The sequence below is a fragment of the Miniopterus natalensis genome, chromosome 12, assembly GCF_054644295.1.
Source record: "Miniopterus natalensis isolate mMinNat1 chromosome 12, mMinNat1.hap1, whole genome shotgun sequence".
NCBI lineage: Eukaryota > Metazoa > Chordata > Mammalia > Chiroptera > Miniopteridae > Miniopterus > Miniopterus natalensis.
In genome coordinates this window covers 49180735-49302630 of record NC_142092.1, presented here as the reverse complement: position 1 = coordinate 49302630, position 121896 = coordinate 49180735, and the positions used below count along the sequence as shown (strand labels likewise).

Here is a 121896-nt window from a genome sequence, read left to right as displayed (position 1 = left end):
TTCCTCAGGCGGCAGACAGTGTCAGGGAGGGTGAGAACAAGGTGAACTTCCACAGGAAGGGCAGGGGTCATGGCCAGAGGAAGGAGGGTCTGGGATCCCCAGAAGGCTTCCTCTGGGAGGTGAAAGTGGAATCTACGAAAAAAAAAATGCCCTGGTCCTACTGAACATCTACAAAGGATCACAGATTAAGATCTTTTTCCTTTCTGGACCAAAGCCCAGAGCTTATCTCTCCATTTTTTCCACTCCCCTACCTAGGCATCTCCTGACATCCCATTTTTATTTGTTATTTAAATTAATGTATCTGTTGTGTTTACTATTTAAATAATTACATTGATTGTTTGATATTAAGCCTATTTATTGTCCTTAATGTTTAAATATCTATGTAGTGTCCTTATTGTTTAAATATTAAAGATGTATTGTATTAATTATGTATCATCTGTCTCCACCCACTAGAATGTCACTAGAAAGTAGATTCCACACAAGCAGAGATCTAGCAGAACTCCTGGAACATAGTAGATGCTCAATAAGGTTGTTAAATGAGGCAGCAATGATAAGTGGTCCCTTCATGGCCAGAGTACTGTGTGCATCTCACCTTGTGAACGCACTGGTCTCCATGATAAAAGCCCCACTGTGCGGGTGAGAAACTGAGGCTCAGAAGGTGAAGTGGCTGCTGGGAAAAGCAGAAGTTAGATTTAGTAGTGGGGGCTTAGAGCTCATGATTTGTACCTCACGCCCCAGAGGAGGCCTGCAGCCCACAGTGAGCAGGACCTAGAGAGAACTACATGGTCCCTTCTCCCCAGGAACAAGAAAGAATGACAGAGCTTCAGGGGCCCCAGTTCCTGAGCTCCATTGCCCCCTCCACACCAAGCAGGAGACTGAGCCTCCATCATGCAGGATCTGCCATCTTGGGGAGCCTCCCTCAAGGGCTCAGAAGGTGGGAAATGCAGATATTGGGGCTCAGAGGGAGGGAGGGCTTTGACCCAGGGGCACACCCAGGAAGTCATGGGTCTTGGGTTCAAACTCAGGTATGCACCTTGCAACAGGCTGTGACTGGTTCAGTGGTTCCCCCCTTGCTTCATCATAAGGGTCATATGTGCCTCTTGTAAAATACAAATTCCGAAGTCCTTCCTCTTGGAGAAATTGATTCAGCATGTTTTGGGTGGGTGACAGGAACCTTTATTGGTAAGTAGCTCCTCGGGGCTGTCTTATGATCAGAGTCTTGGTAGAGGGCTAGTCTGCCTACTGCCCTGCAGCCCGATCTTTTCCCCAAGTTCAAGGCACCAACTACTCACTGTGCTTCTGTTCTCAAAAAACGGTGCAGGTGGTGGTGTCCCAGCCTCACCTCTCACTAGGTACTAAACTTGGAGCAGGTCACGGGACTTCTCTGAGTCCACAAATTATGTGAAAATCAGAGGAAATAACTAGCACGCAACTGCTTGGAAAACCCAGAATATTGTGCAAATGTTTGCTGTTGTTTTATTGACTTGGTCCTTAAGATAAAAATGTTTGTATTTCACAAGTATGTGTCACTTAGATACAAGTAAAGTGTCCCGTGATCTCACCCAGAGGTCAGCAACTGTTCCGAGCCCTGAGAACTACCAGAGGCGTAGGCTTCGTCTGTAGGTGTGCTTGGGACAGGCGGAGCTGGAGAACAGGGATAAGGTCAGGAAGAATGAGAAGCGGCTGTCTCCTTCCTCACACGCTCCTTCCCATCCCAGGCTTTTCCTAGGGCCCTCCTGGTTTAAATCCTAGCCATGCTTTGTAGGTCCTCCTCCAGGTAGCCTTCCCTGATTGCAGCTAGTGCATTTTCCCTCTTCTATGGACACTCATTGCACTTGGTATGTGCCTGTCTCAAGCACTGATGATTTCTCCTTTAGGACTGGACCTGTTACCCCTATGGGTTGCAGGCTAACTCACATATTCCTAAGCCCTGCAGGCACCTGTGTTTCAAACTTTAGGTTATTATTATGGGTCAGGATATCAATTTAAAGCTGTTGTTTGCCAAAATTGCCTAAGAAGAATTGCCTGGGGCTTGTTAATTGTAGACAGGCCAATTGGCCTCTCCCCTGGAAATTCTGATTTCGGAGGTTTGATTTGAGGCTGCAGATGTATATTTTTAAACAAACTTCCAGGACCTAGAGTCCAGCTTTTCAACCTATAAAGTGCATACAAATCACCTGGTGACCTTATTAAATATAGATATCAGTTCACCATGTCAGGGGCCCGAGCACCAGGAAGAGTCTTTTCTAACAAGCTCCCAGGCGATGCAGCAGGTCTATGCAGCAGGTCTAAGATCACAGGCTGCTTGGACAAGCTCAGGTGATTCTTATCTTTAGGCCCAGAAGGGAAACAAGGATTAGTGCTATCGAAACCTCAGCACACTAGGGTGCTTTTAAAACATAGTAAGGTCCAGGTCCCACTGCAGACTAATTAAATCAGAATCTTTTCGCGGTTTTTTGGTTGGTTTCGTTTTTAAAGGTTCCCAGATAACAGTGATGTAAAACAGGGTTACGAATCACTCCCCATCGGCATGAAAATAAATTAATGAATAAATGGAATAGACCATCTCACAGGCTTGTGGGATAAAACCTTTGACTGGGTTGTATGTGTTATATATGCACATCATGTGTGTTGCTAGATCACTGTGAGTTTGAAAATGGGTGAAGGATGCCCTGGCAGGTTTGGCTCAGTGGTTAGAGCATTGGCCCATGGACTGAAGGGTCTCGGGTTCGATTCCGGCCAAGGGCACGTACCTTGGCTGCAGGCTGCGCCCCAGTCAGGGCGAGTGCAGAAGGCAACTAATCGATGTGTCTCTCTCACATCGATGTTCCTGTCTCTCTCTCTCCCTTCCACTTTCTCTGAAAAGCAATGGAAAAAATATCCTCAGGCGAGGATTGAAAAAAAAAAAATGAGAGGAGAAAGGGAGGGTGTTCTGGAGTTCACAGACCAGCCACAAGAGCAGAAGGAATTCAAGGACGCCCTGGGGGTGAGGGGCAGGGCTGACCTGACAGTGGGGGTAGTGAGGTAAGGGTCAGGGAGAGCAGCAAGAAGCTGTGTTGTATGTAAAAGGTGAACAGCAGGCAGGACTTTCCAGGCACAGGGGACAAAATGTGCGCAGTTTGTGGGCGTGTAAAAGAAAGCAGCAAGTTCATGGAAGGGAACCAGCAGTGCTGGCCTCAGAGCTGGAGCCTGGGATATAAAGGGGAGTGGCAGAGATAGGCCCAGATGATTTCAGGGGCCTGGGAAATGTGAGCTGAAGAGAAAGGAAAGTCATTGACCCCTTGCTAGGGAATGGCCTAAGGTGACCTTACCTGGGCAGAGCCACTCGCAGTAGCTGTTTTTGCGGACACGAGGGCCCCTGGAGCCTGAGGACACTAGACAACTTTCTAGAAAGCATTTGGGGGGAGGAGAGTGGAGAGTGCTTAAGCAAAGATCCATCAGCAACATTCCCCCTTTTCCAAGAACCCAGACCCTCTCCACCAGTATTTCATTTGGCAAGCACCCTTTTCGCCAAGCACTGAGTTGGAAGGCCAGAAACAAGTCCGACAGCTCTGCCCTAGTGAGCTGGGTAAAGGTCGGCTTTCCACAGGAGGAGGCAAAGGGCCTTGAAGGGTTATTATGGTGAAAGAGAGGAAAAAGGCTTAAAGAACACAAGGATTTGCAAAACATTGAGAGACTGCACGGGGCTGAAGCACAGAATGTAGTTGGGAATGAGGCGAGCTGGGGGTTTTTCGGTTGCGGAGCGAGAAGATCAAAGCTGGTTAGAGGATGTAGCCTGGCAGGCGATATGGAGGCTGGATGTAGAGAGAAAAGTTTAAGAGACTGAAGAACAAACGAAAGAAGGTGTGGATGTACCCCAAGGTGCATCCTAATTAAAATGCTACAAGTTCAAGAGAGAATCTTTAAAGCAGCAAGAGATGACTACAGTTAATAATACCATATTGTATACTTGAAAATTGCCAAGAGAGTAGATTAAATGTTCTCATCACAACAAAGAAATGATAATTATTTGAGACAATGGAGGTGTTAACTAACCCTACTGTGGTAATCATTTTACAATGTATGAGTGTTATCAAATCATACTGTTGTACACCTTAAATCTACACAATGTTATATGTCAATTATATCTCGATAAAGCTGAAAAGAATTTTTTTTTAAAAAAAAAAAAAGAGAAAAGCAGTTAGTTACATACAAGGGAGCTACTATATGCATCCCTATGTTCACTGCAGCATTATTTACAATAGCCAAGATAAGGAAGCAATCTAAGTGTCCATCGATAGAGAGATGGATAAAGACAAGAAGGAACATATATACAATGGCATATTACTCAGCCAGAAAAAAGAGTGAAATCTTGCCATTTATGACATGGAGGGAGCTAGAGGGTATTATGCTAAGTTAAATAAGTCAGACAGAGAAAGACAAATACCATATGATTTCACTAGACATAGAGGAACAAACTGATGGTTGCCAGGTGAAAGGGGGGTTGGGGGCTTGGGGAAAAAGATGAAGGGATTAATAAGTACAAATCAGCAGTTACAAAATAGTTATGGGGATGTAAAATATAGCATAGGGAACATAGTTAATATTGTAATAACTATGTATGGTGTCAGTGGTACTAGACCTATGGGGGGGATCACTACATAAGTTACATGTCTAACCACTATACAGTACACCTGAAACTAGCATTGAATGTCAACTGCAATTTAAAATTAAAAAAAAAAAAAAGCCCAGCCAGTGTGGCTCAGCAGTTGAGCATCGACCTATGATCCAGGAGAGTGTGGTCCGATTCCTGGTCAGGGCGCATGCCTGGGTTGTGAGCTCAATTCCCAGTAGGAGGCATGCAGGAGGCAGCCCGTCAGTAACTCTCTCATCATTGATGTTTTTTATCTCTCTCTCTCTCTCCCTTCCTCTCTCTGAAATCAGTAAAGATATATTTTTTAAAAAAATAATAAAATTTTTTTTAAAAAAAAAGAATGGGTGGATATGGACAGAGAAATGAAAGGTTAACTTTATGATGAATCCTGAATCAGAAAATAGAGGATTTTGGTTTCCAACATTCATATGCCTACAAAGAGCCAATGAAGGGCCTGTGGGTTTCTGACAAGAAACTAAAGCTGAAGGGGCAGAGGCCTGCACTGTGGCCTGCAGCGTACAAGAACCAGACTGGCTCAGCTCCATCAGGAGTGTTCCTGCTGGCCTGGGATCTCCCCAATGGTGTGTTTAATTTCAATCTTTTCCTCCTTTTCAGGTTTTACCACAGGAGAATAACCTTCCATTCTAATTTGAAATGAACTATTTATGCCTCTGAACATGCTGAATGACTGCCTGATTTATTTATTTTTCAAATAATACATCTGAATAAGAATTCACACATGACAGAACAAACATAAGTTTAAGAAAAATGCCCTTCCCCAACTGTTGCCTGATTAATCATTCCAAATCACTGCCTGGCCTTGTCATTGGAGTCCAAGAGCTATCTCTCTGCACCAATTACATGCCAGGTGCTGTGTCTGACAGTCCAGATTGGCACTATCAGGCCCTACCACCTGACCTTTACAATCTTATCTCCCGCACTGTAACTTTCTCCACCAGTCCAAACTCCGCTCATTCATCCTCCAAGGCCCAGTTCAAAAACCTCCTACCCTATGGTGCCATTCCCAGTTCTCCCAGGTCTCTCTCCAAGGGAAAGGCCCCTTATGCTTGTGAATTTCCAGAGTCTTTTGTTTTTATATCCTTGACGGGACTCGAAGCTCCCCCCAGAGAGCTTAGCTATGGACAATGGCACACAGTAGGTACCTCAGCAGAGTGTTTGCTGAAATTAGGTGGCACGGTCTCCCACATCCAAAGCAGCAGCTCAACAGGCAGCTTGAGCAGACCAGACAACATTTTGGAGTCGGTGTCTACAAAGTGCTCTTGGGGCGAGTGACGGGGGAAGCCACCGCCTAAAGCGCATCCTCTGACTTAGTGCTTCGCTCCAGCCGAGGGGCCTGCTGGCCGACCCCCAAGTAAAGTGCATGCATTTCACGTATTTGATGAACCTCCCGAAGGGCGTCTCCTCTCCAAACGGACCTGTCCGGTTTCCTTCAACCCCGCATTGCCCGCTGCGTGTCTTCCAGTTCACAAGTGAGAGTCAGACCATTATTCCCAGGACAGTCCTTCTTGCAGGTGCCGAGGGATGCATGCCAGGCAGGCGTTGCTTTGCAGACAGGGATTTGGGGCTCAGGGACCAGGGACTTGTCCAAGGTCACGCCCCGTGTGGACTATTCACCTAACCTCGGCCCCCTAACTGCCGGCGAAGTGGAGCCAAGACCTGCAGGTTGTCTGAGGTCGAAAGGAAACGGGTTTGAGAGCGATTTATATGCCCTAAGGCACACACGGGTGTTCTGTAAACTGTGGTCATCAGTCGCTGTGAAAAGGCCGCCCACGGGTTTGCTGAACCAAGGCTAGAGAGGGGGGCCAGGCAGGCGCCCGCAGGTCTCAACTGCCACTCCCACGCGTGCTCCCGCGGCCGCACACCAGAGAAAGCGCTGGCCGTTCCTGGCACGGCGAGGCCCCCGTCCGGTGCCAAGGGAACGGCGTTCTGGCTGACGAAGCCCGGGGCCTCCCGACACGCGTGACGGGTGACCCGCTGCCTGCCCGCGGCGGCGCGCGGACTCCGGTAGAAGGTCGGCGTCACCTGACTCCCGCCGCTTCAGTGAGGGGCGGGGCGGCGGCGGCGTCTCCCTCACGTGATCCGGCTCGGGCCGCGCAAGCGCGTCACGAACGCCCCCGGATCTGGGGTCGGTCAAGGTCTGCGCCTGCGCGGGCTCGCTCGCTCGCCGATCCGCCCGCGGGCGGCTACGGGGCGTGGAGCCGGGCGCCCGCGGCGATGGGTGAGTGCGGGACGGCGGGAGAGGGAGGCGCGGGGCTACCCCGGCCTCCGGGTGGAGGGCGTGGAAGCGCTCGGGGGGGCTGTGGAGGCCGCGCGCCCAGGCCCTCCGCGCGCTCGCCCCGCGCCCCTGCGGCGCGGGTTCGGCTCTGCGCTCCCGGGGCTCGCGGCGCCCGGCCCCCGGCCTACCGAGGGGCTCCGCCGGGCCGGGGCGGCGTCTGGCCGCCGGAGCGAGCTTTTCCCGCTCGTGAGGCTGTGCGAGTGCTCGGGCGCGCCGGGAGCGGGGAGGTGCCGGGCGCTCGCGTTCCGCAGGGCGGGCGGGGTCGGGCTCTCCCTGCGCCTGGGGAGGAGGGCGGCGCGCGGGTGGCGGGAGGACCCCCGGCCCTCGGGACCGGGATGCCGGCCCCCCGACTCGGTGGAGCGCGGGGGGAGAAGGGGCATTCCCGCCCAACCCCCTCGCCTCCCGGCCCTTCCCCGCCTCACCGATCGGCCGAACGGACGCCTGGAGGGACGTAAGTTCAGCCGCACGCCAGACAATGCTTATTCTGCGACACCATGTTGCTTCGTGTTGTGCGAAACTCAGTTTACAAACGAGGCTTTTTGGAGGAGGGGGACGGTGTTGTTCATTGTAAATCTCAGTATTGGTTATTTGGTAATAAACTTAGCTGGATGGAGCACGTCGATGCCTCAGCTCTAGTTACCCTTTCGGCGTAATTTTTTTTTGTTTTTTTGCCCCATACAGCTACGCACAGCTCGTCTTAATTCACACCTTATGTTTCTCTACCTGTAAGCTGTGAAGCCCTTAAAATAAATGTGTAGTGACCTTGTCACTTTGAGTCTCCTCTGCCCTTGCTTTGAAAGGATTCCGTGAAATTAAAAGATGCTGGGACTGGTCAGGTCCAGAGCACAGGTTAGGCACTTTGGAGTCGCCCTTAGTGCATCTAAGGGAAAAATCACAAGCTGTTACCTCTATGAGGTGTGGACTTGTCCGGTCTCTCCTTTGGTAGATTAAAGTAAAGCCAGAGAAGTGGATTTTTAAATTGTAGACATTGCTTTGTATTTATAGTAGCAAGATAATGTCATAACTAGGACTAGAACCCAGGCCGATCTTGCTCTGAATGCTGAGTCAGACCAGAGTTCACATCCTTTGAGAATTACAGTCACCTTCTCCACTGTTTTGCACAGAGACCTTTGTGCTGCGATCACATCTGGGTCTTGTTTATCTAAATGGGCTGTAAATTACAGTGATTATTTAGACTTTACACTGTTTTCTTATGCAACAAAAGTTTGACACTCGCAGTTTCTTGAAAGTCAACTTCATTAACTTCGCTTCCTAATGTTGAGATAGGTTGGTGGTTTTAGGAAGTACAACACTATGGTAAATAAATTTTGCAGTAAATTGCAAAAAACAATTATCCATGTGAAAGAATTTAAAATGAGATCAATTTAACAAAGAAATTTATCCACGGTCATGGTATAGATAAACATATAAAATTCTAAATTTCATTTCCCCAGAATACTGAGTGCACTCTCCTTCCTTCTATTGCTAAGTTAAGAACCTGTTCACACCATCCTGGTGTGTAGGGTGAAACTAGAGGGAAAGCTTTTAACCTGTGAAGTCTGGGTTTCATTGCATTACTTTTTTCTGTGTCCAGGCCTATATTTTTTAAAATCTGGGACTCTAAATGTACATTAATGTTCTTAAAAAATTTCTTTAAAAAGTTCAATACGGTGGTCAATAAATGACCTGCTAGCTTCTGTCAGCCACTGTTTTCTTTTTAATAACAATCCCATTATTACCAAGAGTCATTACAAACTGGGTGAAGTAACTAATTTGCAAAATTTTAGAAAGTAATGCTAGTACTGTTTCAGTAAGAATTAAAAATGAGTATGAACAAAATAGTGTTCAAGTGCACAGATAACTTGGTCTGTATTATCAAGGAGCATACACTGTTAGAGCATGTAGGCAGCAACTTTAGAGTTTAAAATACGTTGTGTTCAGTATGTACAAATAAAATTTTTTTCAATCACAGATTGTCACAATATAGTATTGTGTAATCATATGTACATTAATCTGAATATTTTTGTTGATTATAATGTTTAGTTCTGAAACTGAAGAAAACAGCATTACATAGGTAGAAAGCATTTCTATGCTAAGTTGTAGTATAGCACTAGTAAGAGTTTTTAAACTCTTGTCGGTCAGCTGAAACAGTAAGAAGTAAGGATATAGATTAAGTGATTCATAATGATCAAACTCTAGTCTGGCAAACTTCCCCAGTATCTATAGAATTTTTTTTTTTTAACTAAAAATGACATTGGCTTCTTTAATTGGCTAAGAGCACAAAAGGTAACAGGCAGAAGGTCTGTTTAAAAAACAAATTAGCCCTAGGCAGTCTTGCTCAGTGGTTAGAGCATTGGCCCACAGGCGGAAGGGTCCTGGGTTCAGTTGCAACCAAGGGCACATACCTCGGTTGTAGGCTTGATCCCAGTCTTGGTCAGGGTGCATGTGGGATGCAACCAATTGGTGTGTCTTTCTCACATCGATGTTTCTCTCTCTCTCCATTCCTTCTCTCTGAAAAGCAACGGAAAAAATACCCTCCTGAAAGTTTAAAAGGTAATAATAAATAAAAACAAATTTAAAAGCTGTGGTTTGGTTTGGTTCTGTTTCAATTCTCTCAAGTCAGATATATATACACCCACAAAAATGGTGTGTGAAGGGAAACTGTCATACGTGAGAAGTTGTATTCTGAATTAAGGGAAACAGCTGTTGAAACAGGAATTAACACAAAGTCAGCAACAGGTTAACAATTTTTAAAAACTGAGTCTTCAAACGCTGCATGGCACAATGCTGTACTTAATATAAAGTACTGCTAGATGTGAAGGAGGAAGTCTATAGCTTTTAGCAAAAATGCTTTTCCAGGAAAGCAAGTCAGGACAACACAGTCAGCACACAAGGAAGGTACAGAATTTCAGCTTCCCCATCTGTGTTAGAAAATTCTGTTTATCCAGAATGGACTAAAATTTCAGGCCAAAATGGACACTTTTACATTTCCTACTCTGTCCCTATAAAGGTCTCTGCTTCTTTCCCTCTCACCCTGTAATTCAGCTTGATCCAGCAGAAAGATGGCTGCTTTTAAAATTGGCTATTTTATTTTCCTTTCTGTGGTGAGAATGTCACAGAGCCTGGGTACTTTATGCTCATATGCATTTATGACTAGCATCCCACTATTGACAAAAAACTTCGCAACGGACTTGGTGAACCTGGCTTCCCAGTTTTACTTTGTTCTTCCATTGATGAAGGTCAGCTTGAAGAAGGTGTATTTGTCACTTAACCTTTGAGACTGGAGACAGTTGCCAAATGTCAGTTTACATTCCCGTGGGCCATGAGAAAAAATGCTCTTCTCTTGGACATGAAGAATATGATATGACACACAAAACCAAAACACGCTTGCACTCTGGAAAAGGGTGCATATAGCCATCCCAAATCAAAACCACTATGGCCCAGAAACAGGAGATGGTACAGTTGGTGAGGTGACCATCAGACCAAAATTCTCCACAGAATATCTTAAAAAGCAATAAAAATGTTGCTAAAAGGAAAATGCACGCAGCATATTAAACACTAAAATTATGAGGCAGAATAAATAAAAATAAGCGTCTAACTAGAAAAAATTAGAATAAAATAAATAGACAAAGGAGGAATGTGATAATAAAGAGGAAAAACATTTAAATACTAAAAAATAGTAAAATTGGGAAATTCAAATGCTGGTTCTTTGCCAAGATGGGAAGAATGTAAACTAGGTTAAACTGGCTACCCTGCTAGCCCTGGCCAGTGTGGCTCAGTTGGTGGAGCGTCATCCTGTATAGTGAAAGGTCACCGGTGGGTGCAGTTTCCATCAGGGCACATCCCGGGGGGGCATGCTGGAGGAGCTGATGGGTGTTAATTCTCACATCAGGGTTTCTCTCCCTCTCCCTTCCTCTCTAAAAATCAATTTAAAAGTGTTAAAAAACCTGCCTAGCCTGCTCAAGAAAAAAGGGAATGTAAGTACACAAGATTAGAAGTATTTTTAAAAAATAGAAAGTGCTTTATAAGACTATGTAAACAAACCAGAATTTTTTTTAAAGGAAATCCAGTTATCAAAATTGACTCCAGAAGAGAGAACCTAACAGATCATTGACAATGGAAAAAATGGAGGACGTTACCAAAAAGCTACCATTCCTCAAAACACCAGGCCCAGATGGTGTTACAGGTGAATTTGTTTTGTTTTTATTTAAGTATAGTTGGTGTACAGTGTTATTTTAGTTTCAGGTGTACAAATATTCAACATTTATATACCTTACAGTGTGATCACCTCACTATATCTGCTATTATGTCACCGTGCAAGTTTAATGTCTCGCTTAAAAGGTGGTGTCTCATACCTGCTTCTGCATTCAGTCTATTGTAAGCTGTTTTGGTTGAAGTATACGCAGAATATCCAGCCTCACATAGTATGTAATTAGAACACGGAGGACCTCCTGGGCCTCGGAAAGGGTCTCAGAGACCTCTAGGGGTCCTCTGAAAAGACTTGGAGAACTGCTGATCTAGTCTAAAAGGGGAAAAGTAATATCGTCCAAAGATTGGAGGAAGGATTCGGGGGAAAATCTGTGTGTTTAACACTGATTTTAAAGGTTTACTTATTGTCATTATTTGTAGGTTAAAAAAATCCTTCATGAAGAAGAAAGATCTTAAGCCACATGATGGATTCAGAAGCTCATAAAAAGAGGTCGCCAATCATAACATCTTCAAAACAAGATATATCACCTCATATTACAGATGTTGGTGAAATGAAACATTATTTGTGTGGCTGCTTTGCAGCTTTCAATAATGTAGCGATCACATATCCCATTCAGAAGGTCCTCTTTCGGCAACAGCTGTATGGAATCAAAACCAGGGATGCAGTGCTTCAGTTGAGGAGGGATGGATTTCGAAACTTGTATCGCGGAATCCTTCCCCCGTTACTGCAGAAGACAACTACACTGGCGCTTATGTTTGGTCTGTATGAGGATTTGTCTTGCCTTCTCCATAAGCATATCAGTACCCCGGAGTTCGCAACCCGTAGCATGGCGGCATTACTTGCAGGAACAACAGAAGCAATTTTCACTCCATTGGAAAGAGTTCAAACATTGCTTCAAGACCACAAGCATCATGACAAATTTACAAACACTTACCAGGCTTTCAAGGCACTGAAGTGCCATGGAATTGGAGAATATTATCGAGGCTTGATACCTGTACTTTTCCGTAATGGGTTCAGCAATGTCCTGTTTTTTGGTCTCCGGGGTCCCATTAAGGAGCATCTGCCTACTGCAACAACTTACAGTACTCATTTGGTCAATGATTTTATCTGTGGAGGCCTGTTGGGTGCCATGTTAGGAATCTTGTTTTTTCCGGTTAATGTTGTAAAAACTCGCATGCAATCTCAGATTGGTGGGGAATTTCAGTCTTTTCCCAAGGTTTTCAAAATAATCTGGTTAGAACGGGATAGGAAACTGACAAATCTTTTCAGAGGTGCCCATCTGAATTACCACCGGTCCCTCATCTCTTGGGGCATAATCAATGCAACTTATGAATTCCTGTTAAAGGTCACATGAAAGAAATAATTAAGTGCCATTTATCAACTGACTAGACCTTAAAAGAAGAATGCAGTTTGGCCTCGTTCCTGATTGGCCAAATATAAATTGGTGTCGTAAGTTCAGGGCACAATGAATTATGGGCAAAGCTGTTTTCCTTAAGCACCAACAAATTCAGAATAAAAGGTTTCAATAGGAAAAATTAAGGATTTTTGTTTTTTGGATTTTGTGTTATTTTCTAATTATTACCTGAGAACTTTAGACTAATTGCTTGGTTAATAGCTGTCTATCTGATGGATGGCATTTGACGAGGAAACTAATAGCCAATATGGTCTTTTTCCCAAAGTCTTTAAACCTTCTGTATTGAAACATAAGTGGCCATGACCAGCCAGAGAAAAGAATTCTCAGGCTTACTTTTATTACTCCATTTCTTCTCTATGGAGGAGTTGCAAAGAGTAGTCTTTGTTAAACTTAAGCATATACTCAAGAAGCAGGACAGAGAAGAAAAGAGCTTAATGGGTGTAGGCTTTTGATGATAAATTGCTTGTATTAGTTTTGAAACAAAGCACCTGTTGGGATAGTCATTACCGAAACTTTCTTTTTAGGCATGGTAGACTCAAGCAGCTCACGAAAGCTCCCATTTGCCTTCTAGATTTGAAAGTTTTCTGATTAGTTCTGAATGTGACCTTAAATCTGCCCCAAATATTCTTATGTTAATTTCACTTATTTCATTGCTAAAAGATGGGGAGACTTAAATTTTCTCATAGGCATTTCATCCTATTAAGTTTCATATTTTGCATGAAAATCAAACTCTTTAGCTCACTTTCTTTGAATTGTTGCCAACTTAGCAAACGGCTTTGGGGCTTTTTTTCCCCTTTGGGTAATAGTTTATCTTATTCAAGTATTCTGTTCTCTTGAAACTCCTCTTTAAAAAACACTTCCATAAAATTTTATTTTGAAAGTTTAATAGGATCTCATTTTTTTCCTGGTTTCTCAATTTTGGGGGGAGGTGGGGCACTCAGGATAGCTTTCACCCCACAGTGTTAGCTGTCTTTTTTTCTCTTGGAAATAGAGACTTCTATTAGGATTTTTATATTTTAGGAACCCAATTTTACCATTAAAACTGCTTGAGAGGATAAGATCTTAATAAAGATATTTGAAAGATAATTTTAAATTTCTAAAAGTTGGTAATAGCTGGATAAATTAGTTGTCCCTTACCTAACAAAAGCTTATTTTTCAAAGAAATCAGATTTTAAACTATATTTTCCCTATAAATAAGGCAAAATGATTCACACACCAATTGAATAATTAGTAAAACATACACAACATCCTAGAAAAGTGGTTTATTTTTTAAAAATTTATCTTTATTGAAAGTATTACAGATGTCCCTCTACTTCCCCATTGACCCTCCCGCACCCAATGGTTTATTTTTAAAAAACCATCTGTAAATATGTAGTTAAGATTGCTTTCCAGCATCTGACATGGCAGAGTAGTTAGGTTTCTTATTACCAGTTTTCATCATTCTGGGTAATTGCATATGAAAATGTGTACGTAATGACCAAAATAAAATCAGGGTCTCAATTGGTAGTTTACTCAGTTTCTGGGCAGATAGTCCAAAAAAGATGTTTACCTCTACATGCAGTATGGCTGGTCAATAAAATAAACATCCAACCAAAAGGATTAGGAAGCATAATCAAGCATTTGTTAGGCAATAATCAAGCTCAGGAGATTTACAGTAACTCTGACAATGTTGTGCTAAAAATGGCAGTTTACTTTAGCAGCCAAGGTGCAGATGTAAGGATTTCAGAAAACTGTCACCAAATAAATGTGAGTAGCATCCTTTGGCTTACCAAGTAGAGTCAAGAGTCAGGATTTGTAGCGGCTCTTTCAAAAACGAATGACTGTGGTGCCTGACCCCCTCACTTGCGTGTGCATCCCTGAGTACTCCTGGGCATGTCTAGGTGCTCAGCTTGAGGCAGGTGTGTGAGCCTGGGGTCATGCCCTCGCCCTGGGAATGGACTCCATGGGCCTTTGGTTCCACAGGGCTTCCTTTCATCTATACACTCCATGCAGGTGGTAGAAATCTAACTTATAAAACACTTTGTGAAATACAAACGAAGTGAGAATGTGAAGGAGATGCTTTGGTTTCTGCTGTCTCAAGTATGTGGCATTTACAAACAATAAATATTTATAATGGTTTTAACTCAATATTTTTTTGATTTCTTTGTCACTTTTTACAGCTATTGAAGACCAAACTGCAAATACATTACCTGTGTTGTCCTATAGACTTCTTAATTTTGACAAAAAGTTGAACAGAACTTGTAGCCCACAGCTTTGTCTGAACTTTAAGTCAAAATGTGTTACTAAGATTCTAACTATTGTTTTTACCTTCCGTGTAAACTAGTACAGTAATTTTGAAAAGGCAAATGTGATCGAATAACTATTTGAGAAGCTTTAAAAGTGGCCCTTTCTGTTACATATGTGACACAGACTGCTCATGAGCACAGGGCACTTCTGGTCTTGCCTCCTGTATTCATGCCTGATGTTAGGATTCCATGTCTAACATACGTCGAGTGGTGTGAGCCCTCAGGACTGCACCACTGAGTAAACGCAGTCTCTGTGGTGGCAAATTCGTGTGTGTTTCATTTGTATTGGAGACAAAGTTGATGTTTTTTGTCTCAATAGTCAATATTCATCTTACTTTATGGCTACATAACCACCTGCTATATATTGTGAACTGTGCGGTAAAACAGAATTGTGTATATACAATCATCTTTGGAGACCCAAACTCCCTAGCTCAGTTACAGTGTTATACTCAGGAGGCTGTGCAAACGTGAGGGAGTAATGAGGGGTGGGAGACGAGGGGTGTGGAGCGGGGTCTGGGGGCTCCCGGCGAGCAGTCATGTTGACCCACCAACACTGGTTCAGTGCGGGTGAGCACAGAGCGTGAGGGCGTGCGGTCCAGAGGAGCGCAAGGCCAGATCACACTGGAAGACTCGATTTCGTCTAAATTAAAATAATTCTCTTTGTTTTCTCATGCATATAAGTGCATATCAAAGACTTGAACAGGCATTCTTAAATCTGAGACTTTTCATTTTTAATGCTGGTTTTTGTGATTTTTTTGCTTAATATTAAATATTTGCCTAAACGGCTCCCAAATTTTGGGGCAGTCTCTACAGTACATGTTTCCGTTTTAAAAGTTTATTAAAAGTGGTTAAGCACACAAAGCTGTTTTTGTTTGATATTTTGAATTTTGTGACTGAGTTTAAATGAAACCTGTTAACTGTTTCAGAGTTTTCATGCTTCTTTTGGTAATTCTTTTTGGAATAAAATTGTTTTCTTTTTAAGTCCATTTGGTCTTCTCTTGCGGTTGGGTTAGTTGCTAGCACATTGTTTTTTGTGTGGTAAATTGATCTATTAGTATTTGTGTTGCTAACACATTTAGCACATTACTTTGACTCTTAGCAACTTCCCGTGGTGACCATTGTAGATTGAACAATCCTTCGTTTATCCATCTTCGATCAAGAGGAGTTCCAAATAATTTTCCAATAGCTAAACTGCAAAGCATTTTGACTTTTAAAGCTTTTCTCAAGTGAAACTGTTTTCTACGGAGTAAAAATGCCTTGGTTAATGCAGTTTACCAGTAATTTCTATTGTAATCATATACCTTCAGGTCATGCTTACCCCCAGCTAGATGGTCTGGATGTTTGTGCTTTTCAAGATTGTTATATGTGCTTTCAACTTCATAGCTGCTCCTTTCTGTTAGAGTGAAGTTACATGAGCTGCACTGTTGGTTTACATGTTAAATTGTAAGGTGCTCCCTGTGTCTAGAGATAGGTGTAGCTTGATGAGGACCTAGACTAGTAACGGAGCAGTTGCTGTAAAATGTTTCTGAAACTCCAATTTAGGGTAGAATTCATTATAAAAGTGGGTATCCTGAACTATAGAATTGATAAAAGGGGTGTTTACATGTCATCTGATGAAATATCTTTTTAACCCACCTGCAGCAGCCATTATAGACCGCGGGGGGGGGGGGGGGGGGGGGCGGGCAGGGGGCCTAGAGGAGCTCACAGCTGCAGAGCGCTCCAGCCTCCCAACGGGCAGTTCCCACTTAATCATTTACAACTCACACTTCCCCCCACCCCAGATGAGTATATCTGATTCTGAAGCAGAAATTGAGAACAGTATTTATCTAAATTCTCATCTCTCTTCAATCTATTCCTCATATTGCTGATTTTTTAGGTGAACTGATCCAGGCCCTGCTGCCTTTACCCTCATCTCCAGCTGAAACTGCCCTGCCCGAGTCACTGCCCTCAGCACAAGGACTTCTGCACTCCGAGCCCCTGGCCTTTACCCTCGCAGAGCACCCCTGCCCTGAGCGCAGCGCCCTTCCCTGGTTCACCAGCAACTCCCAAGGGCTTGAGCCTGAGGTCAACTGTCACTTCTTCAGAGAAGACGGCTCACTCGCAGGACTAAGCCAGGTTCCCCTCAAATGTTCCTAGGCTACCCCGTCTCTCTCAGCCACGTTGTGATTATTTGATGCCTCTTGCCCCTTTCGAATGCCAGCTCCATAAGGCAGGGATTCCGCTCTGCTTTCCAGCGTTTCAAGTGCCCGGCACGGTGGCTGACACCTGATAGACAGCTGATAAATATCTCTAGGAATTGAGAGAGTGGAGGGACCGTGGATATTCAGGATTATAGCATTCTGGAATATCCTGTCCGACCATTCCTTGATGGGTCATGGAGGGCAAGGAAAGAATTTTTACAGTGCTCAGGCTGCCATAACAAAATAGCAGTGAGTGGATGGCTGAAACAACAGCCATTTCTGTTCCGAAGGCTGGGAAGTCCAAGATCCAGGTGCTGGCAGCTTTGGTTCCTGGTGAGAGGCCTCTTCTTGATACACAGACTTCTCCCTGTGTCCTCTCGTGGCAGAGAGAAGACCTCAGGACTTCCATCTCCGCCTAAGTACCTCCCAAAGGCCCCACTTCTAAATACCATCACATTGGGGGGTGTAAGGGCTTCAACCTAAGTTTTGGGGGAGCACACACATGATGTCCATGACATAGGAGCTAAATGATGAGTGTTTTTGATTTTCTTCTTTAACACTGTCAGCTGTCCTTTACTCTGAGAAATGTCTAGCCAATTTGAGACAAAGTTCGTGCGTGAGTTAGGGTTACGTATGTACAGGCACCCCATTTTTCTTACTCCTTGCACTGCTTGTGAATTGTGGAACTAAGCTGAATGAAGTTGGGCAAGAAGAAAGCTTCTTAAAATTATTAGTGTCATTGACTGCTACTTTGTTACTGGAGAAGTGCCATGAAGGTGGTAACTTGTTTAATTGTTTCAAGCAAACCGCCTCCTCTACATTTAATCAACAAAAATAAAACCAGTCCTGATTAGTCAGCAGTTACTTGCTCCTGGTAGAGTACACCACAAAAGGGGAATGCATTTAGTTACAATGAGATACTATCTTTTTGTTTCAGATGATACTAGGAAAAAGGAACTAATTTCTCTTTCAAGGGTCATCATATATATGTAGTAATAGGTGGCTCCTGGCATAGGGCTTTCTCCTTTCCCTTGGGTAAAAGGAAGCTTCAGAACTTTCCATAACCCCTCTCCTAATTTTCTGGGAAAAGAATGATTTAAAAAAATTTTCAGGCGTTTTGGGCTCCCCACTCCTCACTCCCCACTGGGAAACAGTTTCAAGGTCATAATAGTAGGAAAAAGTGTGTATGTATGGAACCAAGTGTTTTTCATCTGTACTTTGTAAAATATGAAGGTAAAGAGTAAGGAAGTTCGGCGAGGGCCTGAACTTGGAGATGGAATAGGCGCGATCGGCCTTGAGAGAGCCGCGGTGAGGGCCCGGAGGAGGAAAACCTGCAGCTGCCGCCGGAGCTCTCCAAAGCTTCTGCTCCTTAGGGCCCAGGAACAGGAAAGCATGTTGTTTTTGTGTCTGGGGCAATACTAATTATATTTGAGTTCCTATAAGCTTAAACTAGAGAAAAACAGAATCCTTAGTCATTTCAATTTGTGCCTTTTATAGTTTCCTCCTTGTTTAGCAAATTTGCCTTACACCCGCTCACTACTGTGCAACTGCCCTTATTTAATGACAGATCGTTTTCAGTTTTAAGATTCTAGACTTGTGGGAAACACAGAGCATGGGATGCCTGAGACAAGTTCCAAAGTAAAAACTGAAACCCCCTTGATGCCCCAGTGACCCCAGGCTAGGGCAGGTCTCCAGTGCCCGTGACGACTGTCTCAGCCCTTGCTCGCCACGGCGTTTACGCGGTGTCCTTCAAGCCACTGTGCTCTGCATCGATCCTCACCGTGGCTTTGTGTCCACCGACTAGAGATTCTCATACCTGCTCAATGAATGAATCATAATCTGATCCCAGATGTTGTCTTTATCACTATTACTCTCACTGTTTCAGAGACACTTTTTCTAAGAATTCGTCTTTCAAAAATCATCATGGGGGATGCCTAATGTATGATTCCATTCATATGAGGTTCAGGCAAATCTGTGGTGGGAAAAAAACAGTGGTTGCCTCTGGGAGGGATGGCGAAGGGCCTTGCTGGGGCGGGGCCCGAGGAAACGTTCTGGGGTGACGGTAGTACTGTAATGTCTCTTGATACTGGTTTGGGTTACGTGTGTATACATCTGTATAAACTTAGAGGACATGCCGTTAATATTTGTGGGCTTTAATCATATGGAAATTTTTGGACAAAAGAAAAAATATTGAACTTTAGTTAACGATATGTGTTGCTGGGGATTTTTAGAAAGATGGGTACAGATATATCTGCAATTTATTCAAAATACATAAAAAATTAAGGGATTGATGGATCGGCTATTATATAAGTGATAAAACAAGCATAGTAAAATGTTAATGGTAGAATCTTGGTAAACAGATGTTCACTGTAAAAATACTTTCAACTTTGCTGTGTGTTTGAACATTTTCATAATAAAATGTTGAGAAAAATCATTAGGGGGCTTATCACAGTATTTTATTGGTTTGTTGTCTCAGTTCGGTTCTTTCAGTATGCCAGTTATTCTTAGACTGCCATGAAGTCACAGGGTACTACAGAAATTCTTGCTGGAGGGGAATACAGCCTATGGCGTGGTAATCTCTTATCTTTCCCACTCGTCATAGTGACGTAGCAGCCACCTCCTCCCCCTCCTCAGGCCCAGAATGGCCCCCCCCATTGTGACAGGGCTGGTGGGTAAAATAGAGCCCAGTCCATTGTTTTTTTATCGAGACTACCCCAGAGGTAAGGAATCGACTACTCTTGGAGGGACAAGGGTAGGGATCCTGATTTTCCTGCCAATACACTGCAACTTTCAATAAATGCCAGGAAGTCCTTCTTTTAATTATATACATTTATTAAGTACACACAAAAAAATACTATTTAGGTAGTAACTGCTTAATAAATACAATGTATTCAGAATAGATCTGATACTTTGTATTTAACTTTTAAAAAGTAATCCTCTTAGAGTGAAATTTGGATCCTTCATTTTCCCCAAAGACTAGCCTTTTATAGTGAAAGGCTTTTGCAAGTTAACGTCATTGCAGTAGTCTAGTGTACCCATAATTTAAATGGCTTTCCATGGAAATAGCTATTTCCCAAAAAAGGGTTAAAAAATGTTTTGAGTTGTCTCTGCCCTGGTGAGTTTCTGTAGTGAGTTTCTGGCAGTTACAGCTCTGTACAGCTCACACCAGAGGGTGGGCATTACTGTAGCAGTGCTCCTCTTTTTAAAAAAGAAAATATCTTTATTGGTTTCAGAGAGAGGAAGGGGGAGGGAGAGAGAGATAGAAACATCAATGATGAGAGAGTCATTGATCAGCTGCCTCCTGCACGCCCCCGGCTGGGGATCGAGCCAGCAACCCGGGCATGTGCCCTGACCGGGAATCAAACTGTGATCTGGATCCTAGGTGGATGCCCGACTGCTGAGCCACGTCCCTGCCCCCTACCCCCCACTGGGCAGTGCTCCTCTGAGAAGTTAAGATGACCTTAGCTTAATTAGCTGCTCGGTAACTTAAATATCATGTTAAATTAGGAAAGTCTTAGCTCTCAATGGATAGCTGCCAACCTGACAACGTCCTGAATGGTGTAGCTGATGGGACACATGCTGTCCATCTACAATCTCAGCCTCCAAAGTCAAGATCTTCTCTAAACTGGCTTCCTTTATCTACATGAAGACCCATGGGATCTGTCATACATGGGAAATCTAAACTCTAACTGCATTTTCAATATCCCTAGTTCTCAAACTGTGGTTTCCAGACCTAGAGCAGCACCAGGGAACTGGTTAGAAATGCGAAATGGGGTTCTCACCGAAAACCTGAGGTCAGAAACTCTGGATGGGGCCCCAGCCACCTGTCTTAATAATCCCTCCAGGCGACTACCACATGCTAGACTGTGAGCACTTTTCATGTCGTCTGCCACAAGAAAGGGTCTGGAAGAAAACTCAGTGGACGTAAATTTGAGTTGTTTTAACCACTAAGTCTGTGGTAATGTATTACATCAGTAATAGGAAACTAATATAGGTTATTGACTCATTACTATAAATGCATGCCAAGTAATGGTTTCTTTTTAAATAAAAAAACTATTTTTATTTGTTATTATTTTTGTTGTTAATCCCCACCTGAGGATATTTTTCCATTGATTTTTTTTTTTGGAGAGAAGAAAAGAGGGAGGGAGGGAGGGAGAGAGAGAGGGGGAGAGGGAGGGAGGGAGAGAGGGAAGGAGGGAGGGAGGGAAACATCATTGTGAGAGAAACACATCGATTGGCTGCCTCACATGTGCCCCGACGGGCAGGGGATTGGACCTGCAACCCAGGTGCATGCCCTTGACTGGGAATCGAACCTGCCCTGTGTGTGGGCCAGGGCTCTAACCACTTAGCCACACCGGGCAGGACTAAATAAAAAAATCTATTTTTAAATAGCCCACAGTATGTTAGTCATAGGAATAACTGAACTAGTGATAATTAGTTCTGTGGTTAATTCAGTTTATCTAAATGGTTGATTTCACAAAATAACTGAAAGGAATTCACTCTATTTTTCTCTTCAATGACTTACCAAAAATTGAGTGTCCCAAATCTGATTGTCATTTTTCTAGTGAATTAAAATGGTATGGTGAAGTGAACCACCAATCGCACTGTTAAATAATACAAAAAAAGTCATTCTAGGGAACACTGAAAAAAAAAATTGTATGTTCTGATTTGTCTACATGAGAACCAATCACTGTATACAGCTTGACAAACAAAAGTGAAAATTCATCAACTCAGCTATGCTATTTATATGAACAATTTTCACTGAAGAACTAATTTATAAAGCTCTACAAAACAGTCCATGTAAAATAGACATGTATATAGCCAGAACATTAATGAACAGATGTGAATGGATTAGATCTATGTGTTTTCAGTGTAAAATGCCAGTTCTGTGTTTTAGAACAGAGGCCTTCACAAAATGAAATGTGCGTATACCAGTGGAAGCATGAGGAGATCCCTGGGACTGGTTTTTAAAAAATTTCCTTGTCTGGCTGGTGTGGCTCAGTGGTTGAGCATCAACCCATGAACCAAGAGGTCATGGGTTTGATTCCCAGTCGGGGCGCATGCCCGGGTTGGGGGCTCGATCCCCAGTGGGGGGCGTGCAGGAGGCAGCCGATCAACGTTGCTCTCTCTATCCCTCTCCCTTCCTCTCTAAAACTAATAAAAACATTTAAAAAATTTTTTCCTTTATCTCTGTACATGTTCTATATTGTCCCTATAGATCACTACTCTAGTATATGTATATATAATTTATAATCAACATTTGGAGTGTATTCTCTAATTTTTCCTGATAGGGTTACATCATTAAGAAAGGTTAGACTTTCACTAGCAAGAACCACCAAACCCCTGCCTCTGCCACAGCATCATGCCTGATTCGGGTCTGAAGACAAACACCTCAACAATTTAAACAAGAATTTCCAAACTACTGCTAAACGCAAGGTTGCCACCAATTTTTTTAACAGGTTAACCACATATAAAAAGTGTGTCAAGAGTTTCAAAGTAGCATTTATTTTTTAAAAGCACATTTTGAAGTAGGCTTATACCAAAATATTCAGTGCATATATTTTTAAAAGGTTTATTAAAACCTTAAAATTGTATGTAGGTATGTATGTAGATAATTCATCTGCAACTCTACATTCATCCATTTGAAAAATTCAAAATGATTCAGTTGAAAAGGGAAAGCCGCCCGGCCGGGCGTGGCTCAGTGGTTGAGCATTGACCTAGGCTCCAGGCGATCAGGGTTTGATTCCCGGTCAGGGCACATGCCCGGGTTGCGGGCTGCAGCGATCAATGACTCTCTCATCATTGATGTTTCTATCTCTCTCTCTTCCTCTCCTCTCCTCTCCTCTCTCTGAAATCAATAAAGATATATTAAAAAAAAGAAGAAAAGGGAAAGCCAACCGCAAGCTTAGAAAGCTTTCCTAATCCTGAAATGAGGAACATTTCATCTGTTAAAGTTTGTTGGGAGGGAGGTACTTCTGTTTTAATTTCAGATTTTATAAGTTATTTTACTAAATCATTCACTTATGGCTAGTTTTCAATGAATGTGAAAATATAATTCACATTATTTTGTTTCCACCATATCAAAATGAAAATATGCAAGCTGGGCCAGCTGCGTAACTTATGAGCCCAGCGCAAAATAAAAATGTGGGCCCCGTGTTCAGAAAATTAAGACTCTCAAGCAGCTTTCGCACAGCACTGGACCACGCCCGGGCCCCTTCGCAGGGCGGCCACAGGGCCACGAAGCCAGCCGCGTCCATCGGAGTTTATTTCAGCTGCAGCGATGGAGGAACCAAACCTCACTTCCCTTTGTCCCTTGCGTCCCTAGTTCTGGACTAAGCGTATGGCAGGGATTCCAATGTTCGTTGAATGAAAAGTTGAGTCTTACTGGCAGTTTTGCAGGTCAGTGAGAAATGGCCAGGGAGCAGTGCTGGTGCAGACCGCGCTCGCGGCGCTGGTGACAGTGACGGCGGGTTCCTTCAGACGCGAGTAATCTGCACATCACACCGGCTCACAGGAGCCTGCGGCACGCACAGTGAAGGTTCACGGACCTCGTTCAATGGCCTTTATGGAGCAGTCCCTCTGCGAGGCCCTGGGCCGGCCCTCGGGACGGGAACAGAGGCCCTGCCCTCGAGAGCTTACAGTCCAGCCTCGGAGCGCAGGGAGAAAGCCTGGTGTCTAGCACACTGTCTGCAACATCCCAAACTTCCTGGAAACGGGAACCTAAAAGTTACTAGAAAGCACAGTTTGGAAACAGAAGATGCAGTGAAGTTTAAAAGAAAAATAATCCATTTTTAATGTAAAAACTGTGAAATCTAAATGAGGAAGAAACTTAGGAAAGCTGAAAATTCTATTTTAAATACTTTGAACCAGATTTAAATTTTAAAAATTATTTTATTACCTCTGGGTGACATCTTCACTTATAGTGACATTTATATACACATACATACAGTTGTGTGCATGTGGGGTGTGCTCCTTGGAGCTTCTGATAAAACCCCTATTTCTACCGCCAATTCACTTACAGCTAGAGAGCAGAATGCAGCGACACTTGAGACCTGCCTTTGAGAATTTCCGATTATCCCCTGAAGGGGAGGAATTCTCAGAATCATCTTTAGGGCATAACTTTTAGTGCGACCTTACGGTGCAGTGAGACTGGACTGTGTGTGTTTAACATGTGATCACTTAAGCATATACTTTAATGGTTACAGACATTTAATGGCATCAAAAACACTCCTAAGTCTGTCTGGATCTGATTTTCACTGTTTTCCCCCTGCATTCTTTTTTCTTTCTTGACAGCATGAAAGACCCCTGTGCAAACACAGAGCCTCGCTGTTCTTTGCAGTCCTTTGGTGCATTGCTGTTTATTCCTTAATCTAACAACACCTTTAATTTGAAGTATTTTACTTAGTGGCAACTGAAAAAACCACTGAGCTAGGCTTTAACTGGAAACTTCTATTGCCCAGAAGGTTACTGTGAACTGGTCAGAAAGGTGGTAGGCAACCAAGAGCGGGCTCAAAGACCGCGCACCCCGAGCCCGTCTCAGACGCTGAGCAGGCTTGGTTACCTCACCCCCGCTCAGGACAGGTGAACACAGCACACCAGAAGGAAGTGGGGCATCTCAGGGGCAGGCATAGTGCTAGTGCGGAAGGAGAAAGAGCAGACTGCTTAGCAGACATAAAACATTTTAAAATTAAAAATAAAACACCAGCAATCTGAGGCAAATGATTATATATACCCCAGGGTTGAGGGAATCACTTTATAATAATTGATATTAACTCGTATTTGTTATAGCCCTTTACATTTTATGAATTATTTTATATACAATAGACCTCAATGGATATTTATAATGATACATGAATATAACTTTTACTTTTCATCATGAAAATGTGAATTATACTGAGCATGCTGTTTAAGAAGGCAGGGAGGTATACTAACATCTGAAAGACATCAAAAATAATTACAAGTTTTAAATTTTGGCACTTAAGAGATATGCATTAGTTATCCAACAATTCATATATATGCTTTCCTTTATGACCAACACAGGGTAGTATTTAGTGAAATTTCATCGCTCTCTGTCACTGCTGGCCACTAAATGGGGATGATTGTCATCAGTAAGTTATCAGAATATTTCTCTTGTTAAACACAAGCTTAACAGATACTTATGGATGCCAATACCATATATTCTGACTAATTGGGAAACACTAGGCTTCTCAGAATATTTTCCCTACATTGCACTTTCTAACAAACAAAACTTTAGTACTAACAGTATAATGTGATCTTGGTTCTAGACATAGAAGTGGGGGATGTGTGATTTACCTTTTCCTTGTTTTTCTAAAATTTTTGGTATAGCTTCTTCTCAGGATGTAACAAAGAGAAATGACAAAATATACATGTTCTTTGGGCTTCTGAGAAAAACCACCACACACATTTTCAAAATAACACAGATCTCATCTGCTTTCGCCACCGTTTTCACAGCTGAAAATAAGGAACTGCTACGTATTTGATGTTCCTAAACTCATTCAACATAGCATTGCCATAAATACACTGTTCCGCAGAAAGCTTTAAATTTTAAAAACCAAAGTATAATTTATACTACACTTACCAGGAATTATACTATATTACCAATTATAATACATTTACATTTACCAATTATCATGAATAAAATTGACTAAATAAAATTTAGAGTAAAAAACACCCGATTAGATTTTATACTCCAAGTGAAAGAGGACCTTGACGTTGTAAGGTATAATTTCCTCTAATAGTTTACCATTCCTGATGACTTTTAATTCCTTGCTTAACATCCCTGATGACTTTTTGATCATGACCATACCTCAAAGAGGACAAAGGTTGTTTTGTTGAGTTTGCTGGCTGTTAATTTTTAAATCTCATCTGTGTGGCTCTATTTTTATACAAGGCTATTTATCCTCTACTTTTCTTTATTTTATAGCTACACATCCTGCTTGAGGTTTTTTAGTTAGGAATGGACTGTATGTATGCTCTGCAGTTTATAGTATTAATTCTAAAGGAAACCGTAAGTCTTGTCAATGTTCTTTACATGAGGCAGGAAGTAAACCAGCTCTGTAATAAAGAGCTTCCAGAGGATGCTAAACAAGTAAATTAACAGGCCAGTTTACCATCCTTTACAAACCAAAGGGCAGAATGGTAGGTCAATAAGAACAGGCTTTGGACTAAGACAGACCTGGGTTCGAATCCCAGTGATGCCACCCAGCTCTGTGACTTAAGGCAAGTCACTTAAAACTTTCTGACACTCCATTTCCTCCAAAGTAAATTGGTGCTCATCCACCTACTCTGTGAGGGTTAATAGTAAAATATGTACATTATTTAACATGTGATAGATTCTCTTTAGTGGTTAAACAATCACAGACTGAAGTTTAGAGTTCGGCAACATGTTCGCCCAGCATCTCACATGGAGCTCTCTACAAAGGGGATGCAACTTATGGAACCTTTTTGTGATTATCAATACAATCATTGTACCTAGCAGCTTATTTTTAATGTTAACATTAAGTGTTTCTGCCTCCAAAACTTTCTTTCAAATGTTTTTTTTTTAAAAAGTTATGACAAACCTGTGTTTTCACTGTACTTTGTCATAATTTTTTTTGATGACTAAAAAATTTCCAAATTTTAAACATCCATGGTAAATTTATCTAATTTTAAAAATTTGTCCTAGAGCCAACATCATTCCAAATGAGATGTAACCTTTATACATTGTGTGGTGTCTGGTAGGCCCTACCAAAAAAAAAGTCGTTTTTATTCATGTATTTGGGCTGCTTAAACATTTCTATAAGACTTAAAATACTTTTCTTCTTATGGTGGAATTCGCAGCATCTACTCCCATACTTCCCTTTTTCAATCCCTTGGCCAGTTTAAGGGTATTCACAATAGCACAACTTAAAGATGAAATAAAGTATCCATAAGTCATTGTTTTAACAGACAGCACAATACATTAGAAATTGCCCTGAGCAAGGAATTAGGAGACGTGAATTCGAGTCCTGGCTCTGCCATTATTTTTTCAGGATAACTTTAGGCAAGTCACTTAACTTCTCTCATTCCTTAAAAAATGAGAATGATTCCATTTTATCTTATTTTCTACCTCTAAAATTGCTTTCATTTACTTTTTTTTTTTTAAATGATTAAAATGCCTTCTGGGAGTTGTGTTAAGCACCTGATGGGTACAAAAGTATTTACTGATGTTTAAGGTAGTGTTTTACAAACAGTGATCCAGGGGCTATCTGAATAAAGACTGCATGGTGTTCCTGTTAAAAATACAGATTCCCGTCCTCTCACTGGCAGAATCAGAGCCTCCTAAGGTAAGGACATTTTCTGTGTTTTTCACAAGCTCCTCAATGGTTAGAATGTACCCTAATGTTTGAGAACCACTGGCTAAGAGAATGTGATCTAAGAGGGAAAAAGCCAGCATGTGACTTCAATTACTCTGGCCTCTGGCAAATCCCTTCTAAACACCAAACCATTCAAAGTGGAGAAGACTAGAGGAAAGCTGCTTACTTCAGCAGAGCGGTCAGCCCTGGGCTGGAGCCCTGCTTGATGTGTTTTATTTGCTGTGCTCCATAACGAAACACAACAAAAGGTGTTCATATCAACTCTTAGTCTTAACATCCATATCACTGACTATCACAGTTATGCCAACAGCTTGAAAGGGACTGCAGTTCTCCTCTCACTAATGCTAAGAAAGTTGACCTTGTGCCACCTGGCTCAGGAAAGAAATAAGAGTAAAACACACCTTTTTATTCTCGATTCCCCCTTCACCCCAATACTATAACGTCATCCTGTGTGATTCAAATAATCTGGCAGAGAAAACAGAATATCTGAGCCACACTGTTCTCATCACTCTTCGGTCAGATAGTGTACTAATCCAATAAATAAATTCTATTCTATACAATAGAAATGACCAAAGTCCATTCCTTCTCCCCTCTTCCTCTCTAATGCTGTTGACAGGAACAAAATACCAAGTAAGGACACATGCTAGAGATTTTAAAATTCATACAAGTAAAGTAAATTACAAGGAGAGGTGATGTTTTTCCCTAGAATTTCACAACAAAGCCCTCCTATGATGAAAAAATATGTAGAATTTTAACAAGAAGCTTAAAAGACATTTGTTGCAAGACTAACAGTTATGAGAATAATGCCATTATCTGTGCCCATTACTGAGAAACATAACAGCAACTTTAAAAGGCCAAGTATACTGATAAGTGAAGATGAAATTTCTTTTTCAACCAGTATGCCAACATCAAACTTTTGGACATTATTCTAGTGTGACAGGTTGCTCCTAACCCAACCAAAACTCCTGCCAAATGTCCACAAAATTCACACCAAAATCAAAAACAAAAAACAAAAAGTAAGAAACTTGACAAGCGCTACCATGCAAAATAACCAGAAGAGCTGGGGTTCAGTGGCACAGATCAGCAGGAGCTGAGGAATGCTGCAAAACATGATGCTGCATAGAGTCTAACTTGGTGATGCCCCTATTATGCTGGATGAACAAGTCCTCAGGTCACAGGTATGTTCATGGACCCATAAGAATCAGGATCTTGACCCAAACTTTTAAGATCTTCTAAAAAGAAAATACTTCACCTAAATTGAAGTCATTTATATGTCAAACACCAGAAGAGCTGCTTATTTGTTGTAAGTTGTGCCTAAAACTTAGGCTGATACAAAGAAACCCGTCCACTAAGGCACCCTGAGGCAATCTGACAATGTGTTGGAGAGAACTTTGTTGTCAGTACAACATCATTATGAGAGTACAGAGATCGGATCACCCGCAGGGGACTGGCTTCTTTGGGCAAACAGTCAATAAGTTCACTGCACTGTTTGTCAAATCCCAACAAGCGAATCCCATAGCCATGTGGGGAAGAAACCATTCGCCCATCAGGGCTGAAGCAAAGTTCTTTGATGTAACCCCTGCCTACATTGGCTTCTTCAATGTAATGAGTCAGTCGTAGAGAACAGCGAGGTGAGACAGGACGCACGGGAGCTCCTTCTTGGAATTCATAAACACAAGTCCACTAGGGAGAGAGGAGAAAGACAAACCAAAATTAGAGAGTCCCAAATAGTGCTACAGATATTCTTTAAAACAAACAAATAAACAAAAACTCAACAGAATGCTAAAGCCATAGAACTGTTGCAAGAAATCATTTAGATGAATGCTATCCCTCTTTCAACTGACTTGTAGGCCTCATACCCCTAACTTCATTAAGCTGGGGGTTATTCTGTACTCTGATACTTTAAAGCCTTTTATTCACAGAGACCGCTGTGATTTCTGTAGTAATAATTCCCTCTTCTTAGAGTAACAACAATCTTGATATTTAAAAAATTCTAGGGTTAAGACAGTCAAGCCCTAGAATACCTCCCTACACACTTCAAAGGCTCTTCTCCCCGTCTGTCAGTTGTGGATTCTAGAGCTAGTGAGATTCTTGGAGGACTCCTGCTATTCAGAGTGATGAAAATCATAAGGCCATATAAAACCATTCCTCCTAGTTTCAGTTTAGTTCCTTCCTTTCCCAAAGTTTCCCCTGGTTTTTTAAATGAGAAAATTATTACACTCAATTGGCTTAGCAAAACCTCACATTTAGCCAGCCTAGCCAAAACATCTCAGTAGGGTTTTTTTTATGATGAGCCAAAGAAGAATTACAAAGCTGGAAACAATCTGAGCTGATCATTGCTTTAAAGCACTTGCCAGCTTGCCACACCCAGGCCAGAGAGGAGGCAGAAGGGATTTCACGCACCCATGGCAATGGCAGTTTGTTCAGCTGGCCCTGTGGAGGGGGAGTGCTGCCACCATACCTCCTGATCGTCAGTGTTGCTTGAGCACCGGAGGAGAGTGGCCCAGCCTTTTGGGTGAAGCTGTAAGGATGTGATGCAATTTCCACGGTCTCTCTCACCAGGAACTTTAGGGGTTAAAACTTCAAGACTATTTCGAGGTGAAACTCCTGAGATACAAGAAAATTAAAATGTAGGATTTGTATTATTAGAGGACTAAGGTAGCTTATCAAAGCTTTGATTTCTTGGGGTGTTGAACATACAATATACAGATGATGGGTTACAGAATTGCACACCTGAAACCTATGTAATTTTATTAACCAATTCAATGAAAAAGTAAAAAAAAATATTTTAAAAATAATTTTTTTTAAAAAAAGCTTTGAATTCTGTCAGAAATCATGTCTTTATGTCTTCATTCCTTTGTCTTCATTCCTTTGTCTGTCTTATGCTACCACATGTAAAAAAACAAAACAAAAACAAACAAACAAAAAACCACGGTGCCCTCAATATGTGGAGTGTGTCTTTGGGATGAGGGGGAAGAATATAACTAGAACTAAAGAATCCAAGTTCCTGTAGCAGGAATCACCAATGACCTAAGGCTAAGGTATTAAAACTTTTGATTTGGATTACATCTCAGAAAGCTCTTCATTTAAGTAAAATCAAAGTTATGTAACATGAAAGGAATCTGGAAAAGTAAAAGATAAAAATTCTCATCTCAGAGGATCTGGTGCAGAGAAGGAAATACTTGGAAGCCATGAAAACTGCCATTATATAAATAAAAGGCCATTATGTATACAAGCAGTGCGACTTATGGCTGTCAAGGACAGTGCTATAATTTTGGCGGTGAGGGAGGACACTTCACATAGAGGCATTTCAAAACAAGGGGTGGGAGATGTTGCCAGTCATACATACTCCTGGTCCTCTGGTATGGCCCCTCATTTCCTTCTACCTAGACCCAATGACAGTGACTGCTGCAGTGAGCCATTGTCCCTTCTGGGAGTATGTCATATTCCTCAGGTATATGGAGAAACACTTTTACAGACATTATAAGAAAGCAGCTTAAAAATGTAATATCAAGCCCTAGCCAGTTTTGCTCAGTGGTTAGAGCATCAGCCAATGGACTGAAGGGTCCCAGGTTCAATTCTGGCCAAGGGCACGTACCTTGGTTGCAGGCTCGATTCCCCCGGCCCAAGTGGGGGCTCGTGTGGGAGGCAACCAATCAATGTGTCTCTTTCTCTTTCTCTCTCTCTTTCCATCTCTCTCTCTCTCCTCCTTTCACTCTGAAAAAGCAATGGAAAAAATATCCTCGGGTGAAGATTGAAAAAAGAAAAAGTAATATCAAGAGAAATATTTCAACATTTCTCTTCCTGTGGAAGGAGTTCCTTTGAAGATAATAAGCTCCCTCAGTCACACCCTTTGTAAATCGTGTCTCAAAAAGATGTATTCTTTTATATATCTTTATTGATTTCAGAGAGAGGAAAGGAGAGGGAGAGAGACAGAAACATCAATGATGACAGAGTCATTGATCGCTGCAGCCCGCAATCCGGGCATGTGCCCTGACCGGGAATTGAACCCCAATTGCCTAGATCCTAGGTCAATGCTCAACCACTGAGCCATGCCCAGCCGGGCAAAAAGATGTATTCTTTTAAAAGATTCCTTTTATATTACTACAGCATTGATGGAAACCTGTGAAGCTCTAAATCACACTGTTACAACTAAAAGATACCTAAATAATGATTCCACATGTGTTTAAACTTTAATAATTTTCAAGAAAAACAAATCTATTTCAAGAATTTTGAAAATCCGTAACAAAAGCAGAAAAGAAACCCATTCTAAATAGCTAAGTAGTGGTTTCCAAGCTGTGCTCCTTGGAGGTTCCTCAACAGTTGGCAAAAGGGGAGAACCACCTGGAGACCAGGGTAGAGATGGGGTAGGTCAAGGGTTTCCCTAATTTCACTTGAACCAGTTACTCCACTTTTATTTGTACTACATCCGTAAGAATCCACAGCAAATTTCATATGGAAAAATACAGTTTTAATCCTGAAATGAGTTTCTGCTCTTTACAGCTATCATATCTGCCAAAGTATGGTGCTAACATAGGCCAACACCTGGAGACCCAGGGTTTCCAACACTTAGAGCAACCTTGCCTCCAAGTCCCACCTTCTCTCTTTCCACCCCCTGATTTTCTTGTTCTCTCTGCCCAGGCTCCCAGTACATCACTTCTTCTCCCAGATGCAACTCTTGATAGCATAAAACTGCTATAAAGTTTTGCTTTGGGGTTTACCAATGTAGCAAGCAAGCTTGTGAGCTATTCTTCTTAAGTTTCTTTTTTTTTCATGGATGGTTTAGTTAATCAATAAATATTTTTTTCAATGATTTTTAAGAACCTTGGCTTGTTTCCCATAGCCAAAGAGGAAGGAGAAGAACAGGAAGAATCTGCAAAAGAAGTTTTTGCTACAAATCAAAGGAGAAATGTTATACATCTGGGCATAAATCTCTAAATTTAAGAGGAAGAGTTTTTAACCTTAAAGTGAAACATCAGTCTTCAACATCCAGAAGAAAGTGAATAAGCTATAGGTTAGGTGAGGAAGGGCTCTCAAACCATTCTACTCATGTAAGTAGTCATGCAAAATAATCAAGTATGCATTTATAAAGCACTTACAAGATGGGCCACCCAGGGAAAACACAAATTACAAGTCTAATGTATAATCCTTCCCATAAATATCTAGGTAGGAGACATGCTTATCAGCAAAAGGTGACCCCAAAAAACTGTATCTGGCCATCAGTCTATAAAGAAGACAAACAAAAAGTGCTGTAAGAGTTTAACTGTGGATTAGTTTGGAGAGGGACTATAGGCAAAATTTGCACGGGTAGAAAGCATTTCAATCAGAAGGTGGAAGGAATAGGCCAAGCAGCTAATTCTGCCAGACTGGCTGGGGAAAAACTGGCAAAAGCAGAGTGGGGCCAGACTGTAGCTCACTTCATTCCACCAGCCCTCTGTCAGTCATTGCTCAGATAAGGAAATGCAGAGTAAAAAGCCTACTGGGCTGAAACCAGGTGACTTTTACAAGCACCTAATAAATGCATCCTCTTATATTTATACAGCACTGTCACATGTATAATATCATTTAATTTCCATAATAACCTTGATTGGAATCTACATTTCCCCACTACTTCTTCTACAAACTACAACAAGCTAAGTCCAGGAAATAAAATCAAAGCTTAAATTCCAACGAAGATTTAAGCCCAAGATACTCAACCCTGGAGACTCTGTTTAGCTTTTTGAAAATGATAACTGAGGGGCAAGGAACAGCCTCATCTTTATTGGTTAATTTTATGGATTAAAGCTAAACCAAAGAAAGCTACTTGGTAGAATCTATTGTTGTAGGATTGTAAAATCCAACTTTTAACCTACCTTCTCTCTGTGAGGCTCGTGACATATGTTTCTCAGAAGATGAATTAGAATCACTGTGATGACAAGGTGAACCAGAAACTCTAGGGCCAGATGAACTCGATGAAGTGGTCAGATCTTAAAAATACAAAAAATTCTGAAAATACACCTAGCAAAACTCTGGTAATGTCTCTTAACTTTTTAATCATCTATTTGAACCATACTGTTAAAATCCATCTGAAACATGGTAAGTACATGTCCACTCAAAAGTGGCTTATAATTAAGACTGAGGCAGGACAGCTCTTTGAAGTGTTCTATCTAAGGCCTAGTCCCTTTTTAAAACCTTTTATTCCAGTGACTAGCTTAAGTGAAATAAAAATGAAAAAAACAAACACAGGAGCATCTTTTGGCTTTGCATCATTTGTGCAATGAAATGGAACAAAAAATTCAATGAGAATGAAAACTGAGCTGTTCAGCCTGCTGTTTAATGTTAGAATAGGGCCCAAACAACAGGTTCATTACTGAGAACATGAACAGATCCTTCTTAAAGCACACCAAATCCCCTATTATCATTCTTAAATTACGTGAACACTATCTTTGAAATGCAATACAAACTTTATGTTGAAATCTGTAGAAAAAGAAAATGAGTATCAGATAGCTGAGTTTGAGGTAGTACTCCAAATAGCAATTTCTATTTCATCACACTTTTCTAGCGGCCCCACACTTCTGTGGGGGCTTATTAATTTAGTTCCCTTTAAAGTAATTAAGTACCAGAATTACCCTTAGAAGTCAAAAAACCTTCTTGGTTTTTGAATAAAAAAATGCCAACTAGGCACAGATGGGATGGCTCAGTGGTTGAGCATCAACCCATGAACCAGGAGGTCACAGTTTGATTCCTGGTCTGGGCACATGCCCAGGTTTCAAGCTCCGACCCCAGTAGGGGAGGTACAAGTGGCAGTCAATCGATGTTTCTCTCTTGACGTTTCTATCTCTCTATCCCTCTCCCTTCCCCTCTCTCTAAAATCAATAAAAATAATTTTTTTTAAATGCCAACTAGTCCTTTAAATCACTACTTCTCAGAAAGCAAAAGTTGATTATTAATATTTAACTGGAAAAAAAATCTGAATCCAAAAGGATTGCATCCCTTGCTTGCAAATAAGTTGATAGAACTTAAATTTCTACGTTTAGCAGTGAAATTGGGCAACTACAGTACAATGAGGCCTGCACATTCCCAAAAGAGTCCTCAGAAATGGCTCTATGCACACAGGAGAAAGATTCTAATCATCTGAAACTAATATTTAATAGCAATTTATGAACATTATGTGTTCCAAGTGGGTATGTTCCCAGATCAGCCCTCTTTTTCCCAAAGGTAGATGAAATAGTTTCTATCACATAATGTAGATAAATTATAGTACATAAATATTTCTAAGCCTCAATTTCACTTAAGTCTGATGGAACCAGCAATAGGGGAAAGAACAGAACTTCAGCAAGAGGATGTTTATAGGTCATGAGATAAGATTACCAGCTACCTGTGACTGGGCATTTGGAAGCCTAGTATACAATACAGACTTAAAACTAAAACTCCATATTGACTATAACTTAAAAGCTCTGCTGGGTTCCAGAAGAACTTTAAAAGATTCAGACTATCTTAGACCATCATTAATTTTTGAGATAGTGATGATTTAGAAATACCGATAAAAGATTTTCTGGCTAGCAGAGAGCTAAAAAGAAATGTTTTTAGAGTTAGCAAATGATCTATTCTTCCTAGCTCATTTGTGATCAGAGGGACAAATTAATGCTATGTCAGAGATACATACAGATCATTATATTTCCTTGAGAAAAAAGCTCTTGCTGACCTTGCTAAAGAATGTCTTAATTTTCTTCCCTTCTTCCTGCTATCATTCTCAGAATGGAAACATAACATTTCTCTATGTCTGAGATTCTTTGGAAATTTCTTCAAAAAAGAAAAGCTTACCTGAACTTGATGTAGTTCTTCTTGCCCTCAAAATGGGATAGCTGCCTACTTCTAAAGACTTGGTTAAGTCAAGATCGTGCAAAATCAAGAGATATCCAGAGGACGTTGAGATCAACATTTTGGAACAATCTGGTGTTAATCTCATTCTCATGAGAAAACGTGTGTGAAAAAATTTCTTATGCGGACACCCATCTTCTGTACACCTACAGAAGAAATCAAACCAAAAAAACTTAGAGTTATCATAAATATAAGGATTTGCAGATAGTCATGTTTTGCCCTTCAAATCAGAATTTAAAATCAATGTATCTTAGACTTACACATGATTAATTTTTTTTTTGCTCACCATTCACTCTTTCATCTCCAACTTTCTTTTTTAGAATATTCTCTCTTTCTGAAGTATATGTTTTTAAGATTTTGTTGAGGTAAACCCACTTTTTGTTGTTCTGGAAATCTTTACTTCACTCTTCTTTTTGATTAAAGGTTTAGCTGAGCAAATAACTTCAAGTTGATAGTTATTTCTTTCTGAATTTCGAGGATATTCCACTGAGTTCTGATTTACATTGTTGCTATTTCTAAGTCTGCTATCGGTCTCATTGTTACTTTGGGTAATTTACCTTTTTTCCCCTCTGATTGATCTTTGTCTTTGGAGTACTGCAGTTTCACTCTGATATGTGTAAATTTGGATTTCTTTCTATTTATTGGGATTCATTTGAGTTTCTAAATCTTGAAGTTCATATTATTCATATATTCTGGAAAATTCTCTATCATTATTCCAATATTCCTCTCACCTATTTTTTCTATTCTTTTAGAGCTCCAAATAGATGTCTGAAACATTCACATTTGACTCTCATCTCACACCTGCTCTTTCATGTTTTCGATCTCCTCTTTTCCATATGTTGTATTCTGGGTAAATTTTCAATATCTATATTCCAAAGCTGTGTCTAATCTGCCACTTGACCTGTTCTATGTGTTTTTAAATTTCCATAGTTTTATTTATTTATTTTTTACTTCTATGTGGCTCTTTTTCAGATCTGCCTGGTTTTCTGAATAGATTCTTATTCCTTGCCTATATTTTTCATTCCTTCTTTTATTTACTTTTTTGTTAATTATTTTTTAAATTGTGAACTGTATCATACCTACAGAAAAGTACATAAGTAAAACATATGAAAAGTCTGAAGAAAAATGAGCACCTGTGATTCATCACCCATGTTAAGAAATAGAATAACACCAGTTAGTTAAAAGTCCCCTCTATTTCTCTACTCTGTTGCATCCTTCAGTCAACATTCAATGCTTCAAGCATAAAATGCACTTTATCTCTCGGATAATATTGATAGGTTTTTAAAATTTTAAGTTTTCTTCTCCCTATGTAGTTTCTATTTCCTCCAAAGTACCTCCCCATTTGTGTAAGTCTTTATATTAGAAGCTTTTCTCAAATGTCTGAATATTTTCAGCTGTCTGCTCATAATTAAGAGTGGGGCACTAAAAAGTTGACTGGGAACTCTCTGAGTGCTGGACAGGCTTGAGCTTCACTCTGTAGGGTGAAACTATTTTTTAAGGAACTCCTACTGTGAGTATGTACAGTTCATTAAATGGAAGAAGCTAAGGGTCTTTGAAGTCAATATTCAGTGTGCATGTGGTAGGTCAGTTTTCCTGGTTTTGGTAAGGTACCCAATCCTTCAACTGTGTCTGGCACCCTTCACTGCATGGATTCTCTATTTTACCCTCTTTAGAGGATAAGATTTGAAACTTCTGAAATGGGAGGTCGATCAATCGCCCAGTGGTATAGATTAGGGGAAGAAACGTAAGTTCTTAAATACCTTTCACTTGAATCCTTACTTTAGCTACCTCTTCTGTTACAGAGTACCCAGAGTTGCCAGTCCCTCTGATTTTTGATTTCGTATAAGTTGTCTTAAGTTCTTAACTTTTCCCCACTGCCAGCTTAGGATTTAGCTTTCTTGCACTTACTAAATCAAGTTGCTAAGTCAGTTGCCACTCATCTACATAGTCTCCAGATTTAAAAATTTTACTGTCATTGCTTCCTTTCCTATCCCCTCCCCTTTATGAGTTTACACCCTTTATTTTTATATCTGCTTATAGTAGTTTTAGAGGTGTCTTCTAGTCCATAGATTTTATTTAGGTCTTACAATGACTTAAATGAAATTTTACAATTTTTTCCATAAAATTTATACAGATCTTCTGTTGTAACTTATTTCTGTGTACCAGCTAAATTTTTTAATTACTATATGCTTTAAAAAAATGTAAATTGTTTGTTGTGATTAGGAACACTACTGATTTTTATATTTTGATCTTATCTCTATCTAGCAATCTTGGTTAACTCTTATTAATTCTGACAATTTGTCAGAATTTCTAGGGCTTTCTATTTAGACCAGGGGTCAGAAAAACTGATCTATGGACCAACTCTGGACCATTGCCAGTGTTTATATAGAAAGTTTGTTGGAAAACAGCCACGCCCATTCACGTACTGTCTATGGTTGCTCAGAGACCACATAGCACACAAAGCCTAAAATATTTTATTACATGGTCTTTTATAGAAACTGTTTGCCAACCCCTGATGTAGACAATCACATCATCTGTGAATGCTATTGTTTAATTTTTTTCCTTTCCAATTCTTATATATTTATTTCTTTTATTGTATCAACTAGGACCCTGACATCCTCCACCCCAAAACAATGGTAAACAATAGTAGTAACAGCAGGCACATTTCTCCTTCATGATTTTAAAGAGAAAACTTCTAAAGTTTCACCATTTTAAAATGTGCTGTAGGTTTTAGTGTATACTTTTCATGAGTTTCCTTTTATTTCTAGTTAATTAACTGTTTTTTAACAGCTTTATTGAGGTATAATTTATATACCATAAAATTCACCCATTTTAAGTGTACAATTTAGTGATTTTTAGTAAATTTACAGAGTTGTGTGATCATCAACACAATTCAATGTTAGAACACTTTCATCACCCTAAAAAATCCTTCCTGCCCATTAACAGTCTCTCTCTGTCCCTACTCCCAGACACAGGCAACCACTAATCTACTTTCTGTCTCTATAGACCTAACTATTGTGGACATGTCATATAAAAAGAATCAGCCTTGGCCTGTGTGACTTGGTTGGGCATAGTCCCATGCACCTGGGAGTTGCCAGTTCATTTCCTGGTCAGGGCACATGCCTGGGTTGCAGGCTAGATCCCCGGTAGGGAATGTGCAGGAGGCAGCATTTGATGTTACGCTCGCTCTCTCCCTCTTTCTAAAAATCAATACAAAAATCTTTGGAAAAACAAAAAAGAATCATACAATAAGTGGTCTTTTTGTTTGGCTTTATTCACTTAGCATAATTTTTTGAGGCCCATCCACATTATTACACATACTAGTACTTTGTTGCTTTTCGCTACCAAATAGTATTCTATCATATGTATATATCACATTTTATTCATTTACCAGTTGACGGATATTTGGATTGGTTCCATCTGTTGGCTATTATGAATACTACTACTATCAGCATCCATGTACAAGTCTTTGTATGGATATATGTGTTTATTTCTCTCAGGAAGATATCCAGTAGATTGCTGGGTCATATACTAACTCTATGTTTAACATTTTAAGAAACTGCTGAACTGTTTTCTAAAATGGCTGTCCCATTTTACATTCCTACAGCAATGTATGAGGTTCCAGTTTCTTCACATTCTTGCCAATACGTGTTATCGTGTTTTATTAAAGCCATCATAGAGGGTGTTAAGTGGTATCTCACTTGGGTTTGACTTGCATTTCCCTGATGACTAATGACATTGAACATATTTACATGTGCTTATTAATCATTTGCATATCTTCCTTGGTGAAATGTCTATGTAACTATGTTGCCCAATTTTAAATTGGGTTGTATACATATGAGTTGCAAAAGTGCTTTATATATTCTGGACACAAGTCCTTTATCAGATTTATCAAATATCCTCTCTCATTCTGTAGTTTTTCTCTTCACTTTTTTAATGGTGTCATTTGATGGACAAAGCTTTTTAATTTTAATTAATGGCATTTTATCGAAATTTTTTTATTACCTCAGCTTCAGAGTTGTATGAAGATTTACTCCCATGTTTTCTTCTAAGAATTATACAATTGTAGCACTTATGTTCAGGCTGAAATTCATTTTAAGTTCATTTTTGTGATGTGAGATAAGGATCTAAATTAATCTTTTTGCACATGGATATCCAGTTATTCAAGTTGTTTATTAAAAAGATTATTCTTTCCTGAATCTTGACACTTCTGTTAAAAAATCATAAATGCAAGGATTTCTGGACTCTCAAGCTATCCTTTGCCAGTACCACACTGTTTTGATTACTATGTATTTGTATTAAGTTCTGAAATTGGAAAGGAAGTGTGTCTTCCAATTTTGTTCTTTTTTTTCAAGACTGTTTTGGCTATTCTGGGTAACTTACATTTTCATATAAATTTAATAATCAGCTTGACAATTTGGTAGCTGGAACTTTGATAAGGATTGCATTGAATCTATAGATTAATTTGGAGAGAATTGCCATCTTAATGATACTGAGTTTGCCGAGGCATGAACATGGAAAGTTTCTCCATTCACTCACATCTCTTTATATTTCTTTCAGCAATGTTTTATAGTTTTCATTGTGCAAATTTTGTACTCACAGTGGTACCTTGGTTTTTTAATGTAATCCATTCCGGAAGACCATTCGAGTTCTGAAACATTCGAAAACTGAGAGATCAATAGCCAACAGCTACACCTCAGGATCCTGCACTCAGCGGAAGCCCTGTGCATTTACTTCTGGGTTTACAGCATTTATAAACCAAAATGTCCATCAACGGAGACCCGAGGTACCACTGTATTTGTTAAATTTATTCCTAAGCATTTTATTCGGTTTGATGCTATCATGAATGGGATTTTTTTCTTTATTTTTGAACTGCTCACTGCTTATAAGTAGAAATACAGTTGATTTTTGTATATTAATCTTGTATATTTTGTGACTTTGCTGAACTTGTTTATTAGTTCTAATAATTTTTTTAGTGTATTTCTTATGATTTTCTATAGACAATATTGTATCTTCTGTATATGAAGACAGTTTTACTTTTTCCTTTCCAATCCGGATGCCTGTTATTTTTTTCCTTGCCTGACTGCATATCCAGTGCAGTTGTACCTCTAGTACAATGCTGAATTAAAGTGGTGGAAGGAGACATCCTTGCCTTGTTCCTAATCTTAGGGGAAATATATTCCGTTTTTCAACATTAAGTATGATTTTAGCCATAGGTTTTTTACAGATTTTTTTAATCAGGTTGAGGAAGTTCTGTATTATCTCTAGTTTTATCACAAATGGGTGCTGGATTTTGTCAAGTGCTTTCCTGCCTTTAAGATGATCATATATATGGGTTTTGACCTTTATTAATATGGTACATTATATTGATTTTTTTATGTTAAATCAACCCTTTATTCTTGGGATAAATTCTAATTGGTGATGAGATATAATCCTTTATATATGTGTGTGTGTGTGTGTGTGTGTGTGTGTATATATACATATATATTCCTTTATAGAATCATGCAATATATATATGTTGTTGAAGATTTTTTAATCTTTTCTTTGGAGGAATATTGGTCTGTAGTTTGCTGTTCTTATGTTTTTCTGGTTTGGTGTCAGGGTAATACTAGCCTCATAAAATGAGTTGGGAAGTGTTCTCTCCTGGAAGAGTTTATGAAAGATTGTGGGATGATTTTTAATATTACCAATTCAATTTCTTTACTTGCTATAGGTCTGTAGGTCTATAGATTTTCTATTCTTGAGTGAGTTTAAATAATTTGTAACCCTGTAGGTATTTATCTAAGTTGTCTAATTTGTTGCCATAAAGTTGTTCATTATATTCCTTTATAATCCTTTTAATCTCTATAAAGTTGGTACTGATGTGCCCTCCTTTGTTTTTAAGTATGACTGAATGTTTTTTATTCCTCAATTGAAATAATCATATAGACTTATCTATTTAATCTGTTCGTGACAAATCATATCAATAGAATTTCTATTGATAAATCATTTTTTTCATTCCTTGAATAAAGCCAACTTGTTCATGATATTTTGATTACTATCTTACAGAATCCAACTTCCCTTTATTTAGAATATTTACATCTATATTATATTACATATTGGCCTTTCATTTTTTTCTTTAAACATTATCTTTAACAAGGTCATACTAGCTTTATACACGAGGTAAAGAGAATCTCCACACCCCCTTTCTGAAATCTGAAGTTTAATAAAGTTAGAATGTTGTGTTTTTATATTTCATAGAATTCACCTATAAAACTGACAGGCCTGTTTTATTAGTAGATAGGTTTTAAGTGATTTTTTCCATTTCTTTAATGGATATGGCAGAGGTGATATTCAGAATATTGAAATAACCAGCACTGCATGAAAACTAGCACTCAAAATTGACGATGATAGCAGTGCTGGAAGTGGGTCCTGGATTTACTTTATTGTGTAAAGGGGGACTTTAGCTACTAGATCATAAGGAGATTGTGAGGGAGGTATCCCTAGAAGAGAGGCCAGGTAAACAGACGGTGCCAGAATATGACATCTTGGGATTCAGGATAGTGGCTATTTATCAATCATTATAGAAGTTCAATCTTTTGAAAACCACTTTAGCTGTACTAGTGCATATTGGTTAAATATCAGTTCTGGTAATAGTTCTATTTCAGGTTTTCCATTTCTTCCTTGGTCAGTTTTGCTAAGGTCTATTTTTTGAGTAAACTATGTTATCAAAGTTTTCAAATATACTGGCATAAAGCTGATCTTATCTCATTCTATATTTTTTATTGTCTCCTTTTTCATTGCTAAGATTTTTTGTGTCTCATTTCTCCTGATGAATCTTACCAGAGAACTGTATATTCAATTAGGTTTTTTAAAGATCAAAGATCAGGCTTTAAAAAAGTCTTTATTGTATTTTCATTTTAAATTTCATTAATTTCTGCTTTTTCTTTATCATTTCCATATATCTGCACTCATCAGGCCCTTTTTTATCTTGTTCCAATTTCCACCCCCATCAGATTACAGATTTGGGTTAATAAGCATCTTCTTTTAAGGATGCACCATCTCTGAGATTTGGTGGGGGGTTTTTAGTAAAATGCTTAGTTCATTAATTTTCAGTCTATCTTCTGATTTATCTATGATTTCTTCTTTGATCCATGAACTATTTCAAAAGTGAATTTGTAAGTTTCCAAAAATGGGAATTTTTAGTTACCTGTGTTAATTAGACTATACTGAGGTCAGGGAAAATGGTTTGTGTAATAACAGTTCTTTGATATTGGTTGATACTTTGTAGTTCAGTACGTGCTCATTTTTGTACATATTCTAACGCTGCTTCAGAGGATGTATTCACTAATTGTTGGGAGCCGAATTCTGAATATGCCTAATAGATCAAGCTTATTAATAAATCAAGCTTATTTTTAATCTTTTTAAATCTTCTTTAGCCTTACTAATTTTTGGTCTATTGTATCTATTATTAAATGAATGGATGGTGTTAATATTTTCCAATAAGAAGAGAATTCTGATTTTTTTCTTGTAATTCTGTCTGTTTTCACTTTTTATGGTTTGAGGCTATGTTATTAGGTGTACATAGGATAAAGATTCTTTTATATTCTAGCAAAACAAACCTTTTACTATAGTCCCTTTTTATCACTAATAATGCTTTATGCCTTAAACTCTGGTTTGTCTACTATTAACGTAGATACAACTGATTTTCTTTGATTGTATATGTTTGTTATTTTTTCCCATCATTTTACTTTCAAACTTTCTGTGTTTGTATGTTTGGGGTATATCCATTACAAAGAACATATAGTTGGGTTTTGTTTTATAATCCAACCTAACATTATGTTTTAACTGACTAGTTTAGTCCAAATACATTTATTGTGATTGATATTTATATGATCTGCCTACCATATTTTTGTGCTTCTGAATTTACCTGTATGTTTTTTTAAATCCTCAAAGATATGTTTTTATTAATTTTTAGAGAGGAGGGGGGAGAGAGAGAGAGAAATATCAATGTGAGATGAAATATCCATTGGTTGCCTCCCACACATGCTCCAACTGGGGCGAGGATTGAACCTGCAACCAAGGTAAGTGCCCTTGACCAGGAATCAAACCTGAGACCTTTTGGTCCACAGGTGACTCTAACCACTGAGCCAAACCGGCCTGGGCTCCACTCTTTAAATAATCAATTTCTCTATCAGGAGACATTTTATTAAAGTGTTTCACAACAGAGGCATTACTGACATTTTAGGTAAGACAACTGGTCCATTGTGCAAACTGTCTGTCCCATGTACTGCAGGATGTTTTGACACTTATCCCTGCTGACTAAATGCCAGTGGAAATCCTCCTCTCTTATCCCATAGTGACAATTAAAACTGTACCACACATTATTTCCAAATATTCTCCTAGGGGTCAGTACCACTCCAACAGACTAACTACTCTTTTAATGATAAAAACACAGTGCAAATATGACAAAATAAATAGATTTAGAATTGAAAGACCAACGAGTAAAAAATACTTCTGTTCCCCAAAGGAAATAACAAAATATTTTTCCTTAAATTTAGGAAACTCATCTTATAAACCATTTTCCACTGTTAACTATGCTACTTGGTCTCCTCTCCACATACTTTTTTTAGTTGCAACATATGACTAAGTGCAAGTAACAAAAGGTAGAATCACTTTTTGACTGTTTTTCACAAAACTAGTTTCTTTCTCCTAAAGAGACACAGAACACTGAATTTGTTTACCATCTAAAAAAAATTTTTTTTTGTTTATAATCCTAACATGATCTCCTATTCACAAACCTGTTGGTGTCCCAAATAATGACATTTCCATCAAATCCTGATGTTACTAAGAGTCTTGTATTAGTATCATATTCGATGTTCTTCACCCAGCTAGTGTGACCATGTAAAGTGCATACTTTGGTGTTCAATTTTCTCAGATCCCATAGTGCTATTGTAGTGTCATCAGAGCAGGTAGCAAACAGCCGGTTATCAAGAAATCTATAAAGCAGAAAAGAAAAACTGGTTTATTTAATCTCTTATTTAAGAAATCTTGAGAAACAGTTTCTGTATTACCTAATTAAGAAAACCAACAAAAAAGGACTACAAACTCACTGTATAAACCCAATGATTCTGATATACAATAAACAGTAAGTATAATTCACATAATCACAGAGAACAAAACTATGATCTAATGAGGGCCACATGGCAATATTATCCATTGCCTTTAAAATACTGATTTTTATTTGAAAATGAAAACAGGGATAGGTGTTTGTAGTACAGTGCTAAAGAGAAAGAAGAACTTTAAAATCTGTATAGGAAACACAAATGGTGAGAAACAATTTAATAGGAGACAGAGGAGATTTTGAAGACTTGATTTCCAAGGAAGACATGTTAAGCGTAAAGGGTTTAAAATTATGAGAAATGTTTACTCTGCTACAAGTAACATCTCTTTCTATTTAGAACACATTTACATACAAAAAATACTATTAAAATGCCATCATTTTCATCTACTACTTCAAAGGCATTCCCTAAATAATCTCACTTAGCACCATTTTATTAGGACCAGTCAAGATTACAAGACAGAGAATTAAAATACTCTTTAATGCAAACTTTTAATTCTTTGACACTAATTTTCGATGCTTAGTGAGAATATATTTTATACAAATAGTTAAAAATAACAAACCTACCAATCACACTTGAATTTCTGTCTAGTTCAACATTGGGACACTTTTTCTAACCTATGCTGTTTTCTATAACTTCCTAAATTCTTGCAGAAGAAATGAATTCTGGAGCTTCTTCCAAGATAAAATTATATATAATTATTTTCTATCAGAAATAAACCTTAATATCCACAAATACCATAATGACTTTCCTGAAATTTAACACAGTTTTGAAACTTCATGCCTCTGTTTAGGCTATTTCTCTACCTGAAACTACCTCCTCCTCCCCCTTCACCTGGGTAAAAATTGTTTTCTTTTTAATATTTAGCTAGCATCCCTTCCAGGAAGCCTTCCTTCTCTATCCAGCCTGGGGTAGATTTACGAATGGTCTAATCTTTCAAAGCACTCTACACTTCTATTACCAAGCTTAATATTACAATGTACTTTGCAAACCTATCTCCTTGAAGGCAGGGGGACCCTGTCTGCATAGTTCATAGTTACATCTGCAGTACCCAACACACAGTGCTGGGCACATAATAAACACTTATATTTATTAAATGGATGAAAGAGATAGGAGTTCACTGCCTGGTGGAAAAGACATTATAAATACATGTTAATAATTATACAAAATAATTGTGTGGAATAAGCAAAGAAAACAAAGTGGTTAGAAAAGACTTCAAGGTGGTGTCTTTGAACTGACTTTCAAAGAAGTGAAAAACTCCTACAGAGGTATGTAAGGATGATGTACTCTGAGAGGCTTTTAGGAGTGCTGCATATGGAAATGCAGAGACACACAGAGAATATATCATAGATTTATTCTATGATGATTACAGGTAATTATCTCTTAATTACAAATATATGCCCATTGAAAGTAATTTTTTTTTTAAACATATCTTTATTGATTCCAGAGAGAGGAAGGGAGAAGGGGAGAGAGAGATAGAGACATCAACGATGAGTCATTGATCAGCTGCCCCCTCCATGCCCCCGACTGGGGACCGAGCCCGAAACTTGGGCATGTGCCCTGACCGGGAATCGAACCCTAATTGCCTGGATCCTAGGTCGATGCTCAACCGCTGAGCCACGCCTAGCCAGGCTGAAAATAATTTTTAATGGAGAAAAAAAATCCACCACCAAAAATAACTGCTGTTCTTGTATTTCAAACCTAATATTATGTCATAAATATTCTGCCATGTCATTAAAGATTTATTGACAAAATCGTTCTTAATGGCCGAGTAGCATTCACTGTATGAATAACCATAATCTTTTTTCTTTTTTAAACTAAAATGCAATTGTTGGATGTTTAGATTGCTTCCAATTTTTTACTATTATAAAATGTTACGATGAACATCCTGACAGCCGAATATTAGTCACATCCCTAGTTATTTTTCTAAGTACATTCCCAGAAAAATGTATTGCTAAATAAAAAGGAATTCTAAAAAAAATGTAAGGCTTTTGATATTTACAGCCAAATTATCTTCAAAAGAATATACCAATATATAGTTCCACCAGCTGTTAGGAGAGTGTCCATTTCTCCAAACCCTTGCCACACAGATATTTTAAAAATTCTGCTAAGTACTAGGGGGAAAAATCATCTTGTTTTAAGTTGAAACTTTTATTTTTAGTAAAAGTGAACTTTTTAAATACTAACAGGAAGATTATAATTCTTTTGTGAATTCAAGTTCCTTACTGATTTTCCTTTTGCAGTATTTTTATTATTGAGTTATAAAATCTCTTTATAGTAATAATTATATACCTTAGTTTCCCAAATACAGTGTGTTAAATGTATTTACCACATATATTTCTATCTTTCATTATGGTTTATGTGTTTTCTTACTATATCAAAATTTTAATTATTGTCAAGTCCATTTTTCCCCTTATAGTTTTACCTTTTCTGATGAAGCTTTTTAATGTGTTCCACACATGACAGGAATTATATAATTGCAAAAAACACAATGACAAAAGGCTACTGAAAGTCAGTCAATCTTTTAAAATAAATTGATCACCATCTAAGAGTATCTTCATACATTTGAAAATTTAGGGAAAAATATAACTAAGGTATTTTGTTTAGTCTAGAGAAAATACTTAATGCACATATGGATTGAAAACTCCAGTGAAATTATATTGCTTAGGCCATAGTAGTCTACCCTGAAGAGTTTAATTAAGGTAAGAAAGTAACATGATTAAATAAGAATTTCAGAAATATCTCTGAGGTGGTTAGGTTCCAAAATTCTTGGATTTTCATAAAAAAATAAAGTGGGGGATCAGGTGTTAAATTTTTGTCAATAAGGCTATTGAAAAACTTACCATTGTTACATGAAAGCTATTTTAAAACCAATAATGTAGAAAAAATATAATCTTAAAAACTAGTAATTTTGAATTGAATAAATTTACCTTAATGAAAAATTCAGTACTTTAGTTTTCTCATTTTTTGCCTCAAAGTATTACTTGTTAAAAATTCTGGTATCAGCCCAGCTGGCATGGCTATGGTTGAGTGTCGACCTATGAACCAGTAGGTCACGGTTTGATTCCCAGTCAAGGCACATGCCCAGGTTGTGGGCTAGATCCACAGTGGGGGGGCGGGCAGAAGGCACCTGATCAATGGCACTCTCTCATCATTCATGTTTGTATCTCTCTCGCCCTCTCCCTTCCTCTCTCTCTGAAATCAATAAAAACATATTTACAAAAAAATTAATTAGTATCAGAGCCCTGGTCAGATCAGTTGGTGAGAGCATCGTCCTAATATAACAAGGTTGTGGGTTTGATCCTTGGTCAGAATCAACCAATGATGCATAAATAAGCGGAACAACAAATCTCTCTCTCTCCCCTCCCCCCCTCAAATAAATTTTAAAAACTTTGGTATTAGAGAATCATTGGTAAAGAGACTAGATAAATTATAGAAAAATAAAAATGTAGACTAGGAGACCAGTTAAAGCACCTACAGTTCTTATCCCAGAGTAAGCAGATGCAGAGAATGTAAAATTTTAGACAAGTTCTTGGAGATCTGGTCTAATCCTCTCAAATGAAAACTCAGTCAGCCTTATCAGTTAATAACTGTAATATGCTTTTAACTCCGTAGTCTCTAATAAACAGGAGACACTCTTTCACACACATTGAAATCTATGTTTCTGAATTATAGAACTTCTCCATATGTCCTCATCAAACCCCAACATATCACTATAATATCTCTGGATAAATTGATATCTGGATAAACTGAGGTCTTCATTATCAGAAGATAACTGATAAAGGATAACTGCAACTGAAATTGAATTTTTTTAAAAACAGGCACCAACATTTCATCGTACAAGGGAAACTGTTGAATATTTATCTAAAAATAATAACTAAAAATCATGAAAATAAGTCTTTCTTACATTTATTTAACTACATGCAAGTTTTTAGAACAAGAATAAATTAAATGTGGTTTTTTTTGCATAACCTTTCCAATGAAATTATGACAGCAGAATATTGCATCCTTACTTCATACTTGAGTTTTGTACTATAATCACAAAGAGGATTGTTTTCTGTATAATATTTGAGGGCTTTATCAATTTTCCCAAGGGCCTTTTCTTAGTCCTGTGAAATACTCACATAATTTTTCAAAGTACCTATCATGTCATCATTTCTGTCATTTTCTTTTCTCTAATTGATAACCTGTCTAATTTTATCAAATCCTCATTTTCCAATGATTTTATATGTAATAAATTCTATAACATCACTCTCAGGGTTTTGTGAAATTCTAGATCCTTTGCAAGATAAGAAATTTCATGTTTCCCAGTGATAAGCACTGAATTTATAGTATGTTGTTTGAAATAAAACAATCAGAAAAAGACCAACAAAGACAGTGGGAGGGAAAAATAGATTCAGGGATATTGAAATGTTTTTTTAACTGCCATATCACTAAGTAAATATTCTTATGATAACCTCAGTTCCCCCTGTAACTACATAACTGGAGGGAACTTGATTATTAAATGGATTCTTAAATCCACATACAGAGTTCTCAGGAATGATAAGTAAGCCTGTACGATGGATTTAAGAATTTAAATTATATACTTTCCCTAAATATGAAGCAACAGAAAATACTCTCCACAACTATCAACATTTTTTTTTTACAAGATAAGCAAACCTCAAAACTACAAAATGAACTAGAAGACATTAGTAAATATGTGCAAAATGACTCGCTAGAATCAAACCAGGAAGTGCATGCCCACATCTCTGAACAGGACAGTGAGGCAGTCTAATGGAACTGAGTATGAATTCCAGCTTTACCACTTATTATATATAAGACCTTGGGCAAGTCTCTTTATCTGGGCTGCAGTTTCTTCACTCCTTAAAATGGGTACAATATCTGTCTCACATCAGGACACCATGAGGATTAAACAATATAATGTATGAAAAGTGCTTCACAAAAAGTTTGGCACACGGTAAACACTCAAAAAATGGAAGTTAGTATTATTCAGTAACACACACTTAAGCTCATGCCAGGGACTCCTCAGATCCTTACTCAAAACTTTTAAGTTATATGTACTTCTAAAAAAGCTTCAAAATCTGTTTTTCTAACCTACAGATAAGAAGCAAATACAAGTTTGTAGGTGTGGGGTACTAGGGCAGGCACACTGATAGCAGCAAATGAGAGCTGAAATTGATAAGGAACACAAATTCTAATAGCGGATTAGTCAGAGGTCATTTTGAATAGTGGCAAACAACTTGACATACGTCTTCTTTTAGAGGTAATACATTTTAAATTGTAAAATATTAAAAACACAGAGAAAATTATGAAGAATATAACAAACACCTGTGATACCCACCACCCAGCTTTATCAAATTTGAACATTTTGTATCATTCAGATTTTTAAAAACATTACATAGTTGAAGTACCCTGTATATCCCTCCCGAATCCCATTCCCCTCCCTCCCTCTCCAGAGGGAACCACTATCCAAAATTTGCAAGTTACTCCCCATGCAAGTTTTTAAAACCGTGAATTCATAAGTATATAGCCATAAACAATTGATAATATTGTTTTGCATTCTATTCTGTAAATACTTAATGAGCACCCACTATGTGCTAGGTACCCACTATGTGCTAGGCATAGTTCTAGGTGCTGAGGATAAGGCAGAGAACAAACAGACAAATACATGCCCTCATCAAACTTGTGTCTATATATTTCAAACTTTATATAAATGGTATCACACTGTACAGTTCATTCTACAGTTTGCACTTCCAGCTCAACCCTGAATTTCTGACATGTATCTTAGATGCTGATTCTTCTAGTTCATTTATTTTAACTGATGTATAGTATTCCATTGTATAAGTATACCAGAGTTTATCTTCCTCTTGGAGATTTCCAATTTCTAATACTAATAATGCCATAATGAACCTTCTTAACATATCTCCTTGCTCACATGTGCTTTATTTTTAAAACTGATCTTCAGTTTTACCAGATGTTGCCAAATTGCTCTTCAAAATAATTTTACCATTGTATACTTCATCGATAATATCTAAGAGTTTCTATTTCTCAACATCTTTGCCAATACTTGGTATTTCTTCATTATTATTTTTATTTGCATTTACATAACTAGTAAGCTTGAAAATCTCTCCATATTTATTGCTCATTTTAGTTTTTCTTATGTAATTCTTTGCCTACTTTATTCCAGCATAATTGTCTTATGTATTCTGGAGACTACTCCACTTTTCGGTTATGGCATTGAAAACATCTTTTCCCACTAGCCCATAGCTTATCTTCTCATACCCTGATATCTTTGGTTATAATGAAGTTTTAAATTTTAACACAGTTGGCATTATTAATCCTTAATGGTTTATGCTTTTTGTGTCTTAAAGATCCTTTCTCATACCTAGAACATAAATATATTCTATATTTCTTCTAAAGCTTTTTTTGTTTTTTTTAATCCTTACCTGAGGATATTTTTTCCATTGCTTTTTAGAGAAAGTGGAAGGGAGGGAGGGGAAGAGAGAGAGTGAGAAACATCGACCACTGATGGCTACTGGTTGCCTCCTGACGGGGGAGGGAGCGAACAGGTGGGGAGGGGGTTGTGAACCTGCAACCCAGGTATGTGCAGAGGAACGGAATCCAGGACCCTTCGCTGTATAGGCCAACACACTAACCACTGAACACACTGCCCACAGCTCTTCTAAAGCTTTAAAGGTTTGCTTTCATTATTAGGTCTTTAATCTAACTGGCAGTTACTTTTAGTTATGGATGAGATTAAAATCTAATTTTATTTTATTTTTTTATATATATAACCAATTCTCTGTTTTCTATCCTTCCACCCCCACACTAATTTGTAATACCCTTGCTGTCATATGTCAAATTTCTGGAAGTTCTATTCCATTCCATTGGTCACTTAATCTGTCCCTGTCCTAAGACTATGTTTGATATCTGGAGGGGTGAATACTCCTACCATCTTAGTATTCTTCAAAACAGATATTCTTGGCACTTTGCTGTTCAATATGAATTTTAAAATCAAGTTATAAAGATTTGATATTTTTATTAAAACTGCACTAATGTATCAACTAATTTGGGAAGAATCAACTTCTTTATGATACTGAGTTTTCTCCTCCAAAGATCTGCATTTGTTTTTGGACCATATGGGTAGTGTGAATTTAGGCCCCACACATGCATGAAGGCTGGCTTGTAGTTAGAGATTCACAGAGATTTCTGACACCCCTCTACCCAATGCCACAGTTTAGATGAACAAGGTGATTTATTTTTAGGTCACCTCTATGCTAAAAGTATAAACCCTTTGCACCCTTCTGCAGAGCTGTCTACTGGTCTTCTCACCTTCAACTGGCTGCAGAATTAACTTGCCTGTCCTCTGTACTCCTCATACATGTTAAAACAGAAGCTCAAGGTCACCAGCATTTGACCAATGCCGCCATGGTAAAAGACAGCTTGAATACCTGTTTACTTCCTTGCATTCCTGCTTCCACTTCATTTTTGGCCCTAGGATTCCTTCCTTATCAGCTCAACTGTACATTTAAAAAATATATATATTTAGCCCTGGCTAGGTGGCTCAGTTGGTTGGAGAGACGTCCTGTACACCAAAAGGTTGTGGGTTCAATTCCCGATCAGGACACATACCTAGGTTGAGGGTTCGATCTCAGTCAGGCACATATAGGAGGCAACCAATCTGTTTCTCTCTCACATTGATGTTTCTTTCTCTCTCTCTCTCTCTGCAACTTTTCTAGTTTATCTTCTACAGTCTAATTTTTATTTGCTAGATTTACTAGTTTTGGATGAAACTATAGTAAAATCTCTCACTATGACTATAGACTTGTAATTCCTTATCATTCCATCTTTGCTTTGTATATTTCAAGTTGCATACAAGTTCATGATTATATATATCTTCCTGGTGGCTTTTCCTTTTTTTAATATGTACTGTTACATTTTATCCTTATTAAAGGCTTTGGTCTTCCATCTGTCCAATAATGATAACCTACATCAGTTTTCTTTTTCCATTTCTGGGCAGTCTTATTTTTGGTATCTCTATAAAGTATATAATTTTTTCTTCATTCAAATTGCTGCTTCTGTGTCTTTTAATAAAGATCAAGCCATTTATACCTACTGTGAACTACACATATATTTGGAACTATTTCTACTTCTTATTTTCTGTTTATTATCCCTTTTCTTTGCTTTATTTTTATTTATTTAACTTTTTAAAGCTTTCCTGTCTTCTACTGAACTGATCAGGTTTTCAGTATTTTCTTTTCCCCCTTTTTTGCTGGTTTGGAAGCTATAAACTGTATTTCTATTATTTTAGTTACTTTTAGTTTAGTTTTTACTGTATATATTTAATTATGCATTGTTCTGAGTCTGAAATTACTTTATATTTCTACTTCCTCCTGAACATGACAGAGACCTTATCATGCTATACCCTCCCACTGAATAAAACTCCCCAATACATACAATCAATTTTTTGTTACTCTCTAAAACTACATTGTCCAACTTGATAGCCATTAGCCACATGTGGTTTGAGTCCTTGATGTGTGGCCAGTCTGAAGTTGTACTCTAAGTGTAAAATATGCACAACATTTTGAGGATTTAGCATGAAAAAATATAAGTAAAATATCTCAATAAATTTTATATTGATTATGTGCTGAAACAATATTTTAGACATACTGGATTAAATAAAATATATTACTAAAATTTAATTTCAAATGTCTCTTTTTTCTTTTTTAATATAACTAGGAAATTTAAAATTACATTTGTGGCCAGAATTACAATTTTATTGGATAGTGCTAATCTAGAATTTAAATTTTGTAAATGCACCCCCTAAAAAAAACTAATTATCTTTCTGCTATTAATAATTAATAACACTTATCATTTCATCTAATTAAAATTCTTCATTCTAAAATAACAGTTTACCTGGATATGATATGGTATTGCCTTAGTATTTAAGATACTATTCCATTTTTCCTAGCATCAACTGTTGCTAATGAGAAACCTGTTAGTTTAATTATCATTCCTCTGTAGATCACCTGGCTTCTAACTTTGGTGGCTTTTAAGATTTTCTCTTTATCTTTGATATTCTAATTTCACCACAACCTGTCTGGATGTGGATTTTTCTTTCTTTAATCTACTTGACATTCTAGAGTTTACTCTTGATGGAAGGACTCAGGTCCTTCTTTAATGCTAAGAATTCTGTCTCTGCATCCCTCTGTCTTAAAAAATTAGTTCTCCACCAATCTCTGCATCTTCTTTTCTTGCAATTCTTTTATATAAGTTGGAGTCTCTCAATTAATCCTCTATGTCTTTTAACGACTCTTTCATTATTTGTATCTTTCTTCTGTGTTCTGGATGAATTTTTTTAGTACTATTTTCCAACCCATTAATTCTGTCATCAATGGTGTAAAGGGTAAATTTATCCCATCTACTGAGTTTTTATATACCAACTACAAAAAGTTCTAGTTGGTTCATTTCCACATTAAACTGTTGTTTCATCTCTTTTGTTTTGCAATTTTTGAGCTCTCTTTAAATGGAAAGTACCATTTATTTCTTTGAGCATCCTAAAAATGCTTTTAAGTTTCCTCTAATCAATGGAATACTATGCAGCCGTTAAAAAGAATAATATCATCCCATGGATACTAATATGGAATGATTTCGAAATATGTTATGAAGTGAAAAAGCCAAGGTACATTACAGTATGTGTAGAATGCTACCATTTATATAAAAGTGTATGTATGTGTGTGTGTGTATATGCTTGTACATGCACAAACTATCTCAGAAAAGATAGCAAGAAATTGGTAATAGTGGTTGCCTCTGGGGAGGGGAACTGGGTGGCTAGGGGACAGAGGTGGGAGATAGACTTACTTTTCACTGTTTACCCTTTTGTACCTTTGAATTTTGTACCACGTGCATGTATTACCTAGTCAAAAAAAAATAAATAAAATAATTTATTTTTTAAAATAAAGTCTTTGTTGGACTACTCCATAAAATTAATTTCATCCAGAGAAAATGTCTGTCTTAGTCACTGATTTTGATATTCAGTGATATTCATATTAGATGTCTTCATGAGTTTTGCAATTTGGGTTGTAGCTCATTTTGAGTAGGAGAGGTTTTTATTTATTTTTCCTTCTTTCTCTTCCTATTTAATGGTTTTATAGTTGCCCCCACTTGGATTTCTGGACCCCTAATCTACAACTAGACCTTACAATATTAAGGCCTCCAGTTTCATGATGATATTGGAGATATCACCTATATACATTCAATCACTGACTCAGTAATGGCTTCATCAATTCCTGGTCATGAGTCTGTGTTTTTATCAGATAAAACCTATAGCAGCAGGTAGTTAATAGCTTTTTCCTTTTTTCAGCCAAACCCCTGGCTTCATGTAGCAGTTCTGGTTTCTGCCTCACATGAAGCACTTTTAGCACTTTTGATTCCTGACAGAGGCCAAATGACTACATGTCAGTGCCAGACAAACGCAGTGGGCTTGTGGTTTAAACCCTGCTAGCAGTTTTGTGTCTGTGTTCAATTTCTGGCCCACAAAGATGTTTATTGTTGTTTGGCAGTTTGGATATATCTTTTGTGCTATTTAATCTTTTGTTCTATGTGTTTGTAGCATAGGGGTTACATTAAAACTCAGTATGTCATCTTGACTAGAAGTAATTTCCACATTTTTTTAATTAAAAGTAATCACTATAAAAATATCATCTCTTTAAAGTTTAGGAAATACAAAATTATTCATAACCCATCCAATCTAACTCATCCAGTTAGCACTTTAAAATATTTCCTTTTAATTTTTTTTCTTCTGCATCATGTCCCACTTGTACAATTTGTATCATGATTTTAACCTATATTACCCTAAGCATTTGTCTATGTTAATATGTAGTCTTTGTGACCATCATTTTAATGACTGCATATTAATCCACCAAGCTGTTCAACTGTTATCTGCTTCCCACATTACTGAGAATTTAAGAAGCTTCCAACAATGCTATTAAGAAGTTCTCTGTGCATATGTGCTTTTTCCCCAATAGTTTGAATTTTAGGGGTGGTGGTGAGACATGCTAAGTAACAGGACTGCCCTAATTCTACATGGATCATTAGCCTAAAGGCATTATAGGACTATTATAATACTGGCTGAGGTTGATAATGATAATCCTAATATATGAAGAGAAAAAGAAAATCATGTGGAAGTGAAAAATGCATTTCATTAAGATTCTGATCCAAAATAGTTAAGAGTAAGTTTTGGAATTAAAGGGACAAGTTTCACAAGGGGTAAGATTTACAATTCACAAATGTGTATCTCTAGCACTGCTGGACAGGGCATTACACATTTTCACGAATTTCCAAACACAGTGTTTTGGGTCACACTAATAAAATTCACTTTTTCACTATAATACTAACCTGATATTATTTACACAGTCTTCATGAGCTTCAGAAAGTGTTTTTATGTGCTTTGATGATATAGGGTCAAAAAGCAGAACTTCAGTCTGTTCACAAGCAACTGTCAGCACTGACCTGAAAGCAAATGACACATTTCTCTTGTTTAGTTTTCTAGCATTCTCTGGTTATTGGTACTCAAATATTTATACTTACACAAACTATAAGCGAATAACTTCTTTTTGCCCATGTTAGTACCAAATATTAAAAATACTGACACTACCCACTATTGACACTAGTAGGAAATGGTACTCTCATACATTATGGTAGAGTACAAACTGGTTTCGTTTATGTTTTGAGAGTACCAGTATCTATCAAAATTTTAAATGTGCATACCTTTTGACTCAGCAAATTTTTTCCGAGTATTTAATCAAGGGACATAATCATTCATAAATACAAAGAATATATGCTTCATTGTAAGGAGAAATTGAAAGAAACCTGAATGTATATGAAAGGAATGACTGATTTAGAAAAGAAAGGGATAGCTTGATATGGATATATGAAAGAACTCCAAAACATATTTTCAAATGAGAAAAGCTGGTTACAGAAAAACATGCATAAATGAGGCAACTTAGAGAAGACATCTTTTTTTTTTTTAATTTTTTTAAAAAAAATATAACTTTATTGATTTCAGGGAGAGGGAGAGAGAGAGATAGAAACATCAATGATGAGCGAGTCATTGATCGGCTGCCTCCTGCATGTCCCCAACTGGGGATCGAGCCTGCAACCCGGGCATGTGCTCTGACCGGGAATCGAACCCCGATCACCCGGATCCTAGGTCGATGCTCAACCGCTAAGCCATGCCTGGCTGGGCAGAAGACATCTTATACAACAAAATTATGTATTTCTTTATCAGTATCTATTAAAATGCATTGAAAAAGATCTAGTATATATTCTACCAGTTAGAAATAGTCAAACAATCTTTCTCTTATGGTTCTTTAGTATTATCTCTAGTTTCAACCCTTCCCTATTACAAAGTTATATTTTTATAAACCTTTTACAAGCCCCATTTTGATTTCTGAAAATCTACTGTCTTTGATTTTGATTAAGTCTAGTTTTCTGTGGGCACTGCTCTTTCAGATTCAGATCTAGCAAATGAAATCCTGAGTCTCTAAAACTGCAGGTCTTCCCAATTTATAGTTCCAATAACAAATGGAATTTTAAGCTGAAAGTGTATAAGACAGAAATTCAAATAGTCAAACTTTTGTATTCAGAAAAAACTTTTAAAATAAAGTTGGAGAAGGAAAATATATACTAAATTGAAACCTTTTCCTTATTTAGCAATCATAAAATTGTCCTTCAAAGGGTGTCTGCATAAACACTTTTTTGAGATAAGTAGACTTCAAAAATTTAATATATCTGAAGGACTTTTGTGCTACTTGATCATCATGAGTAAAAAATATTTCAACCCTAGCCAGTTTGGCTCAGAGGTTAGGGCATCGTTGGCCCTTGGACTGAAGGGTCCTGGGTTTGATTCCAGCCAAGGACACATACCTCAGTTGCAGGCTTGATCCTCAGCCCTGGTTGGGGACCATGCAGGAGGCAACAACTGATGTGTCTCTCTCACATCGATGTTTCTCTCTCTCCCTTCCACTCTCTCTGAAAAACAATGGAAAAAATATCCTCAGGTGAGGATTAAAAAAAGTAATTCAAATTGCCCTGGTCGGTGCAGCTCAGTGGATAGAGTGTCGGCTGGAGCACCAAAGGGTCTCGGGTTTGATTCCCAGCCAAGGGCACATACCTGGATTGCAGGTTCAATCTCCAGCCCCAGTCAGGGTGCAAGTAGGAGACAACCAATCAACGTGTCTCTTTCATGTCAAAGTTTTTCTCTCTCCTCTACCCCTCTCCCTCCCTCAGTGTTTCTCTCTCTCTCTGCCCCCCTCCCTACTTTCCACTCTCTCTAAAAATCAATGGAAAAAAATACCCTTGGGTAAAGATTAACAAAAATAAAAGAAAAAAATTCAAATTAATATCTATAATTTTAGACGATGTATAATAGCCATTTCTTTTTGTTAGTCAGAAAAGTCATGGAATGAACTTTTCTCCTTTTGTGCATAAAAGTAAATGAACAGCCCAGCTAGTTTGGCTCAGTGGTTGAGCATCAACCTATGATCCAGGAGATCGAGTTTCGATTCCTGGTTGGGCACATGCCTAGGGGTGTGCAGGGGGCAGCCAAGCAATGACTCTCTCATCATTGATATTTCTCTCTCTCTCTTTCTCCCTCTCCCTTCCTCTCTCTGAAATCAATAAAGATAAACATATATTTTTAAAAAGTAAATGAATCAATGACTCTGAGAATCTTAACCTTAAATACTGTAAATAAGAGATCTATAAAAGAGATAATCATTGTTTTGTTTTAATCAAATTACAATCTATTTTTGTACATGACGTGACTCGTAACTTTTTAAAATGTGTATCATTTGTCTCAAATATCAAAGCCTACACTTTTCTCATTGGTTTGAAATGCCATCTTTATCATATATGTTTTATTTTTGTACTCTATGTTCTATTTTATGCCAACACCATCATGCTATTTTAATTTCTAAAAGTATATTTGATATGTGGCAAGGAAAGATATCCTCATTGCTTAATAAACATTTTTCAGAGGGCTGATATTATGCTTTCTCTTCCAAGTCAATTTTAGATGTAGCATGTCAGGTCCTACTAAGACATATTATTGGCATTTTTATTGGGATATACTGACTTTAAAATTTTGGTAAAATTTATATCATACAATTTTGTATCACTCCATTAGTAATATGCATACTTTTCCACATATTCAAGATTTTCTTTATTAAAATATATCTTTATTGATTTCAGAGAGAGGAAGGGAGAGGGAGAGAGAGAGATAGAAATATCAATGATGAGAGAGTCATTGATCGGCTGCAGCCCGCAACCTGGGCATGTACCCTGACCGGGAATCGAACCCTGATCGCCTGGATCCTAGGTGGACGCTCAACCGCTGAGCCACGCCCGGGAGGCCACATATTCAAGATTTTCTTAGCAAGAGTATCTTAGCAATTCTTGGACTCTGAGCATCATTTTATCAAGTTATGCATATACACACACAAATCCAGATGGTTTTAGTAGGGGCTGTTATAACTATAAAAAAGTTTGCATAAAATTGACATTTTTACAATATGGAGTCTTCCAATCCACGAATATGGTTTATCTCCATTTACCAAGGAAATTCTCCATATAGACCATGCCTATCTTTTATTAGACTTATTCCTGGGTACTTGACTTTTTAATGCTTTTTTAAATGTTCTTTTTAAAATTGTGCTTTGTTGCTGGTGCACAGAAATGTATCTGATTATTAAAATATGTATCAATATTGCTATTTTAATACTTTATCTGTAGGTATTTTAGTTTTTCCTTGTCAATAATCATATCATCTACAAAAAATTGCTTTTATTTTTTAACACTTTTTTTCCTTGCAGCACTGGCTAGGACTTTCAGTACGATGTTAAATAGAAATGTTAATACAGCAGGCACTCTTGTCTTATTCCTGATCTTCAAGAATATATTCCTTGTTTCATCATTAAGTACAATGTTTGCTGTAGAGGTTTTTTTTTTGTAGTTGTTGCTACTAAATTCCTATTATTTGGATTAAGGAAGTTTTCCACAACAAATTTGCTAAGCTTCTTTTTTCATTAATATGTTAAATTGTATGAAACACTTTCTAACATTAATTGAAATTATCTTATATTTTTCCTTTAAGATGTTAATGTAGTAATTTACATTAATTTATTTTCTAGTGTCAAATCAACTTTTCATCTCTACCATATTGATTCATTTGGCTAAAATGGTGAGCTCACATCTCTGGCTTTCCTCTTTTTGCAGATCTTTGCCCTGCAACTTCTTCATTGTCTCAATTCTCTAAAGCCTTCCAAATAAGGTTTTTATATCTTACATTAAATACTTTATATTTTCTCTACTTTTAAAAATTATTCTCAGAGGGTTGGTCCAAACCATCTACTTTGCTACTTCTAGAAAGCTGTAATCTCTACCTTTTGCATCTGAAGTTATGCCCCCTTTTTCATTTTTAATACTGTTTATTTGGGCATTCTCTTGATCAACGAGTGTTTTTCAATTTTATTTATCTTTTCTTTTACATTTTTTTTTTTAATGTATAATTGCTGTTTAATTTTTTTTTTGTATTTCACAGTTTTATTTTCATCCTTGAGAAAGGGTGTTATTTCTAATTTTTATTTATTTTTAATCTTTATTGTTGAAAAGTATTACAGATATCCTCTTTTTTTCCCCTCCATTAATCCCCTCCACCCGTCAACCCCCCTCTCCGGCCTTCTCCTCACTATTGTATGTCCATAGGTTATGCATATATGCATATAAGTTCTTTGATTAGTCTCTCCCCACCTACTCCCCACCCGCATCTTCCCTCTGAAATTTGTCAGACTGCTCTATGGTTCTATGTCTCTGTATCTATTTTGTTCATCAGTTTATTTTGTTCATTGGATTCCACATATAAGTGAGATCATGTGATACTTGTCTTTCTCTGACTGGCTTATTTCACTTAGCATAATACTCTCTAAGTCTATCCATGCTGTCCCAAAGGGTAAGAGACCCCTCTTTTTTATGGCTGCATAGTATTCCGTGGTGTAAATGTACCACGGCTTTTTTATCCACTCACCTACTGATGGGCACTTAGGCTGTTTCCAGATATTTATCTTTCCAAAGACAATTTTTCTCTCAGTTGGGTATTGCTATTGAATTTTAAAATTTCACTAATTTGCCCTGGCTAGGTAGCTCAATTGGTTAGAGCACCATCCAATACACCAAGGTTTCAGGTTCAATCCACGGTCAGGGCACATACAAGAATCAACCAATGAATGCATAAATAAGAGGAACAACAAATCGACATTTCTCTCTCTCAAAAAAAAAAAAAAAAGTAAAATTTCACTAATTCTACTTTTTGTTATTGAATATCCTTCCTTCTTTCTTCAGATTTACTTTGCTATTATTTGTAGATAACCTCTTTTTCTTGATGTGGATATTTAGCTCATTAATTTTCCCTGTCTTCCTTTACAATTTATTAAAGACGATAATTTCCCTGTAAGTACTGTTTTACTTCTAAATATCCCCACAAGTTTAGAGACATGTGGTACTTCCATTACCATTTAGTTCTAAATATTTCTAATTTCCATTGTTATTTCTTCTTTGGCCCATGAGTTATTTATAAATGTTTCTTAACTTGAAAACACATGAGTTATTTTGTTTGTGTTCTCTGTTAATACTCACCTGAGGATATCCTTTCCATTGATTTTCAGAGAGAGTGGAAGAAAGGGGTGAGGAAGCGGGGACAAACAGAGAGAAACACTGATGTGAGAGAGACACATCAATTGGTTGCCTCCCACACGGGCCCTAACCAGGGCCAGAGATCAAATCTCCAACCCAGGTACCTGCCCTTGACCAGGGATCATCAACCCATGACCCTTCAGTCCCAGGGCCAACGCTCTAACCACTGAGCAACACCATCCAGGGCCACAGGAGGTTTTTTTAGTTATCTTATTATTATTCATTTATAGTAATCACAGTGTACTAAGAAACTGTACTCTATGATAATCTTTTGAAATATGTGGCCTTGGAAGTGAAAATTCTGTAAATTTTCCTTGTGTGTTTAAAAAAAAAAAGCATGCGGTAGCTACTGCATATAGTCAAGTGTGATATTAAAAAATGTTAAACATTTATTAGTAATATAAATTAACATATGAATAAAATTTAAAACATTTTCTTAATAAACCTATAGATTATTAAAATGCTTGTCAAATGATATTAGTTGTAACTCAAATTGTTCATCAAATTATTCTAGTAACTTCCAATCACTTACTAATTTTTGGAAATTGTATACAATCTTATTTGATCCAGATACTCTTGTCTGAACCACAAACATAAAAAAATTGCATAAAGCCCCTCCAAGAATTTTCACATTAAATAGGTAGTCATTACATAACTTATAGTCTTGATAAATAAATAAATCACTATTAACATCAACAGAATTGTTCATAGGGCTGAATCCTCTTTTTAACTTTTGCTGAAGTAACAGCAAGTATATTAAAATATTTTAGTCTTTATAATGCTTGCTGTTAATTTTGTGTATTCAATGTGTATTCAATTATTTAATAACTAAGTTACAAAAGTAACTTATTGATATATATTTAATTATATCAAACCTAATCCCTCAGCCCAGATGAGAGGCAATGTAATATGGCAGTTATGAGCATAAGCCAGGGTACAAACTCTTTGTATATGATCTTTTTGCTTTTCAGTTCCCTCAACTAAATGTGTCTGGCACAGAGATTTTTGTTGGCCATCATTTTCATTAATAAAATGAGCATTATTAATGCCCATGGTGGGCTGGCATTCAGTGGGTTTTGGCAAACTTACCCCACTAGATACTGGCGAAATTCAATAGGAATGATAAAATTAGGGATCTGCATTCCAGGAGTCTTTGATCCATAAACCATCCCCTTAGGCCTCATTCCTCTGCTATAGATTCTATCCTGCTATGGAAGTACACATTATGCCAAGAGTTAATATGTTTGGATGGTGCATGCACTAATACTATTACTCTCATCTGACCGCTCTGTTCATTTCTGTGCATCTCCCCAGAGGCTGCAGTTCTCACAGATGACCATGTGAAAGTGGAAGAGTGCTTGATAAAAGCAGGCAGCCCCACACTAGGAGAAGCCAAATGGTCACTGGATTTGTTTTGTGCGTGGGGGAAGAGTACCTGGCATGGGTGAAGAGCAATTAAAATGGATGATATAACTAGCTCTCTAGTGAGATGTCTGTTGGCAGCATGCTGTGCCAGTTCTGAACTCTTTAGTTACTATATAAAGGGTTATTCTGGGAGGTCTCATGGAAGGTGCTGAAGCATTAGGAGGGCACTCAATGGGCTTGGGACAGTAACTATTCAACTACTATGGACATATATCAATATTTTAACAACTGGTACAGCTGAACCAATGTGTACTAGCTGAATTATCAGGCCTGAATACAGCATTCTACATATGCCTTTTAGAGCAAGACTTTAAGTAGTGTTGTATCTTGTGTATCCCTTTTATGTTTGTATTTGTCTGGTTAAAGTATACTATGATGTGTGTGAAAATCATCCCCATGATAAACTTGTTTTCTCCTTGAAGTTAACAATTTTTTATATATATATTTTAAATCTAAAAGAATCATTCAAGTTCAGAACTGTTTTATCTTCCAGGCAGGCAGCCCCACACTAAGCTTTTTTTTTATTATGAAGTGACCTTACATTTCTAGTAATTTTTTCCTCCATTAAAGCCTCTTTTGTATGACATTAATATAGCTCACCAGCTTTCTTTTGTTTAAAACGTGTTTGAATATTTCTCTATCCTTCTGAACATTTAGTACTTCTGTATTTATTATAATTAGTAATATGTGGATTTATTTTTAGCCATTCTTTGTGCTTTTTATTATACCTTTTCTATTTTTTCTTTCCCTTTCTTATCTTCTTTTGAAATTTTTGTATTCCATATTTTTCCGTTACTAGTCTAGAAATATTCTTTCTTCTTTTTTGGTGGCTACCTTGCAAATATTAATATGCATACTAAACACATTAAAGCCTAAAGTTAATATATCATAATTCTCCCTAAAAAAAATAAGAAATTTAGAACATCCCTTCGTAACTTACATGCTATTGCTGTCTTCTATTTTAGTTCCATCTTTGTTAATCCCAAAGACAAAATTAGTTTTACATACATATTTTCCATTCTTTGTTCTTCATTACTTCTACCATCTCAGACCTTCCAACTGAAAACATCTTCTGTCTGAACTCAGAATTCCATTATTGAAGGTGTAGTGGCAAACTCAGGAAGCTTTGCTTGTGTAAATAAGTGTTTATTTCATCTTTGTTCTTAAGAACAAAGAACCTCTCTTTGTTGGATATAGACATCTAAATTGGCAGGGTTTTTCCAGCATACTGAAAATAATCACCATTGTCCTCTGATTTACACTACTATTGATGACTAATTGTCTTCATAGCTACTTCTTTGAAGGTCTTTTTCTCTAGCTTTTAAGATTTTGTATTTGTTGTTATACAGTTTCACTATATGTCTAGAGAGGATTCCTACTTGAGAGTGTTAGGCTTCTTAAATCATGACTTAGTGCTCTTTTCCAATTCTGGAAAGTTATCATCTCTTCAAATAGGTTTTTGCCCCATTATTCTACTCATTTTTTTTCAGGAACTGACAAAATATATGGTATGCTTTTTCTCTCTATTTACCATGTCACTAAACCTTCTTTGTATTTTCAATCTCTGTCTCTCTCATCTGCATTCTGGGTAATTTCTTCATTTCTATTTTCCAATACATAAATTCTCTCTTCAACAGTGCCTAATGTATTCTCACAGAGGAATTGTTTGAGAAAGTCACACATTTGATATTATTATATCAAATTTCCTTTTTCCAAAATGTCATCTCAGGAGGTAACATACTTATTTTGACAATATTGCTATTTCTTGAAACATTTTTTAACTTCTTTAGAAATTATCTCCTAATCCATATACCTTTCATTTATTCTTTTAGTGTCAAATTCTAATTTAGTCTCTATTAAATATATAATTTTAATTCTTACCTTCAGTGTCACCTCTCCTTCTCTGGACTGAGAAGTCCTTGTAAGTGACAGCAGTTTGTAAGCTGATTTAACTCATATATAACTGAAGGATATAAGAAATTATCTCATTTAACACAGATATGTCATTTTTTCTAAAAATTACTTTAATTAAGTCTTATAAAAATCTGGGGTATAGTGGTAGATGTAGTAAGATACTAAAAAATTAAAACACTGAACTATTTTCACCTATTAACTTGACACAGATGAAAAAGAAAGGCCATATGTAATGTTGGCAAGGGTATGAGGAGACGCGCACTTTCATATGTGTCTAACAGAACTGGGAACTGGTATAGTCTTCACAGAGAACAATTTAATAATAGGTATCCAAAATCTTCATAACTTTAATTCATTGCAGGGATTTATCATAAGGACATAAATCTAAAATATTTGGTTTATAGAGGTTTTATTTAATGAAAAATTTTATATGTTTTAGAAATAGATTAACATAGGTAATTCACTATATATTGCATGAAAAAAAGCAGGCTACAAAACAGTATGATTCCATGTTTATATTATAATAAACATACACAAAGAAAAAATTTCCTTGGATATCCAATTAATCTCTAGAATCATAGGTTTTGTTTAGCTTCTTTTTGTTCATTTATTGCCTAGGTTTTCTACATTAAGTATATATTAACTGGGTAATTAAAGGTTATTGAATTATTTTAAGTATCAGAGTACCTAACCACCTTTTACATAAATGTATCTACAGGAAAATGTAGTCCTGATTCAAACAAGAACTATTAGTAATATATTCCTCATTCTAATCTCACTGGCAATGGAATTTCTTCTTTGTAACTCATTCTATCCCTCTCACTTCCTACCTACAATCCCACCTCCAAAAAGAAGTGGCCACTTCTGAAGGCCTGCCAGAATAGGTAGGAGGTAGGGAGGAGAGGAGCTGGGATACAGAGAAGAGACGAACTAAATGTTTATGAGGAACAAACAAACTCATGGTATTTTGGAAGGAGCCTTAAGAATAGGGAAGGAGAGGAGAGAAGCAGTTCCATGAATAAACTTCAGCAAAATAGTTTCTCCTCTCACCAATTTTCCCTGTATTCAGGTGCACATTCATTGCTACAAGTTCCACCCAACTGCTATAAGGAGATCCCAGCACCAAATGTAATTAGGAAGAAGCATTTGCATCAATGAAATGGAAAAGGGTGTACCTGCTCACTGTGACTCCAGATTCTGTTGCTTTGCTCCTTCCTTAGAATATTTTACATTTTTCTTTAGCAAAATTTTTTGCTTTGTTAACCAATCATCTTTCAGCTTCTCTGACATGACATGCTGCCCCTCTAGCCACAGGGCCTTTGACATACCAGTTCCTCCATCTGAAATACTTCTATCCCCTCCCCAACCCTATCTTGACTAACTCATCTTTTACTCATTTCTCTGATCTTTGTTAAGTGTCATTTCCTCAGTAAACTTCAAACACCCTATTCTCAATTTGTAAATATACATTATGAATCATTTAGTACGGCTGTTAATAATTTGGTTGAACCAGTTGGTCCCAAGCTCAATGAAAGTGGTGCCATTAGCTGGTTTTGCATATCACTGCAACCTCTGCACCTGGAACATACAAGTGGTCAACAATTATCTGCTGAATGAGGGAATGGATGAGTAACTAAGCAAATGGCCAGGAATCAAGAAGCCTTGATTGCATAAGAGTTAAATTAACTATGTCGTCTCATGGTCGAACTGTGAGTAAATATTTTCCACTGACTGCTGTTAAACTTGTTTCTGAACTAGCAAAACAAGGTTTTAAAAAGATATATTTTGAAAATTGGCCCAAAGTAAATCACGGCCAAACATGAAATATTTAATCAGCCAGAAAAAGGCTGGACCCCCTTAACAGAAGCATGTAGTCTAGCCTGGGAACTTCACAAATGCCCTACATCACAGGACACCTCTCTGGCAGTGTCTTAGCACCTTACTGGAGCAAAGGAATTGCACACTTGCCCACTCAGCGCAAGTCAGCCACAGGGAACAGGGCATCTGCAAGCTTCCTACACTTGACACAGCTTAGGTGAGAAAAATGCAAGCCTAGGGTGGCATTTATCCAGTGTGCTTACTGAGCATCTACTGTGTGCGAGAGGACCCTAGCTCTGGACTGGCTCTGACAGACCTGCCGAGGTGGCTTTAGGCACCTGTACACTGAGCCTAGGCGTCCCGACGGTGAGCAAAGGAGTCCGGGGCGGCCTACCTCAAAGGGCGGGAGGGGGCCTCGGGCGGTAAGTGCCCAAGGCATGAAGGCCAGCGGCCCCAAACGGACTCGCACACCCCGGCCCGGGCCCAGCGAGCGAACCCTGGGCAGCCAAGCCAGGCGGAGGCGGGCACCCGCCCTCCGAAGGGCCGCGCTTACCCGTCGGGCGAGTACTCGAGGTTGAAGACGGCCCCGTGGGTGCGAGTGCTGAGGTACACCGAGTCCGCGGGATGGATGGAACCATAGAGGTTGGTCATGGTGCGGAAATTGTCCCGCGCCGGGTCCACGAACAGCCCGCGGCCCAGGCTGCGCTCTCTCAGCCACCCAAACAGCCGGGCACCAGGGCCGCCCGGGCTGGCGCTGAGGCCATGCCGACCCCGGCTCCCGGCGGGGCAGTCCGGCCCGGGTCGCCGGCGCGGCGGGGAGGGCTGTGACGGCTCTCCTTGGGCGGAAGCAGCAGAGGACTCCAGAGCTCCGGGCTGAACGAGCTCCCAGGTGCGCGCGGCCCGGCACAGCGAGGGGCTGCCAGGGCGTCGAGGGCTCCGGAAGGGCGACGGGGGAGGGGCTGCGTCAGCCCCGGGCTGTGGCGGCTCGAGCGGGGAAGGGAGCGGCCCGACGGCTGCCGCCTGCTCCCCGTGGGGTGCCGGCTCCTCAGTCCCAGCTCCGGCCATCCGGTCCCCTCCGGGGCTACCTGGCCCCAGGGGAAACATGACCAACGCCCCCGCCTCCGGGCCGCTGCCCCTCCGCTCCACAACTCAGCGCTCCCGCTCCCGCCGCCACTTCCGGCGCGCGGAGGCCTAAACCCGCCGGCTGGGAAACCGCGCCGCCCCTCGGCCATCATTCGCTGGGGACCGCGAAAGCGGGAACACCGGCCGGCCGCACTCGTTCGTGAGCGACTAGGTGTGTGTGAGTTCTGCCGCGGATGCCCAGGGCCGGGGCTGGCCGGGGCAATTAGCATCTGGGCTCCCTGTGCGACGAGTCTACAATTGTCAGTGACCATGACCGTGTGCCTGGGGATGAGTGGGCCTGACTAGTAAAGAGTCTGGGTATGGTCATTCCCCGCTTAGCACTGAGATTAGCGAGGGGAAGAAATTACCATGTATGTGTACATCGCACATAGTAAGTGACATAATATACTGCCTACTCAACCTGGGAGGCTAAGGACTCCGGGAACTTTTGCACTAAAAAGCCCTGGCCTGTACAAGAAAACGAGGCATATCGGTGCCCTGAATGTATCTACCCACTTCCCAGCTACTGCACAGTAGGCCAAGACTTTATCAAGGCCAGAGCCTTCCTTTCTGCAGGGAGGAGCATGTATATCCAGCCAGACGTTAGAGGGGAGCTAGAGAACTGAATCAAATCTACCTTACAAGCAGCAGAACCCAGGGTCAACCCTGTTTATATCTGCCAGGCAGGGAATGACAGATGCACCACTGCTGTTGACAAATACATGGGACTCTGCAGAACGGGGTTAACAGGAACTAGGTGTTTCTGGTGAAGAGGAGAGTCTTCAGTAAAGGAAAGCTTGAGGTACAAGGAGGGGTACATATAGGAACTGACAACTCTTCTGGGCCTTGATCAAGAGCTGTGTCCTAGAAAGCTCACATTTGGTGACTGAGGGGAAAATAGGGTGGATCTTTGTAGAAAGATCTGTTCTGTGAGAATAGATCTGAAGGATCTCTGAAGGACAGGAATGAAGTTCAGAGAGGGCTAAACATTCAGCAGATGCTCCCACCATAAAGTTAGTAGTTATTTAGCTCTCCTGTCTATGAGTTGATTGAAAAAAGGGTAAGAAGCAAGCCTCTTGAGTTCAGAGAAGATCAAGGCAGCCATTTCTCTGGAGATATTCCCCATGTTGTTCCCATAGAGCGGAAGGGGTAGAGGTCTGTCTTATGTCCCTTAAGACCCACAACTTCTGGCTTCAACAAATATTTAATAGAGGCCCTCTGCTTGACCCCCAAGTTATGGCCAATGGCTAAAACTTTAAGGTCTACAAAACTTTGACCATGATACATTCACTAATGTGAGCATTTATGTTTAAATTCTTTACTTGAATAAAGATATTAATATTCCTTCCATGGATTCTTTTGCTCTTAGTTTATGTATATAAATCAGCATGTAGTTAATTTGTAATTTTTATCAACTAGTGAGCTAAAAGTATTAAATATTCATTCAAATAGTACCTCTTTTGGGACACCTATCCTTACCCCTACCTCCTCCCACACAGAGGTAAGCACTTCATCATCTGTAATTTCAGGGCTGACACGCTGATCAGGCTGTTACACAAGCTGTAACACTTGGTATTTTTATGTAACTGACCAAGATCAGTTCTTACAATCTGACCAAAAAACAACAAAAGTTAACAACTCAGTTGGCCTCTTATTCAGTTGGCTTGAAAGTATGTTGCCAGATTTGGAGGGCAATTAGAGATAGTCTTTCTTAAACATCCTAAAAATCTAAAAATTCACATTGGAAGCAGATGCCTCAAAAAGATGAGCAGAGCCCTGGCCGTGTGGCTTAGTGTTCGAAACATAGTCCAGTACACCAAAAGGTTGCGTGTTTGATTCCTGGTCAGGGTGCATACAGGAGGCACCTGATGGATGTTTCTCGCTCACATGGCTCTCTCTCCCCCCCTAAAAATCAATACAAAACATATCCTCAGGTGAGGATAAAAAATAAAAAGATGGAAAAATAAAGTGTGCCCCAGAGAAAGTAGCAGTGAGGACTTAACAGCAGTTACTGACTTTCCCAAGCCATGTAGGAGGAGCTCAATTATGTATAAATGTGCACATGATATGTGTATATTTGTAGAAAAAAGTATAGGGAGAGACCTGCCAGCATAGCTCAACGGTTGAGCATTGATCTATGACCCAGGAGCTCGCGGTTCAATTCTGAATCAGGGCACATGCCAGGGTTGCGGGCTCATCTCCAGTAGGGGGCGTGCAGGAGGCAGCCCTATCAATGACTCTCATCATTGATGTTTCTATCTCTCCCTCCCTCTGAAATCAATAAAGACATATTTTTTAAAAGTCTAGGGAGAAATACACACTAAAATGTTAACAACCATTTATCAGGTATTACCTATTTTATGCCAGACCCTAGGTTACAAATAATGAGAACTGGCTGACAGCCTAGCAAGGGAGACAAATGGGTGCAAGACAAATGCGTTTTATTTTCTCTTTACCTTCTCTGTTTTCCACGGTGTGGAATGTTATCTTCTCCAGCAACAACGAAAAAGGTTTTCTTTTGGAAAATGAAAATACTTTTCCTTCCGAGGGCGGACTCGGAAACTAGGGTCTACTCCCGAAGCCCTTTTGCTCAGTTCCCATTGTTCCCACGGAACCATTTGTGCGAGCGTCTCGCATCCCAAGGTGCGACCCGAAACACCGGAAGTAGAGGCTCCGCGATGGACTCTAGCTGAGTGCTGCTCCTACCGACCGCGGACAGACTGCAGGGTAGGCAGCCGGCTAGAGACACAATCTCGTCCACCTTGGGGGGTGAGGGGACCCGCCGTCCCACAGAGGGATCAGGCTTCACCGAGTTAGGCTCAGGTCCAACAGAGAGCTACTGCCGAAAACTTTCTGGCGACTGGACGCCTTACCGGAAGTAGGAGCCGGAAACTGTGTGTGGTGCGCAGGGCATGGCTCAGGCGGCGGCTGTCGCGGCCGAGTCGCTGGCGGTTGGCGGAGCGCGGGCTGCGCGCACTGTGCTGGATCAGGTGGTGCTCCCGGGTGAGGAGCTGCTGCTGCCGGAGCAGGAGGATGCTGAAGGCCTGGGAGGTGCCGGAGAGCGACCGCTGCGCTTAAATGCCGGGGCGCGTTCCCGGGTGCGTGTTGTGTGCGGCCCGGGCTTGCGGCGTTGCGGCGACCGCCTGCTGGTCACCAAGTGCGGCCGCCTCCGTCACAAGGAGCCCGGCGGCGGCGGTAGTGGCGGCGTTTACTGGGTGGACTCGCAGCAGAAACGGGTGAGTTGGGACCCCGGAGGGGTGGCAGGGCCCTGTGAGGATGCAGGGAGGGGGCCCCGGAGCCCTCCTCCGTTAATGCTAGCCTTAGAGCCACCATGTCTGTGCGCACGTCTGCATCTCCGTTAGAGGGACTGTCACAAACTGGAACGTGGCCCGAGAAGGGCAACCAGAAGGGAGTGTGGAAATCTTGGCATATAAGAGATAAGGACAGTGAGACACGGTAGTTGTGTTCAAAATCCCAAAGGTCATGGATAACCAGGCTTATCTTTAGGGGTCGCAAAGGGCAGAACCAGGCTCAGTGAATGGATGTCCCAGGGAGTTAAATTTCTCTTGGAATAAGTAAAAGCTTTCATATAGGAAAAGTTGTCTAACACTGAAATGGCCTTCCTTGGTTGTGAGGACCCCCCTGTGCCCCTGGACTTATGTGGGAGCAGAAGGTAGGGGCTTCCTGATAAGGATACTGAAGAGGTATATAGGATACCAGCTCAAATGAACAGACTGTTTGTTAGAAGCTGTAAACCTGAGAGTTATATGATGTGATTGTTTTTCTTTTACTGAAAGGGGCATATGACCAAGTGTGTTGTAAGATTTGTGTTACTTAGATTTCAAAATATTTCCTAAATGTCTCCAATGACAAACAAAGCAAAGTAACCACTAAGGACTTGCTGAAGATATCTTCCAAGATACCTTGGAAATGATTGTCGTTTATGGTGGTTCTCTCATTCTCATTTCTTTTGTAGTATGTCCCAGTGAAAGGAGACCATGTGATTGGCATAGTGACAGCTAAATCTGGAGATATATTCAAAGTCGATGTTGGAGGGAGTGAGCCAGCTTCTTTGTCTTACTTGGCATTTGAAGGTGCAACTAAAAGAAACAGACCAAATGTGCAGGTAATGATGGGAAACGTTGGTTTCAAAAGAAGAAAATCCTCTAAATATTCCGAAGGCTCCCTGGATTGTCTCCAAAGCATGACTGTTTTCCCAGTTCTATAGAATGATCTCCGAGCATCTGTGTGATCATTCCAGGCTGCAAGAGTTCCTTTTGTTGCTTCAGCTCCGGGACCAGAGTCACATACTTATGTTACATTTGCTATATTGGGGGTTGTTTCATCTGTACTGAGTTGAAAGGTTATGTCTCTTCTCTCCATTGTTATCTGTTATGTCCATATCCACTGGACAAGGAAGTGAGCCATAGGCTTAGGGAGGAAGGAGGGATACGGGCTGCAAAATTGCCATATCAGCCATCCATCTATCCTGATTGTAGGTCCTGGAACTGGCACCTCACAACTTCAGTCACATCACTGTTTCCCAACAATCCCTTTTTGGAACTGACAGAGGAGTAGTCCTGTTTCCTCAAGTTTATTATTTGGGCTTTTCAGGTAGCATAGCCACGCTTTTCCTGTCCACCCAAGCCAGAAATTTGGTGGTTTCTTTGCCCCTTATCACTCACTTTTCATGTGTCTTTTGTTGCTTAATTTTATTGATCCTATTTGATTCTATCTTTAATTCTACCCTGCATCTCCATTTTGCAAGTTCAGACGAGAGGTACCCTTGACTGGAGGTGGTCGATTACCTCCTCATTAACATCCCTGCCTGTACAGTTTTGCCCCTCCATCCAGGTTTATGAGAACTGACAGCCTCATACACTCCCCTTTCTTAAAAGCCTACAGGTGTCCTTGGCATTATACTCTAAAAGTCTTCCCTCATTCATAATTCTATCTCCACACAGCTATGCTTGAACTACACCGAACTGTTTAACAGCACTTCTGAAGTCGTAATGTCCTGTCCTGTATGCCCATGCTGTTCCTCAGTCTGGATTGCTCTATCCCCTTTTCAGCCTGTGGAACACACAATCATCTTTGAAGACCCAGGCCAAATACCACCACTTCTGCAAAACCATCCCTGATCTTCACTTTTTCTTATAACTGCTAGCACTTAACTAGATTTGCCCTTGAATGAAGTTTGTTGTTTATATGTACATTCCCACTCCTCTCCAAGACCAAATGCTTCTTAAAGGCAGAGAATGTTTTGTTTCTTTCTAGTTCCTATGAGTACTTGAGTTCACTCTGAATTTCTTTAGTTTCATCATTTTGAACTCTGTGAAGTTTTAAAGTAAATCTTGCATGAAGAAGTGTCAATGAATTACCATTGTTCAATTTTGCCTTGAATAACATGCATGCCAGGAGTTTCTTCTATCCATCTATCTTTTGTAATTCCCTAGAGCAGTGCTACCGAATGGAACTTTCTGTGATAATGCTAATGTTTTACATCCACAGTGATTAGTATGATAGCCCCTAGCCATACATGCCTGTGGAACACTTGAAATGTGGCCAATGCAACTGAGGGACTGAATTTTAAGTATCAAATTCTAATTAATTTAAAAGTGAGTTTAAATAACTACATGTGGGTCAATGGCTACCGTATTTTATGGTGTAAACCTAGAGGGTATTTATTTTCTGGCTTTGAGAAAGCTCCCGATCTAGGGATTTCCTGGTGGGTAAAGAGGAAGGGTACATGTGTTAATGTTGCCTTCTTTTAAGACCCAACTCTAGGGTGACTGAGAATCCTGAAGTGTATTCAGCCCTTAGCCACAGACCTATAGGTGGCTGGCATTGCTGCCTATGGGAAAAAACTAATAGTAGCACCTATAGAATGGTTTGCTCATAGAAAATGAACTGTTTAATTATCATTGTAGGTTGGAGATCTCATTTATGGACAATTTGTGGTTGCTAATAAAGATATGGAACCAGAGATGGTTTGTATTGACAGCTGTGGACGAGCCAACGGAATGGGTGTGATTGGACAGGATGGTCTGCTTTTTAAAGTGACTTTGGGCTTAATTAGAAAGTAAGTCCTGATGTTTTCTGGTTTGCCAGTCTTTTATAATTTATTCTTCATAACAACATCTGAATTTCCTCAAAATTAAAAAATCAGTATCCATTTAAGCATAGTTGTAAACTCATGCACTTAGTCCCATCCTCTTAATGTGAGTACATTGAATTCACATGTACTTGGTGGTATAGTTTCTGTGTTGATATGGAGGCTGAGCTTCCCTCCCAGGTGTGCTGTTCCTTATAGCTGATATACTCAGCCCAAATGTAAAAACTGGCCTTTCTGCCCTGGCCCAGTAGCTCAGTTGGTTAGAGCATTGTCCCATACATCAGAAGGTTGTAGGTTCGATTCCCAGTCAGGACACATACCTAGATTGGGGGTTCAATCCCCAATCGGGATGCGTACGTGAGGCAACCTATTGATGCTTCTCTCCCCCACTTCCTTTCTCGAAAAATCAATGAAAACAAATTCTCTGGTGGTATTAAAAAAACAAAAACAAAACCTGGCCTTTCCCCCTAAGTCACTTCAATACAGATGCAATTTACAGTTGTACAGAATCACCACATTTCTCTAATGGAGCAGTACAGCTAGGCTGATGTGATCCTCAAGCTTTTGCAGACATTCACAGAAGGCTCCTGCTCTCTGTCCTGGTAGATTTAATAGTTCCCAGAGGCAGATTCTCTTTGTTAGGTGTTTACACCTTTACCTACCCAAAGCTGTGCCCTATTAAAGGGTATTATTTCTAGATCCTGAAGTTCAGAGTTATCTTGCATGACTGCTACTTATTCTGCAGATTTGAAGAACTAGTTCAGGTCTTTAGAGAAGCATGTTATCAACCAAGCAGCACCCTTATCATTTGAAAGAGTTAATACTTCTCTCCAAGTAGTGAATTTAATACCAGGGATTGACTTACATGGTCAGGAAAGTAAATTTAAGGTGTTCTTTTAGCACTGTAGGTAATAAAAAGCTATGATTTTAAAGCCTAGAATTAAGGTGCTCTGACAATGTAGGGGAAGAACTTTATACATTTTTGGGAAAGCTGGTGATGCAGGAGTTTGATTTCTTTGTAGAGGCTAGCCCACTGCTGTGACCTCTGGATATACTGGTAAGTGTAAAGGTTCATAGAAGAAAAGGGACAGCAAAGGTTGCCATGCTCCTTGTTCTTGGAATGATGGTGGGGCTATAACAACTAGGGGGAACTGCCTAGAAAAGGAGTCCTACAGGAAATCCAGGTCACACCCTACCACTCCATGAAAATGTCATTTTCTTTCCTTCCTCTTCCTCACCAGGCTGCTAGCTCCAGACTGCGAGATCCTACAGGAAGTGGGAAAACTCTACCCACTGGAGATAGTATTTGGAATGAATGGAAGAATATGGGTGAAGGCAAAAACCATTCAGCAGACCTTAATTTTGGCAAACATTTTAGAAGCTTGTGAACATATGACAGCAGATCAAAGAAAACAAATCTTCTCCCGATTGGCAGAAAGTTGATCTATGTGAATTTTTTTTAAGGATCAGTTGAGCCAAGAGACTGGATTCCCTGGGGAAAATTTTTTTCAGGTGAACCTCTCCCCATTAAATCTTCAGAAGACAAGATTTGTCTTATGAGAGTCTTAAAGTATTTTTATAAATAAGTCACTGATTGCCACCCATGTTCTTGTGGGTGAGAAAAAGTATTATAAAATAATGGTTGTTTTTTTGTTGTTCTTTTATAATAAAGTTTACTAAAAGTTAGTATTACAGTTTACTTGGTGTTACTTAGTTTTGCTAGGGCAGTTTCTATAATAAACTGGAAGTGAGCATTAAAAGAATTATTTTCTGATAATAGTAAAATACATTCGCCAAAGAAAATGTAGAATACATAAAAAGTATAAAGCAGCAAACAAAAATCACCCATAATCCCATTATTTAGTGGTGAGCATGTAACAGCTAACAATTACCATGTGTTTACATAGCAAGTATTGTTCCAAGTGTTTTGCTTGGATTAACTCATTTATTAGTAACTGCAGAAGACATTTAGCCCCCTACTACAAGAAACAAGCAGAGGCTTTAACTTGGTCTACATTCTCAACCACTATGTGAATGTATGTTTTTCAAGTTGGAATTACAGGATTATATTTTATATACTACTTTCTAATAGATTTTGTCCACTTCACCATTTAATATATTTCTTTCATATTGCTATTAAAAATTCAGTAGTTGTATAATGTTTTATTTGCATGTTATAGGATAAATATGTATATATATTGTTGGATATTTTGGATATGTCCTGTTTTTTGTTGTGTTATAAATAACACTAAGATGAAGACCTCTGAATCTTAAGTCCAACCAAATCTTATTTTGCTAAGGTCATTTCCTAGAAGCCAAAAAAATACTACCTTCCTAGGTTTTGAAAAAATTGTAGAGGTTTGTGATAGAGTTGGAGAGGAAATTCTATGCTATTTGGTATTTTAAGCAAAGCCTTTAGAGGTGAAAATGAAGCCTGGCAGATGATCCAGGTCAATGGTTCTGGGGTCATAGACCTTCCTGAGAATACAGTAAGTTATAGACCCTTGGAACATATCCATTGAGGTCCCTTTGGATGACAGAGATTATAGGACTATGTTGATGAAGACCAAGGAACATTATGTATTCCTAAAAATGTTTCCTGAAGACTTAGCTGCTTTTAAGTAATAAAGAGACACTGATACAGTTTATCAAGAGATCATAGATCCTGAGGGATTAAAACTGTGAAGGGCACAGAACACAGAAGTAACCTTTTGGTTCTTTTGAGATAGAGAATACATTTCCTGAATTTGCTAGCAGCTTCGAGATAAGTTGACTAGCCCAAACTGGCCAGAGTAACTGAGGCAGCTGTATCTAACTAGGACATGAGAAAAGGGACCACAGGTTTGTGTAATAAGAGGTTTTCTAACATGCTTGTGTCAGATGCAGTGTATTTTCCAGCTATTTTCAAGTTAGACTTATCAAGACTGTTTTTTCTTTTCAGAGAGGAGCAGAGAGGGAGAGAGAGAGAGAGAAACATCAATGATGAGAGAGTCATTGATCGGCTGCCTCCTGCACACCCCCCACTGGGGATCGAGCCCGAAACCCGGGCACGTGCCCTGACGGAATCAAACTGCGACCTCCGGGTTCATAGGTAGACGCTCAACCACTGAGCCACGCCAGCCAGGCTGCTTTCCAATTTGAGCTGATAATTACAAATATATGTGAAGAGTCTAGTTTGTACAAGGCTCAGAACAATACAAAGATATTCCCACTAATTGTCCTGTAGGAAGGCTACAGTTAGGAAGAGAGAAGCCTTTCCACACCCATACTTGGAACAGGGGAGACAAGGTAGGAGCCATAGGTGGGGAAAAATTGCTATGGGGGCTCAATGAGGGCTATGTTAGGAAAGGCTGGTCCTGAAAAGTACATGCACAACATACTACTGAGTTGGGGGAAAATCAGCATGCTCAGAGGAGGTTGGACAGGGTCATACAACTTTATGATGCCAGTTTAGTGAAAATTAAACTCTTGATATCATAGTATTTAATTTAAGCTATCTCTAAAGAGTATGTATACAAAAATGAATTAACACATCTAAAGCCACGTAGTTTAAGGGCTAATTCCCTGTTATGTAAACTTTTTACTTAGGATATAGTGGGCACTTCCTGTGAGCCAGGCACTATAGGAGATACAAAAGAGCATAAAATGTGGTCCCTGTTATTAGTAACATATTCTAATGAAGATCCAAGATGTGAAGTAAAGGCAAATGTGTGCCGTCACCCCGTTTGCTCTGCTCTTTGGTCAAGGCCCCTCCAGCAACTTCGCCTCTTGCAGGTGCTATTGTAGGCTGTCCATCATTCCACTGAGTTCTGAAGAACATAGCCTTTTCTGGAAGAAACTCCTTTCTTCAATGCTTCAGGCCAGTTTTGAGTCTCAAAGTAAGTGGACAGGATATCAAATACTGTTAGAAGGGTAAAGAGAGAACACAGTGACCACACTGGAAAAAGAACTAGTAAATGACTAATGAGGAAAAGGGTGTTCTGGAATATTTCATCAACAAACCTACTGTGTACCACACATGGTATTAGATCCTGGGGAGACAGAGGCAAAGATACAGGCCCTGCTTGCCCACAAGGGCCTCAGCCTACACTGACAGAGGCCTGTACACGGACAGTGCTGCAACAGAGGAACACAGTACGATGGGAACACAAAGGAGGGGCCCTGACGTGGCCTGGGACAGGGAGGGGAGCAGCCAAGATGCCTGTGAACTGAATCCTGAAGGACAAATAGGAATTCACTGGTCAATGGTGGGTTAAAGGCAGGGCATTCTAGGCCAAGGCAATAATTTCAACTGTATTGAACATAGTTGGGAATTGGGAAGAAAATGAAAAATACCTTCGAGGGGCCAGAATACATGTCACAAAGTGCATGCAATAAAGTCCAAGCACATCATTCATGGGGGAAACTGCTTCAAGGGCCATTCATACTTAGGCACAATGCAAAGCAGCAGCACCAGAACTAACACATGTTAAGCAGGGGCCATGTGGGCTGTACCTTGATTGATGGCCAATATCTCTGAATGATAGTTTTTCTCATTCTGGCGTCTGACCATGTATTCCTGGATTGGCAAGCGGGCTGTCCTGACAGAGTGTTCTTGGGCCTTTTGAAATGTCACCTTCTGTAAATCACAGTTAAATATTTTTCTTTTAAAAATAATACACCAAAATATTCTCGTAACATGCATAGCAAATTGTGAGATCCCCATTTACCACCACTCTAATTTCCATCTGTAATCATAATAAGTATTAAAAATAAGTAGCCTGTTACTAATCAATGTCATCTCAATAAATTCAATAAAAATAAAATAAAATAAAGAATACTGCAAATAATGAAAGTATTTACTTGTCCCAAGTAAGAAATGGCTGTGCAGCAACACCTCACTTATTTGGGAGTCATTTATCCACTATTTTCCACTCACTACTACTTACAACCAAGAAGGAAGTAAGTTAAAAGAGGCATATCTACAGCCACAATCTGTGTCCAAAAGTTCAAGCAGTCTAATCAATTAGAGGAGAACTTGCCTGGCCCTAACGCACTAAGACCCAATCTAGATACTGAGTTTTCAGCTCATAGCCATTTGGTAGCAGCAAATTAGAGATGAGGGAGACAGGGTTCAAGTCAGGTACACCAGTAGGTGCAACAAAGCATTAGGTGTGAGAGCTGAGGAAGGGGAAGGGCTCTGAAAACTGCAAAAAGGAGTGACAAGAACTCAAGAAGTCCAATAATCTGAGGCCACGTAGGGTCTCATTTAGAGAAAAGTAACTAATGTCCCTTTAAAGATGTCCCTGAGCCATGAACTGAAGTTTAAATTATATTTGCTAACTTGTAAGAAGCTAGAAAGGTCATCTAACTATTTGCAATTTCAGGATTAGAGAGAAAGGTTTAGGTTACTGGGATAATTAACACACTCGGGCTTGGAAGGGGCCTCAATAGTTAACTGTTACCTTCCAACCACCCATCATCCATTTCTGTCTACCCTCTGTGACCTCTCTCCCAAGTGGCCTCTGGCTTTAAATGGACAACCCTTGTGACAGGGAATTCATACATCCTGGGAGAACCTATTCCAGTTTCAACGGTACCAGTTAATAGGAAAACCTTCTTGATATTGAGTCAAGTTCCCTTTTTTTGTGTGTGTGTGTGTGTGTTTTTTTGCTGAGGCTTCCACTCATTTGTCCGAGTTCTGTCCTATCAGGGCTACACCAAGCAAGTAAGACAGCCATTCGGATACTTGAGGCAGGGATCATGCCACTATGACTCCTCCTCTCCAGCCTCATAGTCTCAGTTCTGTCAACTAACTGTTGTTCCTTGACTATGACTTAGTTTTGAGTCCCTTCATCATTCAGGTCAACCTCTTCTGAACTTGTTAATGTCCTTTTATTTACAGTCCCATAATTCACTGGCCACTCTAAGTATGGTCTAACCAACTGGAATAGCATGAAGCAGGCCTAGCACCTTCTTTGTTCTGACACCCAGACCACCTCCCTCTCAGACTCACTTGAAACACAATTCCAAGAGGGAACTTCCAAAGATGTTTTAAGTAATGTGTTTCGGATGGAATAAGGGTAGAGCTACTCAAAGGAATTCTTTGAAGGATGACATTCCTTGCATATATGAGCTATGATTGCTTTAAAAAAAAAGTCTATTTTTTTTTTTTATAACCACTTTACACTAGAGTACAGAATTCAAAGTTAGTAGGAAACTTGGATGCTGCCCTGGAATAAGCACCACTTTTCAAAATACAGTTTTTCAGCCTAAAATGTACACTTACCTTCTGAATACTTTCGTCCACAAGTCCACCAAGGATATAAACTTTGTTTAGATCAACATCTTCAAGAGCTAATGAAGAAATAAAGGCCAATGAGATCAAATCTTTATAATTTCTAAATCCAAAGAAAGTAAAAGGAAAGAATGATAAAAGTAGAAATTTAATGAAATAGGAAACAAAGATAGTAGGTTCACTAATTCTCTGAAAAGACCAATTAAATAGACAAACTTTTGACATATCTAATCAAGAAAAAAGGGTGGTAGACTTGAATCAGCATTAGAATTCAGAAAGGAGACAAAATTAAAATTATAAGGAATGTGCAAAAATTAGAAGAGAATATGAAGATCAACTTAATATCAATAAATTTGAAAATTATGTCAAACAGATGATTTTCTGGGGAAAAAAATCTAACATTGATCCAAGAAGGGTCAATGGAGCGACTTGACCAGGGAAACTAGCTAGCTACAGTGCTATATGAATCTGTGCAGTAAAGAACATACCATGTTCTGAGTCAGGAGTCAGGTACACAAGGGTTTCCAGGGGGAATAAACTAAAGCAGTCTTCTTCTGTTATGTCTAGCTGAAAAATACAAATAATCCAATGTACTAGGTTAAGACATAGCCCACACTACAGCAACTAGTTACTGGACACTTTGTTTCTCTCAGGCATGGTTCTAGGTGCACCAGGGGGCTACATATTTGACAACCTGTTCTCAGAAAGTGCTCAGCTGGGGTGGGGACGTGGAAAGGCACAGACATTCAACCCTACAAAATTAGAAAGTAATATGAGGCCCTAGGGGACATACAGGGAGTACACCCCAGGACTACAGGTGAGGGAGGGACATCACCAGAGACAAACTTCTCGTGTAGGGAATGCTTGAACTGGGTTTCTGAAAAGAGGTGAGCCTGACACATACAAAAGAAAGAAGCCCTCAAAGTGGAGGGAATCACCTAAGAAAGACATGAAGACAGGAGAGCAAGGGGACTACGTGGCCCCAAGAGCAGGTCTATTTGGTTCACGCACAGGAATCATCAAACATGTACAGAGGAAAGTAAGGCTAGAAATGGCTGCCCTACAGCGGGGACTGTTAAGACAGCAGCAACCACGACTGACTGCAGCACTGCACAGGGCACTCCTCACACTCATCACCTCTGTGACCTCCCTCAGAAAGGCCACACTGCCCGGTCTCAGCTACATAATGCAAACACACAATGGCATTTTTAGAGGCATTTCGTAGAAACTGATCTGGATTCTCACCTGTATGTCAATCACTACACTTATGAGATCCAAAGGAGAGTTGAAAAGTAACTAGGTATTCCCTAAAACTAAGCTTACATCCATGTTTCTTCCATAAGGATTCTTTCTCTTCCTCCAAAACCCAAGTTTCCTAAGTCTGCATTACTGAGAACAAGAAAGAAGTCATGACATCGCCTCAAAACATTCCTGGAATATACAGTCCAGCATACAATATACAGGACACAAAATACAGTCCTACATACTTTTTGCCAATGTGGTGGAAAGAAGAAAAATTTTAAATAAAAGAACTGATGAGTGGTTCTTCATTTTTTAGATTGTAATAATGAAAACACATAATTTATATGTTTTGCATTAAAACATGAAAAAGTAAAAAAAATTACCCCACAACCTACTTTTTAGACGACAATTCAAATAATATGCAAAATGAGGCTTACCAGGTAACTAGAAAATCCATCATTCATCCTCAAACACTCTTCATACAAGGGACTGTCTGCTGTGAATCCAGTGAGGCAGATCCAGAATGGCCTGTCAGCTTTTTTATTCGAACCATACAACCTTCGGATCTGCCCAGCCAGCCTACTTAGTTCCTTCAAAGAAATGAGAACAACTTAAGGTGGAAACATGCCCTCTCTTTCTAAATTCATTATCAACAAATGGTTACTCAGTAAGTTCACTGAGAACTACTCTGGAAAATCTCATGACTAGAATGACCCCCTTTATTCCAGGAGTGAGTTCATGCATGTGTGAGTTGGAGCTATACCTCATGGCATCACACCTTATAGATGAAAGCTGAGGTAATGGCACTAGCCCAGAAACAGTGAGTTAATGGAAAAACTGAGAATGCTCCCTCCTTCAGGACCTGCCCTTATATATATATATATGATACATAAAATTGTTCTTTTAGCTTTTATCTAAAATCTTACCATGTGATGTTTACTACTTATTAAAGAGAGGTTAGATTACTATAGACATTTTTATACTCCATCAAATAAACTGGGTACCTTCTCCCAGACTCCAGGAGATGTAATAGGATTGAAGTTGCAACTTTCCATTCTGATTCAGAGACCTCACAATCTGGCCTGATTTGGTTCATAGAGGAGAAAAGCCTTTGAGTTTTATTTAATCTATCTCAATATAAACAATAGAAAACCCCTGGTTGACCTCTTCAGAGGACTAAAGTTAGAGGTTCTATGTAAAAACCTCAGATCTTCAGTTTTCCTAATTTCTCTGAAAAACAGGCAAACTCTAGCACACACAGCAGGGGTGTTGGAAAATAGAAAGATTTGTTTTGCATTGTAAGGCCTAAAATTAAGGCCTAATAATGGGTGCTGCCTTGACATCTAGTGAAAGTGGGTGGGACTTAAGTAGCCTAATTGCAAGTTCCTCTCCCAGTTCTGCTCCCACAGATAAGGTCCCCTTGCTAAATAATCCCTTTTATCAAAGGGACCAGGAGTAGTTTCTGATTATCCCTGAGCAGTGGGTTCTAATTCCTGCCAGCCCACAGAATTATTCCAACAATCTAACCACACCTTTCTGCAGGAGCCAGAGACACCCACCCTCTTGATACTACAGAGCTGCTCCCACAGTCCCTGGCTATTCATTCTGTTCCCAAGTGCAGCCCCTTGTGCCCCTGCATGGCTTGCAGTGTCATCCTCCCCCAGCTGAGTGTATGTGACTAATAAACTGCTGTCCATCTTATCTGTGCAGTGTTGAGTGCCATGTGTTCAGCCATCCCCAGGACCCAAGGGTGGAAACCCCTCCTTCACCAGTAGGGTGAATGGGAGATCACTAAAACACATACACAGCAGGAAGACAAGCCACCAGGTCATCTCCCCACAATGTGTAACCAGGCAAATATTCCTCTCCTCAGCAGAAGGCCAAAAGTTTTGTCTCTGGAGAACTGAAACTGAGAGGCTACTACTAGACTGACGACACCATAAACACAGAGGCAAAGGGTTGATCTCATAGCAGAAGGTAAAAACGTGCCAACTAAGCCAGAGCATGTCTGTTCTCTCCGATTCTTTGTAGCAGCCACCTTGGAACTTAGCCATGTGTAGGAAACTAAACACTTTTGTCCCATCCTCACCCGAGGATATATTTATTGATTTTAGAGAGAGGAAGGGAGAGAGAGAGAAACATCGATGTGAGATGGAAATGTCGACTGGTTGCCTCCTGTATGTGCCCTGACCCAGGACCGAACCCGCAACCCACATAGGTGGCCCTGACTGGGAATCTAACCCGCAACCTTTCTGGTGTACAGGATGACGCTCACCCTGGCCAGGCCCTAAACACTTTCGCTGATTTACTACAGAATCATGGAAGCTGGAGCCAGTCATGCTCTTTGTGAAAGCTACTTCCTTCTGGGCTTCCCTCACGTGAGCAGGAATTAGTGGGTATTTACCTTCTTAGACATGTGGTTGGTCATACTTAAATCGATACAGAGTCTTGGTCCTGAGTGTTTGGCCTCCAAAAGTTTCTCCTTGGTTAAGGATCTCAGAAAACGTTTGCTGTGCTGGGGGCAGATGCCTAGAGTAGAAATATCAGAAAAATATGTAAATGGGAAAACAGAGGAATAATATTCAGTAAGAAACAAATCTGCCCAGCCAGGTGAGTACTATTTGCATAGGAAGAGAAACTAGAAACTTGAAGCTTGGGCAAGGTATTCACTCATTAGGCAGTTTAGGTACCACAGAGGGGTGATGACTGTGGGCCCTGGAGCACACTGCTGGGTCTAAATCCAAGTTCAGTTTGTTCACTGATTACCTGTATCATCTTAAGCATGGTATTTAATTTCTCTGAGCCTCAGTCTCTTCACCTACAAAATAAGGATAATAAAAGACCTACCCCTTAGGGTAATCCATGTAAAATTCTTAGCACTGAACCTGCACACAGCACTGAGTAAATGTTAGGTGTTGTTGGTATCATTCCTTCTACTTCTGAGTCTATAAACACATATGTACACTAGATAGTTTATATATGAAAGGCAGACTTCAATTTTGTTTTGATACTTTGATTCCCAACAAAATAGGACTATAGGCCTCACCTCCCAGATGTTTGTTTTCACTTGAAAACAGTATTACTACTCTCCTAGGAATATGCAGATAACAATTTGCTAAGAAATAAATATAATTATACCAGCAACCTGAATTATTGTTACCTGAACTTTCTACACGATTGGCTTTTCTTCTTTCTTTTTCTTGCTTTCTTTTGCTCTTCTTTGCTGCAACTATCTTTTCCCAGTGTCTCTGTTTCCTTTGGACATTTTTCTTAGATTATCCAGAAAACAAAATTGTTTGAGAACTTCATAAGCACCAAAAAGGAAAATGAATATTAGAAACAGTTACTTTTTTTTTTTTTTTAACTTAGATATAAAGTTAGGAGAGAAAAAGGATATTAGGCTTAACAATAAAAATAGACTAGATTGTGTTTAGAGAAAGCAGAGCCCCAGAAAAGACATGTGACCTGCCAGGCCTACAGTAGTTTAGATTTCCTGACCCTTCTGAGATATATATAAAAATTCCTCTTGATCTTTATTTACTTTTCCTATAATGCAAATGGAACTGAAGCCTTAAACCAGTTAGCAGGAAATTCAACCCTTGGAATGCACCAAATTCATTCCTAGTCTTTTTGTTACCAGTATCTACCCTTAGAATAGGGATCTCTGGTACATTTTACCACCTCAAAGCCCATGGCCACCCATTACACTCACCGAGCACCACACTGCACTGCCTGTGGACGGGGTCTCTCTCTCCTCATGCTCACATTCCACATCAATCTGTAGAAGCTGGAAGCTCTCAGACATGCCATCTTCACCTGTGTTCTCTAGGATGACTTCTTGCTCTTGCAGCACGTGTGACTCTGTTTTCTGAGCACTCCCTTCCAATTTCCAGTCCATGTGTGTAGTCCTCTGTCCTTCTCACCCGGATTAGAAAAGGCACAATTATGTGAGACATTATATTATTTCACTTACAGAGGTATCCCCCTATATCCAAGGGACAAATAGCATTATTGTGTTACTAAAGGAGAAGTGTGTGAAATACACAGGTTTATTGAAAAGCATGAGTGTCTTCAGGAGAAATGAGTCAGCACAGAAATGTTTCAGTGGTAAGGGAGCCAAATCCACTTCTCAGAAGACAAGCACAATCCTGACACCTCGAAGCAATCAATGATTTATTCACTGCTGCAGTGACACAAAAAACGAAGTTATTTCTGGTGTTCTTCGAAATCCATTCATGAGTTGAGGGCAGGACAAAGATGGCAAAAGCCACCTCCCTTATGTTTCGGCTTATTTCCAAAACCATTCCTTTAGCAACTATTTATTGAGCACCTACTATATGCAAAGTCCTGTACTAGAAACATCCTTGAAGAGTGAGCCAAAAAATATGGCAAAGGGTGGCCAGACACCAACCAAGAATTCTTCTAGGTTGCTGGTGATATATCAAAATTTGTTTTTCCAAATTATCTATCCCTCTCCCAACTCAGTTCTGTATCACTGCAGCAGAAAGCCACAGTCACCAGTGAGAATGTTTAATATCCCTCAGAAGTGCTAAGGCAGAAAATTATAGAGAACCACAGTTTTAGCACACTTAACAAATGTCACCATTTCAAAGTGGTATTCAATATCCCTAAGATATGAGTAAAATATACTCTATCTACAGCTGTCACAAAGAATGGTATGACCATTGCTCATGGCTGCTTACCACCTAGTGATCCTCAGAAAGCAAAGGTGAAGTAGGGCATCACAGAAGCACAGATCTATCAATCCACATGAGATATTATCTATGCCCACACTTAGCATTTCATTTCTTCATTAAAAAATGTTTTCTGAGCCTCCATTATAGGTCCAGTGCTGGGCACTGAGGTGACTCAGTTAATTAACCATTTAACAAATAGTTACTAAGCATTTGACGTAACAGCACATGCTGAGGAGAGGACTGGGGGAGCACATTCATTCTGTCTTCATGGGGCTGCAAGTGTCTGACTCAGCCTTGCAGGATAGCTGTTCTGCCTGTTTCCCACCAGATTACAAATACTTCTAGGAGAGAGAGGATGAAGAATTCACGGGCACACCCTAAGCACTCAACACAGAGCCTCGCAGAATAAAAGCATCCTAAATGATTGGTAATCATGCCATTCTTCTGCTCAGAACCATGCTGGATTCTCTGCTTCACTTACAGTGAACAGCCAAAATCTTTACGATGGCCTATACTGATCATTAAGGCCTAACCTCCCTATCTACTGTCCTCTACCATCTGATCTACTTGCTGAGCCTAAGGCATACCAAGGATAGTCTCACCTCAGGGCCTTTGCACTTGCTATTCTCTTTACCTCCAATGCTCTTCCTCTAGGTAATTATTTAACTACATTTCTCACTTCATTCAGATTTTCATCACGCAAAGTTGCACATATTTTACCTAGTTTTTGTGAGAACTTTTCCATTCACGTAACCAAGTGCTCTGTTTGCTTTGTTCACTACTGTATCCTCTGTGCCTAGAAAGGGGCTTGGTACATAACAGATGCTCAATAAATACTAGCTACATTAATAAAGCCACTTTCTCAAAAACCAGGCTCCTTGTGTGAAGTAACCTCAGCCCCACCCACCCCAGGCTCATCTCTGAGTTTTCCAGCCCAAGTCCCGCCTGATGAGCATCTCTGTTTGCATGCTTCTCTTAAGTTTTAGTCCACGGAAGCAGGCTCCACGCCTCTGTCACCTTCAGCAATAGGACACCTAGACCCTAGGCCCGAAGGTACCCCACCTGCCCACAGGCTGCGAGTGCGAGAGGAGGCAGGATGGGGAAGTACCAAGGTGTGGAACACCAGGCCACACGGTTGTTAAACGCCGTTCCCACGCGTCTTCCCCGCCCGCAAACCCCGCAGCAGCCGGCTCCAGACCCCGAGACCCTACCCCGCCCCGCCACGAGCCCCGGCGTACCTGATCCGGCGACCTCACGCCAAGGCTGGGCACGTGAGGCCCCGCCTCCGAACCCACTTCCGGTTCCTGCCCCTTTCCGAATGGCATTCTGGGAATTGTAGTTTTCGGCCTGACAGCTCGGTGTTCTGGGGCGTGAGCGGAGGCTTGGCTTTCCAAGCCTCACCCAGGCTCCTAGTTGCTCTGTCCCATCCAAAGTGTTGCCGCGCCCCTCTGAGCCTGTTTTCCCGACTGCTACACTGTATTGCGATCCCAGCTGCTTGCCGATCTACAGGGCTGCTGCAGATGATCAGGCGCTTTAACAGCTGTCAAGGACTGCACATTGTGAAACTGGGCTGAAACCAGACTCGAACCACCTCTCGTCTCACAGCCTGGGGGCCTTGCCCTCCGCTGGGCTTCTCTACAATCAGCAAGGACCTCGAGTTGACACAGCCCTTCCCTGAGCACACATTCCTCTTCACCCGCACCTGGCTGTCCAGGTTCACAGCAGAGATATCGGGGCCTGACCAGGTAGGGAGTGAGTCAACGGGGAAACCGAGGCTCTGAGACCTGGAGTGACTTGCCCAACCCTAGTCCTGATAAAAACTATCAGCCATTCTTTTCTTTATTTCTCCAGCCCTAGGGGTCCCACCCTTTCAGAGAGACCCTACTATGAGTTTGAAATGTCTCCCACCCAAGAAACCACAGCTCTGTTGGATCCCTCCTTGGCCCCACGCTTTTACACTCTGGACTTTTCTTTCCTCAGCAACTCCTATACCATCCTCAAGCCATACTCCAATCCATCCTTTATCTGCTACTGGAGCAAACTAACCCCCCCCCCCCCCCCCCGAAGGATTTTTCTAAAACCTAGCTCTAATGTCTCTTCTCTGCTCAGAAGCTGGACCTGGCTTCCCACTTTGCAGGGCTTGCAAAGTAGCTCAAATAGTCTTCAGTGCCTCCCACAACACCTACCAGTCCCTGCACCTTGCACCCAGCCATATGGAATCCTTTTGCCCCTCTCTGCCGCTGCTCTTGTGTTTCCTTACCTTTGAATGAGCTCGTGGCTACTTCCCCAAAGTTGTGGGGAAGTAGGCATGAGCTCCTAGCTGGTTTCACTGCCTGCTCCCCTACCCATCCATTTGCAGCCCCTTCAGTGGCTCCCTATCATACTTCAGTGTAAGAATCTGACCTTCCCAAGGCCTTGCACAGCCTGGGTCCTGGCTGCTCCTCCAACCTCATTGGTCACTCTTCCTCCAGCTTGCTGCATTCCAGTTGCAACTGTCTTCTTGAAATGCTTCAAATACACCAAAGATCTTTGCAGATACTGTTCCTTTTCCTCTCACTTTCTCCATGGCTGGCCCCATCTTATCCCTTAGGCTTCAGCTTAAACATTCTTTCTTCAGAGAGGCCTTGACTGACCATCTTAGGTAAGATTTAGTCAGTCATCTTTTTTTTCCTGTGTCTTTCCTACTAATTATAAGTTCCTTGAGGGGACTATATCATGTTGTTGATTTATTCCCAGTTCCAGTACACAGTAAATATTTGTTGACAGAATAGAAAATTGAGTGATTTTTCTACTTTCTTGACACATGCAAAACTTACCTTGCTATCTATCAAATCTAGGGCCCGACACACAGTAGCTACTCAAAAATACTTTTTGACAAACTAGTTTTAATTAATGCTTCCTCCTACAGGAGCTTTCCCTGATCACTATTCTACTCCCACCCAACAATGACTTCTGTCCTTTAAGCTGTCATACACTTTATCTGTTCTTTTTGGTGGCCCTGACCATGCCATGCCTTATGTTGTAGGTCTCTATCTCTACATGTCATTTTATCTCTTGGCCCAAGAATACTTGCAAATAGGATTCTCACCCAATTATTTACATCCATAATCCTGCATCAGGCATCACATGGCATGGTTGTACCATAAATGTTTGTTGAAATAAATAAATCAGCCAATATGATGGTGGGTGGGAAAAGGAAGGAGAAATATAAATGTCCAATAGTTTCTTAGTCATTAATTAACACTTGCATTGAGGAAGTAGGCAGTCCCTCAATGTAGGGGACTGTGTATCTCAAAGAAAATGCTAAACAGCATAACTCCCCCTGTAGTTTAGCGTCTCAACAAGCAATGGGGGGGGGGGGGTCTCAGAACTTCTAGGACTTAGTACTCCTCATGGAAACTGCAGAGCAAAATGCCAGCTCCACACTGTAGCAAACCAAGAAAGTTCAAGGATTTGAGGGGAGAGGAAGCAAAGAAAGAAGGAAGCCAACATTTGAGTGCTTGTGCTGGAGGCTTCACAGTCTTCTTCCTGCCTTCCATAATTATTTGTTTCTCATAATAATGCTGAATGTATATTATATAACAATCTCTACTTTGGGGTGTTGTGTTGATAAGAAAATGTATTCAGGGCATCTGGCACATTGTAGGCCCTACTAAATGGAGACTAGTATTTCCTTTTGTCAGATGGGGAACCTGAGACTCAAACAAGTGCCCGTAATAACACGCCATAATTCAAGCCCTGATTGAGTTAGAGCCCTGAGCTCCTTCACTAAACTTATGAACATATGGATTGTGTTCACGTGAACAAATTATGTAGCTCTTCATAGCTTTCTGCTGGCAAAAGCATTCAGGTCCTTTTAAACATCATACAATTTCTATTAGTTCAGTGTTTTATTGTTCCTATTTTTCATTGCCATGAAATCACTTCAAATATGTGTTCAAGAGCCTTATTTAAATTTTATTCAAAGTATTCTGTGAACAGAAACAGGCCTCTAAGAAAATAAATGCTTTCCTGGCACAAGTACCGATTAACTGTTTAGTAGTTAACAAGTAACTGGTAACGGGATGGGAAGGATGTTTTTTCTCTTCTCCCAAGGTATTGCTCTCCTTCTGATTGGAGAGAGCTTGAGTGGGTGACTAAACACCTTCATCTCTGCTCCTGCTTTTGCTGTGTCGAGAGGAGCTAGGGAGCCCCTGAAGAGAGGAACCACAGAGGCAGCACTGAGTTGGCAACTGATCAGGAGCAAGAGAGGGGCAAAGGGACCCCTTGAGTGACCTCTAATAGCCCAAGATGAGTGTCTAAACCACCTTTGACCTGAACAGAGAAGCCAGGGGGAAAAAGTACCCCAAGGATAGCTTGAAATCGGTTTTCCTGGAGTTGGAAAACAAAATGCAGGGCAGGAGTTCAGGCTAGGAGAGGCAGCCATAAAGCTGGGCGTTATTACTTACCTAGTATTTACTAGATCGAGTATTTACTAGATTTCTACTCTACAGAGCAGGCACTATTAGTCTCCCCAATTTGCAGAAGAGAAAACCAAAGCACTGAGAGATTAAATAGCTTTTCCAAGGTCCCCCCAAGATTAACTGGGATTAACTGACTCAACAGGGATTGGTAAGAAAGGTACTAAATATATTTGTTTTGCGCCAGTATTCTTCTTAAAAGGGCAAATCTAACTCTGGGCTTCAATGCTTGACTTTTAACTATTTAAAACAAAAATACGGTGCAAGATTTAGGGGTGCAGTCAATTTCGACAAAGCACACCTGAAATGTAGCCACGCAGCTAAGGAATTTACTGCCACCTAGTGGCAACCTATGCTTATCTCAGCGAGGAGGCCAAGATCACCAGGCCTCGGGTGCAAGTGCTAGTGAAGGTAAAATCAGATGTCCCATGTATTCACTCCTGTTTGCCAACGCTATTGCCAAATAAGTGTGGTACGAGGAGACTGGTTTTTTTAGTGACTCCCACCTTCCTCCCTCATCCCTGCCTTCTTCGGACAGTTTGTGACGTCTTGCTTCCACACTCCCAGGGGATACTCCTTTTAGGATACTCACTTTACTGATGGTAATCTACTTATCTGTATCCCCAGAGGGTCTGTGAGCATCCACCGGGGAGGGATTTTCTTATTTGTCTATAATTATCCTAAACTCCTAGCATATGGCTTGGCCCAGAGGAGGTATTCAGTGAATGCATGTTGAATGGATAGGAGTGAATGTTTTGACCCAAATTTATCATTACTCTGATTCAGGCCAAGATGAAGCAGCAGTTTATTTAAATACTCTAAATAGTAAACATTTGAGAGGGTGGGCAAAGGGATGGAAAAGGCTTCTAGGGAATTGTCCAGGGCAGGGCTGGGGGTCTGGGCAGCCGGCCTGCTCACAGGGCAGTGGATGCCCGGAACTTCTGCGTCAAACAGAACACAGCAGCTGTGAGGGCCGTGCACTGACGGGCCAAGAGTTTCACACTCAGGTCGTGGTAGCCTCTCTCGCAGGTCAGCTTGGCAGCCTCCACAAACTGGTGGTAGTTGTACACCACGTCCCTCAGGTTCCCTGCTGCCTCCCTGTGCCGGGCGGAGCAGCGGTTGCAGTCTGTGAACTGGAAGCACAGGCCAGCCAGCTGAACCAGGTACTGGAATGTGTCACGCACGGCACCCTGCATCTCTTCGGGGGACTGGTCCATTCTGATCACATGCTGACAGCTGGACAGGAGCTTCTGGGAGCCCATGCAGAGATGGCTCCGGCTTTCAGAAAAGTGCCAGGTGCACTTCTCTGGGGGGTGTTTGTCCCCATTCCCCCAGGAAGCTTCTAAAATGTCTTGTAATTCCAGCAAGCTCTCTGAGAGTTGGATGAAGCCCTCCGGAGTGCTGGCGGGGGCAGCTTTCAGCTGTCGCAGGGCCCTGGAGCAGTATTCCGGCCAGATGTGGCTGCTCCTTGACAGGGGCTCAGAGCTGCAGCTATGGGCCCGGGCAGGCCTCCAGGGCAGGGCCAGCTGGCTTCCTGCGGAGGGTGGTGAGGTGAGGGGGACTGTGGGGCGTGCTTCTGAGTCCCTGTCTTCTTCCTCTGTCTCAGGCTGCAGGCCTCGGAAGCACGTGGCATAGGAGAACTGGCAGCTGCACTGCTCCATCCCAATCCTAGGGGCCACTGTCTCATTCACCCCTGCAAACCCCAAAGATGTGGCCATCCTGAGGCTGGCAGAAACTTTAGGATGGTTTTCTGGGGAAAAGCTCGAGAAAGACTTCTCAGCTGGAACGCAGATGCTAGGGCTTTCGTCTTTGCTTTCTGATAACAAGCACTGGTTTGAACCTTCTAAATGGGGCTCCTCTTGGGGGCATGGTAGTGCGTTTAGCAGAGAAGGCCCTGGATTAAAACAGACCTGTTGAGGGGCTGTGTCTTCCTCTAGCACATGGTTAAGTGGCTCTGCTTTGACCCCCTCCAGAGGGAAGGCTGATGGTATGGTCTGGTTCTCAGGCAAGAAATCCAGGTCCAAGTCCAGCTCTGCCAATAGCTTTTGTTCTTGGGCATGGCAGGCTTGGCTTGGGGTTTCTCTGCTTTGTCCTTGGAGTTCCGTGGGGGAGTGTGGTGGGGTCGGGTCCATCCCTGGTACAGGAGTCTCCAAGGAGAGGGACGCTGTTGTCCCACCATCTAGAGAACTGACACCAATAGTCTGTAGAACAGCATTCGGCACATCACCCTCAGGGTCACCTGAATCCTTCCCAGGTTCATCATGCAAGGAGTTGGTGCCATTTCTGCTTGTAACTTCTCCATCACATTCCAGAGAGAGTTGTCCTTGTTGTGACTCCTTTGTAGGGAAAGAAGCCATCTCTCCTGAATTTATTCCACATTCACCACTTCTAGGCCTGTCTCCAGGAGACAACAAAGGCTCTGTGTATTTGGGGGCAGTTTCTTGCATATGATTTGTAAACAAAGATCCCAATCCTATATCCATCTGGGCTCCTCCCAGCTCTAGTGTGTTTCCTTGAGAGACTTTATGTGGCCCTGGGCTGATGGTCAGGCAGACTCTGTCTGGGTTCAGGTCAGCACCGGAGAGGGAGGAGGTGCTATCCTCAAGCTCTATGGAGAGTTCTTTGGGGGCACTGCCTTCCAAATCTTGAAATGCAGATAAAGTTTGGGGAGGCTCTGTCTGAGCAGTGTCTGGGCCAGGTGAACCTGGGTTGGAACAATTAGGGGTGTTTGCTGAGGAACTGGGAACAGTGGCAGTCACAGGGGCACCCCCAGAATTTTCTTTATGACTAGGGTCAATCCGGAGGCGAATGGCAGAAATAGAGGACACTCGAGAGTCGATGACCGATTTGGTTTCCATGGTCTCGGGCTCCATCTCCATGACCCGGGAGGCTGGGTTTTTGCTCTTGGCCTCCCTCAAGGGAGCCAGCAGCCCCAGGGCCTTGGTCTCCAGGAGGCCGGGCTCACCCTGCATGTCCTGCAGAGAGGACACAGTTGGGGAGGGTGCACCAAGGGCCAGATAGGGCTCCCTGTCGTAGTAGCACACGTCGTCCACGTTCTCCAGGGAGGCTGAGGGCACCAGGGGAAATGAGACCTGACAGGTGTAGTCAGTCTGTAGGAAAGACCTTCTTTTTCTCAGGGTCTTGGCATACTTTTTCACTCCTGCCCTTCTGCGTGGCTGTCTTCCGTCTGGTCCAGTTCTCAGGCCGTCCTCAGGGCTGCAGGTGCTAGCCTGACTCTGCATGTTCATGGCACTGGGTTCCGTAGCAGAAACAACTCCAGGCCCTGAGAATCAAGAAAAGAAAAGGTACATAAAAAGCAGGAAAACAGAGGCTTTCAGAGCTTGTGCTAAGGACTCAGGTTTCCTGGGTTCAAATCCTGGCTGGGCTGTGTAACCCTGGGAAAGTTAAAGCTTGATCTCTTCAATTTCCTCATCTGAAAGTTGGGGATAAGAACTGTGGTAGACAGTTTTTGATTCTTAGTTGCCTAAGATATGTTTTATTGTCTTTTGGTCACAGTACCTCAATTTCTTTTTAGGGACCCACTCCCCCCGCTCCCCATGGGACTATCAATGAAGGTGCCCGGTCTATATCAGCCAAGTAGTCAGATTGATGACCCAGAAAGTCAGCCACACATCACCTAGAATTTCAAATTCAAACACATTGATTTAAAAAAACAATAACAAAAGTAGAGTTCATTCTTTATAGCCACAGTATCCTGACAATACCACGAGGAATCCTGCTGCCCAGCCTCCTGCTCCGGTTGCTGCTTATGTCTGGAGCAGTTCTTCACCTTTGCTGGCAATTTTCTAAGCTATCTTACATTCTTCACCATTTTTTCTTTGTGCTAAATTATTAACCCAAGTCAGTCAGCACCAATGGTACCAAGCAGCACTGCCACGCAGGTTAAATGAATCAGTGCAGATCAATCAGCCGGCACAAGGCCTGTGCCTAATATACGTTCACTAAAGGGAGCTGCTACTGTTGTTACTGTGGCTACATGTGCGAGGCTTTTGACAGTGGCGTGACTCTCAGACGCGGGTGTGAGGGGTTTGTGCACGCCAGGATGGATGTTTCCGAGCAGAGAAGCACTCTGTGAAGAAGTCCTGGGAGTTAGCCAGAGGAAATGAGGATCACAGGCCAGCACTTGAGAATCAGAGGGCTCTCAGACTCAGACCAGTTGTTCCCAACTGGCTGCACCTTATTAAAAACCTTATCAAAGGCTGCTTCTCAGACCTCTTCAATCAGAATCTCTGAGGCTGGGACCTAAGAATCGATAGGATTTAAACCAGGGCCCTTGGGTGATTTTGATGCCCAGTCACGTTTTGGAGCTGCTGCCCTAGGTCACCTACAGCCAGTGACCAACGGTGTTTCTAAGGCCTAAAAAGGAGAGGTTCCCCCAATGAGTTGGGCCAGGAGTCCCAGTTCTGGGCTGTCTCCCCAGGGCCACATTGGCTCTCTATAAAAAAGGAGTGTCCAGTGTGGACCTATGTCCTTGACTAGAGGAAGGCCTTCACTGATGGTGTCTCTTGCCCCCATCTTGTCCCCCAGAACAATGGCTATCCCAGCAGGGCAAGGATGGGGCATGGCTGGCAGTTGGCTGGGTTCTTTGGAGGGCAGTGCACACGCTAGCCATGGGCTTCTCCTTTCCCTTGGGGCATAGTGAATGAATGAACTCAGGGTAGATGTTGGAGAGTTCATTCATTCACTTAGCAACAACTGCCAGGCACTATGTGCCAGGACACAGATGAATGAGTTCCCAGTCTAGTGAAGGAGAGAAACATCAACACGAGATCACACAAATACATAATTGCAGGCAGTGCTAAGTGCCAGGCAGGAAGCACCCAGGGTGCTGTAGGAAGATGTGACAGGGATGGGGAGACCTGCCCAACTCTTGGTGGTCTGGGTAAAGTTTCTGGAAGAATCGAAGTTCCAGGTGGGGCCTAATAGATGGATGGGTATCAGCAGCCAAAGATCAGAGTGAGGAGTGTTTCAGGCAGGAGGAGCAGCATGTGCAAAGGCCCGTGGTGGGAAAGAGCCCAGCACTTTTAAGGAATGGCAAGGAGTCTGCGTGGCAGGATACAGAGAGAGAGCTCAGGAGAGAAACAGAGAGAGGCCATGTCACATAGGGCCTCAAAGGGCCTCAGAGGGCCTCAGAGGGCCTCCAGAGCTGCTATGGCCTTTCCCCAATGAGCAACAGGAAACCACTGTAGGGCAGGGAGCAACTGGAAAGGGCTGAGACAGAACTACAAGAGCTGTGGTGTCCCCAGCTCCTAGTAGGTCACCCTCAATATCTGTGTGCTATTTTCCATTTTTTCCCCTGCAGCATGTAGTGTGTGTGTGTGTATGTGTGTGTGCGTGTGTGTGTGTGAGAGAGAGAGAGACAGGGGGAAGAGGGAAGAGGGAAGAGGGAAGAGGGAAGAGGGAAGAGGGAAGAGGGAAGAGGGAAGAGGGAAGAGGGAAGAGGGAGTGTGTGTAAATGTCCTGGAAGGCTCTCAGGTCAGCTGGGAAGTCATTCTATATGGACAGACTCCCACACTCTACATGAAGGGAGGCAAGAGGGACCTGAGAGAGAGATGACCCACAGATCTCCCCTGCCTTCCTACATCACAGTCCCTTAAGGGGCCACCAATGGCCTGTCAGGAGGTTCTTCTTGCTTCAAGGCCTCATTTAATGTAGCTTCAGGGTCAGTAATGACATAGCTGGTGCCTTCTGCTCAGCACTCCTGTCAAACCCGTTTCTTTCTATGTAAATTCTGTCTATCTCACCAGTCTCAGCCCTTTCCCCACCTCTTCAGGGAAGCCTTCCCTGATTTCCACTGTTGCATGAACACTTCCTATCCCTGATTGCCCACAGTTCTATGAACCTCCCTTGTAGCCCTGCCGTGAGGTCATGATGCTTATAATTCAGTCCACTGAGCCCAGGACAACCACCTCAAAGGATGACCATGACCCTGCTTTACTCATGTGTTTTCCCCTCAAGCTTGGTCCCTGCCTGCCGAGTCTGCAGACTTGCTGGGGAGGGCTCACCTGAGAGGCTGTCTGGGGATGTGAGCCTGTCAGCTGCATCATAATATTCCTCATCCGAGCTGCCATCCTCAGAGGCAGGGGCCAGGGCTTCCAGCACAGAGCTGTGCTGGGCCTCCGTCCAGCCCTGCTGGCCCCAGGCTGGCAGGCCCCCACCCTGCCGGGAAGCTGTGCTGTCTGAGCTGTCGCTCAGGTGCCTGGCCAGGGACACGCTGGAGCACAGGCTATAGTAGTCAGTCCGGCTGCTTTCATACAGCCTGGGGTCCAGCCTGGCTGCACTCAGGTCTGGTCCCCAGCCAAGTGTCCCAGGAGCTGGACCCTCAGAAAGCTCCATGTCCTGGGACTGAGGGTTGGCTCTCTGGGCCAGGTCCAGGAGGCAGAGGAAGCCGCTGGTTTCAATCCTGCTCTTCTCCCGCTGGCTGTCAGAATCCGCCCCCTCTGGGAAGCCTGGCGAGCCCAAATGGAAGAAGCCAGACGTGCTGGAGGAGCAGGCGTCCAGGTCGTCTTCTTCCAGGGCGTCCATGGACTCACTCGAGCAGCTGGTCCTGCAGCCTCGGCTCTCGGTGTTGGCCGAGTCGGACGCCTCCGATTCCGCACTGTCTGTCACGCTGCTAGCCCCACCGGTGCTCGGGCCTCTCCCAGCCACCTCGGGCATGGGGCTGTCCCCGGGAGTCTGCTCCTCTTTTACGGGTGGCCCGCAGGGGCCCGGCTTCGGCAGGCGTTGGTCAGGGAGAGGCTCCAGCACGCAGTCCACTTCGGAGGACTCCTCTGAGTCACTGCACGCCCTGGATTCGTAGCCTGCAACATGGGACACCGAGGGTTACAAAAGAGCATTCAGGAACTGACAGGCACCTATGTGTCCTCCTGTCCCCTCACTGCTGGCTCTCCTGCTTTCCAGATTAGAAAACTGAGGTCTAGGAGGGTGACGGGCCCAGATCACGCTACAGTGACTGACACAGGATCCATGGGACTCCAAGTTCCATGTTCTCCCCACAACATCAGGCCTCCTTTCCCATATCTATCGGAACCACCTAACAGACAGGACTACCTCCATCCCTACTTCCAAGGAGAGCTATCTGTTCCCAGAAACATGGGGGAGGATATTTATTTCATTGGATTTCACTTTGCTCTGGACAGTATGGCCCAGGTTTCCTAAACGCCTCTTCAAATCTCAGCTCTGTCCTGTCTGGGATCAAAATCAGATGGGGATCATATTTGAAATACAAAACTGATCCCTGACCTTACTCCAGTGTATTGTGTCAAATATCTAGGAAGTGGGACCGGAGAATCTGTATTTTAGCAACTTTATGGGAGACTCTGAGGCTGCTAGGCCAGCACCATTCTGAAGTCTGGCCTTGGGGATCCACTGGTGCTGCAGGGCCTTTAGGAGAGTGACAAATCATCCAGCTGCTGGTACTCGAAGGATCCATGGAAAAAAGGTCAGGGGTATTAAGTCAGGTCTCTAATCTCTGTGCCACCATAAGCATGCAGGGAGATCTTTCTAAAAACTTTCTGCAACATCACCCTCTACTTAAACCCTCTGATGGCTTCCTCTGCCTGCAGGGAAGAGCCTATGCTATCCCACAAGAGCCAAAGCCCCCCAAGGTGGCCCTGACCCCTCCTTAGCAGCCTGGTCACCCGCTGCAGTCTTCCCATGCTCCAGCCGCCACAGACAGCTTCGCACAGCTCATGACGTCGCCCTTTGTGTCATGCCTCCATACTGTCCCTTCTGCTTCAAATGATCTCTCCTCCCTTCTTTGGCCTACTCCAGCATGTTCTTCAAGATCGATTTCAAATACCTCCGGCTCTGGAGCATCTCCTCTGACCACTGCCGCCTGCCCCGGCAGAAGCAGTCCCTCCCGCCATCAGACTCCACGCCAGCACTGCTCCCACTCTGCCTTGTCTCCCTGACCAGACCCTGAGGTATCATCCCTTGTTTCTAAACTGTATTAAAGACAAAGTTAACCAATACCCAAAACTCATCACTGCCTGGTCATTTTACTTTATCTTACTATCATCTAAGCTCTTGAGATTGCTTATGTCTATTTTACCCACATGGAGGAAATATTATATAATGACATGCTCCTGAGCATCTCTCCCCAGCTCGACACTCAGTGACATCAGGTTGGCAGCTTGAAATCAGCCAAGGTGGGAGTGTCTGTACCATGAAAATACACAATTGCTTCAAACCAGAGTGCGATTTTTCTTTTCTTTTTTTTGGTTTTCTTCTTGGCAGAGACAGTTGTTAAACATTTATCAGAAAACCAATGGGAAAATGCTGCATAAACAGTGCTGAAGCAAAAGCCTGACAGCAACTGGGAGCTGGCCTGGAAAACTGTTCGCCTCATCTGGCCCTCACCTCCCTATTCCTTACATAATAGGATTTTGAGTCCTTTCTACCTTCAGGTACCCACTTCTTCTAAACTTATAAGATTGAGAATGTCTATTATAATTCAAGAGAATGCAAAAGAGTACATAGGCATGGAATGAGAGCTAGGTCATCTGTACTTTTTTTTTTTAATTGACTTTAGAGAGGAAGGGGGGGAGAGAGAGGAAGAGGGAGAGACACTGAGAAACATGAATTTGTTGTTCTACTTATTTAGGCATTCATTGGTTGATTCTGGTATGTGCCCTGACTCGGGATCGAACTCGAAACTTTGGCAGATGAGGGTGATGCTCTAATCAACTGAGCTACCCAGCCAGGGCTGGTCATCTGTACTTTCTGAATAATTGATAACTCTTTTTGCTGGCAAATGAAGACAAAATACAGTAGATCTTAGAGATGATTTTAGGAAATTCTACAGGGAATCAGAGACCTTTGGTTTTAAGGACCCTTGGGTATAAAGAAAGCTTCTCTATTTAGGATTTTGGAGAGATCAACCGTTTGCCAGGAAACAAATGGAGAAATAGCTCTTGTCGACTTGAGTGGAAGTCTCAGCTCAACTCAATTCTCCACCTCCCTTTAGGCTGCCCTGGCCAACAAGGCAGCGAAATGGGCCTGTCCTTACTGGGGCAGGCCTCAGCGCCTCACCTTCTTCAGCAGACACCCGGTGCACCGGCTGCTTGTTGCCTGGCCAGAGGAAAATGGAGGTAACTGGGTCAACAAACAGCCTGTAGTAGCCAGCAATCAGGCAGGCGAGGTCTTTCGCACTGTTGGATTCCAGCAGCAAAGTCAGAACCTTTGAAGGTAAAGAGAGCTCCTAAGCTTATAAAGGACTAAGGGACAGTCTGAAGTCTGACAACAAGACCAAGTAGGGCCAATGAGAGATGCCAAGTAAATCCAGCCATGGTCCAAAGACAGGCCTCATGTCCTGGGTTCTCACCTATAAGGCTTGAAATTTGTACACATATGTGCGCACACACACCCACGCGCACACGCACAGTGGGCTCCTCCCATTGAATCTTCACAATATCTCCTGCCTTTCCATCCCTCACCCCTACCTTAGCTCCACCCCTTCCCGACCACCCACTGCACTCTGCTCATCCATATAATGGGGCCCCTTCAAGACCTGGCCTAGAGAAGAAAAAGGGTCAGGAGCAAATGCAGAAGGAGGGAGAGGGTGATAGAATAAACCACCATCCTTGCGTGAGTTAGTATTAAAGCGAAGGAAGGCAGGATAAATGCAGGACCTTCCAGGGAGGCTCAGGAAGCACATTGCATCATTTACCATTTTAATTGCTGCCCCTCAAAACTCTTGGGCAGCCATTCTGGTCCCATCTAAGTTTCTGAACCCACCAGGAAAGCACATGGTCAGGCTCAGTTTATACAAAAAAAACCTTTCAGGATCTGCCCAGGAAAATGCCCTGTGGTTACCACTTTCCCTTTGATGGGATAGAATGGACGATTCATCCTCTTAAGAAAATGTTGGACATTAGACTTTGTTAATATCCAAACTCATATATATAAGCTACCCTAAATAATTTATCCCCAAATCCCAGCAGCTGGAATCAGAATCTCTTCCCTGTGCGTTACCTTGATGTCCTGAAGGTACACTTTGACCATGCTCACTTTCTCAGACTCTTCCGTCAGCTCGACACGGCTGATGTTTGCAAACTCTGCCAACGTGGACATGATGTTGAGTTTGCTATTGATAATTTGGCTAATCCCATACTTGGCTCCAACAAGAAGGGCAATGTAGGATTCTCTATCCTGCAACTGCAGAGGGGCAGAGGAGGAATTAGTTTCCGCCCACAGGCCAGTGAAAATACCCTGCACATGTAAGACATGACACCTTTCTCTGCAAACTCCTTGATTCTTATTTCAGATCCCCACCACCGCTCCCTAGACTATCAAGGTAGGCAATAGCCTAACTGGGCCCCATCTACAGCTAAATTAAGTATAAATGTATCTCCCTTAAGACCCTTTGCAGAGAGCCAAACCAGGCTGTTACCTGTTCCACAAACACAATCTGTCCTTTCATACCTAGGTGCCTATTTCACTCCTCTTGGAATCCCTTCCCTGCCATCATTACTGACTGAAATCCTGACCCTTCTTTAAAAGCTTCCATCAAAACCTACTGTAAACATCTACAGAAAATATCTGCCTGATCTCTGTCTCCTCAAACCAGAAGAGTCATTTTCCTCCGTGTTGTTCCCATTCTACTTCCTCTGTACGTCTCTCATAGCACTGAGCTGTGACTTCTTTTTCTTTTTTAAAAAAATTTTTTAATTGATTTTTAGAGAGAAAGGAAAGGAGAAGGAGAGAGACAGAGAGAGAAACATTAATGTGAGAGCAAAACACTGATCGGCTGCCTCCTGCATGCCTCCTACTGGGGATGGAGCTGCACCCCGGGCATGTGCCCTGACTGGGAATTGAACCTGCAACCTTTCTGTGCACGGGACGGATGCCCAACTGCGCCACACCAGCCAGGGCTGAGCTGTGACCTCTTACTGTAGTTATTTGTATTCAAGGCTAGGATTCCCTGCCAAGTTCCCTGACGACAGGCTGTATTCATCTACATGTGTAACCCCAGTGTCCAGCAAGCACCTGAGCCAGTTCAGTGTGGTTGGCTTCTTCTCCCATTACCAGTTCTTTCCTTAGACGGAAAAGGTAAAGGGGGACTGGGGACAGCTGGTAGAGGGCAGGATTGGCCCTTGGGAAAAGTGGGAAGATTTCCTGTACCCTCAAGCCTTTCTTTCTGTGATCTAGTCTCTTTTCCACCTTTTGGTCATCTGCTCATACAAGACACCACCTATTTTTCCCTTCCCCTAACTATCTGATTGTTTCCCCTTGCTCTCAAAACACTGATTCTCTTTTTCCATCTATATCGTTAGGTCAGCAATCTGATTAAATGCACCCATCACTGTAAATGACTGAGAGGCACACCAAATCCACTGAAAGAAGATTTGTTAATATATACTTTCAAGTCTCTGTGATTGGTAAATTGTCTGGCTTTGTGCTGGAGTGTCCTGGGGCTGACGGAGTGGTGGGAGAGTCCCCTTAAGCCACAGCCCCCATCACTGAGTGCTGCAAAGCACACAGCTCTAGGCCTCGGCCCCACGAAGGAAGCCAGAGGGGGACTGGGTAACAGAGTAGAGGGCCCCTTTGCTTCTCTTTTCCCTTCTCAGGTCCACCTCTCAGTTCTCCTCTCCTTCCGAACTACCAGAGCCCCAGCCTGGCAGTCAGTCTAACAGTCTCACCTTTCCTTCATGATTTCCACATTTTCCTCTTCACTTTCATCTTCCCAAAGCTCCAAAGAGAATAGCTTACAGTACCCTTCCCTCAAAATGCCTCTCCTCTACACGGAAATCAGGCCAAATCCAGTCTTCTTGTCTTTCCTTAACCTCTCCCCTCCCATTCTTGACCTGAAGCTGGCAGCAGCACCCTCTGTCTTCAAACTCCGCAGTGAGAGCCCTGTGCATCCCTCATGGTTCTGCTCTGTTTTCTTGGCTACTTTGTTCTATCATTGGAAGGTACGAACCATGTCTTTTACTCAGCTCTGCCTCCCCCAGCACCTACCACAGGGCTAGCACCAAGCAAGGACATAATAAACACTCCCCAATGGCACGATGTTTGGTTTCCCAAACAAATTCCAGTACAGGACAGAGTTCTCAAGAATTTTAGGTTACAAGATGCACTGATCTTTGAGGACTTTAAGGTCCCTCATAAGAGTGGGATCCCACAGTTCTGTAATACGTACCATTAAAGTGGCATTAAAGATTTTCCCGCCGTATGTCTTGAGTTCCCCAAGGATCTGTAGATAATTTAAACGTAGCTGGGCAGCAGAAATAAGTTGCTTAAGTAGGGGGGAAGAAAAGACCATTAAGTTAGTTATTCACTTGCCTAAAATCAAGGCAATGTTGACGATGCAGTCCCCGAGGTTTCACAACGGACAGCTAGCTGGCTGGGCCGGCCGGGGCTATGGCTACATTACCTTCTGTCGTGGTTCCAGCAAATTCTGGTTCCTCTTCATGTGGAAGCTTATGGCTTTCTTGATGTCTTTGCCTTTCATGTTTCGGAGTAAAGTTGGAGATATAAAGTTCTCTATTCCCCAGTCTTTTCTGCCATGAGACATGGAGACAGGAAGGTCCATTTTTACAGTGTACTTGGTGGCTCTAATGAAGAGCATAATTATATTTGATTCAGAACTTAATGTTCCCAGAATACTGCAATTGAGTCTCTTTCTCAGAAGATACATGCATATATTTATACATATAAGTGTGTATAAATATACTTTATATAAATTATATATAATATGTTTATATATTTTATATCATTATATAACATATACATTTATAAATACATTTATATTTATTCCCTCCCCCACCCCTAACACACACACACAAACCACAGCCATTCAGGAATTAAGCCCCACTGATCTTTCTGGGAATTCATTACTCTTGGTGCAGTGTGATATTCTTTGTCAGAGCAGGGGACCTCAGTCTTTCTTCACCACAATATATGTGACAACTAATGATTGTGCATGTATAACACACTCTCATGGGGTGTTATGTGAATCTCTGAGGTCATGCTTCAGAATGGTGTCAGCCTAACAGCCTCAAAAGCCTCCAATAAACTTGTTAAAAATACATATTCTCAGGTCCCACTCTCTAGAGACTTGACCGGGTACATCAGGGACAGGCCCAGGACCTGTTTTATTTTTTAAATATGACTTCCATTTGATTTTGATGCACAGACAGGACAGCAGAGCTGAGATTTGGTGAGGGGTGAGCAACCAGGGCAATACTGCCAAGAGCAAAGTGAAATTTTAAGCTAAGAATCAGGTGGTGTTGGAATCCCAGGACCTGAAACTGTCTTAATAGGAATATAATGCAACATGACTGGTTCATACAACATTAATTTCCAAGGCATTCCTGACCTTATCGGAGCTTTTCACTGAAGTTATCAAAAGATTTCCCAGGACATTCTCCCTAGGAACTGGGAACTTACAAAGGGATCCTGTGTTACTCCATCTGGACTTGGCTTCTGCCCCAGAGGGAGCAGCCAGATTCTGACATCTGGGGGTGCCCAGCTAGGTCAGAGAGGGTGGAGAGGAAAATGGACGGAAAGACAAAGGACAGAAGGCTAGGTAGGTATCAGCTTTCTATGGAATCTGGCCATTCTGGCCAGGGGCCAGCCCGATTATCAATGCAGCACAGCTGCTGTTGATGGGTCACAGATGTCCCCTGCCACTCACTCTATGTACTTCAAAGAGATCTTCTGGGGCTGGGCGCATGCGTAGATCCGCTCCTGGATGTGCAGGGCCGCAAGTCGGAGCGCAGCGCTACATTTCATTTCCACAGCAAAGCGCTCCTGGAGCACGTCGCTGCAGCTCTAGGAGAGATTAGATCAGGGGGATTGGGAAACAAGAACAAACAGATTGTGTTCCTAGTTCTCTCAAGTGAAAGGCAGCAGGACCAGGAGCTCAGCTTTGAGACCTAGCTCTGCCGATTCTTGGCTGTGTGACCTTGGTTAAGTTACTAAGACTCTCTGAACATGCTGTTCTTCTTGTTGCTAAATGAGGGTAGTCAAGTCTACCTTACATGGTTTCTGGGAGGTTTAAATTAGATAATGCATATGAAAGCAGGTATGAGGGATACAGTATTACACAAATATAAAGTAGTGCTGTTATTAGTTGCTACCACCATTTCTGTAAGACTGCGCAAATCAATCTACCTAAGTTTGAGTTCTCATCTGTAAAATGTTGATGCCTCCCAAATGATTCTTTTTCATTAGAATAAAAATGACATAATAAATCTCATCTAAGGAGGTAGAGTAGGGGGAGCAACCAAGGAAGCTATTTTTGGCTCCACCACTAAGTGGGTGACCCAGGCAAATCATGTGACCTTTCTAAGACTCAGTTTCATCATTTCTAAAATAAAGCTTTGAAGCACTAAAGCCCCTTTTAGCAATAAAAACTATAACTCTAAAGATCTTAAATGGCATTAGGAAATGTATCATCTATATTGAGGGCAGCCTAAATTTTATCAATATGTCACTAATCTCCTAACATAGCAACTCAGTGATGGAAAAGGAATTCTAAGGGATATTCAGGCCCATTCTCCTTCAGATGAAGATAATCCATATACCAGGGAGTTGCTAAATTGCCCTGAGCTCATGTTCAAAATAACCCAATCTCCAGGTCCATCTAAGTGAAATATGCCAGGCAGAGAAAGACAAATACCATATGATCTCACTAATATGTGGAATCTAATGAACAAAATAAACTGACAAAATAGAACCAGAGGCATGGATGCATGGAACAGATTGACAGATGTCAAAGGGGAGGGGGATTTGGGGAAGGTGAAGGGATTAGCTAAAGAACATATATGCATAGCCCAAGGACACAGACTACAGTGTGGTGAAGGCCAGGGCAGGGGGAGGGGCAGGCAAGGGTGGGATGGAGATGGGCAAAGCCTGGGGGGGGGGGGAATGGGGGATATCTGCAATAGTGCCACAGTGATTCCACAAAACAACTTAAAAAAAAAGTAAATAAAAATAAATAACCCAATCTTATCTTTGAGAATGATCACTGTTATTTTAGGAAGAACAGCCCAGTCACCTGCAGATAGAGGTATTCAAAGGCCACGGGGTCTTCTTTCAGGAGGTCCAGGGGGTCCTTGGGAACAAAACACACCCTGAAGAGGCAGCGATAGTCTTGCGACTCTTCCCTTTCCACAACCTGCGATGGGTAAGGGAGATACCATTGATCTTAGCTGCCTTTGTTCTCACAGTGATTCCACAAAACAACTTAAAAAAAAAAAAAGACAATGAAAGAGACCCCAGAGATTTCAATTTTAGTGCTTTCCAAGGCAGAGTAGACCTTTGCTCCTAATTTGACTTTCCCATGAGTATAAAATGTAAAAGGTTCAAACGAACAAAGTTTCCCACTGACTCCATTAACCTGCTCCCCTTTCCAGAAGAAATTTCTGGAAAGAAATCTCCAGTTTCTCATATGCCCTTCCAGAAACTGTGTGTGTGTGTGCATGTGTATACATGCTAGTTATACATGTTTTCCTTCCCACAAATAATAGTATAGTATATATTATATATATTCGGTACCTCACTTTTTTTTCACTTAAACTTTCTTAGAGACTTAATGTGATTTTCTTTTCCAATGCTAATAGAAGTGATTTTTTAAAAAGTTTGCAAGCAGCAGCACTGGGAGGCGCGTGACTAGGGTAAGAGTCCATCTGCAGCGGGGAGTGCTCAGGGTGGCTCCCACGAGGTCACGCCTTGCTTATGCCGTTGCCCTGCTTAAAAAGCCCCTTCTCATAGTTCACACTCCACAAGGATTCCCTGAACCGACCTGTGTCTGGCTTTAAAAAGTTGGTACAACAAATCAGTGAAAGATTGAGTGGCGCAGAGTGACTGTGTTTGTTCTGTCCTGCCCTCAGGAACCAGCTTAGGGGTAAGTCTCACAAAAAGGGCTTAGACACAGCAACAAATGCTTCCCTGACATCTCAAAGGCAGCAGGTTCAGGGAAAGATCATCAGAGCCAGAAGCAAAAGAAGGGGCTCTATTGGCTGTGTTACCTTGAGTAAGTCACCTTACCTCTCTAAGCCTCTGTCTCCACATCTGGAAAATGGGGCCCTGCTTACCTCATACAAAAATCAGGCCTAATTCTAGTCCTGTTATTCCCCAGGCTGAGTGACTCTATGCCTTCTTGGCATGAGAAAGCGTATCCAACCTGCAGATGTGCTGAGCCCTGGGCCCCAAGGTCCTGGCTGAGGCATGCCGCTTGCCCAGCCCGGGTCTCCTCACCAGGAGCAGGAGCAGGAGCAGGTCCTACCTGCTGGATGAGTTCCTCCTCATGCAGCAGGTGCAGCCGTGAGATGTTGTACTGCTCTTCCAGGACCAGCGCAAAGTACTCCGTACTTCGGATCGACAGCTTCTCCTTCACCGTGAGGATGATGTCCTGCCACACAGAGAGGCATGAGGGTCACCTAAGGAGCAGGCCAGGCCTCATGCTCAGGCACAGAACAGGGAGGACTTCCCTGACCTTCTCTCTGCTCCTCGGTGCAGCTGGGAGAGAAAAGCCTGTGCTCACTGGGTCCACTGCCAACTCAGGCAGCGGAATCTTGACAGGTCATACACGGGACTCCTGAACCCCACACTGGAGCTTGCTACACTGTCATTCTGCATAAAAGGGAAGTTTTGTAAATGAATTAAACACAATTTCTACTTCTGTTAACTTTAATCAAAGTGCATTGGAATGGAAGGGTAGTTTATTTACAGTGGATTCCCCCTTTGGTGGCCTAAAAACTTGGAGGCGATCTATAATAAATGCACACACCACAGGGGAATTAAACCCAAGATGAGAGAGTTGGGGAAATGAGCTAGGAATGAGTTGGTATAATGCTGGTTAATCTTATTTATCTGTAGTGGTGAAAATTTTTAGAGCAAATCTTTTAGCTCTTTATGACAGAGTGGGGGATATAAACAAACCCTATGGGTAAAAAGAACAATCAGGCTGTTCACCAGTGACTTACCTTCCTTACCAAGGGAAGCAAAGTTCTTAGATTAGAAAACCCTCTTTCTCTGGAAGCTAATACAAAATAATATTGAATGTGAGCTGTAATTGAAAATAAACAAATAATAAAAATAGAAACCAAACAAAGTCTAATGTAGAAAGAAAGAAAGAAAGAAAGAAAGAAAGAAAGAAAGAAAGAAAGAAAGAAAGAAAGAAAGAAAGAAAGAAAGAAAGAAAGAAAGAAAGAAAGAAAGAAAGAAAGAAAGAAAGGAAACCCTCTTTCTCTAAATCAAGGAAAATAGTATGTCCTTTGACCCAGCAAATATTTACTGACACTTTTTGTGTGTCAGCAAAGTTGTTGGTGATACAGAAATAAATTACCTAGGGTCATACCCAAAGGGAGCCAGAATCTTGGGGTGAGGCTGGGGTGAAGAGATGAGACCTGGGGATAACTCACTATGAAACTATGAAAGGTGCATTGTGCTCAGGACCATGGAAGGGGGACATGAAAATGGTGTGGTTTGAGGGAGAGACACACCAGCTGGTGCCAAGGAAAGGCCTCTACGAGGCCAGCTCGGAAAGATAGGTGGGTTTTTGGCAGGAGTGGAGTGTGACGATGGCATTCCAGGTATGGGCAATGCCACCAACAAAGACCCAAATATGGGAAAGTTTGGCAAGTGTATGGGGCTTGTGAGCAGAGCTCATTGGAAGAAGCAGCAGAAGAGAAAGTGGGAGAAATGGATTGGCACCTGATACTTGAGAGCCTTGAATATGAAGCTGAGGAGTTTGGATTTGGGCTAGTGAGCCATGGGGAGCCACTCAATGTTCTTGAGCAAGGGAGAGCATGACCAGTAAAGTGAGAGAGGATAGCCATATGGACATAGGGCCATGAGGGGCATGAGAAGTCCCGTGTATGACCTGTCAAGATTCAGCTGCCTGAGTTGGCAGTGGACCCAGTGAGCACAGGCTTTTCTCTCCCAGCTGCACCAAGGAGCAGAGAGAAGGTCAGGGAAGTCCTTCCTGTTCTGTGCCTGACCATGAGGGCACTTCCTTGTCCCTCTCTTTACGGCCCTTATTTCACCCTGCCCTGGACTATTGGGAGCTCCTTGCATGTCCATCCTCTCAACTAGGCTGTAAGCTCCTAGAAGACAGTGTCCACCCTTCACCTAGCTCTCTATCCCACCCCTTGCCCAGAGCATCTTGTATGGGGGAACTTGTTAAATATAAGTGAAACTGATTTCAACTCAGAACAGAATATGCAGAGGCCTGGGCCTCACCTGTCACCTCCCCTGGGTTTTTAGCTGCTTTAGCCTTTTGGCTGGCAAGTGGGGTGGGGGAGGGGGGGTCACATACAAGAGGCAGGGGGGTTAAGGGTTATGAGTTGTAAAAAGACCTTGAGCAAGTCACGTCACCTCTCTGAGCCCTGATTTCCTCCCCTGAAAGATGGGGAAAAAATCTTGCTGTGTGGTTGTGCAACTAAGTGAGATAACACAGTGCTTGGCTTATTGCAGGCGCTCAGACTATAGTGACTGAGACCACCAAGGCAGCCGCAGGGCAAGATGCCAGGGGTCCTAGGAGCCAGAAAATTCTCACTGGGGAAGAGATTCAAGTTTACTCTTGATACCTTCACAGTTGTGTCTGCCTCAAACTTGAAAGCTTTGGTCTGTCCATTCTCCAAGTACAGCTTGAGCACGTTGGGCATACACAGCAGAGAATTTCCCTGGAAAACACAAGGGTGGCGTTGAAACTAGTCCTTCCTGCTCCTGGGTGTGACAATCCTCAGCTTCCCCGGCCCTGCCTGGTGCCGAGAATGGGGTCCTCCCTCACCTCCTCCTCATGCCACGGGGTGACTCTTGGCATCTGGAGATTTCTCCAACGGACGAGGCCTATGACAGAGACAGGCGCTTTGTTCAAGGCTGGGCGCTAGAGCTGTGAGAGGTGAGAGATGGTGGGGCACTGATAGAACTGCACCAGCCCATCTGATGTTTCTGAAGCATCAGCTGACACCTCACTGCTGGCTGTTATCCGTGGGGACGCGGTTTAGCAAGGCAGATGACAAGCATTTACACTGTCCCAAACTGTGCCTGGTGAGGTGGGAGTGAACCCTTCTGAGGCCCTCTCCCCATTTTACGGCTGCATTCCCTGTAGGGAAGCATCGCCGAAGGACAGAGGGCTGCTCTCCACCTCCACTTATCCACTCATGGGCTCTCCTAAGGGACTCTGCTACTCTTGAAGGGTTTTTTGGGAAGGAGGCAGAGGCCTGGTCTATCTGGTGACCCCATGCCAGCCAGAGTTCCTGAGGTGGAACAGGGCAGGAAAATGTTCCCTTCAGGTTTGGAGAATCCCCGCCCCCCAGGGCCAGCTCTCATAACAAGTGACCTCTGAGTGTTTAGTGCAAATAAAGAGCACCGTTGGAGCTGGAGTCCCCCAGAACCAGTGAGAGGTTCTAGAGTCACCAAGATCCAAGCCAGAAACAGTCTTGTTAGTGGGTCTGAGCCCCTAATTCTCATCACTGTGTACTACTCTTAAAAACACATGTTGAATCTAAATTTAGTTTGAGAAAGAGGTTCAGTCCATATTCATACATGTGGACACACAGAGACTCAATATTGCTGAGCAACAGGATCTCAGGCCTTTTCTGTTAATGCGTCAGGCCTCCCACTGGCTGCTTCCTGAGCAAACCCACCTTTCACTGTCAGGTCAGTAAGGACAGGCTCTGATCTGGAAATTTCAAAACCTAACATCGATTGCTGAATTAAGAATGGCGAAAGTTACAGACCATTGGGGGAAATGTATAAATTATGAATGAATGAGTCTTTTATCCAACAGTCCACATTAAAAACATCAAACTCCAGCCAATACTTTCTCTTTACAAATATCTTCTGAGCACCAACTCTGGATCTCCTCATATCAAAGAAGACTAAACAGCACGTCAGGGTGGAAAGCGAAAGAACAGAAGTCACGGAGACTTGGGCTCCTGTATTTTCTTTCTTCTTCTTTTTTTAATCCTCACCTGAGGATATTTTTTCCATTGATTTTTAGAGAGAGTGGAAGGAAGGTCAGGGGTGGGGTGGGAGTGAGAGAGACAGAGAGAGAGAGAGAGAGAGAGGGAGAGAGACAGAGAAACATCGATGTGAGAGAGACACATCGATTGGTTGCGTCCTGAAAGCTTCCCGGGAACGAACCTGCAACCCAGGTACATGCCCTTGACTAGGAATCAAACCCTCGACCCCCTGGTGCGCAGGCTGACACTCTACCAATGAGCCACACTGGCCAGGGCAGGCCTCCTGTATTTTCTTGCTGTGTGATCTCAGAGGTTAACTCTCTTAACCTCTTTAAGCCTCTGCTTCATCTTTTGTTAAAATACCTCCCCTGCTGGGTATTGTGATGACTAAGGATTATGTTTGCAAAAAGTTTAGGTTCTCACCAAAGAGCTTCAATAGATGGGCTCTTTAAAAAACAAACAAAAAACCAACCAAACAAAAAAACCCAACCCGTACCACCACCATCACTACGTTCAGTATATCACCTTCAGAGGGAACACTGAGTTTAAAGATTCAAAATGAGAGCTTAACAGTTGGAATCTGTTGAAATTTCATGGGCAGGAGAACGGAGTCACAGAGAAACAGAGAGCCACACCCAGTGCTGCTCTCCCTGGCCCCCTCCCAGAGCCCCCACGTCTCTCCCTGCCTCTGATTGCTTGCACCTTCCTGGGGGTGCACAGAGCCTCTAGCAAACCCACTGCACCCCCTCCGCATCCTCTCCATGCTGTGGGATTCCAGGGTCTCAGCGAGCTGTGCGCCAGGAGGCAGCTCACCAGCCTCATGAAGAGTCATTTCAATGCCCCAACCAGTGACGCACCTGGCTGTGGGCACTGACCAGCACTTCTTCAGCAAAGTGCACCTTCACGGGGTTGGTCTTCAGCCTGGCTCTCTTCTCCTCGGTCAGGAAGGATGACTTGGGGACTCCCTGCAAAACATTAACGTAACACATTTTAGAAGAGGACTTTCATAAAAGCCATAAACATCTTCCCATTCTTAAAAACAAAAAACCTCTGACAACTGTTAAGGATTCAATTAACACCCACAAAGGACGGCATCCCATTTAAGATCTCTTTTATCGCAACACACTCAATGTCCTTACGGGTCTGAGAACAGTCGAAGATTCAATACTTTGGCAAAATGATTATGGTACAGTGAAGACAAAGAGAGCTGGCCTGTGGGTAAGACTTCAATTCTAACCCAAGTTCTGCTACTCAACAGTTGTAAGAATTACCTCAACCACAAATTCTTACGGGGGGAAACCAGTTTGGTGTGAGTGTAACTCGTGTGTGTGTGTGTAAAACAAAACAAAACAAAATAACTCTGTGTGACTTTGGCCAAGTCATTGACCCTCTTTGGTCTTCAGTCTTCCTACCAGCTCAATGTGGGGGGTTGGACCAGACCACCTCCAGGATTCCCTGAAGCTCTCACCTCTATGGTTTATCCTTGACCCTTCTTTGCTCTTTTCATCTTTTGGGTGGTACCTCTTCTCCCCAGAGGTAAAGAGTCATCACAGGCTGGAATGAGTATGTGGTGAAGCCCTTGGCTTAGACTAGACTAAATTGTGACACTTAACTGAACAGCAACTTGCATGATCTAGACCAATAGGATGCGATCTTCTTGGGTGAAATCCTGATATGCTATTTTCAGGCCTGACATCCTGTTTCCTTAACCTGCAAAGTCCCTTAGGACAGCTTCTAGAATGTTTACATGTGGAAGAGTCCCGAGATGGAGCTCTGGGCCACATTCTGTGTAGCTGAGGGAAGAGATACGGAACAGCAGTCAGGGAAACTGCTGGAAACAATGTTCACAGACTCAGATATCAACAGACCAATGCCATGAAGCACACGAAGTGAACGCGTGGCCCTGAAATTTTAATGCAAGAAGATAAATAAGATCTTTTAGTAACTAGAACCTCAGGGTGACAGGGTGCATGACTATGATTCAGTATCTCAAATATATAGCTTGCTTTAAAAAAGTTTCATTGAAGGAGAGGAGGGAATAGCAATGTTTCCAGAGAAGAGGTACACCCTCAACTGGAGAAATCACTTACTCTCAATCTGCTTTCTTTTTTAAACAGAATGGTTATCCAAACAGAAGAGACAGGAGGAATAAAGGAGAGATAAAGTTACAACCCCAAATTAGTGATGAGACTACCAGACTGCTTTGAATGTATTCAAGACTCCTACAGCAGTGACTATACGGGGCTGATAGACCTACTGTACATATCAGTTGGCATCACCCACAGAACAGAGAGTGGAAGAAATATTAAGAGACTAAAGATGGTTAAGTATCAAGTTTCTCAGAAGAATGAATATAAAAGATTCAAGAAAACACATATTAGTGTGTCATTAATTCTTGGCAAAATCCAAGACAAGAGATGGTCAGAGAGCTTTCAGACACTGATCACTAATAACCAATATGGAGTTACCAAAAACAAGTCAGAGCGAACCAAGTTCATGTTTCATTTGAAGGTAGGATTCCAGATTAGTAGGCCAGAGTCCTGTGGATATGGCAGTATTCCTTCATTCTTGCAAAATATTTGGTAAGGTCTCCTATAATCCCCCTGTGGAGAAGGCCAGATGCAGAGCCATCAGGTGGATTCGTAACTGGTTGACCTATACTCCTGATTTCTAACTAAACAACTCAGGCTCCCTTTGGCTCCATCTTTGTGAATGATGTTTAGCAATGCCTTGGATGAAGTCAGAGAAGTGAGACTTACCAAATCTGTGACTGACATGAAGCTACAAGGTGTCATCAGATCTCAGGCAGAAAAAATTGGGGGGAAAGGTAAAAGAATTAGGAATCTAAAACAGGTGTAATGCAAACTTGAGGACCAGGGCAGCTATGGGTGAGAGGCCAGATAACCACTGAGAACAAACATAAGAGGGTGTAGGAGGGCAGGGCTGTCAAGAGCTGAAAGGAACAAAATAATGTGAGGGGTCAAAGCAACAGGAATAACTACCTCTACCCTAAAGACTCAAAGGAATGAGAAATCAGAGGCAGAACAGGGGAAGATGCAGAGAGAAAAGGAATCTGTGGAGGTAACCACTGTTATCTCTCACCCTAGGGAAAGCAAACCTGCAAGAGTCCAGCCCAGAGCTCAATCAGGCTAAAGAAACCCAATTGACTGGGTAACGGAAGAAGGGGAGGAGACTCGGGAAGAGGTTCCTTGACAGGAAAGGAGAGTGACTGTAGCTGATGACTGTACAAATAAGCCACAACTCCCTGAGCATGCCAGAACACCGGGCCAAAGCAATGTGATTAATTTGAAGTATGGTATCGAGGATCAAAACAATCAATTGAACAGCATAAGATGGGTGGGGTGGGGACTGGCTGGGAAGCTAGTCATTGAAAAAGAAAAATTTTGTCAACCACAAGTTTCACCCAAGCCAAAAGCATGATTGGGCCTGCTAAAATGTTAACCCAATCTTGGGCTTCACTGGCGTTCTTGGTACATGTTGGAACTTCGCCCTCTGTTCCGTGTGGCACTCATAAAGGTTGACCACAGATGGGATGGTATTCCTTTCTGGGTGCCATTATTTGGGAGGGTCACCACAAAGTTGGAATCTGTCCAGAAAGTTATCAGAGAAGTGAGAATTCAGAGAAACGTATCATCTAATGAAGAATTGATGGGGGAGAGAGGGCCACACTTCCAAATCTTTGAAGAGCTATTTCATTTAAGGTTGACTTGTTCTGAACTAGGGACTAGTTGATGGGAGACATGGGGAAGAAAGGCCTCTCTTCCTTGTGGAATCATCCAACCATGAAACTAGCTGCTTTGAAAAAATATGTTCTCTGTCATGAAACGCCCAACCCACAGGCCCCACCCGCGGCTCCCACACTTTTACACCTGTCAGCTCTGCTACCTGTGTACCTTGGCATCTAAAATGTACTGTAAACCATCCACTTGAGCCACCTGATATTAAGAAGAGATAATTTAAAGGATATGAATTGCCCATTATTCTAGGACATCTAAGTTCTCCCTGGGCTCTAAATTAATTCATCAGAGAGCAGCAGATCAAAGCTGATAAAAACTCTCCCTGCGCATGTTTTTGCAGAACTAAGAGTTAATGCTTTAAAGGGGCAAGTTGAAAAATATTTCTTTGTCTCTTTGCAATCTCCCCACCCCTGCCTCCTGCCACCCACCACCCTGTCCTGGATTGGCCAATGTCATTTTAAAAAATATATGTTTTTACTGATTTCAGAGAGAGGAAGGGAGAGGTAGAGAGAGAGATAGAAAAACCGATGATGAGAGAGAGTCATTGATCGGTTGCCTCCTGCACACCCCCTACTGGGGATCGAGCCCAAAACCCAGGCATGTGCCCTGAAGGGGAATGGAACTGTGACCTCCTGATTCATAGGTCCACACTCAACCACTGAGCCAAGCTTGCTGGGCCGGCCAATGTCATTTTATGAAGACAGCAGGGTTTTAGGAGGTAGAATAGCATAATGCTAATGAGTGTAGGTTCTGGAGTCTAGCTACCTGGAGAATAACCCAGCTCCACCAATTTCTTCATGTGAGACCATGGGCGTGTGAGGCCACAGTGTACTCATCTGTAAAAGGGGGGAGGGTAACGAATATATCTGCCTTGTAGGATTTTCTTTTGGTAAAAATTAAATCAGACATTAAATATTAGTATTAACATTATAACAATATATAAATAATATAAATAATGCAGATCTACGCAATTAATCCAAAACATTTCCCCCCCATAAAATTCAATGCCTTAGAGAAGCAGTAACTGACATACCAACTTTGGATCTTATCATTCCTAATCAATTTCAAGTCATTTGAGGACTCCAAGAATCTGCTCTGGCAAAGATATGCATTCCTTGCTGAAGCAAGACATATGATCATTTATCTTATGATCATAAAACTTCTGGCGAGATGTAGGTGCTAGACAATGTTCAGGGCATTTCTGGGAGGCACTGAGGGCCATCAATGAGGCTCATTTCAGTTTTCCCTGCAGGCCCTCCAGAGCACAGCACCCACACTCCCATTTTCTCGGGAACCGCATAGGAATCTCAGGAGTGGTACTGGAACATGTCTTCCTCTCCCTATAATTTTCATTTTTTAAAGGATGCAGCTATATGCCAGTTCCCTCTCTCCTTACTTAACAAGGGTTATTTATCTTTTGCTTTCATTTCTTGGAAATAGAAAAGAAAAATAACCACCTAACTAAGATTAAGATGTTCTCCACTGAGATAATAATCGGCTAAATAAACAGAACTTCTTAACACCTGCACAGCCATTTATAGTGATTAGCTTTCAGTACACGGTACATTAATATGAGAAAAACCAATGTATTAATAATAGCCTTCCCATCAAGGAACATGGTATGTATCTCCATTTAAAGGAAATTTTTAAAACATCTTTCAGTAATATTCTAGTTTCCTTTACATAGAACCCACAATTTTCTTTTCCCTTAAGTTTTCCTATTTCCTTATAGTCTTCCTTAAAGAACTAGCCCTTGGATTTATTTATTAACTTTACCACTTTTCTGTTTTCCAAAGCATCATTTAGATTTAAAATTTTATTTTCTTTATTCCGCTTTATGTTTGTTTTATTGGTCTTTTCCAACTTCTTACACTGAATATTTACTTATCAGATAAAATCATTTAAGGCTATTAATTTTACTCTGAGTATAGTTTCAGCTGCATATAAATTTTAAGAAGTAGAGATCTAATTTTTAATTATTTTATAACTAATCTATAGTAGTAGTTTTACTTTTCTACTTGACTGCATCTTACTTAGCACATAGTATTTTTATTTGCAAATGGGTTGGTGGTTTTAATTCATTTTTGGTGGTTATTAATTTCTATTTTATAGTATTCTGGAAAAAAGAGACCTATACAGTTTCTTATTTGGGGAATTTGTTGAGGTTTTTTAGTAGCCTGGTTATATGGTCAATTAGATTAAATTATTAAGTGCATTATTAAAATTCTCTAAGCCCCTATTTATTTTTTGTCTTTTATGTGGCCAAAGCTAAGAGGTATGCATTAAAGTCTCTCAGAATGAGAATTTTATTTCAACTTTTCCTCCTTGGTTGGTTTTCTCTTACAATTTGTTATACACTCTGCCCTGTATCACATATAAAGGGCCCCTTGGCCTGTGGTGGTTTAGGATGGCCATGTCCTCCCTGTCTATCATCTATGCCACTACTTGCCTGTGATGAACCTCAGAGCTGAGAAAATACTTTCACATCCAACACCTCATTTGGTCCCCATAATAACCCATTAGAGAGACACAGGAATTATTGTCATTACCACTGTTTTACAAAAGTTAAAACTGAAATGAAATGACTTGCCCAAAGTCATACCGCTCAAATCTGTCTTGAGTCCCCTAGTTTGGTGCCCTGCTCATTTCCCACTCTGCACAATCACAGCTCTGTCTCCTTAGCTGGACCTTGAGTTCTTGGAGCCTGGACCCACATCTGCTTCCTCCACAACACTGGTGCACACAGGCAGTCTTCAGGCAACGCTGACTGCCTGGGAGCTGTCGCTCTGCCCTTTGCCTTCCCTGTTTATCCTCTGAGGAATATCCCACAAGGGGGATAGGGTCTTGGGGTTAAGAGGGGTGAAGCTAACACAGAGGACATAGAAAGAGATTTACCGACGTGCAGCGAACAACTGTTATTGAAAGAGAATCTTCAGCTTCCCTGAAAAAAAACAAAAAACAAAACTTTTCGTCATTCTGGGTGATGTTGATCGTGTGTGTGTGTGTGTGTGTGTGTGTGTGTGTGTGTGTGTGTGTGTGTGTGTGTGTGTGTGTGTGTGTGTGTGTGTGTGTGTTAGGGTCAAAAAGACTGGCGGAATTACAAAGTACCTTCTCTCTCCTCAGCCTCTTTGGCTCAGGAAAATTGAGAAGGACATCGAGGAACACAGTGATCTGCAGAGGAACTTACGCCATCCCAGAGAGCCCCTTCTAACCTGAAGCAATCCTCACATACCCGCCTCACATACCCGCCTCTACCATCCAGTCTATGCCTACAGCCACCAAATTAAGTCACGTAGCCTTAATTTAGTCTGTATGATAGAGAATTCATCCAGTTGCTATGACCACTAGCTAGGTTTATGTCCAAAAAGATTTTTTAAAGAAAACATAGCAATAACACAGATCTCTTAGGTTGCCATATCAGAAAACTTAGTGCCAATCATATCCACTCGTTCAACTGAGCACCCACTGTGGGCCTGGTCTCAAGGAGATCGTGTCTGGGCAGAAAGTGAGGCATTTACACAAATCACAATGAGATCAGTTAGAAGGTGGTAGGTGCCATATCAATGGAACTACATATACACCAACCAGGCTGCATCTGCAAGAACACTTAAGAAGAGATTTAGAAAGATTGAAGAACAAAGAGACTGAGGATCAACTTAGTCTAATCTTTGGCACATATTACAACCACCCTACAAATCCTTAAAGGGTATGGCCTATGTATTATTCATCACTACATTCCCTGCAGTGCCTAGCGAAGGGTCTTGGCCATAGTGGGGGTTTACATAGCATCCTGTGCCTGCCAATTGTTTCTCTCCGCAGATGAAAGAGAACAGATAGTAACATAGATGGAATTCTAAAATGAGACTGTTGCTGCTGCTCTAAAGAATATAGGACCCTACCAAAATCACAGGGAGATCAGCCCTACCACCCACCTCTGCTCTATGATAACCTGTGCAACTGTGGATGATAAAAGACAATTCGTACCTCAGAATATCCACTGCTCTTTCATAGGAGAGGTCTTCAGCTGGCTCACTGTTCACTTGGAGGATCTGATCGCCAGGGAAAAGCTTGCCGTGAGCACAGCCTCCTGTTAGACAGAAAAGAAGTAACTGGTGCTCGCCCAGGAGGGCCCGCACCCCATGTGTCACAGCAGCACACCTGCATGGCAGCCTGCTCCAGTCTCCAGGGCACTGGATCACCCCCATCTAACCTAACCCCCCAGAAAGCTTCGGGCTCATGTGGATCTCAGCTTTCCTGTTCCCAATAATGGACAATGTGTCTACCATCCATCACCTTCAAGGGATGTTAGGAGGCTGTCCTGGGAAAGATGACTAGAACTCCCTGAATCAACAGAGCTGGCCAGTAAATCTACGGCAGTCATTTCTAAAGAACGGTGTGTGTAAATTGAAATTAATAGATTTTAACTAGAGCCAGGTCTAGCATCAATACACAAGCTGGAGCATGAAAACAAACATTAGACATTTCCAGCCTGTTCCTCTTCACCCTGATACAGCCTATATTCTACAAAGACTCAAGTGAAAACAAATCAATAATTTCTATTACTGTCTGACCAGGAACTGTCCCCAGCTCAAAGCACGCAGGGTTCAAAGAGGAGCCTGGCTGATCCAAATACTGTCAGTGCCCCTGAGACTGGCCAAGGAGCCGAGGGTGGGCAGAGCCTTGCCTGAGGCCAGCGGGAGCCTGGGGTTCAGATCAGCAAGTGCACTTGACACTCCCTCCCTCCCAGAGGCAGAGGAAGGTGCAAAGGCCCAAGAGAGAATTAGGTGAGAAGCAGGCGAGAATTAGGCATGCCCTTTCTAACTTCCTGGGGCAGCATTTTCTGCATTATGCCACAGGACATAATGCCACAGAACCACGGCTATCTCCACCCAGGAAGCCAAACTCCTTTCCAATTTCCCAGCCAGCCCCTACCTGGTGTGACGGCCACCACTGTGAGGGGAAGGCTCTCAGAAATGTGAAATCCATAGTCCTGCAGGAGGGTGTCTTTGTCTATTTTTACTGTGTGCTTCACCTGGGTGAGGGTCTGGGTTGGGATCCCGGGGGGCCCATCAGCGGCAGCAACTTTAGCCCTGGAAGAGAAGGAGTATGTGAAAAAGAGAGACGGGGGATTCTAAGTGGTGGCTGCAAGCCAGGTCAGCCCCAGGCATCCTGGAGGAGGAAGATGCAGAGCTGAGCAGACAACTCTCCTTGGACAGAGACAAGACACAGACACCAGGAGGTAAAACACCAAGCAGCACCATGCTCTGAAAGAAGTCACGAACTGCTGTAGGCTCTCAGAGAAGGGGAGAGCAGTTTTAACTGTGGGGTAGGGGGCAAGGACCAGGGAAGCATTTGCTGCCTGGAAGAGGAGGCATTTGAAAGATGTTAAGGGTATGCCCTCAAGGCCCAGATCCTGGCACAGTAACTGCTGCTGAGTGGATGGGCGGGCGGGTGGGTGAGAGGAAGGATGGATGGATGGATGGATGGATGGATGGATGGATGGATGGATGGATGGATGGGAATTCCAGGCAGAAGGCACCGCTTGGGCCAAGGTACTGAGAGGAAAAACATGGACCTCAAACAGGAGGGAGGAGTTCTTTGGTTTGGATGTCTGATGATGCCTACTTTACTGTGTCTTTGGTGATTCTTTTTTCCTTTTTTGCTTTATAATGGATTTTGCTTCCCTTTCAACTTTGTAACTCCCTGTGATTCCAGTATGAAATCCCAGATAGTGAAGACTTTATCCACATTAATTTTTAAAAACTTATATGTCCTCTATATATCTAAAATCAGGTCAGTTGAAAATTATATTTTCTCTCTCTCAAAACCACACAGTGAGTCATGAACTGACTTTTATTGGACTGCAGCAAATGATTTTTCTCCCTCTAAGAGTCAGTGGTTCTTTCTGGGGAAGGTCAGATAGTGATGGGATGGGTGTTTATTGTCATTATAAACTACAGAAATGTGGAGAAGTAACAGCTCTCTCAGGACTCTGCAGTTAAGGTCTATCATTCATTCTCATCCATTTACCAAACACTGTCAGGAACTCTGACTAATGCAATAGGACTTCACTTATCTGAGAATCATCTCTCTGTCATTTATAATGATCTCCAATTTCAACAAGGACCAGGAAATATGAAAAACAGCCTTGTGGAGCCAAAATGCATGTGACAAGTCCAAGTACAAAGCCTCCGGCACATTCTTCATCAAGGAGCTCCTCAGGCCCTGGCTTACAGCAGGTTAGGCTGCCTGAATACAGGGTGACCTGACTCACGCAGCAGAGAAGCAAAGAGAAGATTCTAGGCAAGCACACGGGTAGTACTGGGCAGTGTTAGCAGACAGATCTAATGAGAGGAAAGAAATAAAAAGCTGTGAACATTTATAGTGAATAAAACCCATAGCTCTTCCTGGTTAAAAACAAAACCTTAGAGCTATGAAAGGGCCTTTCTAAATACAATAAATAACATACTACACTAAAAGCCAAAAATCAACATCTACATCCCTTTAAAGAAGCAACAGGAAGGATGCCTTAGACACTACTCTTATTTAATGTAGCAGGAGGGATGCTTGTAATAGTTTTCACAGAAGGAAAACCAGTAAGAGGCATAATAAGCAGAGGAAATGGAAAAGTACCACCTTTTTTTTTTTTAATTAAAAAAAAAGATGACGTACACCTAGAAAATGATCCACAAAGAGAATTGCTAGTGCTAAAAAAACAAGTTAGGTGAAGCTGCATGCTAAAAACAACCACAAAAAGCATTTATTTCATTAAAAACAGGTTAGTTGTATTAGGTGGTAGGCATTCTTAATGAGCTGGTGAGATAAAGGAAGACACAAGTAATTGGGCAAAGTTATGCTGGATTCCAAACTAGTCTCCCTGGGATTCCTTAAATACACTGGCCTTTGCACAAGCTCTGCTCTCTGCCTCGAACCCACCCCCACCCCAACATACACACTCTCTACAGATTCCCCCAACTCACCTGACCATGCACTTTACTTGCCCAACTCCTACCCTGTCCTTTGGTTTTGACAGAACTACCCGGCTTCCCCTGCTGAACACACCCACAGAAACTGTACTTCCCTTTTAGAAACATCCAACATATTTGTAATGACCAGGGTGGAGTCTCTTGTTTGACCATAGTTCATATGGCAAAAACTATGTTTTTCTTGTCCCATGTGCTGAATTCAATGCTAGGCATGAATAAGGCTTGGTAAATGTTTGGAGAACAGAAGAAAAACCTTATCACGAGGTTCAGTAGAGTCCATTTTGATGTTTTTCAAATGGGCAGGCTTATCTGACCTGTCCATTTGGAAGGGTGCATTCCTCAACAATGGGAGACAAATGAGGCCCCACCGTGTTGACTAATCCCTGAACAGTGTCAGTGGCTTTGGCCCAAAGTCTGGACTTGACATTTTCCCCACAGGCCACATTTCAGCTTTTGTTTGAAAAGGGATTGCTTAAGAACATGACCAAACTGTGGCCTCGCCTCACAAAAAATGTTCAATATTTGATGGGGAGCTGAAGGAAATGGTCTCTGTAGCCAAACTTTCTCCTGATGTATCTTATAAATGTGGGCTGGGAATCCAAAACCTACGTCTGCTGCCTCTCTAATGGTTTCAGATCATAAATCTAAAGTGATTCCTATGATTTTACACTGGAACAGAAGTAAGACCTGTGGCTACACTAATGGAATTCCTGTCTGATAAGTGAATCTAGCCTAAGGTGGAACCAGAAAAAAAAGCATGTTAAATTTATTAAGAAAATAGTCTCAGGTAGACTAATTCTATATTTTATGGGCTGTCAGTTCACATTGAGCTGACCAATAACATGAAAAAGGAAAAATACCAGATTATGCTTCAAATATCCTCTGGCTTTTTATCTGCTTTCTGATAGAGGTAAAGCATATTTTACCTCCATGTTGTAACAACAAAGAATTCACCTTTGAATTCCAGCATGATGTGGAGAAACTATTCTGAACCTATGTTTAAACACTGTATTATGTTCAACTTGAGTGATTTTAAAAACTGAAGTCTGATATAAGCTG

General features: G+C 41.4%; 5 protein-coding genes across 6 annotated transcripts; 2 read left to right on the top strand and 3 right to left on the bottom strand.

Moving 5' to 3' along the window:
* The first annotated feature begins 9448 nt into the window (after window positions 1-9448).
* Window positions 9449-15819, top strand: SLC25A51 (solute carrier family 25 member 51). Its single transcript, XM_016223025.2, has 3 exons — window positions 9449-9482; window positions 10991-11115; window positions 11559-15819. Exon 3 carries the CDS (start codon window positions 11600-11602, stop codon window positions 12491-12493), a length of 894 nt encoding a protein of 297 aa, XP_016078511.1. The 5' UTR covers window positions 9449-9482; window positions 10991-11115; window positions 11559-11599; the 3' UTR covers window positions 12494-15819.
* Window positions 15820-25442: 9623 nt separating this feature from the next.
* DCAF10 (DDB1 and CUL4 associated factor 10) lies at window positions 25443-67344 on the bottom strand. Its single transcript, XM_087822773.1, has 7 exons — window positions 66794-67344; window positions 55732-55845; window positions 44014-44211; window positions 35177-35379; window positions 33226-33339; window positions 29835-29980; window positions 25443-29056 (listed from the first exon to the last, which is right to left on the bottom strand). The coding sequence occupies exons 1-7, from the start codon at window positions 67342-67344 to the stop codon at window positions 28688-28690; spliced, it is 1695 nt and encodes a 564-aa protein (XP_087678899.1). The 3' UTR covers window positions 25443-28687.
* Window positions 67345-70175: 2831 nt separating this feature from the next.
* On the top strand, window positions 70176-75163 carry EXOSC3 (exosome component 3). The gene is made up of 4 exons (XM_016223046.2): window positions 70176-70598; window positions 71339-71488; window positions 73293-73444; window positions 74719-75163. Exons 1-4 carry the CDS (start codon window positions 70275-70277, stop codon window positions 74918-74920), a joined length of 828 nt encoding a protein of 275 aa, XP_016078532.2. The 5' UTR covers window positions 70176-70274; the 3' UTR covers window positions 74921-75163.
* Window positions 74454-86944, bottom strand: TRMT10B (tRNA methyltransferase 10B). Of its 2 annotated transcripts, XM_016223056.2 has the most exons (9): window positions 86932-86944; window positions 84709-84911; window positions 84157-84265; window positions 83401-83525; window positions 81434-81586; window positions 80243-80321; window positions 79746-79813; window positions 77972-78095; window positions 74457-77378 (listed from the first exon to the last, which is right to left on the bottom strand). In XM_016223056.2, exons 2-9 carry the CDS (start codon window positions 84892-84894, stop codon window positions 77272-77274), a joined length of 951 nt encoding a protein of 316 aa, XP_016078542.2. In that variant the 5' UTR covers window positions 84895-84911; window positions 86932-86944; the 3' UTR covers window positions 74457-77271. The 2 variants fall into 2 exon arrangements, with proteins under 2 accessions (XP_016078543.1, XP_016078542.2); XM_016223057.2 differs by lacking the exons at window positions 83401-83525; window positions 84157-84265; window positions 86932-86944 and having other exon boundaries at window positions 74454-77378; window positions 81434-81575; window positions 84709-84894.
* Window positions 86945-91015: 4071 nt separating this feature from the next.
* On the bottom strand, window positions 91016-111058 carry FRMPD1 (FERM and PDZ domain containing 1). The gene is made up of 11 exons (XM_016222775.2): window positions 110951-111058; window positions 108714-108809; window positions 106409-106534; window positions 105179-105298; window positions 103814-103950; window positions 102551-102677; window positions 102317-102412; window positions 100150-100332; window positions 99208-99355; window positions 96180-96974; window positions 91016-93436 (listed from the first exon to the last, which is right to left on the bottom strand). Exons 2-11 carry the CDS (start codon window positions 108789-108791, stop codon window positions 91068-91070), a joined length of 4179 nt encoding a protein of 1392 aa, XP_016078261.2. The 5' UTR covers window positions 108792-108809; window positions 110951-111058; the 3' UTR covers window positions 91016-91067.
* Between the last annotated feature and the right edge of the window lie 10838 nt (window positions 111059-121896).

Excerpts from the sequence above, each read along its gene's own strand:
- DCAF10 (XM_087822773.1), bottom strand. The coding sequence starts at position 67,344 with ATGTTTCCCCTGGGGCCAGGTAGCCCCGGAGGGGACCGGATGGCCGGA. Across the intron at positions 33,340-35,176 it reads AAGAACTACATCAAGTTCAG|ATCTGACCACTTCATCGAGT; the intron begins GTAAGCTTTTCT and ends TGTATTTTTAAG. Across the intron at positions 29,057-29,834 it reads GCAACACTGACGATCAGGAG|TGGACTTGTGTTTATGAATT; the intron begins GTATGGTGGCAG and ends CTCTCTCCCTAG.
- SLC25A51 (XM_016223025.2), top strand. The coding sequence starts at position 11,600 with ATGATGGATTCAGAAGCTCATAAAAAGAGGTCGCCAATCATAACATCT.
- TRMT10B (XM_016223056.2), bottom strand. The coding sequence starts at position 84,894 with ATGGACTGGAAATTGGAAGGGAGTGCTCAGAAAACAGAGTCACACGTG. Across the intron at positions 84,266-84,708 it reads GCAGTGCAGTGTGGTGCTCG|AAAAATGTCCAAAGGAAACA; the intron begins GTGAGTGTAATG and ends GGATAATCTAAG. Across the intron at positions 78,096-79,745 it reads TGGACGAAAGTATTCAGAAG|AAGGTGACATTTCAAAAGGC; the intron begins GTAAGTGTACAT and ends TGTGATTTACAG.
- EXOSC3 (XM_016223046.2), top strand. The coding sequence starts at position 70,275 with ATGGCTCAGGCGGCGGCTGTCGCGGCCGAGTCGCTGGCGGTTGGCGGA. Across the intron at positions 71,489-73,292 it reads GAAACAGACCAAATGTGCAG|GTTGGAGATCTCATTTATGG; the intron begins GTAATGATGGGA and ends TTATCATTGTAG. Across the intron at positions 73,445-74,718 it reads ACTTTGGGCTTAATTAGAAA|GCTGCTAGCTCCAGACTGCG; the intron begins GTAAGTCCTGAT and ends CTTCCTCACCAG.
- FRMPD1 (XM_016222775.2), bottom strand. The coding sequence starts at position 108,791 with ATGCCCAACGTGCTCAAGCTGTACTTGGAGAATGGACAGACCAAAGCT. Across the intron at positions 105,299-106,408 it reads AGGAGGAACTCATCCAGCAG|GTTGTGGAAAGGGAAGAGTC; the intron begins GTAGGACCTGCT and ends TACCCATCGCAG. Across the intron at positions 102,678-103,813 it reads ATCTCTTTGAAGTACATAGA|AAAAGACTGGGGAATAGAGA; the intron begins GTGAGTGGCAGG and ends GTCTCATGGCAG.